Below are 125730 nucleotides of genomic sequence, written 5' to 3'. Positions count from 1 at the left end.
CTGAAAGTGCCCTGTCTTCCTCAGCTTCCTTCTCTCCCACACACAAAAGTCCCCTCTCCTCTGTCCGCCGGCATTTGCGTTTTCCTTGGGGATTTTCCAGCACTTGTAGGCGTGCCCTTACACCACACCTGGGGGCTGGGAGGTTATCTAAGCTCCTCCGAGGGCACAGGCTGCCTGCCTTGTCTTTGTTTCCCTTGGCCCTGTGTCCCACACGGGGTGGTACTCACCGTGGGTTTGTGAAAGACATTCAAAAGTAGCACTGACTCCATGCAGTGGAATATTATGTGGCCACGTAAAGGATGAAGCACTGCTACAGCTCCAGCATGTAGCCAAGGGAAAGAAGCCAGTCACACGAGACCCCGTATTATACGATTCGACTTGTATCTAATGTCCAGAATAAGCAAATCTATAGAAACAGAAAGTGGATGAGTGATGCTGGGAACCAGTGAGAGAGGGAAATGGGGAAATAGTGACTGCTAATGGGCATGAGGATTCTTTTGGGGCTGATGAAAATGTTCGGAGACCCATCACGATGATGGTTGTAAAAGCTCTGAATGTACTAAATAAAACCCAGTGACTTGTACACATCAAATGGAATTATGTGGTTTGCTAATTATGTTTCAGTAACGTTCTTTTTAAAAATAAGCCATATACCTAGGTGACTGTTAAAATAGAGAGCAAAGGAACACTAAAAACCACGACACTTGTGACCACCTGTCTTTATGTAGTGAAACCTGTCTTATTTAGCAGTGGTTGACGCCTTTAAAGTTTGGAGGTATGGACTGGAAGTTGAGATACTGGCAAAGAGGGTTATTTATATCTGTGACAGATTCAAGGGTCATACTTTTGTTTCTAATGGGCCCATTTATTTTATTTTTTTAGCGGTATGCGGGCCTCTCACTGTCGTGGCCTTTCCCGTTGCGGAGCACAGGCTCCGGACGCGCAGGCTCAGCGGCCATGGCTCACGGGCCCCAGCCGCTCCACGGCATGTGGGATCCTCCCGGACCGGGGCACGAACCCGTGTCCCCTGTATCGGCAGGCGGACTCTCAACCACTGCGCCACCAGTGAAGCCTAATGGGCCCATTTTTAATCAGTTTATGCTTTCTCCATGAGGTTGTCCTAATACATCCAATCACGTGACCAGGATAAAGCACTCATTGTCCTACAGATTTGGGGGAGCTTTAGGGATTTAAGTAACAAGTACAAGAAGCGTAAGGTGTGTGAACATGTATCACTACAGCTCAAGAATGGGCAGCCCTGGGGGCCGGCTGATGTTCAACGAAATGCAAATACTGACAAGTAGAATATTTAAAAGGAGTCCTCTTAAAAGGCCTCAATGTTCAGGGTGGTAAAAGTTCTGTTCTATTTTCTAGAACTGTTAACTACTTTGTGACCCTGCTTCTCTCTTATTATTTGTCCTCTCGGTAAAAAGAAAAATATGCTTAACTATTTAACAAGTGCAGTAACTTGAATGTTCATGGTTCTAAAGGTTAAAAGCAGCTTGTTCATTTCTCAAATAAATGACAGTTTCATAAGTAAGTCACACTGCCTCTTCTTTCTCCTCATGTGGTTCATAGGCCCCCAGCAGACATGGCTCTCCATCCCTCGTATTAAGCCGTTTTCTGTTAGATTTTCTGATAAGGGTGACCTTTCTATGTGTATCACAACTAGGACCAGCATTTTTTCCCTAGTTTATATCCAAAATGTACAGACAGTGTTCTGTCATAAGAGGTACATAGTAACAGAAACTTTTGGAGTAAAACGTGGCCAACGCTTCTCTTCCCCAGAAATCCCAAATGTCAGTTTGTATTCATCATTAGAATGTGCCCTTTCTACATATTTACAAACCTATATACAAATAATACTTTTTTGCCTTTTTATTATAAAATAAAAACAGATATAGAAAACCATACAAAACAAGGTGTAATGCTTAGTGAATTGTAAGATGAACATCCTTGTGACTACCACCCAAGAAATAGAACTTTACCAGATGTATTAGTCAAGATTCTCCTGAAATAGAACCAGCTGGATGTGTATACATACCTAGAGAGAATTATCTGAAGGAATCAACTCACATGATTGTGGAGACCTGGTAAGTTCCAAAATTGCAAGCTGGAGACCCAGGGGAGGAGTTGCAGCCCAGGCCAAAGGCCACCTGCTAGCAGAATCCCTTCATGCTCAGGGAAGGTCAGTCCTTGCTCTCCTAAGGCCTTCAGCTGATTGGATGGGGCCCACCCACATTGTGGAGGGTCATCTGCTTTGCTCAGAGTCTACTCATTTAATATGTTAACATCATTCAGAAAGTCCACAACATTCAGAATAATATTTGACTAAATAAGCACCGTGGCCTAGTCAAACGGACACATAGAATCAACGATCACACCAGCCACCCTGGAAGCCCGTGCCTGTGCTCCATCCCAGTCACAGAACACCCCAGCCACCCCCCCACAAAGAGTAACCACTCTCCCGGTGTTCTTTGTGGTTTTATCACAAGTGTGTATCCCTAGACACTCGTCTTAGCCTTCATTCTGCAGGTTTCCTCATCCTTTTTCTTCCTTCCGATTTCCGTTGAAGAGTCCAGGCCGTGCATCGGTAGAGTTTCTCAGTCTGGACTTTGCTGATTGCATATTCAAGCTGCTCTTCAGCATGTTTTTCTGACGCCCAGCTCTCTTATGGATCGGCAGCAGGATCCGGAGGACTTACACGTGTCTAATGGGTTTCAATCCATTGTGCTTCTGTACTGAAGCTCAAATTGTTCATTTTCGGCTGATGGAATCTTAAAGGTGGGCTCCCAAGCCCTTTTGACGTGACCCTAGGAAATCTCCATAGCTTCCTTCGTATCTGGTGTATCAAGATGATTCATTCTACATGTCCTGTCCCAAAGCTGAGATCAGCTGTTTCTCCAGGAAAAGCTCGTTTCTTTTCATGAGACATAGTCTTTCAAGGCAACAGTCGGACTGCTAGGAGTGCTCACTGCTCCTGCCTCCAGGCTAGCCCCCTCCAGTTCTGCTCTACGTGGGTGGAGAATTTCCAGACTCCCTGTGCTTCCAGACAGGGCTCTTCAAGGGCCTGGCCAGCTGCCCCTCATCCGCACCTTCCTCTACTCTTTGCTTCAGGCTTTATGTACAAGCGATCTGGAAATGACTGGTGACCCTGCATACAGCACACTCCTATTTCATTTTTCTGTGATTTTTCACTTTCTCTCACCTTCCTTGTCAGAAACTGTCAAGAGCCAGAGATTTTACCCCACTTGCACGTTAACAAGGTCACCTGCCACAGTTTCACAGGTGCTGGCAGGAGACTCCTGGGACCGTGACAAGGGACTTCATTACCCCTGGCAACCAGGCGCACGTGCTTCATATTGGCTTCGACCCCTCTTGCCTGCCGAGTGCCCTGAGGGGGATGCGGAGGTGGGGCCTGGTAGAAGCTATGCACACAGTGGGTCTGGATCAGGCTGAGGAGGAAGGGCTGTGAGCAGACCTGTCCCACTTTTACCCTGCGGGGAGACACTCTCTTCCAAAGTGAGAGACATTATTTTATCATCTTGGTCAAGAAAAAAAAAAAATCTGCCCTCTTCCCAGAAGGGAGAAATTCTCTTTATCCTCCAAGGGTAGTCAAATACTCTTAAGAAGATGGGCTTGGGCTTCCCTGGTGGCGCAGTGGTTAAGAATCCGCCTGCCAATGCAGGGGACACGGGTTCGAGCCCTGGTCCGGGAAGACCCCATATGCCGCAGAGCAACTAAGCCCGTGTGCCACAACTACTGAGCCTGTGTGCCACAACTACAGAGCCCGTGCGCCTAGAGCCCTTGCTCCACAACAAGAGAAGCCACTGCGATGAAAAGTCCGCGCACCACAACGAAGAATAGCCCCCGCTCACCGCAACTAGAGAAAAAGCCCATGTGCAGCAACAGAGACCCAATGCAGCCAAAAATAAATAAATAAATAAATTTTAAAAATTAAAAAAAAAAAAGAAAGAAAGAAGATAGTCTGGAATAAAAGCTGTCACGAGTCTTCACCAGACATGCAAGAGATCCATGGAGAATTCCAGCCATCTTCAGGGGTTCTTCAATTCCCTTCTGCTTTTGGCCAACCCTTTGTTCTTCAAGACTGAGCTCAGGCAGCCCTGTCTGTAGGGAAGCCCTCTGCTCCCTCCAGGCGGGTTACATGCCCTCCCCTCCCTCAGGACCCCATCACATCCCATGCTGACTGTTGTCACCACACTGCTCACATTAAACAGAAAATGTGTGCGTGGCTCGGTAGCCCCCAGGCTTGAGTTCACCTGGACTCCCCATAGACCATTTAATGCCATCATATGGAAAAGGTGTCCCTTTCTCTGGGTGGACACAGTGCTGTGCCAGGGTGACAAGTGGAGCCCAGACTGGATTTCAACCCCACTTGTCCCCTCAGCCATGTAGCCTTGGCCGTGAACAACTTCCCTGCCCTCATGTGCTAGCTCTGAATTTACTTCCCTTTTCTGAAAGATCTAAGGCTTCGCTTGCCCCAACCCGGGAGCTTGTCTGATCCCTGCGACAAGCCTGGGAGATCAGGGCATAAGCATTCTTAAGAAGGGGGACACTGAGGCACAAAGACGTTGAGCATCTTGCCGAGGGCTCGCAGCTGGCCTGGAGCCCAGGTCTCCTGACTACGAGTGGAGGTTCTTCCCACCTGCCAGCTGAGCAGTTTCTCCGACTCTGAAGCCAGATTTCAGAGTTCCCTTTTGGTCGAGGGCTGCGTCAGCAGCAAAGAGGTTTCCTGGAGGGCATTCCTGGGAAACCGCTGTCTTCCAGCAAACAGCTGACAGCTAGGGAAGAGGAAGAGCCGCAGCCACTGTGAATCAGCGCTTTTCTCCTGAAGCCCTGCCCCACATGACCTTCCTGCCCCAGCTGCTCCCCTGCTTCCCCGCCCCAGATGACCCTGCAGAGCAGGAGGTGGCCAGTTCCTGGATTCCGGCCGGCTGAGAGCGCACACAGCGACCGCATCGGCGACCGCATGTGCAGACGGGTGCCATGCCTTCCAGAATCAGCCTCAGCCGCCAAGTGGGGATGACAGGCTGGTCTGTGGCTGGGGGAGGGAGGCGTCTCCACTGCACCCAGAGGACCCTCCCCTCCTCCCTCTGTCCCTCCTCCCACTCAGGGCCTCTGCTCTTCTCTGCCCACCTCCCTTGCAGACCCGTCCCTTGTCCCCCAGCAGAAACTTGCTCATACTAGGGAGACCCGGATTCAACACATTAAGGTGTTGTGAGGCCACCGTGGGCCAAGTGTCTGCAGGGGCAGTTTGCACTTCTCACGACGGGCAGGGCTTTGCACCCAGCTGTCGCTGGTAGGCCCTGGGGACGGAAGAGCCGCAGGGCCTGGGCATGCCCTGGTCTCTGCAGAAGCCCTCGTAGCTTCTCCCAGCACCGCTGGCTCCATTCTCAGCCTCAGGGACTGGAGGGGGCCAGTAAAAGTGGAGGGAAGGAGGGAGCCAGCCGGCCAAGGGGAGAGGGGACAAACGCTGGGAGGACACACAGCCGAGCCCCTGTCCTACGTCCCAGCCTGTGGCCCCGTCACCCTTGGACACAATGACCCCCTGTTCAGGGCCTGTGGAGAAACCAGGCCGCTTCACTTGCATCTTGGGCCTCTGGATCAGGTCAGCCCTGCGATGCTCACCATGGCCTCAGGCAAGTTCAGCCAGAGCGGGCCTGGCGGGCGAGGCTCATCTGACTTTGGTTTTCTACCAACAGGTCACTTGGGATGCTGCACCGGGTAGAAAAGAGAGCCCTGAATTTGGGGGTGGGTTAGCCCCGAGTTCAAACCTCACTTTGGCCTCTAACCAGCTGTGTGACCTTGGGCAAGTCACCCCTTGTTATGGGCCCAGTTGTGAGCCCTCCAAGTTCATGTGTTGAAGCCCTAACCTCTAGCATCTCAGAATGTGACTGTGTTTGGAGACGGGGCCTTAAAGGGTTAATTAAGGTAGCATGAGGTCATATGGCTGCGCCCTAATCCAATAGGACCTGTGTTCTCAGAAGAGAAGGAGATCAGGGCTGCTCAGGCCCAGAGAAAAGGCTGTGTGAGGACAGAGTGGGAAGGCAGCCGTCTGCAAGCCAAGGAGAAACCAGCCCTGATCTGCGACTTCCAGCCTCCGGAACTGTGAGAAAATAAACGTCTGTTGTCGAAGCTGCCCCATCAGTGGTATTTTGCTAAGGCCGCCCAAGTAGACTAACTCATTCTCCCCCTTCCTTTGAGCCTCTGCGTCCTCATCCATAAATACCTCCCACGAGGGGCTGGTGTGTGGATTAAATAAAATCACAGAGCAGCCACTAACCAGTGCCAGGCACCCCTGTGAGGGCTCAGTACATGCGAGGGTGTTTCTGCGCCCTGAATCAGGCCCCCGCACCTCCCCGGGGGCAGAAGGCATCCAGAAGACAGGGGTCCAGATACCCCCACCCCTCCTGCTCTCCGGCCTCTCCTGATGGGAGAGGCCCCAGGACGGTGGGCCCGGCACATATGCTTGTGCACGTACATGCACGCACACACACACACACACACACACACACACACACACACACGCGTTCTTACAGTGGTCCCCGGTCCAGCTCACTGGCTGGACAGAAGACTCCCAGGGCTGGGCTGGTGTCCGATCTACCCTCTGAACTCCAACCCCACCCCAAGTTTGGGCCCCACTTGGCCAAGAGGGTGCTTGGGTAAATGGACCCGCCTCTGACGTTCCCCACCAGCCTCAGGCCTAGTGGGAGGTGGTGGGCACTTTGCCGTACAGCTGGGGGCACGAGGCTGTATGGCCAGCTCAGCTCAGGGCTGCAGGGAGCATTGGAAGCTCAGGAAGGCAACAGTGTCTGCACTGGGTGGTGGGTAGGGGGCTGGGGAAGGAAAGGGCAACCTGGGATCAGAGCCGGCTACCCTCAGCTTCTGATCTGAGGGTAGCCTCAGATCAGAAGCTGTTTGCGTTTTGTCATGTCTGTTATACCGAGCCCCGGCCTGGAAAGTCCTCCAGGGCTGGCCGACTGCATCCTGGAGCAATCCCTGCATCTCACACAGGGCTGGCCTGGAGCCAGAGTTCGACAGATGTTTGCTGACTGGTGAACGAGCTGGTTGCTGCCCAGGGGTATAATCCGGGCGAGTCCAGCCCACCTGCCCTGGGCGCACCGCTCACTGCTGTTCACACTGGGGCTCCATGTGAGCTTGGTCTGTTCTGTTCTCTGCTGTTTCCCAGGGCCTAGGAGAGTGCTGACATTTAACAGGCACTCAGCAAACACACATTTTAATCAGTGCTGAGGACACAGACACGAAGGGTCCAAATTTGGTGGAGAAAGCAGAAATATCAACAGACAAATGCAATTTGATGAGCTATCTCTTGTGAGAGAGATGATCCGAGGGGGCTGGGGGCCATAGACAGGGACTATCTGGCCAGCCTAGGAAGTCAGAGAAGGCTGACTTCCTCCAGGGGGAGGAGACGGGCTTTGAAGGATAAAGAGAGTTTGACCATGCAAAGACTATATGGAACGGTATTCCTGGGCTAGGCGGCAGAGGCAGGAATGATGGGAACCGTGGGTGGGAGGAGACCGGAGATGACCAGGCTGAGGGGCAGACAGGGGCCAGGGCCCGGAGGGCTGAGAGTACGCCGCAGATTCTGTCAAAACATAGGGCCCTCGGTGGAAAGGAGGTGGTCTTCTGTACTCCACCTGGGAAGGGGATTAGGCTGTTAACGGGGGGGGGGGCCTGGCTGGCTGAGCAGAGCTCTAGCCCGGGAAAAGGAGACGCCTTTTCAAAAGGGCTTTTATTAAACACTCCCCACACGGTGCCTCTTGCCACAGGTGCCACAGCCCTGGGGTGCGCCCCAAGGCAACGGCCCTGTCAATGTCCCCCGTGGCCGAGGCTGCGCTCACCCACGTAGCCACGGAGCTGGCTTCACTTGGAGGTCCCAGTGCACGTCTGGCTGCTCCTGGAGTGGCTTGGGAGCTGCGGCGGGGCTGTGGGTGCTGAGAGCCAAGTGCAGGCTCTTATGCAGGGATCGGGGGAGGGCTGTCTCCTCACACACCCTGAGATGCTCCTGAGGTGCTGGGAGGGTCCAGAGCATCCCAGCTCCATCCTGTGGGAAGAGGGGTGTGGGAGCAGCTGGGGCCGGGCCACTCCTCCTGAGGACAGTCCTGGGGAAACGGGAAGCCCTACCCTGGAAAGACTGAGGATCCGGCGGGCATGGGGGGCAGGGGCAGAGGGACTGGCCTGAGGGGCTGTGTGTGAACGGGGGCCGGGCTTGGACTCTGCTTCAGGGGGCTGGAGAGCCCCTTCTCCCTCTGAGCCGTTTCCCTTTCTGCCTAATGAATAACGTGGCCTCTAGGGGGCTATGACTCTCCTTCAGGAAGCAAGCTGGGGGCCACCGATCACATTGCTTAAGTGGCACGCTGGTCTACGCGCGCTCAGTGGGTTGTGAGCACGTGTGATGTGTGGGCATTCCTGTTGGGAGAGTGTGTGCGTGCGTGTGTGGGTGTGGCTGAGTGTGAGTGTGTGGGGAGAGGGCGCGGGCCGGGTCTTCTGACGGCTTCTCCACCTGGGTGAACACTGCCTTTGGAGGCGCTGCAGCCCCGGCCTCACAGGAAGTTGGGCTCCCGCACCACGAGGCAGGGCGGGCCCCCGCTGCCCCCGCCGCCGTCCAGGGGCCGGTACACGAAGTGGAAGTCGCGCTTGGGCTCGCTCCGCAGCAGGTAGCCCTTGATGCGGTGCGGCAGCGCCTCGTCGGCCAGCTGGAAGCAGCGCCCGTCCACCAGCACGAAGAGCCGGTGGTCCTGGGGCTGCACCACCTCGAACTTCTCTGCGCACTGAGCGCACAGCACCTCGGCCAACGTGTCCGCCCGCGACGCCAGCGTCCGTGATTGCTGCTCGGGCTCCAGGTACGACACGCAGATGAAGTCCTACGGGGCGAGATGCAGGGGGCGTGGGTCACCGGCGTCGGGTCTCACCCCCCGTCCCGATGCTGGGAGCTTGGACAGGAGTGAGGAGCTGCGTGGTCTTGAACAACTCCTTTGTCCTCTCTGTACCCCAGGGGTCCTCTCTGTAGAGAGCGGATGGATGGCAGGAGGGGTCGTGAGGCTGGCAGTCGGGGCACCTGCAGCTGACCCTGCTGTGTGATCTCAGGCAAGGGCCTTCCCTCTCTGAGCCTCAGCTCTCGATGGGGCCAACCATTCCAGGTCAGTCGGTTGGCTTGCAGTCTCGGCAATGAGTGAGAGCGCCCGCCCCCTGGTGGCCAGTCCACGGGCTCGCCATCATTTATTCATCTGTCACTCACTTTCTCATCTCTTCCTCCCTGAGCCCCTCTTCCTCCCAGGCGCTAGGCTGGGCACGCAGGGCAGCATAAATAAAACCAGAGGTTCAGACCCACCCCCAGCATCCATGGCTCAGCTGGGGCAGCTAAGGCAGGTAGAACAGTTCAGGCCTTAGGGCTGGAAGAGCCTGGGGGTGAGAAGCGTGGTGTTCTGAGGGGGAGCAGGCAGGCAGGGAAGGGCGGGGGAGAAGACTTAGGGGAAAGGGATTGGGGAGCTGGGCCTGAAGGATGGGGGCTTTAGGACAGGTGGAGGAGTTGCACCTCATAAGCTACGTGGGCAAGGGTGAAGCGATGCCTGCGAGGCTGGGGATGGGAGCATTCGCACAGAACATCGCACTCACACCTTCCTCCACCACAGATGGTGGAAGGAGTCCCTGCCTGGCTTTGAATCTGCTCCCACTGTGTGACCTACACCTCTCTGAGTCTCCATTTCCTCAACTGTCAACTGGGGATAAAACCAGTCCTTACTACGTGGCTGTGAGGAAGCACATAAAACTAGCTCAGAGCCTGGAAGAGTCCCCCTTCCCCCGAGGACCCAGGGGACGGGTAGGAAGTGGTGTGTGCAGGGCTGCCCCCTCGTGGAAGGATGGTGGCAGCACAGCCGTCTCCTGATGAGGGGGAGGCGGACCATGAGGGCGATGACCGCTTCAGAATGGTGGTAATTATGGCTGCAGAGTAGTGAATGCATGTGAAGGGCAGGCTCTGTGTCAAGAGTCTTTCTTCCGGGAGAGGAAAGCCCACCCACTTCCTTGGGTCTCAGTGGCTGCCTGTGCTCTCCTTGTCTCCCCGTTAGGCCTCCCAAGGGCCCTTTACACCTGATGACGGTCAAGCTCCGGGCTTTCACTCCCAGGGGAGGGATTTAGGGCATGGGGTGCAGAGGAGGCACCGGGGGAGGAGGAAGAGGGTGGTGACCTCCCCATACCCCAGAAAGAGTGCTGAGAAGACTCCTCATCCCAAGCCTCTTCCTGAGCTTCGCCTCCCTAAGCGGGAGGCACTGATGCTCTGCCTGGCTCAGCACTGGGAATCCACAGGGTGGAAGCAAGAAGTAAGGAATGCCTGGGTCAGGCTTGGACCAAGAGTGTCCATATTCCAAGAGCTGGCGGAGGAACAGCTGTCCCAGGAGGCGGTGGGGAGTGGTGGTGTGCTGGAGCTGGTACTTGCCAACTCATGCTGGCTCATACCCGCTTCCCAACTCCAAGTTCAGTGATGCCAAGTTAGTAGCTTGAAATCAGCCATGGTGGGAGCATTTATACCATGGAAATCGACAGAAGCTGAAATCAGAGGGGTTTTTTTTCCCTCCCCAGAGAACCAGTTACTAAACATTATCAAGACACCATTGATTAGAGGAGAGGGGACATCAGCTTGGCCGCCTAGAACAGGTACTGGGGAGACAGATCTCAAAGAGTCCAGAGTCTCCCTGAGCTGATAGGAAAACTGAGTCCCAGAGACGGCAGACACTGCTCGGGGTCACACAGCAAGCTAGTACAGAGCTGGGTCCATACCTTGAGCCTCTTGCCTCCCAGGCCTGGGCTCTGCTGGTTACAGAAAGGCCATCTGGAAAGCCGGGCGTGGGGTTCAGGTCCAGCGAGCTCTGGGTGCCAGGTAAGTGAGTCTGTAGAGCTGTTTACAGCTCTGGGTTGCAGCCTGGCTCACTGTCCTAACTCTGGCCATTCTGCATGCACCCCAGTCTCACTCTGTCCCAGGCCCTGGGCTTGGGACCCCTAAGACACGTGAGCAATGGGCCCTGCTCTCTCAGGGTGATAGCTTCATACACAGATGGTTACAATACAGTGTACATGTGCTGTAAAGGGCGAAGGAGCAGCAGGAAGCACAGAGGAGGGCATCTGACCCAGACCATAGGGAATGAGGGGCAGGAATGGGAATGGGTGGGAAGCACAGGTGGGAATGGGCCCTCGTGGGCTTCTCACTGGGACGACTTACTGTTCACATCTCCAGCCCTAACAGCCTGCTGGGACATCACAGGTGCTAAGGAAGAGTGGATAAATGTCCCATATCCCTACCATGTTTGCCCACCGAGGCCTGCTGATACTTTTGTAGTCTCCACCCCTTAACTTCCACTCCTACCCCCCAACCGCCACTGGGCTGGGCACACGCTGGCAGGCGAGAGCCGGTGTCTTTGCTTCCCACGTGAACGCCCCTGGGGGCTGGGCTGGCTGGCCAGAGCAGCCAGTCGGCGTCAGGCTTGTTAGCCGGCGGGCAGTAGGGATGGTCTGGGGCAAGGTCCGCCGGCCCCCTCCCACCGTCTGTCCCAGGCGTCCCCCCTCCCACCCTCTGCCCCAGGCGTCACCTGCACGGAGGAGCGGGAGGCCCGGGCCTTGTTGAGCGTGCGCCGGCGCTCCCAGCGGTGGATGGAGTCCTGCACCTCCACGCTCAGCTGCCGGGTCACCGTGATCTTGTCGTAGTTCTTGATGTGCTCCAGGGCCCCGTAGGTGGTGGTCAGATAGTAGGAACCTGCGGGGGGGAAAGGGTGTGGAGGCTGAGCCAGGACCGACTCCGCCCACCCCCAAAGGGAGGGGGCTGGTCCCAGCTCGGCCCGCCCCGCCCACCTCTCTAAGCCTCACCCATCGCCGCTGCAAGGAGGCGCCTGCCGCCCCGTTGGTCACCGGCCCAACCTCAGCTCTGTGCCCACCGCAGCCTCACAAGCTTCCTCAAGTCCAGCCCTGATCTGTATGGCCCTGATCAAAGCTCGTTCCTTTGGGGACGTAACTCTTGCTTGTATTTAAGTGATGTTTTAAAATGAGCTTTTAGTTTTACAATGAGCTTTACAATGTAAAGATACACAAGAACCACGGATGTCTTTAGGGTGGGGAAAGGGGCGCCTTGGAGACATGGGTGGGTGGGAGACTCCACATTGTATGTGTCATATATACCCTATTTTAAAAATCGACTTAAAAATATGTGGAGAAAATTTTAATTACGGTCATACTATCACACACTATTTTTTAAAGATTTAAGGAAAGTAAAAACTTTGATTCGTTTATTTCTCCATTTCTTTTTACCTTAAGTTAATTCACACATATTCCTAATACCTAATGTTTCCTAATTTAAGCTTTGAAATACTTCAGACTACAAAATTCACATGAAGTTTTAAGATAAAAGATAATAATTTGCACAGATGCTTACAAGTTTCCTCTCCTTGGCTCGTTGGAGGCTTTGGTTAAAATGTTTCAGAAGCACTAGCCTTGTTTCGCCCCTCACTCTAGAGGGGGCAGGGTGGCCTGGCCAAGGTCTTGCAGTGCTTCCCTGGGCCTCCTTCCCACTCACCAAACCTCTCCCCAGCCCTTTGGGTACCAGGGCAATGAGTTTTGACATGAGGCCCATCTGCTAGTGAGCCACCCAAATCCCATCTTCTCTTTCTTCCTAATTAATTGAACTCTACTTTTGTGGGGTAAAGCCGCACTCAACTGAAAATGCTCACTTCCTAGATTCTCTTGTAGTTCAGGGTAGAGGGCAGGAGACCCCGTTCTGGCTACTTAGATGTAAGTGGAAGTCCCTGAGTGGCGCTTCCAGGAAAGCCTTTTGCAAGGGACAGACTCAGTTACTGTATCCCTTCTGGTTTTTGTCTGTCCCCCTTCCTCTTTTCTGGAACACAGAGGTGAGCCTGGAGGCACAGCGGCTGTTTGTGATCAGAGGTGATAGGCACAAAGGCAAAAGTTCACATCCTGAAGAGCAATGGAAAGAGCTGGGTCTACGATTTCCTGATGGCGGGGCTAAAAGCTGCCACCATTATCAGCTGCTTACCCCAGGACTTCTTGATGCAAGAGACAAACCAGTCCCTCACTCTGATTTAAGCCATTATTAGTTACATCGTAATTATTTGCAGCCCAAAGCATTCCTAACTGCTCCACTGGATGAAGCTGTCTACATATTCCTACAAATTTCACAACCAGTATGGGAAAAGTTCATACCCTGACTGGGGTGGGCGGGGGACGAGATAAAGGGGTTTATTGCCACAGGATCACTCGCCCTTTCATGGCAGTGTAGGAAGAAGACAGCTTTTGAAATAGGTATATCAAGGCCAACATGGAACTTGGCTTGGTGTCCCTTATCAGAGAAGGGCCAGCAGACCTCTCATGGGTCTCCTTTACCAGCCCAGCTCAAAGCCTGGGTGTGCAAGAAGCCTTCCTTGGTGCCTCCAGCCCTTGCTGGCAGAGAGCCCTGTCCTCTAGTTGGCATTCCCCCATGGTCCTGTTTCCCATCGTGATCACATCCCCCTGGCTGGGAAGGGAGGAGCTGAGTGCAGTGTGCTGACTGCGAATGGTCAGTTTGGGAGTCAGAGAGCAGGGTTTAGGTCTCAGTCTTCGGCAGAGAGCCCTGTGCTCTCAGGTGAGTTAATGTCCTCTATGCTCCCATTTCCTCATCTGCAAAATCCATAATGTTATGGAAAGTAAATGAGATCAATACACATAAAGTGCAGTGCTCGGTAACACGCGAGTATTGCACGGTGGTTAGGTGACCTAAGGGAGCTGCTCTGGAGGTTCCCCGCCCTCTTGGGCAAAGGGGAGGAACTCTAAGCCCTGCCAGAGCACTCCTGCCTGCTCAAGCCCTGCTTTTTTTTACAGCCTCCTGGCTCTCCCAGTAGACTTCCCTTGGACTTGGGGGTCCTGCAGTTCCTGCCATGACCACTAGGTGACAGGCAACTCCTCGCACTGTGAGTTTTGGAGTCGAGCGTTCTCTTCAGGCAGAGGGTGCTGTCCATTGATGGGAAAACCTCATTGCCTCTCTTAAGAGATTACTAGCCCAGGATGGCCAGCTGTCAGCCAGGGTGCAGACGGGATGTGGGTAAAGGAATCTATGAGGGTGCTTCTGGAGAGGTTTGTATTTTGAGCTGGCTCCAGCCAGGTGCCCAACAGCTGCCTGGGTCTCCCATCTGCCCTGTAATTGCCCAGAGCGGTGGGAGCTGCAGAGAGACGGGGGAGAAAGGGGTCAGGGTCCCATCAGGCCAGTGTTCAGTTCCTCTCTACTTCTTACAGGAAGTCCCTGATCTCTCACTCTCCAGAAGCCTGCTGCGAAAAAGTGGGACCCAGTCACAATCTTTGCCAAATTCCAGCACGGGGAACCAGTTGAAAGAATGTGACGGTCTTGCAGGCTTTTTGGTGAATGCAGATGTGTTTGTTCAGACTGTGAAACACGAGAAGGCAGAGGCCCCCTCCGTCTCTCATCCTTCCCCTAGCTGCCTCTGCAGAAGGTGCCCAGGTGGTCTGAAAACCCCAAGTCTAGCCCAATGCCTTCCCTTTTCCAAGCCAGAGAGGTTAAGTGACTTGCCCAAGGTCTCCTAGCCGATCAGAGGCAGAACTGGGACCAAATCCAGCCTCCAAACTGCTCTTTTTTCTACACCCTGTGTTAGTTCTCCTCTTAGGATGGAGTAACAAGTTCTCAAGAGCAGGGACTTCCCAGGGGCCTGCCCTTGTCCCGGGCATGTCTGACTCTGCAGAGCATCACGGGCGGGGACTGGCCAGCAGGGGCTCTGCTTCTCCCCACCCCGCCACCTCCCAGGCAAGCCCCTCTTTTCACTGCACCTCAGAGGCTTTGGTGACGGAGCACCCTGTGGGCCACCACCCAGCAAAGACAGGAGGGTGAAGCTGGGGAAACTCAGGAACACTGCCCACCTGGCGCTCCGTCCTCCTGCTCTTGGGCCCAGATATGTCTAGATGGAGGTCTACCAGCTGGCAGACTTGGGTGGGAGCTCCTGCCCATGCTGGAGACCCCCAAGTCATCCTTCTGTCGGAGTCCAACACCTGTGAGGCTGGGCTGTCCTGGCTGCTGTGACCTCCCACCCTGGCTATGGGCGTAGGAAGAGAGAGAGGCACCCATGCCACACAGCCCACCTCCTGGCGTGTGCAGCATGGTCCTCAGAGCTGCCCTGGGCAGGGTCTGCTGGGAGGGGCGGTACGTGGTGGCATGCGAGGCTCTGCCCTGCCATCTTTTCTTCCAGCAAACACCTCATAGATCCCTTAGAAACTTCCCCACAGGTCCAGAGGTGGGGCAGGGGCTCTGACCCTTAAATCTGAAAGGGGCAGGCTGCAGGGTATTCAGGCAGTTTTGGGTCAGAAAATGTGGACTGTTTAAGATCTTTATGTATTCATTTGTACTTGGCTTGCCTCAAAAATACTTAATGTAGTCCTATACATAAAATAGATAGGCAACAAGGATTTACTGTGTAGCACAGGGAACTATATTCAATATCTTGTAATAACCTATAATGGAAAATAATCTGAAAAACATATATATATACATATATAACTGAATCACTTTGCTGTACACCTGAAACACAACCTTGTAAATCAACCATACTTCAATTTTTAAAAATACTTAATGTAGCCCCGAACAGACTAGCTCTCCTGCCTGCAGGACCTCAGCTTTCCCACCCGAACCCCCTGTGGCTTTCGGGAACAGGAAGAAGGATCGCAGTAGGTTATGACAGGATTGGGGCGGGGGGCTTCAGGTCCATAAGGAGAGGGTAGTTGGGCCAAGGATGTCCCTGTCCTGTCCCTGTTCGCCGCTGCGCCTGGCCTGGAGTCCTGTCTGGCAGCAAGGATGCAGGCTGTGGATGGAACAGGAGCCACGGCGGCCAGGGCAGGGCTGACCACTGCCAGAGAGCCGGCCAGTGCTGAGATCAAGTGCAGAGCCCCACAGCCTCGCTCCATCCTTCCACCCGCCAAAGGGCTCTTTCCCTGACACTCTCTATGACTCTACAACAATCCACGGGGGCGGGCCAGTCCTGCACAGCTTTACACGCTCCCCTGAGCTTCCAAGAACTCACAGAACCAGCCACGTCATACTGTCCCGCCAGAGACCAACACAGTCTAAAAATGCAAACAGATGCAAAGAGGGCCAGCTTATCTCAAGAACCACAAAGCCCAAAGGGGCCACTGGGGGCCTAAGAGTCTCTTCACCCTTTTGGGAGTGGTGTCTCAGAGGGAGCCTGGGGCTCCCTCAGAACTGCTATCTGGGGTGGCTGCACCTCAGGGATTCTTGGTGGAGGACTGGCCGAGGCTAAGTGTACGGGGCAAAGTGGTAGGAAGGAGGAAAGGGAAGGGAAGGTGAGGGTGGGACAAATTACACCCCTGCCATCGCCCTACAGGAGAGTGCATGGCCTCTTGTCCACTCCACAGCATTACCCTCCTCCCACTGACGGGTACCTGGCCCAGATCTGGATGAAAAGGGGGCTGAGTCCCCAGGGCCACCCCTGTCTAAGAGCTGACCATTGTTCCCTTATCCTGTACACTGCCAGCAACTGCTGCTCCCTTTGTGAAGACTGCCTCTCCCCCTTCTTTATCTGACTGGCCCCTATTTATCCTTCAATGCTCAGCTCAGGCATCACCTCCTCCAGGAAGCCTTCCCTGATTGCACAGCCTGAGTAACGTGCTCTGGTACTCTCTGGGCTTCCCTTGTCTAGCATAGGTGACAAGGTCTCTTTACTGGCCCAGCTCCCCTGCTAGTCTGTGAGTCCCCCAGGACAGGGACTGTGTCAGGCACTGTTGTGTCCCAGGGCTTAGTGGAGTCTGGCATCCAGGAGGTAATTGTTGGGCCCTCCAGCAAGCCTTTGGTGTGGCTGGGTCAGGAGTGGGCGATGGGCCCCAGGGTTCCGGAGATGGGCCTGGGGTGGTGACTCACCCTCCCCCAGCTGCAGGGCAGGGTCCATGAGCTCCATCATGTACTCCACGTTGAGAAGCATCTCCGTGAGATTGCTGCGGGCCAGCACGTACATGAGCACCGGCAGGAAGTCGTCTGCCCCGTAGGACTTCCCTGGGAGAGGAAGGAGGCAGAAGGTGGTGAGTGTGAGGCTCTCCTTGTGAGCCGCTCCCTGTCCAGGGCAAGGGGACGGTGGTTTGCTGGGTGGGGGGTGGTCACTCCTGGAAGAGGAGTCTTCCTGTTTTCTCCTGACTCTCATGACAGGGGGCGACCCTGGGACAGCCTGGTCGGGAGGCCTGAGACACAGTCTGGGTTTAGGAAGAAGGAACTGAGAAAAGTGCCCTCTGCTGCGTGGGCAAGACCCAGCCCCTTCCCCTTTCCCAGCTCTTCCCCTGCAACGCCTTCAGTTAAGTTCACGTCACACTTATTCATGGAAGCACCCAGAAGCAGATGTCTGTCTAACATTGACGTCTTTTGGGAACCACACATCTCTCTCTCCACTTGCAGAAGTGAAGCCCTCCCTCGACCAGATGCTACCAGGCCTAAAGTTTCCCCTCCAACCTTCATTCTTTTGGGTTAAGCAGTGCCCTTTCCCTAGGGTTTCTTCTAAAATGTAAATACCTCTGAAAGGAATAACATCACTACTGCTTTTGTGGGAGATGTTCCCGGGGCTCAGAGCCTCTTGACAGTAATAGATACCTTGGGGAAGGAGGGGGCTGGAGGTGGGCCTAAAAGATGCCCTGACAGGGGCCTCCCTGGTGGCGCAGTGGTTGAGAGTCCGCCTGCCGATGCGGGGGACACGGGTTCGTGCCCCGGTCCGGGAAGATCCCACGTGCCGCGGAGCGGCTGGGCCCGTGAGCCATGGCCGCTGAGCCTGCGCGTCCGGGCCTGTGCTCCGCAACGGGAGAGGCCACAACAGTGAGAGGCCCGTGTACCACTAAAGAAAAAACAAAAAAAAAAAAAACAAAAAAAGATGCCCTGACGGCCTTTCACATTTTTTGAGAGAATGAAATGAGAAAAAGAATACGAAAGTGATTCGGTACTCATGGAGCGCAGTGGAAAAGTGAGCTATTATTGACATATCTGTTCTGCTTTCTCAGGCGGCCTCAGTTTTTCCACCTGTAAAATGAATCGGCTGATGGGGTTGGTAACACACAGCACTGAAAAGCAGAGTCAGACCCGGACTCCTTACCAGCTATAAGACCGTGGGCTAAGTGTTCTAGCTCTCTGAGCCTGCATTTCTAGACACATGTGAACTGACACAGATAGCATGACATCCAATGGGGTTTTGGTGAGAATTCTAGGAAATGATTTACAGTGGAGTGCTTCTATACCGCCTCCATGGAAATGCCCACTAAGGAGGAATGTCGTTCCTCCTATTCCAGCTCTGCGCTCTGAGCTCTCTGATCATTTCTTTCAAGGTCCTTGTGCCTGTGCACAGGGTCAGTCAGTTTTGGAGAACATCTTCCATAAACCTTCATGAGCCTGAGACACGACTATAGAGTTCCTGGGGAAAGATTATTTTGTGCCTGCAGTTGTCTTCCACGTTGATGATTTAATCATTAGAATTCTGGCACACGGGAGATTCTTTTCTTGTTTGATTTATGAATTAGGGAACAAGGCATGTCCAGCAGCATGGATATGAAACAGTTCTGTGCCTTTTGGAATTCACCTGTAACTCATGCATTGGTTAAGAGCTGACTGAATTTTTACTCCGCCTCCAAGAACACCAATTTTTTCTTGGTATTGTATTAATAGCTCACCCAAAAGTACAATCAGGCAAGTTCATTTGCTTTTGAGCAGTAGCTCTCAACCAGGGTGATTCTGCCCTTCAGGGGCCATTTGGCAATGTCTGGAGTTGCTTTTGCTACTAGCATACAGGCCAGGGATGCTGCTAAACAACCTACAGTGCACAGGACAGCCCTCCATAAAGATAAATTACTCAGTCCCCACATGTCTATAGTGCTAAGGTGAGAAACCCTGCTTGAAGGGACAGTGACGTTCAGCCAGAAGGATGGTCCAGCTCCAGCCCAAGGTCTGAGGACTTAGACAGATGGGGAAGGAAGCCCTCTGGACTGCGGCTCTGTGCGTGGTGGGGATGGAAAGTGCTTTGCCCTTTTCTTCTTCTCCCCAAGCCCTTCTTGAGAATCTCGGCTGATTCTCAGGAAGGGCCTTGGGGCCCATCTCCTTGGTTCCGTGACACTGCGTTCAGCTAGCCCACTGCAAGGGGACTCCTTCGATCCCAGGTCTGTCCCTCCAACTACCGGTGAGCACTTCCTCTCCATCTCCCCAGTACACAGAGCATGCACGGCAGAGGCGGTGCTGGGTGAGTGAATGAATGAATGCTGAGCTCCCAGCAAGAGCTCAGAGCCCGGGCCTGGCGCTGAGTCGGATGGGCCTCTACACAGACTCCAGGACTCCTTCCTCCATTAGGGGGAACTCAGAACGACAACTTCCAACTCCGAATGGCATTCTGCCACCATCACACTGCCATGGGACACCCCACTGTGCTGAATCTTGGTTGAACTCCTCGTGCACTTTCACTCCTCTGTGCCTTTGCACACACGGTTCCCTCTGCCTGGACCGCCCTCCCTACCTTTCCCTTACTAACTTCTCGTGGCCCTCCCACATCCTCAAGCACAGGTGGATGGTTCCTGCTGTAGTGCCCACACCCTTGACTGTTTCAGAGCCTGCCCTTTTCCTTGGATTGTGAACTCCCTGAAGGCAGGGTTGGATGCTATGTGAGCTCGGGCAAGTCACTCAATCTCTCTGAGCCTCTGCCCCGTCACTGCCTTCCCAGTCTCCAGCACAGGGCTTGGGATGCAGGACACTGACAGTGAGCTGAACTGGACCCACATGTGCTCCCACCAGGCACCACTCTGTCTTGCCCATGGTTGGGGCCATGGTCAAGGAAACTAGGATCCATTATGGGCCTTAGACAGTGGTGTGACGGGAATCCTTAACAACCGGCTCTGCTAAGAAAAAAAAAAAGTTCTGATTTGCTGCATTTGCCAATTTGCCTGGCATGAATCTTTCCACAACGGCCAACTTCAAGCTACCGACATGAACATGGAGTGGGGAAGAGATGCAGACGGCTAGCTCCCATGAGATGGTTCATATCATCGCTGACTTAGCACACCAGTGGCCTTGGATTCATCAAGTCCAACCTCACTGTGAGGAAACTGAGGCTCAGGGATGGGAGAAATTTGCTACAGGCCCCACAGCTGGTCAGCAGAATCTGGGTCTCTCTTCCCTGATGTGGTGACAAATGCCCACACAGGATCCCTGACCTGAGAGCTATTTGTGGACAAACATAAGCTTTAAGCATCATTTAAATGCACTGGCTCCCACCCGACATCCTAGGGATAGTTAGGGCTGCATTCTCCTTCCCTGAAGCCTGGAGCCCAAGGCTTAGGGCTCGGGGCTCAGCCCTGCACACAGTGGGGCCTCAGGCAGCAACACTGGGAGGCTGGGGCACAGCTGCCAAATAATTCACCTGTGGTCGAAACATCTGTCTTGCGTGGATCAGGGATCGCATCCATCAGGCCGTACCTCCGAAAGGCCTGCTGGGCTGCAGCCTGCATTTCCTGCTGATTCCTGCTTTCTTTTTGCCAAAGTCACATCTGTTTTCCATCTGTAGATGTTGGGGGAGGCGATTATAGTTTAAAGAGCTGGCTGGGGACCTGATGCGTGTTTCATAAGCTGGGGGATTTTGGAGGAGAAGAGCTCTGATAAAAATGAGCTAAAGCGTGCACACCTGGGTCTCACAAACCGTGAGGACACTGGATCAGGAGGCCCCCGACTCGGCCGCTTAACCAGCTATGTGATCTCGGGCCACTACCTCTGAGCCTCACTTTCCTTATCTGCAAACCAGAAGTAATAACAAAACTCAGTCTGTTATTCAGAGCCCTTGTGAGCGTCGAACAAGTGGCTGGATTAAAAATAAAGTTTTGTCTTCTAGGAAGCATTTTCTAAAAGAGGGGTTGGCAATTTTTTTCCGTAAAGGGCTGGATAGTAAATATTTTTAGTTTCATGGGCCACGTGGTCTCTGTCCCAACTATTTGACTCAGCCATTGTACAAAAGCAGCCAGAGACACTGTGTAAATGAATGAACGTGGCTGTTTCAATAAAAATTTATTTACGAAATCAGGTGGCAGGCCAGAGTTGGCCTGCAGACCCCGATCTAGAGGAAAGAATCTATCATCTTATCATAACTGCCCCTTGAAATGTGTTGACTGGGCTCTTATTGGAAGTGGGTGTGGCTGGTGCAACGATCCTGGGGCAGCACACGGCTGCTTTGGCCCTAACCCTCCGCCACGATTCCCACCTGAAGCCACTTCCTTCCTCCAGGAAGTTTTAACCCAAGACCCCCACTCCCCACCAGCTAGGTTCAGTGCCCTTATAACGGGTTTCCCTGGGCTTGTCATTGAAGAATGGAAAAACAAATACATGTTAACTCAGAGAGGCCTCCCCTGACTTCCCAACCCAGAACAGCAAACTCCTTCACACTCCCCAGACCGCTTAGCCTGTTTTATTCATTCTAGTGGCCTGTTTCAGCATCTGATGATATATTTTGTATTTCTGTTTCCTTGTTTATTAGCTGTCTCTCCCCAGGTAATGAAAGCTTTACGAGGGCAGGGACTTTATCGTGCTCACTGTTTATATCCAATGCCTCAACAGTAGTAGGTGTTTAATAAATATACTTGCTAAATAGGGCTTCCTTGGTGGCGCAGTGGTTGAGAATTTGCCTGCCAATGCAGGGGACATGGGTTCGAGCCCTGGTCTGGGAGGATCCCACATGCCACGGAGCAACTAGGCCCGTGAGCCACAACTACTGAGCCTGCGCGTCTGGAGCCTGTGCTCCGCAACAAGAGAGGCCGCGATAGTGAGGCCCGCGCGCCGCGATGAAGAGTGGCCCCCGCTCGCTGCCAACTAGAGAAAGCCCTCACACAGAAACGAAGACCCAACACAGCAAAAATAAATTAATTAATAAACTCCTACTCCCAACATCTAAAAAAACAAATAAATAAATATACTTGCTAAATGAATGAATGAATATCATTTATCTCACTGCATGGTTGTCGCCTGTTGAATGCTCTGTTTTTCCACTTGAACTGTGACCATCCTAAAAACAGGGGCTGGGTTTTCCTGTTAACATCCATACTGTCAATAAATGTTTGTTGAACTGTTGAATGAATGAACTTATCTGATAAAAACACAGGATGGCAGGAAGTAGAAAGCCTCTGGAACAGGAGGTTTTAAATTTCCTTTTGCAGTGGAATCCTTTCATTAAGGGGTAGATCTTATACAGAACTTGGCTGCTCTGGTTGATCGAGTCGGACAGCAGGGCTGGTTTGCTGTTTCCCCTCCTCCCCCCTTCCCCTTGCAAGATGTCCCCAGTCCCTCGAGTCCCTCGAGAGTTCTCCGGGACCAGTTGGAAAACCACTGGTCTAGTTTGAACTCCCAGCTGCACGGATGAAAGAGCTGGAGCCCGAGGGAGGGAGGTTCCCTGTAGTCTGTGGCTGATGTGAGACGAGAGGCCAGCCTCTCTCCCACTGAGCTTCCCAAAGCGACCCTGTTGGGTTGTTTGTGCTTTTTGCAGATGCTGCTTCAGTCTCAGTTCTGCTTTGAGCAACAGTGGATCCCTGAGGAAATCACTCCAGCTCCCTGGGTTCCTCTTCGAGAGCTCAGCCCACAAGCCAGTCAGCCACACAGGCTGTGGGTGCAGAGACCAGAGGCCAAAAGTCCCAGCCTGGCTGGAAAACGCATGAAGCCACTGTGATTGGACTGGCCTCCCTGAGGTCATCTCCGACCCCAGGGCGCCCTGGAGAGGCAGGAGAGCACAGCAGTCCAGCACAGGAACTGGATCCAAGTCCCAGGGCCCACTCACCTGCTCAGGTGTGACCCTGAGCTTGCTGCTTCACCTTGCCGAGCCTCAGTTTCCTTGGCTGTAAAATGGGGATAACAACAGTGCCCACACCTTGTGGGGGTGGTTGTGATGTTTCAGTGACAAGACAGATAGAAAGGGATAACATGGTGCCTTCTGTTTATTGGATTTTGAGCAATGTTACACATGGTTATTATGCAAGACAGGAGGGTAACGTGGCTTCTAATCCTCAGAACATGACATCTTAGAGGTCCTGAACCCATTTCTGTTGTGGGCATAAAAACAAGGTTATGCTTTGTTTCCAGGCCTGGCACATATGTTCTCTGTCTGTCTCTCTGTGTCACCTGCATGTCGATGCCCAGGGGGACTTAGAAAGCCTCCCTCAGCCTGGATCCCTGGATGGCTATATGGAGCAGAGCCCAGTCCCCACTCCCCAGCCCTCCTCCAACCAACTGGACTTCCATGCGTGAGAAATAAATTTGTACTGAGTTAGAGATTGCAGGGTTTATCTGTTATAGCAGAAAGTATTTCCTCGACTAATTATCTATTTACCTACCTATCTATATCTACTTCAAAGAGACCAGATAGAAATCTACCACAATACTAATCGTCCTTTTCTACAATAAACATTAGCGACTTTTGTCATCAGAAATCAGTTTAGATTTTTTAACATTGATTTTTAGAAACCAACAGACTGACCTCCCTCTCTGTCCTGTCTACCCTCAGTCAATGTCATAGGCCTGTCGATCCCTGCACCTGGGGTCTCCCAACCCCCGCCTCTGCCCTGCCCGAGCCAGCTACAGACCCTCGAAGGAGGAGAAGAAAGCAGCCCGCTGGCCTTCACTGCCCTCTCGGATGTTGCCTGCTCTTTATTCTTTTAAGAAAGAGTCCCACATTTGTGTGCACTGCATTCTCCTTTCCTTCCCCCAGCTCCTATCTTACGGAGGAGTTCTTGGGTTTGAAGCTATTTCTCCCCAATAGCAGGGCCAGCCCTGAATGCTGGGTCTTAGGGACTGAAGAGGTGGGAACAGCTTGTCCTGTCAAAGTAATGGGACAGATAATTCTAGAAGTTCTAACTGCTCTCACCGAGCCTCATGCAGTCTGCTCATCCAGTCTGCTCCTGGCTGCGGGACAGAGGGCCAGGTCTATCCAAAGCCATTGTCTCTGTGCGCTCCCCACCCTACCTGACATGGGCCCCTAAACCTGCTATAGTGGAGGAAGTACTTGATCAGGATTCGGGAGCTCTGGGATCCGTTCCCAGGTGGGCTTCTTGGTACAGCGATGGAAGCACAGGCTCTGGAGTGAGGATATCCTAGCTTTGAATCCTGGCCCATCCGTATCATGGGCATTAACAGCAACTACCTTTCTGGAAAAGACAGCCTGGCCGTTACCTCAGGCTTTGTGTCTCTAAGTTCTGCCTTTCCCACTGTCCCAGCCGGTCTCGCCAGCAGCCAGGCCGTGTGGATACCAGTTACTATTGCCAGCATCGTGCAATGGAAGAGATGGGCCGGTGGAGCTTCTTTCCTGGACTTGAGGGGCTGGGGCAGGGCGGGTGGGGGGAAGGGCAGTTTTCTGCGTAGAGTGGGTGTCAGTGGTGGAGGCCGGCGGCAGCCAAGCCGGCGCTGTGCCCTCCACGGGATCGTGCATGCCTCCCAGGGCTTCCATGGGGGTGGGGGGTGGGGCGGCGGGGCTGGGGACCACACTCAGAGTAGCAAAGCTCTGGAAGCGTCTGGTGGGTGAGGAGGTGAGGCTGCGGGAGGGGAGCGGGGCCCGGTGGGCAGAGGTTGTGAGCAGAAGACCTGGTCCTAAGGTCACTTCATGTCAAAGTCAGAAGAGAATTTAAGAGTCAGTCCAGATCTGGCTGAAAATGCCTAACCTCAGTCTAATCATGCGGAAACATCTGACAAACACAAAATGAGGAACTTTCGTGACAAAGAAAAGATGTGGAGGGGGCAGGGAGGAAAACCTGTATCCTTTAAAGATGCCAATGTCATAAAAGACAAAGAAAGGCTGTAACGTTCCAGATTAAAGGAGGCAACTAAATGCGGTACCTGACCTTGGATTGGACCCTGAACTGGAGGAGGAAATGCTAATAAGAGCCTTGTTAGATCAGTGACCACCTGGAATACAGGCAGTGCAGTGGAGAAAAATATTTTATTGATGTAAGTTTACGAAGCAGACGACTTTAATGTGGTTATGTGAGGGAATATCCCTATTCTCAGAAGTATTTAGGGGTAAAGGGCCAAGATGTATGTAACTTGCCCTTATATGATTCAGGAAAAAATTACATATGCATAGAGAGAGTATAAATGATAAAGCAAATGACGTAAGATATTAACAGTCCACGAGGGCTAAGTGGATGTTCCTATCTTAATGTACTATTCCTATTCTTGAAGTTTTTGAAGTCTGAAATGTTTTCCAAATGAAAGGTTTTCTCAAAAGACCAAAAAATTTAGCAGCAGAACTGTTTATTTCAAACAAAATCCCAGGTGGAACCCTGTGTGTAAAACAGGGACAAGCAGGGCTGTCTGGCGTCAAGCCCAGTCTTGTGTCCCTCTGGTGGTCCCTGGGGTGCCTCCTGGAACCCAGCTTGGAAACCACTGAGTGGCTGCGTCCTCCACATTTGGAGCAGCCATTCCTGCATCTTCACATCTACTGGACATTCACCCACATACCGGCTCGCATCTGAGCCTCGCCACAGCCCCGAGAGAGGTGTTCCCAGCCTCTTTTTGAATGGGGCTAGAAACCAGAGGCTCTGGAAGATTAGTACCTCCTTGGGGCCACGCAGCCCAGGTGTTTTCTATGTGCTCCCCCCACCTCTACCCTGTACGGCAACCTGCAAGGTAGGTCTTATCATCCCCATTTTACACACAAGCAGAGGCCCCATGAGATTCAAGTCTAAGGCTACAGCACCGAAGCTGGGTTCAAACCCATGTCCTTGAATGAACCCTCAAACTCCTGCTCTTCTTGGCAGAACTGCTTCCTCTCAGGGGAAGAGGCTGAGGTTCCGAGTGGGGCAGCCCAGGCCCGCTCGGGGCACAGGTAAGGTCGGGAGCCACTGCGTTCACAAGGCCAGTGCTCCCTCAGCAGTGGGAGGGGAACCCACTGTCTGGCTCTCGCCAAGAAGCCCATCTGTTCCTGGTGGGTCTGTTCCTGGTGGGGAATCTTCACACGGAGCCTTGATCCCGTCCTGAATTTCTGGGCTCAGAGTCTCCCTGCCTGGAGCTGGCTTCTGAATCAGCAGAGGTTCCTGTCTCCCTGCCCCTGCCAGCCAAGGACAAGGAAACTATGAGCGTCCTCGTTCTGTTCAGTCTTTCAGGGGCTGAGCTCTGGCAGTGCCTCTCTGTCTTTCTTTTCCCTCAGATTTAGCCATTCCCTCCCCCATTCCCTGCTCGCTGGTAAGTTTTTAGTAAGTAAATTCATTGTCAGCAAAACAGTGTCTGAAGTCACTGCCAAGACACTGAGTGTTTAAAAGAACTGCAGGAAGCTCAAGGCTTCTGAGTAGACGGGGACTCGCTGAGGACGCAATTGCCCATTTCAGGCCCAAAGCTGCCTCCCTGATAACGGCTCAGGGTCTGTAGAGCCCTGGGCCCTGACTGGGCCCTGACTTTGCCCCGAGCCCCCTCAAGGCAGGGAGAATGACTGCCCAAATGAGAAGTTCAGAGGGGAAGGTAACTGTCCTTGTTAAGTGCCAGCCACTGGGTTGGATGCAAACTGCAGACTCATCTCAGTCTCACAACAGCCCTGTAACGTGGGTGTAGCTGTGCTGACTTAACACAGGTGAAACTGAGGCTCAGAGCACCGAAGTTACCTGGACACAATCACACAGCTGGGAAGGAAGCCTGGATCTCTCTCTTCCACATTCCTCCAAGGTCCCAGGCCCACCTGTCTGTTCTCGCTGAGGCTGCTCCCAGCAAAGGGTCCTATACGGGGCTTTGTTTCTTTTCCTCCCCTGATCCAGTTGCCCCCTCTACACACCACGCAGGACACCCCCTGAGCCTGCCTCCCTCCCCGGCTGCTGATCTGGGGCCGCCTCGCTCTGAGAAGGTCTGAGAAGGTTCCTGGTCAGCCCTCTGCCACGCCACACTGGGGACTTAACCTCCAGCCTCACATCGCTGCTGTGGGCTCCTGGACAGCTTCCCGGGTTCCACACCCCCGGGGCAGAGCAGGCCCACCTCTGAGAGCTCGGCGGGGGGGGTGCAGGCTGCTTGCTGACCCCCACCTTACTTCCTTGGAGATTTCTGAGGCGGTTTCTCAGCTGTGGAGTTCACACGCTGGCCTGTTCTCTGGACTCTACACCGCGTGGGACACCCGATCTCGAGGTCTGACTCCCACTCCATGAAGCATCCCGTCTCCACTGCTCCAACCCTCTCTCTTCCAATCACATTTCCAATATTATGATAAAGGGTTAACGTGCAGCTGTAACTCAGGGTGGCATCTGCTTACAGGGAACAGTATTCATTCTCACAATTGACTGTTGGACCCAAGTCAGTTTAATCCAAAAGAGTGACTCCAACCTGGAACTGTGGCCTGTTCCAGGCCTGTGAGGAAGTTTTTCTAGGGTGAGGGGACCTTGCACCATCCCCCAGTCACACACTAACAAATGTCTTCTGTTGGCCTGCGGCCACACTGGCCTGCTCTTCTCCAAGGCAGATGGAGAATCCCTCCCCTAAAACAGCCACCACTGGTCGAGCCTGCTAGGCACCATGCATTGAGGTTGACATTTTACATATGCTGTTTCCAATACCCACAAGTGACCAAGTGTGGCTTCTGAACCATTAGGGGTCTTAGTTTTGCCTCTTTGTAAAACAGCTTCCTCAGATGAGGAAACTGGGTCTTATGGGGTTAAGTAAATCACTCAAGGTCACACAGGTAGTAAGTGACAGATCAGGAATTTGAACCTAAGTCTGTATGGCTACAGAGGTTAAGAATCCTTCCACGCTCCATTACCATGGCTGTCATGTACAGTTACGCAGGTTGCTTACTGCACAGGGACATCCAGCTGAAGGGGTAGCCAGGGGGCGAAATCCAGCCAGCATTGTGCTCAGTGTAAGGTGTGCACCACGGCGCAGTGATGCCTGTGCTTGTTTGCCTGGAGGAGCGCTGGGATAAACCGATTATAAATGGTCCTAATGATGCCCTTCCCTACGTCTGCACCCCTGGCTAGGTGCCTTTGCAGCTTTTCTCATCAAGAAGGGAAGTCTGGTTCCTCACCCCTTAAATCTGGGCTAGTCTTGTGACTAAACGAGTCAGTGAAATGTGTCAGACCGGCGTTGTGCCAGTTCAAGTCCATACCGAGAGGCCTTGCAGGCTGTACTTGCCCACTTGGACCCCCAACTACCGCCATGGGTACAAGCTTGGGCTAACCTGCTGGAGAATGAGAAACACGTGGCCCAGTCACCCCCATCCGAGACCAGTCAGTAGCCAATCAACCACCCAACACATGAGCAAGGCCATCTTAGCCCAGCCAGCCTCCAAACGACCCCCTCTGACCACAGACCCTCGAGTCAGCCCAGCCAAGCTCGGGCACACCTGACCAGACCAGCGTAACTGCCCCACTGGCTTCTGTAACTGATTTATGTGGCCATTATGGGTGGAATTGTGTCCTTCCAAAACTCATATGTTGAAGTCCTAGCCCTCAGTACCTCGAAATGTGACCTTATTGGCACATTAGGTCTTTGCCGATATAATTAGCTAAGATGAGGTCATACTGTTGTAGGGTGGGCCCCTAATCCAATATGACCGACGTCCTTATAAAAAGGGGAAGTATGGACACAGACACGTACACAGAGAGCACACCATGCAAAGACTGGAGTGATGCTGCCACAAGCCAAGGAACTCCCAGAAGTTAGAAGAGAGGCCTGGAACACCTCCTTCCTTACGGCCTTTAGGGGGAGTAGGGCCCTGCTGACACCTTGATCTCTAACTGCCAGCCTCCAGAACTGTGAGACAATAAATTTCTGTTGTCACCAGTTTGTGGAACTCTGTTGCGGCAGCCCTAGGAAACGAACGTAGTACCTTTTCCTAATTCATACAAAGGCACAGTATGGGCTGGCTTCCTCGGCTGCTTTCAGTGTGGCAGCCAACCATGGCTCCCCTCCCGGCCCCCAGGGAACCCACCGTGGCTACTCCTGCCCCAACAGGCTTCTGATTCTGGGAAGGCTTCTCCAGTGCTTTCCAAGGGCTCTGGAGTTGTCGAGGGGAAGGGGTCACAGCCTCATACGACATCGCTGCTCCAGGGATCCAGAGAGCGCCCCCAGCCCGGGTCCCTTCCGGCTGCCCACCTACCTGGGTTGCCAAGGGCCATGGAGTCGTAGATGAGCTTACAGGTCTTGAGCAGGGTGGAGATCTTCTTCTCGGGCGAGTAGGCCTTGTGCATACTGGCAAACTTCTGCAGGATCTTCTCCATGATGGGCACCTCCGGCACGCTAGTGGTCACGCCCAGGTCGGTGGTCGTGGTGGCTAGGATCACCAGCTGGTTCTCCTTGAGCTGCTGCAGCGAGCCGTCCTTCCTGTGGATCTCATGCAGGCAGGAGTTGATGGCTTCCTTCAGGGGCTTCAGGACACACTTGTACAAGGCAGACTCCACAATGGCTTCTGCAGGGGGGCGAGAGCAGGAGGGTGAGGAAACCAGCTGCAGGGATCCTGCCCCCACGTCTTGTTGCCCGACAGTGTGGCTCTCCCCACCCCATGTCCCTGGAAGGACATACTCACAGCCCCGGCAGGTACAGCTCACAGTTCTGACAGGTGAGACAGTGTAGTACGTTCAACAGAAAGCCAACACTGCCAAGCGCACAGGAGCCACACACGGTATCTAACGCTTTTCACAGGGCCTGGCACACATGAAACTCTCACAGGGCTGCTTACTAGTACACCACCTCAGAGAGCACTATGTACGTGGGAGTTGTGCAGTATACAACCTGTGCAGCTGTACCTGGAGGGCCTGGGTGCCCAGTAAATGTTTGGTAGAGTTATTCTTGATGTGTCTCTTTCAATTACCAGATCCATTTGAATCTAGTCTCAAGAATACAGTATAGCCAGAACCTGACTTCTTACCATTTCCACGGCTACCACCTTGACCTAGGCTGTCATCATCTCTTACCTGAGTTATATTAATAGCCTCTTGCCCTGGCTTCTTTTGGTCCATTCTCAACACAGCAACCAGCATAATCTTGTTATGTCATGTTTGATCATGACATTCCTGTGCTCAGAGCCCTGTAATGGCTCCCATCTCATCCACCATAGAAGCTGAAGTCTTTCCCGTGGCCCACAAGCCCCCTCTGTGACCTGTCCCTGTGACCTCTCTCACTCATCACCTGTTTGCTCCCTGTGCACACGCCGCTCCCGCTACCTTGGCCTTCTTGCTGTTCTGCCAACCAGCCAGGCTTGCTCCTACCTCGGGGCCTTTGCACTTGCCATTCCCTTTGCCTGGAGAAATGCATGTGGCTATCCACATGGCTTATTCCTTCATTGTTCAAATGTCATCTTATCCCAGAGGCGTCCTGATCAGCTAGTGGAATGAGAATTAGTCATCTCTGATCTCACAGCGACTGTGCAACATACATGCCATAATCCCCACTCCACAGATGGACCAACTCAGGCTCTGCTGGTGCAGGTCACACAGCTAGTTGGGGCCTGAACAAGGATTTGAACCCACGTCAACTTGACACCAAGGCAATGTTCAGCTTTGGTTGACAGTAGGGAAATATTCTTGGAAAGTCTTTCTGGCTCTGTCCGATCCCCAGGGTCTCAGCTATTGGCCCAGCAGGGGAGGTCCCAAGTCCTGTCCCTGTAGGGAGACACCTGAGCTGCTCTATCCCTGGGAGGTGAGGGAGGGGCCCATGTCCCCATGGCTGAGTCTCAGTAGAGGCCAAGATAACCCTTCCCTGCCACGCACGCCTAGGCTTGGCCCATGTCTGGGTCTAGGGCTGGTCCTGGCTGTCTTGGTCCTCATCCTGCCGCCTCCCTCTTCCCCTTTGCTTCTCCAGCCTCTTCAACAGGACGACACACAGCTGCCCTTGCCTCCGTCACCCCACTCCTGTCTATCCTTCCAGGCCCTCAGAGCCTCTGCAGCTAGAGGCGTGGTGACCCGTAGGCAGGGACCTGCGATCAGCTTCCCCACCGCCCCTGGCTCCCGTGTAACCTTGACCAAGGCCGTTCCCCTTCCCGGGCCTTTCTCCTCATCTACAGAATAAGAGGGTCCATGCCCTCTAGGGTCTCTACATCTCTGCAGCCACCAGATCTCCTGCAGGGACTGCCTCTGACCCTCAGCAGCCATGTGTGTTAGTGCTTTTTTTTTTTTTTTTTTTTGCCGCTAATCGCTCCTGGTGACTTGTCTCCCTAACAAAACCAGGAGCATCCTGAGGGTGGGGTCCTGCCCAGCTCTCAGGTGGTTGAGGTTCTGCCATCTAACTGAGCCCATGGGCCGAACTCGGAAGGAGGAGACAGAACAGCAGAGGGGTTAGTTCACGGAAAGGGAGGATCATCTGGGTTTACCCCTGGCTCCCATCCGTTCCCAGCCCCTGCCCCAGGACGCGGACCGACCTAGCTCCTCCTCGGAGTGCAGGGCGGGGTCCACCAGGGCCTTGAGCTCGGTGCTCTGCAGCAGGTAGCTCTTGAGCTGGGTCATCATGGTGCGGATCTCCTGCAGCATCTCCATACTGGAGGTCTGGTGCGCCATCATCTCCAGGCTGTACACCTTGTAGTCCTGCACCAGGCTGCCGAAGTACGAGGCCTTGTCCTGGGCCAGCTCCACCACCTTCTTGTACAGCTTGCGGTTGTTGGAGAGGAAGGCGCTGAAGACGCTGGCGAAGCTCACGAAGCTCAGGCGGTGGCGGGCCTTGCCCAGGATCATCGACGACTTCTTCTTGACGCCGGGGCTGCTGAACTGCTCCAGCTCCTCCTCTGTGCTGCTGGTCGAGTAGGAGTCCTGGTCTGCGGCCGAGGCGGGCACCCCCAAGCTGTCCGAGAGGGAGGCCAGGGAGCCCTTGAACTCCGGGGTGCTCTGGGGCCGGGCCCCGGGCCGGGCATGCGGGCTCTGAGTGCCAGCCGTGGGGGCAGGACCTTGGCCTTCTCCAGGTGGACTGGGCCTGGGGTTCTCGGGGGCCTCCCTGTCCGTGGAAAGCTCGGCAGTCTCCAGGGGAATTGGGAGGACCGAGGCCAGCTGCCGGGAGAGCCGTTTCTTCCTGGGAGGTGGGACTGGGGGTGGTCGAATATTCCTCGGAGGCTCTGGCATGCTGCCCAGATCGCCGGCTTTGGCCACTGCTTCCTGGCCTTGCTCTGTGGTTCTCTGAGGCCTGTCCCCAGGGCTGCCGGAGGTCCCCTGGGGAGGCAGGCGGAGCGGGAATGCCCTGGAAAGACCCACCGGGTCCCCCTCCGCTGCCGCCCCCCTGTCCGCCTTCCCTGCACTCTGGTCCTCCAGGGACGCCTTCTCCGCGATGCGGCGCCTGGGAGGGGCGGCGGGGAGGCTCTTCTTCGTGGGCGCTGGAGGGACGGGGGACTGCAAGGGGCTGGGGGCTGCCCCCGGCTTCATCTCTTCCTCCCTGAGGGGGCCCAGGCCTGCGAGGGGACGCGGGAGCCTCTCACAGGCTGTCATGGGTGGCTGGCTTGGAAGCTCCGCGGGGCCTGGGGTGTGGGGTGCCAGGCGGGGGGCAGACGCTGGGGGTGAGGGAGGAAGGGCCTTGGGATGCGGAGGCGGGGGAGCAGCCGCTGAGGGAGAACCGGGCAGAGGGCAGGCCAGAGGGGGGCCGGGGGGAGGAGGCCGGCTGGAGCTGGGGGGATGGAGAGGGAGCGGCGGGGGAGGGGGAGCTGGGCGGCGAGGGGCCCACCTGGAGGTGGGGGAGGTAGCCTCGGAGGCGGGAGGCGACGGCAAGGGGCAGCTTCCCGGGGGCAGCTGGTCAGCCGGCAGGGAGCTGCCGCAGTCCTCGATGAAGACTGGATTCACAAACCACAGGTGGCCATTTCCTATGGACAGCTCGATTTCACACGAGCAGTTTTCGTAATGGGCGGATGACCTGAGAATGGAGGCGGGGGGCGCTCCCACTGGGCTCCCACCTCCTGGCCGGGGGTTCAGCGAGGAGTCCCAGAAGCCTGTGGAGATGAGGGAGGGAGAGGCGGTCAGTCCTGAAGCCGGGCCCCAGCCTGGCCCGGGCGGTGTCCGTGGGCTGCACGGGGGGCAGGGCGAGGGAAGGCCACGCAGTGCTTGCTTCACCGCTCAGAGGGGTGGTTTCCCCTCTGGGACTGTTTTAAACCTCTCCCACTACTTCCTGCTTTGAGAGGGGAAGCCCCACGCCATCCTCCCCTGCGGTGTCGGGCTGGGGCCTGGTCGGTGCTGGCGACAGGCTCAGCTTCAGTCCTGTCCCCTGGCGTGTGAGACCCCACGGTGGGGGGGGGCACCCATGCCCCGGGGTGCAGGTACGTACGGGGATGGAGGGGACAGAACCCCGGAGCTCCCGATGCTGACCGGCTGGGTGCTCTGGGGCAGGTCACCGGACCTTTCTAGGCCTTCATCTAGTCATCCCTAGGATGGGGTCCTGACAGAGAAGTTGCTTTGGGCCTGTTTGGGCCACTGCAGTTGTCACAGCAGGAAGAATGAACTATGGATTGTAGCCAGTGAGCTCAGACCTGACCACCCAAGTGGGGGAATGCCTGTCCTCTGCAAAATGATTCTGCCTCTGGCCAATCTCAGTGTTAAAACAGGAAGCTGCCCTGTGCCCCCAGCTCAGAGAGCTGGAGCTCCTGCACTGCTGAGTTAAGTCCCAGCACATGCCTTGCTCTTGACTCAGCCCTTAGCTGGGGCCACCAAAGCAGGCCTGCACAGATGGTCAGCGCCAGGCTTGTTCTGGGTAACGGGCATGGGACGTCCAAGCTGAAAGGGCGCTGGGGCTTGACTAGCTCAGAGGAGTTCTTGACCTCTCGGTACCAGGCTCTATGGAGAATCTGACAAAAGCTCGGGATGCTCCCAAAAGGCCACAGGAGCACATTTTGAGAACAAGGTCACTTGGCTGGCAGGTCACTGCAAGCTCCCTCAAGCAGCTCCTTTTGGAGGAGTTTGGAACCCAGGTCTCATTCCACGTGTTCATTTCAGAGATCGATAGTGCAAATTCATTGTTAGTGATTGAGCCAGGCCTCCAGCCTCTCACCCAGGGCTCTTTACCTCTGGGGGGTAGTCATCAGTAAGAAAACCACCAAAAACAGCATCAAAGACAATACGAGGAACAAACGTGCACTGCGTTCTGGCTGTTGGGGATTCCTTGCTCTACAGGGACCATCTCACTGATCCCTGACCACAGGCCTCTGGTGTAAGTCCTCATGTTGTCCCCATAGGCAGATGAAGATGAGAAAGCCAGGGAGATGAACGGTCACCGGGGCGGTGAGTGAAGGAGCTGGAATTTGAACTAGGTCACACTAGCTCTAAAGCTGAGAGTGTCATGGACATATAGACACTACCAAACGTGAAACAGATAGCTAGTGGGAAGCAGCCGCATAGCACAGGGAGATCAGCTCGGTGCTTTGTGACCACCTGGAGGGGTGGGATAGGGAGGGTGGGAGGGAGGGAGACGCAAGAGGGAGGGGATATGGGTATATATGTATACGTATAGCTGACTCACTTTGTTACACACCAGAAACTAACACACCATTGTAAAGCAATTATACTCCAATAAAGATGTTAAAAAATAATAAATAAATAAATAAAGCCGTGTGCTGGGCCGCCCTTCATAGGAACTTGCGACACTTCCCATCCTGGTTGCTCTCCTGGCGTGAGTGAGTAGTGGGGTGGTGAGCACCCCAGAACGGGGAATGTGGTAAGAACACAACAGGCTCTTGACATTGAAAGAAAGGAGATGTTGCAAGACGGCCAAGGGCAGCCGTGCATGTGTGTGCGCGTGTGCGTGCCCGCCCTAAGGGATGGGCACTCTCGGGGCTGTGGGTGTTTGCCACCTTGCTGGCCAAAGGGGTCAGAAACCCAATGAAGGTGAGCAAGGTGTAATCCCAGGACAGTGGGGCTGCCGAGAAACTGACTGAAAGAGAGCCGTGCGCATCCACAGGGGAGCAGGGCGGGACTCATGGTTCAGCCCTGTCCTGGGCAGAGGCTCCCAAGCCTGGAAGTGCCGTGGCCGGCTGTCTCCACAGCATCAGAGATGACAAATTTTTGTGGGACTTTCTGACAGGCCAGGCTTTGTGCCCATGCCAGCCACCACCTGAGGACGTGGAGAGCCCGGAGGGGGAGGGTGCGTCTCCAGGCTCTCCCTAGATCCAGGCGGGTTGCTCCTGAGGGCTGCCCGGGCCCTGTGCTTCACTTTCTTGGGCAGCTATGACCCCCCCATGACTGGTCCATTCTCCTGGGTACTTCGCATGGTCTCCTTGGAAGGTTTCTTAGCAAGGAGCAGCAGACGGCCAGTCTAAGGTGACTGGGCTGCAGCCCCACAGGTGAGCTGAGGCCCCCGAGGCTCACCTCCAAGTTCTTATAAGACCCTTCCTTTGGGAGAAGGTGCAAGTTATGGGGTAGACGATCAAGAGAACCGCCCACCTATGCTCAGACACTCCCGTTACCGCTCACCTAGATCGTGGCCATAGGCTGCCTCCATGCCCCCACCCCACCCCCAATCCATTCTACTCCTTGTGGCTCTATGCTGGGCGTAGGATTGCCCTTGATTGCTGTTTGTCCAGAATCGCTTCCCAACCTTTAGCCTGGCATTCAAGGCCTGTGGGATCTGGCCCTGTACACCCTTCCAGCGCCGCCTACTGAACCTCCACCCACTCTCTCTGTTGCTCACTTCTTCCCGAACATGCCACGGGCTGCCACACCTTCAGGTCTTGGCTAATGTGGTTCCCCCTGCTTGGAATGCTTTTCCCACCCTCTCCACCTGGCAAACTCCTACTCATCCTCCAACACTCAGGTCAAGTGTCACCTGTTTGGTGGAGCCTTCCTGACACATTCAGGCCTCACCTACACTCCCCTGGGCTCCGCAGTCCTGGTGCACACTGACGGGAGAGACCAACCCTAGGACTGTACTTCTCTGGTTCCATCCTGAACCATGGGAAGAGGTCTAAAGACAAGAAGAGAATAAGTGAGAAAATGAGAAGAGGGAGGCAAAAAGGAGGGCAAAGAGCTCCATAAGTGATGGACCACCAGCTGGACTGCCCGCCTCAGGATAGCAGGGGGGTCCGTCAAGCACAGAAAAAAAGAACACATTTTCCACCACTCAGATTTGTATTCCTACAAGAGTGGAACAGACAGTGGGGTTCAGGGAAATGGGCCCGGGGCCTGGGTGATTAGGAACCACTCCCCTGCCCCTAAGATAGGCCTGGTGGTTGTACCTCGCAGGGCAGAGGCCCCAAAGCGAATGCCGCTCTGAGGGGTGAGGAGCTGCACCCTGGGGTCTGAGGGCCTATTAGGGAACTCAGTGGCAGCATAGGTCTTTATGCTTAAAAACAAGGAAGTAGGGCTTCCCTGGTGGCGCAGTGGTTGAGAGTCCGCCTGCTGTTGCAGGGGACGCGGGTTTGTGCCCCGGTCTGGGAAGATCCCACATGCCGCGGAGCGGCTGGGCCCGTGAGCCATGGCCGCTGAGCCTGCGCGTCCGGACCCTGTGCTCCACAGCGGGAGAGGCCACAACAGTGAGAGGCCCGCGTACCGCAAAAAAAAAACAAAACAAGGAAGTGGGTAACATTCTCTGCAGCCTACACAATGCCAAGGCCAGGGGAGAAGCGGAACACTGGCATGCAAGGCTCGCGGTTGGCCCGGCTGTGGGCATCTGTGCCCACCGGCACTGGGCAAGCTCAGCTCAGTGGTCGCAGTTCCCCTAAGGGCCTGTGCCCTCACTGCCTCTGTGCTGCCCTCGGACTGAGGCAGATGTTTTGCTGGCCCTGTGGCTTCCTGTGTCTCAGCTGGGGATGCCTTCTGCCAGGCGTCCACTCCTACAATCCTCAGGGGTCCCGGGCCAGGCCAGGTACTGGGCTGTAGACCCTGAAGGCAAAGGTGACAAAGGTTTCACGCGTGAGGAGCCCTGGGCTACCGGCAGAACAAAGAGGGGACGAGTAAATGCAGTCAAGTATTCCAGATGCCATGGAAACAGCTAGAAAGTCTGGTGAGATCAGTGGGTGAATTTTGTTGTGGCATCCTAAAGACGGGCTGTTGGACAGCCGTTCAATCTGGAGTTTTCAATAAATTTTTAATAAGTAGGAAAATTCTCATTATATAACGTAAAGGAAAAAGCAAGTTACAGGCAAACTTGGAAGCACTATAGAACATATGCTTTTTCTAAACATATTTTAAAAATATTAAAACATATACATACTACAAATATGTCTGAGGACCTCTGCAAATCTAACCCCTATCTATCACTGCTTTCCCTAGATTCCTTTCGCACTCAGAATCAACTGCATGCAGTTTAGGGCCGAGCTGCCCCCTATGTTAGTCCTGTGGGCCCAAGCTTATACCTACATAGACCTTTTGAACGTTGGCTTTTCCAAGGGCAAACTCAGACTTTCTTACGTCAGCTCACGAGCAAACATTCTGGGCGATCACGTGGTGCTGAGCCTGTAGGTCAGTAGCCCCGTTTCAGCAACATCATCGCTGTCTGGACAGCAGGGCTTGTGCAATGATTTGGATATTCATGACATTCTATTCATTTTGTAAAAAGTGAGTAGAGTGCCAGAAAAAGAACCACTGCCGACGCTAGTGATAGAAGACACATATGCCTCATAAACCTATTCCAACTATGAGATCACCAGGTCGGGAGTCAGAGCCTGGCCGGTGGCAGGTCGGAGCGGGAACCAGGGTTTAGGGAGGAGGCTGAGCTGTGTGCAGAGATGAGCGTCTGCTGCCTGCAAAGCCCGGCTGACCTTCTGCTCCTATCACGGAGATTTCCCGGCAGCCTTTCACTAAGCCCCCTTTTATCTAAGCTCGTGAGTGGGTTTCACTTCTCTGCCACAGGAGTGCCTTGCCCAGAACAACGTGTGATGCGCTGGGCACAATGCCTGGTGTGTCTGGGCCCTTGGCAAGTGCTGCTCTTTGCATATTTATCATCACAACCGCAGGTGAAGGTCAGGGAGGTCTGCACATCCCAGAGCCAGGGCCTCTGGCCTCTGACAGGACGTGCCCTTTCGGCTCCGGGTCTCCGTCCATTCTGGGGAAGGACTGAAAAGTTAACCGTTCCTCGGCTGCAGGGAAAACCTATTCTGGTGAACCTCGCTTCTGACCTTCAGCCCTTGGGGACACCAGGCCTGATCAGAACCCTCCGGTTCTTGGGATTTCCCTGGAAGTCCAGTGGTTAAGACTCTGTGCTTCCAACGCAGGGGGCGCGGGTTCGATCCCTGGTCGGGGAACTAAGATCCCACGTGCCGCGTGGCGTGGCCAAAAAATTAAAAAAAAGAACCCTGATTCCTAAGCTTCAATGTACTCAGATTCCATTTAAATCCCCTTCCCAAGGAAGTGAACGCTGACACACAATCGGAACTGCCACCTGCTTCCCAGAGGGCACCTCCCCTCTCACTTCCTCAACGTGCCGGAGGTGAAGCTCACCCAGGATAGAAGGGCTTGTCTATTCCAGAAAGGAACGTGCTTCTCCCCAGAGGAGCAGCTTGTCTTTCATACAGCCGTTCCTAGGGCTTAGGGGCAGCCCCGTCCCTGCACCCCAGGTGAGAGGAAACTGCGGGTCCCTGGGGCAGTGGGTCTTAGGGACGCCTGCCTCAACCTACCCACAGTGAGGCTGCTAACCGACCCTCCTCTCAGAGGTAAGCCTCTCCGGATGGAGCTCATGCATCTCACTTGCCCTCCCAACTTGGCCTCAAAACTGGCAGCTGACTGCTCGTTGCAAAAGAACTGAGAAGGTCATGAGGTGCAGCTGAGGGGCAGTGGAGGGGCTGAGCCGGGAGTCAGAAGCCCCTGGCACACATCCCAGCTTTGCTCTTGCCTGCCTGGAGCACCCTGGCCAAGTTTCTCGGCTGTGCTAAGAACTGACTTTCTATCTTTAAAATGGGGATGCAGGGATTGCACAAGATAGCGCCAAGGGCGCGGCAATGAGAGCGTCACCTGTGCCATTTTAGACCTTAGGAGGGGTGTCACTTGGACTGTATGAGTTACAAGACTCTCACCTGTCCCACATGAAGCTTCTGGAAGGGTAAGAGCCCAACAACTATAACATCTGGGGCCCAAGTCCAGTGTTTATCCCCAATATCAACTGAAAACTGGCCCTGAAGTTTCTAAACTGGGTTAACCGGACCTAGGAGAGCCTGGATAAGGAGTTAAGGGGCAGCACAAGCTAGTGGGTGAGGGCTGGAGCCCAGCTGCCCAGCCCTCCACGGACCCTGTGACACCGGACATGTCACTCAACCCCCCGTGTCTGTTTCTTCTGCCATAAAGTGGGGATCACAATAACAGAACCTGCTTCAGAGGGTTGTTTGAAGATCTGATGCATCAGTGTAGATTAAGAGGTCAGTGCTCATTAAATGCGGACATCCGAGGGCCTGGACTCCTCCTACTTCCTGGCCTTTGACCACGAGCTGCCTGTGGCATCTCTTGCATTGCTGTCTAGAGGCCTCTCTGGGTGGTGGACAGTGGCTGGCTTGGGACCCAGGGGGCATCGCCTCTGATCCCAGGTCTGCCTCTAACTTCCTCTACACCCTGGGTCCGCCCTCTCCATCACCCTCTCCTCCATTCAACCAGCACTGGTGAAGATGGACTGCTGTGCTCAGCCACGTGTGGTGCAGGTTCCTGGGTATGGTTTAGACTTTTTAATGAGAAAATCGAGGTATATTTGACTCTCAATATTACGTTAGTTTCAGATGTACAATATAGTAATTCAAAATTTTAATAGATGATACTCCATTTAAAGTTACTATAAAATATTGACTATATTCCCTGTATGGTTTAGTCTTGATAAGGACTTATTAACTGCTTTGTTCACAACGAGACCTGACCTCTGCCTAGGATTGGGGGCCCGCAGAGGCGGCTGGCTTGTCTTCCTGGCAGCTCCAGACTTGGTGAGCTTGGGCTCCCTGAGGGTTAGCATGGAGAGGCCGTGTCAGAGGTTGGCACTGGCTCAGCGAAGCCCATCACATGGAAAGGGCCCAGTAAACGTGAGCTCTTCTTACTATTACGTGGAAGGGCTGGGATCAGAAACGTTCTTGTCTTTTACTCTCCCCTCGTCAGCCCTCAAAAGGTCAGAAGGGTAAGGGGGCAGGGTGGGTGTGCTGAATCAGGTGGCTGGGCAGGGGCAGGCAAGGGAGTGGGGGGCACACTCTAGCTCATGACCATATTCATGCTGCTTTTCCTTCTGACGAGGGTGGGGCTGGGGCCCAGGGCTGTGGCAGCTGCTGGCACCCAGGTTCCTGGTCATCGCTGAGAAGTCCCCTGGCGTTTGGTCCAGCTTCTCCCGGGCCATGCCCTGCCACCAGGTCAGCCTGTGTGGATCCTGACCAGACCCAGCTCCCTCAGACCCAGCAAGGCTGTGCATCAGATCTCCTGACAGCTGTTAAGGGCGCCACTCCGAAAAGAGGGAGAATCTCCCTGCTACAGGGGCTCAGCACCTGGGGCGGGGGTGCAGGTGGTCCCGTGGGAGCTGGGACTCAGGATCCAGCTCGGGGTCAGCCTGAGGGGCCGTCCATCTGCACAGGCGGTCAGCGGGGGGCAATCCAGGGGCTCCATTTCCTAAGGCCCAGCCACCTCCCCTGACCCCAGAGGGGACTTACCCAGGCCCAGGTTGGAGATGGTCTTGAGGTCTGTGAAGCTGCTGGCCTCAAGGATGGCCTGGGGCAGCCTCAGCTTGAAGGGCAGTAAATCTCTGTGGAGACACGATGGGTTGGAGGTCAAGTCCAGGGAGGGGCCTGTGTGTCCATTCTCGGCCCCCCACCGCCCCCAAATCCTCAGCCCATAAAGGAAGAACTCCGGCAACCCCGCTGGCGGCTGGGATCGCCACACAGACTGGAAACTTCCCTGGGGCCGAGGGGAGAAGTCCTGAGGCTGAGGGAGCAACCAGTCAGATCCGGGTCCTGTGCCTGCACTGGCCCCAGAGATGCTAAGACCCTCCTTGGGCATGGAGAGGGTCGGGGGAGAGGCTTTATCCCCAGTTTTCTTGGCCCTGGAAGTCCAGGCAGCTCTTCTAAAGGTGCTATTCTGGGTAAGGCGAGTGACCCACCCCTTCCAGTCCTCTGACCCCCGCTGCTCCGCGCTGAGACCTACAGCGGGTGCACAGCCAGACTCCCCTGGTGAACCTACAGCCAGGTACCCGCTGGCGAGCACACAGCCAGACAGACACCAGTGTGCCCTGACGACACAGCCAGCTCTATCTGCTGCCTTTGGTCTGAATGGGGATCTTTTCAGCGATCTCTCCAGAGATCTCCCAGAAGGGATCTAGACACCCTCCCCCTTTATTGTACAGATGGGGAAACTGAGGCCCAGAGAGGGAAAGGAAGATGTCCAGGCCTGGACACACGGTGGGTGGAGGGCAGAGTGTGCTGAGCCCCAGGCCTCCTAACTTCAAGCCCAGGGCTGTTCCGTGGGGCAGGAAGGGGAGTGTGGCCCTGCAGGGGCCCCAGGATGGCTGGTCCCAACTCTACGTCTCAGCCTGGCATTCAAGGCCCGTCACAGTCTGACCCCGACCCCCATCTTCAGCCGTATCCCCAGCTCTGTCAACCTTTTCCCCAAACCCTGATTCGAGTCATTGAAATCCCATCCGTCCAGGCCCACTGACAGGCTTGTGTGATGTCCGCCGTCCCCGGGGGTCTTCATGGCCTTACTGTCTATACCGCACCCTCCGTCTCCTCCCTTTGAACTACGTGAGAGCCCTGGAAGTTCCTGGAAGGGCCGGGCAGCTTTGCACGTCTCTGATGCCCCCAGAGCCCTTAGCACACACCACAGAGGCTCAAAGAGTGTTTGTCGAATGGACCCGTCTAAACTTGGGGAACTGGATTGGGGGAGAGCAGGGCAGAGGCCGCCTGGGATGTGGGTCGCCGGGGAGCTTCCCAGACCACCTCTGCCCATCAATACAGGCTGTGCTGCTCCGCGGGGTGCCCCCACCCCTTCATGGGAAGTGTTTTCACGGGGGAAAAACACTCTGCTTATGGAATAGCAGGATGGGGGAAGGTGGGAGAAGATTCTGGGTCCTTTTTTGAGTTCCTGGGTTGTGGCCTTTGGCTTCTCCATTGTCAATGGGGTGGGCGTGGCCCGTCGATCTTTGCTTCACTGTCATAGTTGTGTGATTCTGAGCATCTGAGGCCGTCTGTGGGCCTCCTGTCAGCCCTTCCAGCCAGGCCAGGCCTGGACCCAGACCGGACGGGCCCTCAGTGCCGCATCTCCACCTCAGGCCCTGCCCGGTCACCACTACCTCGATCTCTCAGTTTGAAGGGTGGCAGAATTCATCCCGGTGTTGCCTGTCTACCTGGTTGGCGGTCTGGCCTGCCGCTGGGGCTTCCAAAGGCTCCTGGGCCACTGCATGTATTGAAATGGCCAGGAGAATCGCTCGGCTCATCCGGCAGCCACCCCCGACCACCAGGGCCACCTCTGACACCCCCTCCCCACCTCCTCTGCGTACTGCTCAAGAGGCTGCAGTGGTGGCTGCCGACCACAGCCCAGCCCGGGATCCTGGTGTCCAGGGCCTGCCCCAGCCTGCTCCCCGCTCCTGCCCACCACAGAGCCTTCCCTTGCACTCGAGGCCTCCTCGCTGCCTCCCAAAATGTCACCTTCCTACAGTGGATGTCCCCTGCTCATTGCCACCTCTGAGCTCTGCAGAGAGGGAACGCCCCCCTCGTCCCTTCCACCTACGTCTACTTAGACTCTACACATTCTTCAAGGCCGCACCACGGACCCCCTCATTCTCCACAAGCCAGTACTGCTCAAGGATTTCACGCACGTCTGCCACCCCACCTCCAGCATCCAGTTCAGCACTTTATCCAGGGGCCACCTCTTCTGATCCAAGGAAATGCATACACAGGATGGGGGTGTTCGTTGAGCATCTACTATGTGCCAAGTATCGGGCTGGGTGTTACCCAGTTTGGTCCTTATATCACATCATGTTATTATCATTACTACTACTGTAACACAGCAACCCTATGGACAGGCATTAATACTTTTGTATTAGTTAATTCTGGATCAGCTCCTGGGGGAGCTGCTAAGATGTGGATTCTCAGATCCATGCCCAGGGGTTCTCAGCGTTGAGTCTGAGTGTGGGTCAGGAATCCACCTTTTTAAACACCTCCCCGGCAGTACCGTGCAGGGTTAGAAAGAGCTCTGTGGGCAGCGTGCACAGACGCCCGGTCCACAGAGCTGGTTGTAGCAGTCACTGCCACAGTCCCACCCGGACCCCTCGGATGCCTTTCACCAGCTCTGTGCACCCACAGTCCAGCCTTGGAGGGGTTTGCTCCCGAGTGCCAGCACCCGTGACCCTCAGAGGCTTGTCCTGACACACTGGAGCCTCACTGCCTGCCCCAGTGGCCCTACAGAGAGCCACGAATGCCTGGGTGTGCTGGCTTGGGGGTACAGAAGCCCAGCCCCGTGGCTTTATAGTGGACCCCGAGGTCTGCTTTATGCTCCAGAGCTGCTGGAGGGATCTGGCTGAGGCTGGGACGGCCCCTGCAATGGACCCTTGCTGGGTTTCTCTCCGGTCTCTGTCCTGCTCCCCACTCCCTTGTCGCTTCCTCCTTGGGAGCAGGTCCTTTAGCGCCCCCTGCACATGGATCCTCCTTTCCAAGTGTGCCCCAGGAGACCCCCAGCTAAGCTGTTACTATCATTTTCTTAGAAGCAGTTGCCAAACCCTGGTTTGCAGAGAGGCTTGTTATAAATGCAGATTGTCCCTTTATCTTACTTCTTCCTCCAGCCTCTATGGCATGGGTATTATCGTTCCCATTTTACCGAAGAGGTAGTTGAGAGATTAAGATTAGCTCAAATTCTGGGCTCTGCAATTATGTTATCATTCATTCATTCACTCGCTCACTCGAAGCACCCAGCATGGGCCAAACACTAGACTAGTGCCTTGTACTGAGGCAGAACTTCTCAGAATAGGAGAGGGCCTGACTCTGAGAGCTTGACGTGTCGTAACTCGCAAAGGGTCAGGGAGCCGCAGATGCTTTGCTTCGTGGGCCTAGAAGGACACGGCAGGTCACGGGAATCATCGTGGAGCGCACACAGTGGGGCGGCTGTAGGAAAGATCATGGACCTTGGAGCTCTATCTACTTTGAATCCCCACGCTGCCATTTACCAGCTACGCGACCTTGAGCAAGTTCTCTCAGTCTCGGCTTCCTCATCTGTAAAATGGGGCTAAGAAGAGCACTTCCCGGGTGGAATTGTTTGCAAGATTTAAAAAGAGAGTGGATATAGAACTGTAGCGCCATGCTGGGTACCTGGAGAGCCCTCAGTAAGCAGCAGCTTATTATCAGCGTCACCTGTTCTGCCCACGGGGTCCAGGAGGGTCCTGGTAGATGGGGGTGGTGGTGCTCTGGGTTGAGTGTGGCTTTCACCAGAGGCAACATGAATGGTCTCTTTGAAGCAGGGGGAGGTGAGCCTGGGGCCCTGGACCCCAAGACATCTTGCCCAGCTCTGCTTAAGTCCCTGTAGCTTAAGCCGTTGGTTTTTGGCACCAAAATGTATTTTTCAATTCGTGTTGACCTGCCAGCAGTTCTGAATAAATAGAGCAGCTCTGAGGGTGGTTACCCGACACCCTCTCCACCCAGCAGCTGCTTCGCAATGACAAGCCCTCTCCCACGGAGGGAGGGTGTCAGCCCTTCCCGCTGTTCCCACAGGAAGTTCCTTCTATAACTCCTCCAACGGGGCGGGTCAGGTCCACGCAGGACTCCAAGCTGTCCTGGAAGCCGGAATACAGGAAGCTGCTATGACGGGCAGTGAGCGCAGGGGGCAGGTGGTGCTGAGGGAGGGGACTTTACTGGCCGGTCCAAGCAAGCAGCAGAGCCAGCACCCCCCTTCACAGTTACCAGGGTGAAGCCAGGGGACTGTCCCCTCTCTCTGCATCCTGTGGGCGGCACACTTCCCTCTTGGGGCTTCTCTGTGACAACCCTGTCCCCACCCAAGGTTGCATGGACATCTATTGCCATCAGATGCCCTCCTGGGGGCCTGGGCTACTCACCTACTGACACAGTAGAATGCGATCAGTCTGAAGATGTCCTCAAACACAAGAACCGAGCCTTCCAGGTACAATACTGAGGAGAGATGACAGAGGCCTTGGATGAGTGTCCCTGTCAAAGGGGAGGAAGGTCCCTGGGGAGGGCATGTCTGCTCTGTGCTCACTGTAGGTCACAGCACCTGCTGCGGCACCCGGCCTGCCACGGCCGCATGTACATCAGCTGCCCATTGGACCACGGGGAGGTGAGAAATGAACTTCTGTGGTGTTAATCCGCTGAGATTTCAGGGGCCTTTCTATTACAGCAGACGGTGTTACCTTAACTAACACACATTCCTCATTTTGAGCAAAATAACACAGAAGACTCTAGATTGTAAAAGCAGAATTTAAAAATGTCTTGAGGGAACTCCCTGGCGGTCCGGTGGTTAGGACTCGGTGCTTTCACCGCTGAGGAAACAGGTTCAATACAGGGAACTAAGTCTGGGAACTAAGATCCCGCAAGCTGCACAGCGTGGTCAGAAAAAAGTCTTGAATTAGACTTTCAAGGTCATCTCCACTTGACAATTCTGAGGGCTGTGAGGGGCCAGCAGGAGGACAGGTTCCCTATTCTGCTGTGGCCTCCAGGAGGTTCACTGGTCCAGGGGTGCTGGACTGGGGCCACTGGCCTTTTACCCAAGAACCTCAGGGCCTGTTAGAACCCCACTTGATCTGGCTACACATGTAATCCAAGAGTGAGGGTGACCCCAATACTTTTCAGCTTTGACAAGGAAGAGGGATCAAAGCATTTGCCAAAGAGCCCACCCCAGGGTGGATATGGCTGCTCGGAGGGGCAGGGCGCCAGGGTATGGCAGTCAGCGCCCGAAGCTGGGGTGCACTGCCCAGAGGAAAGCGTGGCACCACACCGCGCACTGCTGCAGAGCCCTAGGGCAAGGGGCCCAGACCACCTGAGTGAGCTGTGCACCAGGGATCTCAGCAGCCGTCCATCGCTCACCTCCTGACTCTCGTCCCAGGGTTCCATATGCCCAACAGGTGATGCTCCCTGCGCGTGGGACCCCACAGTGTACTTTCTTGGGCCTCAGAGGGGCCAGGAAATATGTGTGCATCACACTTCAGTTCCTATTTCCTGAGGTTCTTCTAGCGTCCATGGGGCAGAGGGGGAAGGCAGGACCCGGGTTCCAGGCCTAGCTCCAACCCCGGGATCAGCAGTGTGACGCTGGGTACACCCCTTCCCCTCTCAGCACCTCAGATCCTCCACCTGCAAAGGGAAGGAGCCCCTCCAACCCTAAACACTCGTGCACCTAGGTGACAGCAGCCTGCTGTCCTATTTTCAAAGCCTAGGACAGCTTTCCGCTGCATTGGTGATCTGCGAGATGGTCACAGGGGACACGTGAACCAACACGTTTTGTTCTAATAGCTTTGTTTTAATACATTCCTTCCTTCTAATACTATTGCACTGTTCTACACAGTTAACATGATTTTTTAAAAGATTACATTCATCATTTATGGCAAAGAGACCATGGTATCCCATTAGGATAGATATAAAAATTTTAAAGGGAGTTTAAAGAAAAATATTAGATAGATTACAGTACTCGGAGGTACCGGGAAGATGCCCATAAAGAACAAGTCTGTGAAACACCAGTGCGTGGAATTACCACCCTCTATGAGTCAACGGCCATGAGGCAGCCCATGGCGCCACCTAGTGGCACATTAGTGCATCGCCCACTCTCTCCACAGGAAGCAGCACAAATTGGCCAAAAGATCTCCCGTAGTTGGGAGAGGTAAAGAGAACGCTCCAACTGCAAACTGCGAATGTAAGGACCTTTCTCAAGAATCCTTCAAGGGGGGATTAGTGATGACGCACGCAAACAGCCTAGCCTCCTATGCCGGGCCTGCTCAACAATTAGCAGGTTTTCTTCATCATTGAGACATGGTCTGACCTCTGCAGACACAGATTAAACCCTTAAGATAGTCAGTCCCTCCCTCTGCTGTGGCCCTGGCACTTTCTATAAAGCCTGCAGCTCCTTTAGACTTAGTTTGCCCCACTCTGGTCCGCTCCTCGGGTGCAGGGACCAGGGCTCATTCATTTTTGTAGCTGGGGCCAAGCAAACTTCTAGTGACCCCATCACACTTTTACAGTAAACACTGTAGATTTGTCAGAACACAAGAAGGCTCATGTCTGTTTCTTTGTAACCAGGTCTCTCCTGCCCCAGCCCCCTGCTCGCACCTTCCCGTCCTGCTCGTGGGAATAGCATCCCTGCACACCAAGGACACACCTGGGGGAGCTCCTGTATGCCAGGGCCAGGGCTTCGCCCACATTTGAGTCTCCCTCAGTGCCCAGCACAGTGTGTGGCACGCGGTTTGGGAGATTATAAATGTCTGCTAAAAGTGTGTCTCGGAGGGAGACCCCAGAGGAGTAGAGGCCCCCAGAGGCGTCTGGTTAGAGTCTCAGACCTCCCACTGCGTAGATCAGGGTCCTCCCTGCAGGGGCCCAACGGGACACCTGGGACTTGAGGGAGTCCCGACAGGCAGGCTCACCCTGTCCTGGAGCAGAGGTGAATGCAAACCGGTAAGTGTTAGACAATCCTTTGTTCCGGCGGGTGGTGGTAGAGCTCAGCTTCCAGGACCGCCCTGTATCCTGCACTGGCCTGGTGGTTGTATGCAGGCGCCCAGGCCAAACAGCCTGAGTGTGAACGTGTCTCCAGCACATTACTGCTTATCCTCCCTGCGCCTTGGTTTCTTCAGCTGTATAACAAGGATAGTAAAGTATCCACATGTTGTGGGTTGAATTGTGTCTCACAAAAAGATACGTTTCAATCCTAACCCCAGGTACCTATAAATGTGACCTTATTTGGAAAGAGGGTCTTGTCGGGTGGAATCAAGTTAACACAGGGTCAGAATGCATGGGGTGGGCCCTAAATCCAATGATTGGTGTCTTTATAAGAAGACAGGTAGGACTCCCCTAGTGGCACAGTGGCTAAGAATCCACCTGCCAATGCAGGGGACATGGGTTCGAGCCCTGGTCCGGGAAGATCCCACATGCCGCGGAGCAACTAAGCCCGCAAGTCACAGCTACTGAAGCCTAGAGGCCGTGCTCCCCAACAAGAGAAGCCACCACAATGAGAAGCCCGTGCACTGCAATGAAGAGTAGCCCCAGCTCGCCGCAACTAGAGAAAGCCTGTGTGCAGCAACAAACACCCAACACAGCCAAAAATAAATAATAAATAAATTAATTAAAAAAAAAAAAAAGAAGACAGGTAAAGACCTGGGACACAGACACAGAGAGGAAAAGACCATGTGAATGGAGGCAGACATTGGAATACAGCTACGAGCCAAGGATTGCTGGCTGTCACCAGAAGCCAGGAGAGTGCCTTGAACAGATTCTCCCTGGTCTCCAGCAGGAGCCAACCCTGCCAACCTCAACTTGGGATTGCTGGCCTCCGGGCCTTTGCTCGTGCTGTCTCCTCGTGCACGGAGGATCCAGCTTCCCGCTTCCCTGCCTTGAGGGATCAGCTCCAGGTCCACTTTCTGCCTCAAAGCCTTGCTGGTACCCTGCCCTCTCCCACAGGAAAGCCACACGCAGGAGGTGCTGTCCTAATCGCACATTCTTGGCTGGGTATATGTGGTCACACTGGGATGTGTGCCGAGGCTTCTCAGACGGTGAGACTGAGAACAGGAACGGGTCTCACTTTGCCCATCACCTACACTGTGCCCAGCCCTGCACCTGGCATGTAGGGAAGACTCTGAGAAGGACAGCTGGGCTAACCAGGCCTCCTGGTGTCAGAATCAAGAGTGAACCAAATGTCCAGAGATAGAAAGTACATCCGTGGTTGCTTAGGGCTGGAGGGGAAAGGGGACAGGGGACAGGGGATGGAGTTTCTTTTTTTTTTATTGTGCTAAACTATGAAAAACATGAAGTTTAGCATTTAAACCATTTTTAAGTGTGCAGTTCTGTGGCATTAAGTACGTTCTCACTGCAACACGGGGCTTCTTTTCTGAGGTGTTGAAAATGTTCTCAGATTGACCTTGGTGAGGGCTAGACAACTGAATGTACCAAAAGCCACTGAATCGTACACTTTAAGTGGGTGAGTTGTATGATACTGAATACATGGAATAAAAACACGTCAATAAAGCCATTACTAAAAAAAAGAAAATGCACACATAGAGTGGACTTTCACTTCCTGTATTACGTTTTTCTGGGATTTTTATAATGAGCATATATGAGCATTTATAATGAGCATATACGTAAATTCTCTAAATTTTTCTTGGATTTGCTAAATCTCTCTGTAAATTGTTCTCAAAAGCCGATGGGTTTCCAGAGTCCTCTCACTCATGCTGCTTCGGTGCCCCTCCCAGCACTGTGGGCACAGCTGACAAGCTCCCCGTGTCAGCGACTGCCGGCTGCGTCCTCCCAACAAAGATGCCGGCTCCCCTCTGCTCACTTTTGCATCCTTGAGCAGCAACTCCTCCACTGTATACAGCTTCCAGCCTCCTCAGCAGAAACCGCGGTGGGAATACGCCAGACCCTGTCTAAACCATCCCGCTTTCAAAGAGTGAGGAGAGAGAATGACCAGACCCACCTGCTATGTCCCAAGGTGACAACAGGTGACAACACCTGTTGTTGTCAGGGCTCTGTCCCTGCCTAGAGAAAAGGAAACTTTTCACTTCATCACTCGCCATCAAGGCTGAATCGGGACAAGGTGGAGACTCCGGGTCTACACACGCCAGCCTGGCTTCTAGCATTTACAATCTCAACGTCAGCTATCCATGAAGAACCGAAAGCCGTTAGAAGATTTTTTGTTTTAAGAAATTCCATTTTATCACTCAATAATACAAATGAACTGCCAAGGCAGGAACGGTGTGTGTATCTTTTGTTCTCCATGGTACCTCCCGCACCAGGCATGGCGCTTTTAGCAAATTGCTCCATCTCTGTGATGACATTATTGAATGTCGTAAATGGAGTCACGCAGTACATATTCTTTGGGATGGGCTTTTCCCACTCTGCGTAACTTCCTCGAGGGTCATCCAAGTTACTGAGTGAATCGACATCCCGTTCCTTTTTAGTGCTGAGTAGTAACCTAGGGTCTGGATGTACCATAGCTTCCTCGGTCATTCACCCACTGAAGGACATCTGGGAATTTCCAGTTTTTAGTTATTATGCCCAAAGCTGCCGTGGAACATTTATGTACATGCTTCTGCGTGAAAATATCTTTTCCTTTCTCTGGGGTATATGCCCAAGAGTGCAACTGCTGGGTCCCATGGTAAGTCTACGCTTCATTTTCAAAGGAAGGGCCAAACTGCTCTCCCGAGCGGCTGTACCATTTTACGACCCACCGGCGATGAAGGAGTGATTCAATTTCTTCCCATCCTCGCCAGCTGGGTGTTGTCACTATTTTTTACTGTGGCCATTCCACTAGGTGTAGCGTGATATCTCACTGTGGTTTTAATTTGCATTTTAAGAAGATGTTGAATGTCCTTCCGTGTGTACATCCTCTTTGCTCAAGTGTCTATTCATGTCTTTTCCTATTTTCTAATTGGACAGTTTCTTTTAATGTTGAATTTTTAAAAACCGTTTAATTAAGATATCATTCACACACCATACAATTCACCAATATAAAGTGCACGATGATCTTAGTACATTCACAGAGCTGTGCAACCATCATCACAATCAATTTTAGAACATTTTCACGAGCCCCCAAAACAAACCCTGTACCCATTAGCAGTCATTTTCCATCCCTCCCTCCTCCTAGCTTCTGGAAGCCACTAATATACTTTCTGTCTCTATGGATTTGCCTGTTCTGGACTTTTCGTATACATAGAATCATACAGTATGTGGCCCTGTGGGTCTGGCTTCTTTCATTTAGCATCATGCTAAATGTTCATCCATGTTCGTCCATGTCCGTGTTGCAGCAGGGGTCAGCACTTCATTCCTCTTTATGGATGAATACTATTCTGTTAGACGGATACACCACATTTTGTTTATCCATTCATCACTGATGGATATCTGGGTTGTTTCCACTCTTTGGCTACTACAAAAAATACTGCATTGAACATTTGTGTACAAATTTTTATATGGACACATGTTTTCATTTCTCTTGGATATATTCCTAGAAGTGGAATTGCTGGGTCCTACAGTAACTCTACATGTTTAAGAAACTGAGGGACTGTTTTCCAAAGCAACTGCACCATTTTACATTCCCACTAGCAATGGATGAGGTTCCACTTTCTCCACACCTTTGCCAGTACTTTGTCTGTCTTATTGATTCGAGTCATCCTAGTGGGTGTGAAGTGGTTTTGATTTCCATTTCCCTAAGGATTAGTGATGTCAAGTATATTTTCATGTGCTTATTGGCTATTTGTATATATACTTTGGAAAAATGTCTACTCAGATCCTTTGCTCATTTTTATTTGGGTTGCTTGCTTTTAATTTTGAGATTTCTTTTTTTTAAAGACGATGTTGGGGGTAGGAGTTTATTAATTGATTAACTTATTTTTGCTGTGTTGGGTCTTCGTTTCTGTGCGAGGGCTTCCTCTAGTTGTGGCAAGCAGGGGCCACTCTTCATCACGGTGCACGGGCCTCTCACTATCGCGGCCTCTCTTGTTGCGGAGCACAGGCTCCAGACGCGGAGGCTCAGTAGTTGTGGCTCTAGGGCCTAGTTGCTCCACGGCATGCGGGATCCTCCCAGACGAGGGCTCGAACCCGTGTCCCCTGCATGAGCAGGCAGATTCTCAACCACTGCGCCACCAGGGAAGCCCTGAGAATTCTTTATGTTATAGTTACAAAGCCTTTGTCAGATGTGTGATTTGCAAATATTTTCTCCCAACTATAGCTGTCTTTTCATCTGTGAACAGGGTCTTTCAAATTTTATGTTAAGAATGGAAAAAATGGGACTTCCCTGGTGGCACAGTGGTTAAGACTCTGCGCTCCCAACGCAGGGGGCCCAGGTTCAATCCCTGGTCTGGGAACTAGATCCCACATGCATCCTGCAACTAAGAGTTCACATGCCGCAACTAAGAAGCCAGTGAGCCACAACTAAGGAGCCCGCCCGCCACAACTAAGTAGCCTGCCTGTCGCAACTAAGACCCAACGCAACCAAATAAATAAATAAAAATTAAAAAAAAAAAAAGAATGAAAAAAGTGAATACTGTCCAAGTTTGCGAAATAGTAAGCACTCGACTGGAGCTGCATAAATGATTCAGTAGGGATATTTCCAGCCTGCTTTAATGAACAGTCAACTCTTCTTTGCATTTGGCAGTATCTATTGTTATAATTAATGTATGAGGGGTCTTTAACCAGTTATTATCCTTATCTAGACCAAAGTCCCCTGTGCAATCTTACTGGCACTATTAAGTCCCTCTGCAGACATTTTCTTCATAGTTGGTCCAAAAGTAAAGTTTAGCCAAGCCTGGCTTAATTACCACACATTCCTAGGGACTGAGGTGAGTGAAATCGACAAGTGAGACGTTCTACGTCACGTTCATTTTAAGCAGAGAACGGCTATTGGCATGTGCCTTCTTTAGGGTCTGATTTGTCTTTACTAACAAGTGAAGGATGAGCATCTGTTCACCTAAGCTGACCCTGGGCTTTGATGAGGAAAAGATGGTCACACAAAAACGCGAATGAAAATATGCCTTGCCAACAGTTATTAAAATTGTGAAAGGTACAGATTACTCAAGAAACGCAAACCGTCTTCCTTGTTGGCAGACGCCCTTGTTAACCTAAGAGATCTCTGTTCAAACACAGTTTGGTTGACAACAGGAATTATACATAAATCTCCAGGTATGACCCTCATTTGAAGGGCTGGGTCAGAGTTACTCTTTAGCTAGGACATTATGTATTCAACCATTGACAAATATTTATGTGCTCATATCTGTAGAAACAAGGGGAAACGGATTTAGAAATCGAGAGGAAGCCTCACGGTGAGCAGGGCGACAGGGAACTGGCTGGTGGTTTTGGCCACAGGACCTAGCTAAAACTCCTTCCTGAGGGGCAGAGATTCTAAACAACCCGCTCATCCTCTTTTATGATTGAAGATTTGGTTGGGTGAGGGTGGGAGAGATGTTCATTGATTTTTATCTAAGAAAAAACCCTGTACTCAGCAAGGCCTGTGCGTTTATGGAATGGACACATTCCCGGATGGATGAGAACTTCCCGGGAAGGACAGTGTCCCCAGAGGGACACAGGAAGGGCCGGTGTTGGCAGAAGAGATCGGGTCTCGGGCCTCTCAGAAAAGGCCGTCACATCTGGCTGGGGGAAGTCTGGGCCCAGGAAGTGGCCTCACTCCAGAGCCTTATGTGACACTGTCGAGCCAACCTCCTCTAAAACGGATCACCCTGAATGGGCTGGAAGACAGATGCTAATGGATTCTGATCCCACTTCCTAAAAGGGGCCCTAGGTCACCAAGCTGGGTCCCTGACAGAAAAGGCCAGGAGTGCAGAGCCTGAGGATAGAAAGCCAATGTGAGCAGAGGCTGGGGAGTGGTTCACACCTGGAGCAGGACGGGGGGGTCACCTGCGGGCCGGACAGATGAGGCCAGGCCCATTCTTCCAGGTGTCCCTCCCATGCCCCCTCAGCTCCTTCCCAACCTGGAAGGTCACAGGTGCCTTCTGGCTCATGGGACCCACCGCTGCACGGCAACACCATGGTTGCCAAGGGAGCCACCACCTGGACAGTTTGTGGCTGAGGAGGAAAAAGGACTGTTTGCTGCTATCATCAGGCCCAATTTTCTGTGATAGATGAAAACTACTTGCCCCGTTCCCAGGGGTCGAAGTGGGGAGAGTGGCAATTTCTCTGGAGTCCAGGGGACCCCGTGGTTCCAGGCCCAGCTCTGGTACCACTTACTTCAAGATGCTGCTGCAGTGCAGCTGGGTCACCTGTGAAATGGGAGAATGGCTCTACCCCCTCCAGAAGGAAGGGTGCTGCTGGACTAGGGCTTCTGGAAGCTCTGGCTCGAGCAGGAGAGTTGCCAGGAGAAGTGAGAACAAACAGGCCAGCGCCAGGCAGCAGATCTCCTGTGCTCTTGGAGCTGACTTGCTGCCCAGCCATAAAACGACTGGAGCTCGGAGCAGGGCAAACTCCTGTTCCCGTTCCAGGCAAAGCCCAAAGCCGGATGGTACCGACCGGGCAGGGGCTCCTGGTTCCATCCCCCACAAGCCTGGAGACCAAAGCCTTCAAGTCGCTGAGACTTGACTTCTCTAACGGCCAAGTGAGGATACGAGTAACTGAGGTCCTCCCGGGCCCTGCCGCTGGCTGTGCAGAGGCTGAGTGGTACCCCACAGGCAGGCCCTGAGGGAGGAATAGCAGCCCCGCCGCCAAAGATGACACAGAGGTCTGGAAGGTCTGGGGTGGGGAGTGGAGGGCAGTGGGGGCGAGTCAGAGCTCAGGGACCTGGGAGAGGATGATGATCTGCAAATATGCTGAAAGCAGTTCCCTTTCTCTGTCCCTGGCTCTTACTGTTGGTCCAGGGTGGGCATCTTAGCCCCTGCTTCACTGGCTGGCCCTGGAGTCCCTTCCCTGTCTATTTACCAGCCTGTCCTCTGTAAATCCCGCACACCCCCACCAGCCCTGAAGCCTCTCAGTGTACATTATCCCTCCTTAGCCCTCAGTCTCCCCCATCAGCCATGGGCCCCTGGGGGCAGGACTTGCTGCAGGGCCTTCTGTTCAGAGTTGGGGCACAGCAAGCCTTTGCCCTATGTACCTTTGACTAGAGGCCAATGGGAAAGGGGAGGACCTAGCAGCCATGGCCAGGGGTCCAAGCAGGGGGCCACTTCCAATGCTCCCAGTGCCCCATTACAGCGTTTGGCAAGGGAGCAAAGAGGTGGCTGCAGCCCTGCACAAAACTGCACAACCTGACGAGCAGAACGTCAGCCGGATTTAATCCTACCCGGAAGTTTTGAGCAGTGCACAAGCTGGGCAACTGTCCATGGCAGCCCTGGGTATGAGTCATGGCCATCTATGCTGGTTGGTCTCGGCATAAGGTGCAATCTCCCCTTGATTTCATCTTAACAATTTTAGGATGTAAAAGGCAGCAATGTCTTTTTACTGAGTTCTCTACCACACCCCACATTTGCCCCGACTAGACCCAAGCACACTCAACTATGCCTCCCAGTGGATGGGGAACTATTGAAAGTCAGAATGAAAGGGCCCTTAGAGCCAGCTCTGGTTCAAACTCCCTCACTGCACAGATGGGGAAACTGAGTCCAGAGAAGGTGAAGCATCACCCAGTGAAAGAGGATTAGCCTGGGTGTTTTCTGCAGTTTGATTCTGTTGCTCTCTGGAATCTAGATTCTGAGCCTGGACTGTTGTTCTGCCCGCTTCCTCCAACTTTGCAGTGTGGGCTTTGCTCAGATCTGAGCCTCTTGATTAGTGACAGAGGGTCATCATTTTCAAAGTTTTAACAACAACAATAATAATATCATCTACCATTTACCAAGTGCCTACTGTGTTCTAGCCTCTGTATTTCTAATCGTCATGACAACTCCATTATCCTCGTAAGCAAGGAAACTGAGGCTCAGAGAGTTGAAGTAACTGGCCCGAGGGCACAGCCAGCCATGAGCAGGTACCACCAGCCCGGGAGCCTGGAGCACTAGTCACCTTCTGTTCAGCAGAGGTGGCGTGGGGCACAGGGAGGGCATCCCGGTGCTTCACACCCAAATGCACTCAGTGTGACTCCCTCACCTGTCAGCTAACAGAGACGCCTTCCCATGGGTCACACACCTCCTCAGTCACCAGGCAGGCCCCGTGTTACCCTCGGAGAGGGCCTCCTGCACAGAACTATGCTCCCTTCCCTCTGGCCCCAGGGCTGGACACACGCTCCACTGCAGAGCATGACTACATGCTCATGATGTGTTCACAGGCCTGACTCTGGCCCAGAATGAAGATCCCAGAAAGCAAGGGCCAGCCCTTCCTTCTTTCCCAGATCCAGGGCCTCGCCTGGATCACCCCATGTGTTTAACCGGTCTTGCCATTATTGAAAGCATTATCTCTGAATCCACATTGGCCGCCACATCTGCAGCCACTGCCACGACACTGTCCAAGCTGTAATAAAAGATGCCTCTCATTGGATGGTGCACTTCCGCATTCAGCAACCGTGTAGATGAGGATTTCGGTCTGGGAAAAGGAATACAGAATGAATTGTCACAATGCAGATGGGACTTTGCCTGGGAACTATTTATAGGTTCAGATGCCGAAATAGAAGGGGAGACATTGGACAGATGTGCGAATTGCCAAATGGCGGGGAAGAATAAATAAAGAGTAAGCAACAGGGAGGTGTCTGGGGGGAAGGAACAGGGAGGGGTGGAGGAGAGATGCCGAGCAGAGGCCCGCCATCCCAGGGCTTGAATTACCCACAGGGAACAAGCTGCAAGGCTAAGAAAGCAATCAGCCAGCTCCTCTACTCAGATTGTAGGGGCGGGGAGGCATCTTTCCTTGTACCCATCAGGAACAAACATGGCTCTCTCTGGGAGCAGAAAGGACAGGCGGAAAGGGAAGTGGCCCAGGGCATCACCCTGATCGCAAGAACAGCCCCGAGGGCCACGGGAGGACCCATCGAGAAACTACCCCACCCAGAAAACAACCCAGCTTCAACTTCAGGAGCTTATAAAGTTCATCCCACCTCAGAGTTTCGGAACTTTTATCTGCGGTCTAGAAGAACGTGACTGCCACTTACGAGAGCTGTGAGACCCAGAGAGGTTAAGCGGCTCACCAAAGGTCACAGAGCTGGGAAGTGGTACCAGGATGTGACCTGCAGCGAGCCTGACTCTGCAGCCCGTGACCTCACCCAGCACACCGGGCCGCTGGCTCTCTGGACCCTGTTGTCCAGTAGAAATATGATTCGAGTCACGTGTGCGATTCAAAATTTGCTCATAGCCATGTCAGTAAACAGAAACAAGTAAACAGTAAAATTCATCTTAATAATATATTCTATTTAACGCAACATATTCAAAATAGTATCATTTCAACAAACCGTAAATATAAAAAAATTACTGAGACACATCACGTTCTTTTTTTCATACGAAGTGTTCAAATCTGGTGTGTATTTTACACTTATAGCCCATCTCAGTTCAGACTCACCGCATCTGTAGTGTTCAGTAGTCTCACGTGGCTCATGGTTGCCGAACTCGTCGGCTGTGCTTGACCAGGAGCAAATCTACCCCCCAGGGCACATTTGGCAGTGCACGGACACATCTTAGGTTGCTGGGGGGAATGGGGAGGGGTTGGTACTACAGACGTCTGGCGGGCAGAGGCCCGGGATGCTGCTAAACATACTACAGCTCACAGGACAGCCCCTCACAGCAAAGAATGATCCAGCTTCAAATGTCGAGTACTGAGTTTCAGAAACCCAGCACCAGAGGGAGAACCAGCTTGTGCTCCTAGGACAACCGGCAGGGACCCAGGGGCCCTGTGGATGCCGACACCTAGAGCTGCCTGCACGTGGTGGGTGCCCGACATCAGCGCTGGAACGGAACTGGATGCCAGACCGGAGTGTCCGCTACGACTCAGAATCCACGACCTCAGCCTCACAGGAATCACATTCCAGTCCGCTTCCCCAGCAGCGCAGAGCCACTGAGTGTGGAGTCAAGAACAAGGGACCAGTCTCAAGTCAACTGACATTTCACTTGCTTTGAGATGCTCCTGAAACACCTGCTGGTAAAGACCAAGCCAGCTGGCCTCAGGAGGCAGCTTTCTTCTCGCCTGCCCCGGTGTAAGCGCCCTGGGGCAGGCTTGGCCCTTGCCAGGGGGAGGCCTGCAGTTTCAGGGAACAAATTCCATGAGGGGCGTGATGCTAGGGCACTTGAATTCAGCTGTAGGTCCAACTGCTTCCTTCAAATCAGTCCATCAGTAGGAAAGCTGATGTTCTGACCCTCTATTTCCTCACTGGCTCTGAACGCAGGAGTGGAAGAAAGGGGTGTTATTTATAGAACCGCCCCCATTCCCCAAATCCCCGGCAGGCATAGGGCTGGGAGCTCTCCTGAATCACCATAAATGCCCCTGGACAGGGAAAGGAACACGACTGCTGCTGCCACAAGAAGCATCTCTGTGGGCACAGGGACGTTCCCGTGACCCACTAGGGGTCAGGGCTCAAAGTCCTCCGGCAATTAGATTCAGAGTCTTAGGTTTCTCCAGGCCGTCATCTAATTCAAGTTCCCCTTTAACTACCACATGGCACTTTTACCGCCCAGTAAGAAGAGTGGACTTATCTCTAAGCACAGAGGTGGAAACGGGCCTCTTGAACCCACAGGACATGACCATCGCAGGGGGACAATGCAGGCTTAGCATCTCACCCCTGGAGACTCTCAGATCTCTACCCCAGGCTCTGCCCTCCGTCCAGAGGCCTGGACCCAGGGGTTTATTCAATTTGCATTCATCAAATATTTACTGAGCACCTACTATGTGCCAGGCACCGCTCCAGGCACCGGGGTGATGGTGGTGGGTTTCTTTCTCGCTGGCACGGTGGCTCCCCGTGTTCCCTGCTGTCATCCCCTCCAACCACCCTTCCCCTGGATCTGGGGTGACGCTGCCACAGGTCCCCGACACATAGGCTCCTCTTCCCGCCTCAACCAGTTCTGCCAACTGGGCTGTCAGTCTTCCTCCTGGATATCTCTGGCCGGGGCCCCTCCTCTCCACGCCCCACATGCTGCCCCTAAACGGTTGCTGAGTCCCCGCTGGTGTTCGCCCCCGGAGGTCTCCCCTGCATTCCAGCCTCCGTGCTGCCCCCAGTGGCATGGGACTTCTGTTTAAAAGGAGCATCAGATCTCCTCCCCACCGCCCCCAGCCTGGCCCCATTCTCTGTGGCCATTTAGATAAAGGCTGAGCGGCAAGACCTGGGTGCACGCCCCACTGTGATCAGCTCTGGCCAGTGGTCCCATTCTCTGCCTGTCCCTCCCTCCGCACACCTTACATTCCAGCTGACGCCACGTCCCTTGGACGGACCCCAACATCCTGAAACTCCAAGTCCTTGCACATCCCGTCCCACCACTTCACATGTTCTTCCTCCCTCATCCAAACGGGACAGTTCTATTCATCCTTCAAGACACAGCTCACATGTCCTCACTCCCCAGAGGTGGCCTCCTGGGGTCTCACTCACCCTCCAGCGTTGGGGTGGGGTGGGGTCCTACCTCTGAGGGCAGTAAAATCCTAACATTTTCTTAATATCATCACCTCTGTATCCTTAGGGTCTAGTGTTCTTAAATCGAGTAAAAGAATAAGTGAAATGTCTCACGCGATTCTCTAATTACGTAGTGTGTGTGATCCTTGCACCCCGAAGGAGATAGAAGTTTCCCTGGGAGCAGAGCCATGTTTTCAAGTTAAGAGCAAGTAGTATGACACAGTGCCAAGAACGTGCTGGGGAGCCAGGCTGCTGGGGTTTAAATCCTGGCCCCGCCACTTACTAGTGTGTGACCATGAGCAAGCCACTTAGCTTCTCTTTTCCTCAGTTTCCTCATCTGTAAAATAGGATAGTACTTGTTCTGGTATCTACTGCTATGCAATAAACTCCTTGCAGAATTTAGTGGCATAAAGCAACCACCATCTTATTGTAGCTCATGATTTCCTGGGTCAGGAATTTGGGCAGGGCTCTGCTGGAAGACTCTTCTGCTGCTCCTAGCACTGACTAGGTCACTTGCTGATACTCAGCGGGGGACTGGTCGGGTCCAGAGGGTCCAGGAAGCCTTTAATCATGCCCGTGCCTTGGCAGGCACAGCTGGAAGGCTAGACTCAGCAGGCCTCCTTGGGCCTCTCTCCCTGTCCATATATCTCTGGGCCTCTCCAGTATGGTGGCCTCAGAGTCATCACACTTCTTACATGGCAACTCAGGGCTCCCAGTCCAAGCAGAAGCTGCCAGTTCTCTAAAAAGCTGCACATGGAACTGCCATAGTGTCACTTTGGCCTTATTCTATTGCCCAAAGCAGTCCCAGCCTGACTCAGATTCAGGGAGAGGAGCCATAGCCCCCCACCTCTTGATGGGAGGAGTGTCAAAAAAAGCACAGCTATTTTTAATCTGCCTCATGATAGCGTCTGTATCCTAGAGCTGATATACAGATTAAATGAGTTAATTCATATAAAAGGCTCAGGGAATGGTTGCTCTCAGCATCCCACTTCCTTAGAATCTCTCATTGTACCCAGCAAAGTTCTCAATAAATATTCCACGTCATAACTCAGTAGAGGAAGAGGCACAGGGAGAACATTCTAGGTCGGGCTGCACAGAGGGAGCTTCCTGTATCAACCCCTGAGCCACATTCTGCAGACCAGGGGTCCACCTGGAATCCTAAGACAGTGTTGTGAAAACGGAGTTCTGAGGGAGCCCCAGGAGAGAGCGGAACCAACACAAATTCAATATACAGTCCAGGGATGCCAAGACCCACAAGCCCCTCTCCACGGGTCTCCCCAAACCCATATGTCACAGATGAGGAAACCGAGCTCAAAAAGGCTCTGGAGCTTGCCCAGGTTCAACCAGCTAGTAAGCGACAAAGCAGCCTTTACATCCAGGGCTGCCTACGTGTCGGCTCTTTCAAAACTACAGCCACTGCCACTGCCACAAAGAAAACTGTGGACTCCACCACGTCTTCTCAATGACTGACAGGACTTTGGTCCTTGGAACCCTGAAGCCAGTACGAACGAGCCCCTCAGGCTTCCACTACAGAGGACCTCACGATCTCAAATGTTATCCCAGGATCGGTTTATAGTCTCACATTACTCCCGATTCCCCGGGGAATCTATGCCACACCTGCTGTACCACTCCCTGGTTCCAACTTATTTCCTGTTTCTGCAAAGATACAGCCCCACCCCTTTTTAAAGAGACAGCTTTTTGTGTAAGAATTACAACAAACTACATAAATACACACATCACATCTACACACACACACATCATGCTTTAGTCTGCAAAATACTCACACATACATCCCCTCCCAATGGTTCCACGAGGTGGGCACTACTGTCCCCATTTTATAGACGAGGAAACTGAGCAGTGGTGTGCTGGTAATGTTTAACAACCGGCTCTCCAGGGAAAGAAAGCCCCAATTTTATGGCACTTGCCAATTTCCATGATGTAAATAGTCCCACCATGTTGATTTCAAGCGCAGAGCTGGGAAGAGCAGTCTCACGGGCTGGAATGATTGGGCTCTGGTGCGCCACCAACACCGCGGCTCAGAGACAAACCCACCTGCGATGGTCCTCAAGAGGGTGAACTGCTAAGAGGCCCGGAACTCAGGTGGCCCCACTGAGTCTTCTCCATGGCTGTCCTTACTGAAGCCGTCCAGCCTCTGTCTGCCCTTCTCTCCAGCTTTCTCTTCTGTGCAATAAACATAAAGCTCTTGGGCATAATCTCAGCTGAGGCCTCAGACTCTGAGGGCGATTCCAAAGTCCTTGCATATACTTGGTGATGTTCTGCTCGATCTCCCAAGGGGCACCCCCCATCACTCCCTGACTTGGAGCACCACGAGCACGAGGACCACGAGAGGCGAGACAAGAAACAACCTGGCCCAGAGGAAGCCGCTCTGAACGTGGAGTCGACGGCCCGGGTTCAATCCCTGTTCCATCCTTGGGCACAATTCCCTCAGCTGCAAAATAGGGGTCTAGCACCTGCTTCCTAGGGCCATGGTGAAGACAAGAGGAACAGCTTCCATGAATGCCCACCTTGTGCCTGATACACAGCGAGTCTGGTACAGGGCCCGGTACACAGGGAGTTTCCCCAATAACTGGGGGCCAAAGGCTCTAAGATTTCAAGGGTAGGGCCTAGAAATGAGGAACTGGATCTCACCTGGGGGTTGCCCAGGGCAACCTTGGACTGGGAACAATGACTACATGAAAGGAACATCCCCAAGACGGGAAGTTCCCTGAAAGTTTCCGCTGTGAAAACCAAGGCTGAGACAGCAATAAGCACACAGCATGTGTGCAACAGGCTCAGGACTGCCAATAAAAGCAGAGCAAACGATTCGCTGCTTCTCAACAGATCCAGGGAGACGGACACACAAAAGACACCGAAGTCACCAGTCCATTTCTACAGAACTTTCCAGAAGGTCTCACCTCTGACTGCTTCCTTAAATAGTTTGGGCAGGAAGGAGAAGTTGGTGGGACAGGCATTATACTGTGGCTTCCCAAGTGGCCAGCGGGGCTGCATGGGACACTGAACAACATGTATTTTCCTCCACTATGGTGAGGTTTTATATCCAAGTGCTTGGGATGTCTGGGGCAAGGCAAACCAAGAACAGCGCCTTCTCTCTGTGTGGGGCTTCATCCTTCTAAGGCATTTTATATCCATCTCTTGCCTGGTGAGGTCAGGGGTCCCTTTTCACAGGAGGCCCAGAGACATTGAGTGACTTGCTAAAGGTCACACAGCAAGTTACTGAGGGAGCCAGATTAGAACCCTATTTATTGACACCTGCCACGGCTTTGCACACGTTCACACCGACGATGCTGTCACTGTTCCTGGTGGTGAAGCTGTCTGGGAGCTTCCAGAGCCGAGCAAATCTGGGAAGTGCTTCAGAAGTGCTCAGAGGTGACAGTTAGCTTTCCCTTTTGGGGAAAAACCCCAAAGCTGAGTCCCCCAGGAACATCTCCCTAGGAGTCCTGAACATGGGGCGCCCCTCCCAGAGCAAGACTCTGCACAGGAATGCCGTGAGAACTACAAAGCACTCGCGAAAGCACTTTGCCTTGTTTCTTCCACTCTTGCCTCAACCCACTCAGCTACCCAAGTGACCCTTTTAAGAGCAGAATTTGGTCTTATCTGAGCTTAGGGCTCAACAGATGCTAGCTATGTATACATGTGGATGAATGGATGCAGTGGTATTCAGCTCACTCTTGCATCTCTGCCAGGTTTCAGATATGTTTGAATATGTTTTCTTGAGACTGGGTTCAAGATGGCAGAGTAGAAAGATGTGTGCTCACTCCTTGCGAGAGCACCAGAATCAAAACTAACTACTGAACAACCACTGACAGGAAGACACTGGAGACTCACCAAAAAAGATACCCCACATGCACAGACAAAGGAGAAGCTGCAGTGAGATGGGGGGTGTGTGTGCAATCACGATAAAATTAAATCCCATAACCGCTGGTGGGTGATTCACAAACCGGAGAACAATTATACCACAGACGTCCACCCACTGGAGTGAAGGTTCTGGGCCCCATGTCAGGCTTCCCAACTTGGGGGTCCGGCAACGGGAGGAGGAATTCCTAGAGAATCGGACTTTGAAGGGCAGCAGGATTCGACTGCAGGACTTTGACAGGACTGGGGGAAACAGACACTCCACTCTTGGAGGGCACACACAAAGTCTTGTGCGCACCAGGACCCAGGAGAAAGGAGCCGTGACCCCAAAGGAGACTGAACCAGACCTACCTGCTAGTGTTGGAGGGTCTCCTGCAGAGGCAGGGGGTGTCTGTGGCTCATCGTGGGGACAAGGACACTGGCAGCAGCAGTCCTGGGAAGTACTCCTTGGCGTGAGCCCTCCCAGAGTACACCATTAGCCCCAACAAAGCGCCTATAGGTTCCAGTTCTGGGTTGCCTCAGGCCAAACAACCAACAAGGCCCACCCATCAGTGGACAAGACGACTGAAGTTTTACTGAGCTCCGCCCACCAGAGCAATACCCAGCTCTACCCACCACCCAGTCCCTCCCATCAGGAAGCTTGCACAAGCCTCTTAGACAGCCTCATCCACCAGAGGGCAGATAGCAGAAGCAAGAACTACAATCCTGCAGCCTGTGGAACAAAAACCACATCCACAGAAAGATAGACAAGATGAAAAGGCAGAGGGCTATGTACCAGGTGAAGGAACAAGATAAAACCCCAGAAAAACAACTGAATGAAGTGGAGATAGGCAACCTTCCAGAAAAAGAGTTCAGAATAATGATAGTGAAGATGATCCAGGACCTCAGAAAAACAATGGAGGCAAAGATAGAGAGATGCAAGAAATGTTTAACGAAGACCTAGAAGAATTAAAGAACAAACAAATGAACAACACAATAACTGAAATGAAAAATACACTGCAAGGAATCAATAGCAGAATAACTGAGGCAGAAGAACGGATAAGTGACCTGGAAGACAGAATGGTGGAATTCACTGCTGTGGAACAGAATAAAGAAAAAAGAATGAAAAGAAATGAAGACAGCCTAAGAGACCTCTGGGACAACATTAAACATGACAACATTCGCATTACAGGGGTCCCAGAAGGAGAAGAGAGAGAGAAAGGACCCGAGAAAATATTTGAAGAGATTATAGTCGAAAACTTCCCTGCCACCCAAGCCGGGAAGCGCAGAGGGTCCCAGGCAGGATAAACCCAAGGAGGAACATTCCAAGACACACAGTAATCAAATTGACAGATATGTTTTCTTGTCTATTCCACATAACAATTTCCTTGGAGGCACCTTTTTTTTTTTTTTTTTTTGGTACATGGGCTCTCACTGCTGTGGCCTCTCCTGTTGCGGAGCACAAGCTCCGGACGCGCAGGCTCAGCGGCCATGGCTCAAGGGCCCAGCCGCTCCGCGGCACGTGGGATTTTCCCAGACCGGGGCATGAACCTGCGTCCCCTGCATTGGCAGGCGGACTCTCAACCACTGCACCACCAGGGAAGCCCCTTGGAGGCATTTTTAACCCTATTTGTGGTTGATGAAAGTGAGGCCCAGGAGTCAAACACCTTGCTTGAGTTCCCAGAGCTAGTTAAGCAGAAGAACTAAATGCAAATCCAGGTTTTCTGACCCCAAGACCTATGCCAAGGGGGAAGGTGGGCAGTCAGAGAAGGGGAAGAGGCAATTAACTTTTTATGAGCGCCTACTGTATGCAGTTCCAGTCAGTCATCGTTACAATTATGAAGCCATTTCACGGTTGAGAAAACCAAGGCTTAGTGAGGTAGAGGACTGAGCAGTGTTGCCAAGACCTCACAGCTGATGAAAGCAAAGGGGTGGGTTTCAGTTGGGGTCCATTGGGTTCAAAGCCCACTCTCTGAGTCTTTCCAGACCAGGCCGTCTCTCTGCACAAGTGTGAGGTGTGATTAACCAGCTGAGCGGTGGCCCTGCCCTCTGCTAGGCTATGGGGACCAGGGATATTGTATCAGATACAAGCTCTACCCTCTCAGCCAGCTAGGGAAATCAGACAGGAAAATATGAAATGGACAACAAAGAAGATGAGAAGACCTGACAGGCCCAGAGGAGTGGGCTTCGAGCCCCTGAGAACAGCACAGAGGTGGGGTGACACGGTGAGTGCAGAGGAGGAGAAGAGAAAGGGGGCAGGTTGTGCCAGATGGGGATGCAGCCATTACTCCTCTTCTGGGAAGGGGGGGGCCTCCACGTGGAGATAACCTAGGAGAGACTGCCCCGAACAGGCGAGATCAGGCAAGAGATGCATCATGAGGGCTTCCCTGGTGGCGCAGTGGTTCAGAGTCCGCCTGCTGATGCAGGGGACACGGGTTCGTGCCCCGGTCCAGGAAGATCCCACGTGCCGCGGAGCAGCTGCGCCCGTGAGCCATGACCGCTGAGCCTGCGCGTCCGGAGCCTGTGCTCCGCAACGGGAGAGGCCACAGCAGTGAGAGGCCCGCGTACCGCAAAAAAAAAAAGAGATGCATCGTGAAACTTCACCGTCAACCTAAGTAGTCTCCTCGGGAAGTCAGCCAGCCTGGGCGGGTGGTGGGCGTGGGGAGGATGCTGGAGGCCAGATGCGCCTTAACTAGAGCAGGTGCCCCCTGCTCTGCTATTTCAGGACAGCCAGGACAAACTAACTCCCGCTCTTTGCTGGCTGAGGCCTGGTGCTCCACCCCTGTAACATCAGTACAATAACTTTATTTCTACTGCGATACGCACCCTCATAGCCGGGAGCAGTACTTTACGGGGGTGTTAGTCTTTCACACGTCAGTATAAATCTGTTTTCGGCTAGAGAACTTCCAGAGAGCAGCTATTCATGGAGGGTGGCAGAAGGAGGCAGAAACAGCTGGAAAGGAAGGTGGGAGCTCCAGACACAAATATGAATAATCCACACGCAGAGCCTTCCTGTGACAGGAAGCCCAGGAGGTGCCTGACCCCTCTGTAGTCACCCTTAAAAGAGGGGTAGCTGTGCAGAGGCCCCCAGCTCTCTGCAACAGTTGAGTTGGACTGTTTTCCCTTAGACACGTTTTCTGAACCTGCAAAGGCCCTGAAGGTGGCAGTCACCATACACACAGGCTGAGGCCACTCACTAGGGCCTGGTGCTGGCATGAGACATCCCCTCCCCCCTCAACCCATTTCCCTCTTCTCTTGCTCCAAGGCCATGTGTCCTAGATCCTCCTCCCACCTCTGTCAAAACCTGCGCCCGTGTTCCATTGTCTCAGAGCAGGACAAACTCCTGGTGCCCTCAAAGTGCGCACTTACATTCTAGCACTTAGGACTGTCTGACTTGCCTTTCTGGTTAAATGCGTGTGTGTCTGTCTCACCACTGGGCCAATGTCAGGGGCCATGTCTTACAGACGCCTTCGTAAGTGTCACTCAGCACGCAGTTCACTGGATATAAAGTCTTTGAAATGTTTAATAACACAGAGAAAGCTCGTAATAAAATGTTTTAGTGAAAAAGGAAGGCTAAAAAATATATGCACCACTATGATTCAAAATCTATTTTCAAAAAAACAGAAACAAATTCACCAAAGTTTTACAATCAGGTTCTTGGAGTTAAACTAGCTGGTGATGTAAGTTTTTCCTGGACCAACCCCAATTTTGGAGGCTGAAAAGGGAATTACTGAAAACAGAAAGATACAAACTGTGGTTAGTTTTTTTTTTTTTTTTTTTCTAACCAAAACCTCCATGGGTAATGATCGATGCGAGATAAGCAGAATGAATTAACTTCTCAGAGGAGTCCTGCAGAAGCAAGGTGCTGAAGGAAGTGATGGTTTTGAGGTCTGAGCGCCGGCTACTCAACCTCCACAGCTAATTATAACTGCTCGTATTTACTGAGTGCTTACTACACTCAGACACTGTGATAGCTTTTCCCCACAAACGTCTTCATTTTGTCCAGGAGACAACACTAGGATGTTAGAGCTACTTCCATCCTGACAGCAATCCCAATGTCTGTTTTTTCCATACCGCCAAGCAATTCTCCAACACCAGCTGGGTGTCCTACAATTTAACTCAATTCTGACCCCATGTACCTGGAGACAGTGTCAGATCCCACGGGTTAAGGGCTCAGTCCCACGAGACTCTCCCCCTCCGGCTCCGCCCCCCACTTCTGACACTAATCACAAGTCCAGGTTGTCACCTGTGCTTGTGACCGATCGGCTACAGACTGGAGGTTCCAACCACTTGGGTTCAATTAATTTGCTACAGTGAGTCACAGAACTCAGGAAACCCATTTACACACAAGATCAGTGGTTTATATAAAAGGTTACAACTCAGGAACAGCCAGATGGAAAGGATGCATAGGACAAGGTAAGCAGGAAGGGGTGCAGAGCTTCCGTGCTCTCGGAGCGCATCAGTCTCCCCAGTCTCCATGTGTTCACCGACAGGAAGCTCTCTGAATCCAGTCCTTTTGGGTTTTTTACAGAGGCTTCATTACACAGACATGACCAATCAATTCATTGGCCATCAGTGATTGACTCAACCCTTCCCAGAGGCTGGGGGTGGAACCGAAAGTTCCAACGCTCCAATCGTAGGGTTGGTCTCCCTGGCAACCAGTCCCCATCCTTAGGCACTTTCCAAAAGTCACCACATGGACATGAACTCAGGTGTGGTTGAAAGGGCTTGTTTTGAATCTCAAGACAGTTATGGCTCTTGTCACTTAGGACATTTCAAAGGTCTTAGGAGCTCTGTGCCAGGGAATGAAAACCATGGATATATTTCCTATTCTCAGTCACAACAGCACGATGCTGAGTGCTTCCTCTGTGCCAGGCAACGCTGTCCCACGTCCCGACCTGAGTTCACTCATCAATCCTCCGAAAGCTGTGCTGCAGATGTTCCCATTTTGCAAGTGAGGAAACCGAAGCACAGAGACGTTAAGTAACTTGCCTGATATCGGAAGGTGACAGGGACAGAATAAAAACCTAGAACTGTCAGCCTTTCCAAAGCTCATGCTCTCAAAAGAGGTTTGCATTGACAAGAGCACAAGACTCACTCACGAGGCAGTACTGGCTCCCTGATAAAATATCAAGAGCTTGCCTTCTCCACACCAACCCTGACTTTAATAATAATCATTCCTTACCTTTCTATGGACTTCATACATTTTGGTCCAAATACAGGTTCAATCTCCTTCTAGGATAATGGGTCAGTTGGTGAAAGGGTCAAACCCAAGAGCACAGAAAGCAAATCTCCCGTGTGGACCTCAAAGGCAATTTGGGTGACACTCTGCCCTCCTGTACATACAGATCTCCACTGCCCAGGAGGACTCATCTAGAATTTCTCCCCTCCTCGGTTTAAAAGGTCCCCCTAGTCCAGTGGTGATAATCATCAACACCAATCAACACAACATTCACCGCGTGTGCCCACGAGATGGGCTCCGTTCCCAAGCGCAAGTGTATCTATCCGATTCAACTACTTGGCCTAAAACCTCAGCCCTAAGAATGGGAGATTTGCTCAGGGCAAGAAGAAATCCTAACTGAGTTCGACAGGCCAGCCTTTCTAAAGCCAGGGGTCAGTCCGGCATAGGGAACAGGCCGGGAGTGAAGTGGGGCTGCCCCCCGAAACTCGGCCAAGTGGCTCAGGCCAAGTACCAGGCAGTCACTTCCTGTAGGGGCCAGACCACACCATCCGCCGCTGTCTCACAGCTCCTCTTCTACAGATGGGGCCAACTGGTTTTCTGTTATTTGGCGGCCAGCAGGAAAATGCCATCCCAGGAATGTGTCATTGCCACCGTCTTCAAGGGTGCAGATTAATGAAAAAGCAGCTAGTGTGCCCCAGCCAGGTGGCTAATTTCAGCCATAAAGGGGCAGGGCTGAGCCTGGAGGCGGGACTAGCCTCCATCTACCCCGTGTCCTGCTCCTTCGTCTCCTATATCCCCTGAGCCAATGTCTCTTCTGCCGGTTCTCTGCCCCCACCCGCCAGACACACATCTGGCCTCTGAGGGTCCCTGATGAAGCTAAGTGGTGACCCAGACGGCGCAAAGCCTTCTTGTCACCTTGGTGCAGCACAGAAGGGGATCGGGGATGCAGTAGATGGTAACAGTTGTTCAAAATAGTCGCTACCCCTTCCTGCTAGTCACATGCTGGTGGGAGGATCATACTTTCCATCCCATTGAGTCTGACCTGGCCATCTGACCTGCTTGGCCAATGAAATGTGATGGGAAGTGACACCTGCCACCTCTGAGTAAACCCTTTCGGCTCCCATCTCTCTCCCTTCCCTCTGCCCCCAGCTGGGTGCTGCTCTTTCAGCCCGGATTGCAGAGTGAAATGTTTTTGTAAAGAGCTTCAGCTGACAGGTAACGTGAGTGAGGAACACACTCACATTACTGCGGGTGCAGTGCTGTGTGTGTACAACCCACTGCAATGGAGGGCTGCTTGTCACCACAGCATAACTAGCCTGAGCTGACTGGTTCAGAGTTTTGCCAAGAAACGCTTCCCAAGGAACTAGAGGATGACCCAAGCACACAGAAGCACAGAGGTGGTCCACGTGGGTCTTTCCCTTTCAGAGCAAACGGAGTGGGGTCACAGATGAGGCTGACCATCCACTTCGGGGGATCCCCTTGTCTCCTTCCTTCACCTCAGCTCTGTGCGGGGAACCCCAGCAAAAGGTCCCGGTTCCAGGCTCTGGGCCTTTCCCTTGCCCACTTCCTCCTCAGGCCATCCCCCCACTGCAGCCACCATGGCCACGGGAGCACTGAGGAAGTTGGTGGCTCCTTCCTCCCATGAGGGACTAGAAGGCAGGCCCCACATGCTGGGCTGTGATTTACCTAGAGCCTTGGAACCCTGTGTGTCGGCTTATTCCACTCCTCCTTTTGCTTTAATCCTGCAGGAGGCTCAATTATAACAGCAAGAACCACAACACAATTATAACCCTCTGTGGTGCTCTGGGTACCACCCACCCTAAGCACTTCAGACACACTAACTCCTCCTTCCAGCACCCTGGGAGGCAGGCACCATTATCACCCCCATCTTAGAGGCCTGGAGAGGTTAAGCAAGGTGCCCAAGGTCACACAGGTGGTAAAAGGCAGAGCTCGGATCCGACACAGGCTGTGTGGCTTCCATGGTCCGTGCTCAAACACCATGTTCAGGAGGCAGGTACCGAACAGAAAGGTAGGACAAAGGTTGAAGCAGCGAAGCAACATGGCAAAGAAACACACGACCTGCTGATTTCTTGCTGTTGTCTGGTTTCTCTGGGGGGAAGATCTCAGGGGTCTGAGGTTTGGGGAGCAGTGGAGTAAAATTAAAAAAGCGAAATGAAACACATGCAAACTTATGGCATCTGTGTGGTCACAGCGAATGGACACGAATCGTGATTTGGAACAGTTATGTTTCACAAAGGATGTTTGGTTTGCTCTTTTCAGCTAAGCTGAGCATAAATTTTTAAAGGTTTAAAAATGAAAAATGGGATTCTACCACATGGGAGGAAGACAGGAAACCAGGGAAGGAAGCTTCCTCCATCCTGAACACCTTGGTTTATTCCTTGGGCTCCTAATCAGAAATGAGACACATAGCCAGACATGACATCCTGGTTGCATGGGGTAGATAGAGCTTGTGCATGCTTCCTGACCAAGTTCCAAAAGCCTGGGGCAGCCAGGTTGTCGCTGGATTGGGCAAGACCTAGAAGAGATTACCCTGGAGATGCGGCAGGGAGGTGGAGAAAGAAGCACAGGGACAAAGGAGTAAAGCAGAACTTCCAGACGTTCCGTCAGTCCAGCCCAACTCCCTTTTCCTCCAAGAAGCCGCCCTGGTCAGCCTGCCCTTGAAGCAACGCTCCCTCCTTCCATTTCTAGAGCACAATGCTACCCCCTGCTTTCAGCTACTTTCCTAATGTTGGTGTTGAAATTCAAGAGCACAACTGGCTCCTGGACTTCTAAAGGACTGTAGATACCTGGTGTCTGGGCAGCCAAGTCCCCGACAGCCTGGTTACTCTCAATAAGTAGCAGGACTGCACAAGACCATAAGCAGACAGGCTGATGGCTGTCTCTTCTCCCAGGAGATCAAAAGCACACCCAGGGACTGTGCAGCCCCCGGTGTCCCAAACAACCTCACCCCTTCTGCAGTCATCAGAGGGCGCTATATGCTTGGTCTGGGGAAACTGTAACACCCTCCTTCCTCTCTGAGATCCCTACATTGTCTTCCCCGCTGGATGCTGTAAGGCAGGAGTCATTAAGGGTTGCTGTATAAATTAACAACGCCACACACTCCTTACCCCTTACCCAGAGAGCAGACTCCAAGCAGTTCACCAAGATTCAGGCCCTCTGCGTCTCCCTGGACAGGTGTCTGGACCACACTTCCCAGTCTCCCTTGCAGTTGGGTGTGGCCATGTGAGCAAGTTCTGGCCAATGGAATGTGAGCACAAGTGACACACCTACTTTCAGGCATTGAGGTAAGACCCGCCCACAAGCCTCCTCTTTCGCCTTCCAGCCTATGGCATGGAGTCAACCACAAGAAACTGGGGGCTGCGTGCTCCAGATGGGGTCCCTGAATGAGCCTTCCCCACTGACCAGGAATCTTGCACCTGACTGGGAAACTAGCCCCTTCTGGGTTTAACCCATTACATTTTTTGTTGTTATTGCAACAGCTGGCTAATCTTCCCACTTATGTGTTCTCCATAGCATGACTCTCCACACTTGTTTAGGGGCGGGGACTGTGTTTTGTTCCCTGCTGTGTCCCCAATGGTAGAACAGCTCCAGAGACACAGAGCAGACACTTAATAATCAACTGTTGAATACACGAATGAGGGAACTGTTTCGCCCACTCAGTGTACGGCAAAAACCGGAAACTGCCCCTGCTTTTGCTTTCTCCTCCACCTCTGGAGCTAGAAAAGCAGCATTTAATTGAACTAATATCCTCACCCTTCCGGAGCCAGCCTGTATTCCTTCCTCTTTGACACCCTCCCAGAATCCTTCCCACCGTGGTCTGCATCCTCTGTGCCCCTCGGCCAGAGGTCCCTGTGCCGTTACATCTGTCACACTGCACAGCAAGTGTTGAGGTCTGTGTCTCTCCCACCCACCTTGCCCCCCACCCTCCAACTACACTGGGAGAGCCTTGAAGCCAGAGCTCTGTCTTTTTCATCTTTGCATCTTCCCAGCGTCGGGCACAAGTGTCTCTTGACAAACAAGCACCCTAAAATATTTAATAAATACTTTAAAAATATTTATTATATTTATATAACATTTAATTATGCAAATATATGATTAAAGTATATATTTCTATCATATACTTATAATATTTATAAAATACTTAAATATTTTACCTTCTTTAAATGTTGTCACTCTGCTGCTAGCCAAGAGTAAAAAGCTCCTGACATCCCTGGATCAATCTGTAAGAGGATCTAAGCCGGTGCTTGGAATAGTCTACAGATTCTTTCAACAAGCTTTTTGGATCTGAATACCTGGCTTGGCCCACGAGAGGAGGGGCTTCGGAAGCCCAAACCCTTTCAATTGCGTACAAACCCACCCTTGTTTGGGGGTCCCCAAACATTTTTCCACGGAGGCTCAAGCCTGCTCCTGGCAGCCCTGGGTGCACACAGGATTTTTGTCTTTCAAAGTGCTTGCCCATTTGACCCTCACAAAGGCCCTGTGATACAGACAGGAAGTGACTATTATATCCATTTGACAGATGAGCAAACCGAGGCTCAGAGAGGTTCAGTGACTTGTCCAAGATCATGGTTTGAGTGTGTGCTGAGCTGTCACTAGGACCCAGGGGCCCAGACATGTCCTCTCTTTTTCTTCCCTTTCTCCACCATGACCTTACAAGAGGAAACATCATAGAGGCCTTGAGGAAGCACAGCCATCAAGCTGTGACATGGGTGAGTGGAAACTCGCATTGACTTTGAGTGATAAACCGAGTTCAAAACAAACCGGGCCAAATAACTTCAGCGGATGAAAGCTTTCCCCCTTCTTCTAATTTTAGACCCTCTGGCCTGGGAGGAGTGTCTGTGGTTACAGGGTGTAGCATCTGCCGCTGCTGTGTGGCTCCAGGCAGAACGGGGACATGGTACTCACTTGATTTTTCTTCTTTAATGGTGTATTCCAGCACCGCGGATGAGCTCTCGTTTGGAGAAGGGAAGTGCACACAGAGCACCGGGTGCTTCAAGCTGCTGTCCCGGCGGACCAGGAACGTCTGCAATGGAGGAAGGGGGAACTCCATGAGTCAAAGATTTGGGGGGGAGGTTATTCAGAAGGACAAGAGTGAGATGGAAGTCATCTGGAATGTTCCAGAAACAAAAAGGCAAGGTGGGGGAGTCTAGCATTTTGAGGTAGAACTAGGGGTTCTGCCCCAAGAGCCATGTGTCACGTGGCCCAAGTGCCCTGGCTCCTTGAGTCTCAACTTCTCATTTGTCCATTGGCGGGGGGGGGGGGTGTGTGTGTGTCAACTAAATCAGTACGGATTCCTGAGTCCGCCCCTTGAGATGCTGGTTAGTTGGGGGAGGGGAGCGGGTCTGGAATCAGCTTAATCTGGTACAGGCAGTGATCCAGGGTCACGCTTGGAAAAGCTCAAATGGACGGGTTGAATTTCAACTCACACCCCAGCATGTATGCCCTGGGGGAGGCTGCTGGAAACAATCATAGATATTAGTCAATTCACACTATTTTTCCCCCATGGAAACAAAAATAACTAATATACACAGCTTTCTCTGTGACAGGAACTGTTATGAGTACCTTGCATACATTCACTTGCTTGATCCTCTCAATAACCCTGTGACGTGCGTTTTGCTGTTATCCCCACTTCACAGATGAAGAAACTGAGGCGCTCTCTGACCTTAAGAGGACCTGGCTCTTCGGGCTGGTGTGACGATCAACTGAGGAAATACCCATATGGGCTTGGCCCCTAGGACATACCCTGGAGGCTTTGCCTGGCGAAGCCCTCACAGCTGAAAGGGGCAGAGCTGGGATTCAGCCCTGGATGCTGGTGTCCATGCTCCAGACCCCACGCCATGCAGCCGCTCTCTGTTCTGTACATCCTGCCCAGGGAGGGACTTGCCCTTTCTTCTCCTGTGGGTTTACTCTAGTCGAAAACGATGCTTCTGGGACTTCCCTGGTGGTGCAGTGGTTAAGAATCCGCCTGCCAATGCAGGGGACACAGGTTCGAGCCCTGGTCCAGGAAGATCCCACATGCCACAGAGCAACTAAGCCCGTGTGCCACAACTACTGAGCCTGCACTCTAGGGCCCGAGAGCCACAACTACTGAGCCCTCGTGCCACGACTACTGAAACCCACGCGCCTAGAGCCTGTGTTCCGCAACAAGAGAAGCCACTGCAAGGAGAAGCCCGCGCACTGCAACAAAGAGTAGCCCCCGCTCACCGCAACTAGAGAAAGCCCACATGCAACAACGAAGACCCAACACAGCCAAAAATAAATTAAAAACAAAAACAAAACGATGCTTCTGAGCCCCAGGGACCTATCTGTGCTCTAGTAACCCAGCACTACCCAAAGTCTAAACCAGAGCCAGCGTGTTTACAGACGCCTCACTTTCACTTCTCCTGCTCTGAACGACGGTTCTGCTCAGTTAAGGGGACTGTGACTCTGAAGTTTTCCACTCTTACACCCACAGCAGCCCTGGGGCAGTGCCCTCCCCGTGGCCATCATGGGGAGGGGACCCCTGATTCCTTTCATAGACTGTGTGGTTTTAAAATGTTCTTTTTAGTCTCCACTGGCCCCACCCAGGCTCGTCCCTTTTTCCAGGTGATGACAGACACCTTCTGGAATCTCCCCAACCTCTTGGGGCACAGCTCCCCCTGGGGAAGAGGAAGAGGGTTGGTCCTCCCCCCAGGAAGGGTCACTCCTTCCTTTCCTGAGAAAGGACTTGGTCATGGTGTCCCCCCTCCCCTCCACCCTCGTCCCCACGAGGGGTCTAAGCCGTTCCCACTCAGGCTCCAAGAGCCCGGTCTAGAGTTTGGAAGACCGGAAGTCTGGCCAAAGATGCTGAGAGAAGATTGGGGAGCAGGGCCACTGGGGCCTCCAGAGGATGTGGCCCCAAGCGTGACAGGCTCTGGAGAAGCGCAGAGACGGCACTTCTCCCCTTCCCCCACCAAGGCACACTGTCCTGCCACCCCTTGGGTGATGCCTCAAATTACCCGCCATTGTTATTTACTATTATTATGATGCTATTGCTATATAGTATTATAATTAATTGTCAATAAAACATTAGAATAATATTGTTGGTATTGACTAGTAGCAGCTAACACATACCGCTTCCCTCCTCTACCCAAGCCTGAACCCCAGTTCATTAGATTCCATGATCTTACTTAACTCTCATATGAGAGGGGATGCAGTTATTATCCCCATCTTACAGACGAGGAAACTGAGGTACAGAAAGGCAGGTAATGCCCAGGATGACAGAGCTGGGATCTGAGCTCAGGCCCTTCGGATCTAGATCCGGAGCCCTCGGCTGCCCTGCGCCGGCCCACAGAGGGCAGTCTCTTGGCTTAAGCGTCTGCTCGCCGTGGGAGTGCCTCTTGGGAGCAGGGACACAATGCACCCATCAGTCATTGAACCGTGGTCAGAAATGAGTTTGCCAGCCCCTCTCCTCGTGCAGGGCAGGGTGGAGAGAGCCTGAGAACCCAGCGGATAGAGGAAGGCAGGAGAGAGGCTTCTGGGGCAGAAATGCGAGCTGGGCTGGGTTGCTGGTACCCCACCTGGAAGGACGGCCCTCCTAGGGGACCCAGCGGGAGGCCAGCTCTCCTCTAGATGCTTCTCTGCAGTCCCGGCACAGCCTCGCCCGCTGTGAGCAGCAGCGTCACTGAGCTGGTGCGTCCACCTGGACCCGGACTGCCCCCAGGAACGCGTCTTTCCAAGAAAAGGGGTCACTTTGGTTCCTCTTCAGAGATCCAAGGCCGAGCTGCCGCCTACCCATCAGGTCCATGGGACCCAGCATGTGTGAGGGAGTGTGTGTGTGAGAGAGAGAGAGAGAGAGAGAGAGAGAGAGAGAGAGAGAGAGAGGTGTGTGTGTGTGTGTGTGTGTGTGTGTGAGAGAGAGAGAGTAAGCCTATGGGTGCTATAAAAAATACAGCTGGTCTTTGTCTCTGGCTCCTGGCACAGAGTTTCAAAAACCCTTGGATTTTCCTGAGTGATGGAGGTCTTAGGTAATTCATAAAGAGCCCCTCTGGGCCATACCTGAGTCTATGCTAACAGTCGGCTCAAGTGGGACCTTAAAGGAGGGGCTGCCCCAGAAAGCCAGGCGCATAATTCTAGAGGGTTGGAACCCGAAGCCCCACCCTGACCTCTGGAAAGCGAAGAGGGACTGCGGACTGAGTTCAAGCACCGGGCGGTGATCGAATCTCCTGGCTGGTGAACACACTGACACGTGGGGAGGGTGCGTGCCTGGTTCCCATCGGGAGAGGGTATTGGGGCTCTGTGTCCCCCTCCCCAGCCCGGACCTCGCCCCCGTGTGTCTCGCATTCAGCTGATCTTGAGTTGTATCCTTTATATTCAAACTGTCACCATAAGCATGGTGCTTTCAGTGAGTTTTCTGGGTCTTCCTAGCAGATTATCAAACCTAAAGAGGGGTCACGTTTGTGACCAAGTCAGACAGGAGTGTAGGGAGCCTAGGGACCCCACGCGTGTCTGGCATCTGCAGTGAGAGCAGTCTTTTGGGGACCTTCCCTTTAACTTAGGGGTCTGTGTTCGCTTCGGGTAGTCATGTCAGAATTGAACTGAATTGTAGGACATCCAACTGGTATCAGAGAACTGTTGCCCAGGGCATAGTGAGTGTGTGCAAGCGTGTGAACGTGTGTGAGTGAACATACGTGGGAGTGAGTGTGGAATAAGGGAACTCCCGGCTGCCGCCGGGGTCCCCCCCGCTGGAACTCTGGGGAGCCGGGCACAGGGAGCGAGGCCCAAGCGGGAGCCGGTGGTGCCCCTGGGAAGGCAGACAGCAGAGTTGGATCCTTGACCCTGACTGGGAAGGAGCTGAGGCTGGCACTCTCCTCAGCTGAAAAACAAACTGGGGGCTTCTATCTTTGTAGGGCACATGTGTGAGGGACACAAGCCAGGTCACTGGTTCAGAAGCACATGCACGTAGCAGAGTGGCCCCTCGCCACCCTGAGTGTCAGGAATGGCACAGGAAGGAAAGCAGTGTTTTTCAAACTGTGGGTCATGACCCATTAAGGCAAATGCCACCAACCATTTCTCTTTCCAAAAGAAAATACAAGAGAATAAAACAAGACAATAAGGATACCTATCATAAGGATGGACTTTTTGTCAGAGAGATCGAGTGAGAGACGAGTGGACGGCCAGGGCCGCAGGACAACATAGACTGCCTACTCCACTGATTGTCAACTTCTTCCTAGACTATTTGACCCCCACTGATCTCTCTCTAGGGTGACCGCAATGACAAATCACGGTTGCCAGCCTCAACTGGGACCTCCAGCAATGCCGCCTTGCAGTCTAATTGGCTCTTTCACACCCAGCACGTAACTATTTCTGGACTTAGTCACTCCGCTGAGACATGGACCCCGTTCTCCACCCTCCCGTTCCACAGACAGAAAGAAAGGAGATAAGAGCTCTCGGACAGGAACTCCTCCAGCTGCGGGGAGAGTCACAGTCTCTCACAATCTGCCTTTCCTCTTGGGCTCCCGGAGGGCCCAGAGCAGCCAGCTGTGAGCTCTGTGGCCCTGGGTAATTCCGTGGCTTCTCCGAGCCTCAGTGTTCTGATCTGTAAGTGGGGATAACACCCACGACCACCCAGCAGAAACAAGAAATGAAACCAAAGCCCCACGCCTCCGTGTCGGAAGGGTAAATGAGACATTGCATAGGAAAGCACCCAGTGGGATACACGTGTCTCCACCGATGCTCACTAAGGATTAATTCTCCATCTGCTTCCACCCTCCTTCCCCATGGCTGGTTGATATTCCTCAGTCTCCCAGTCTCGGGCTCCATCTAGAACTGGGGATCAGTCTACCACGTGTGTTTGTTGTGAAAAAAACTCAGAAGGGATTTCCTTGAGAGTGTGCGTCAGCGGAGGGTAAGGAGCCAGAAGCTGAAAAGAGCGGCTGACGTCTGCGCTCCGGGCCAAGTACCTCACGCTCGGCATCACCCAGCTCTCCCCACGGCCCCAGGAAGCAGGCACTACTACCATTCCTTCTGATGGATGAAGACTCAGGGCACAGGGAGGTTAAATAAACCCAAGGCCACGCAAACAGGAAGTGCAGAAGCAAGACACAGACCCAGGTGTCGCCAAGAACATCTCACTTATCTCTTGCCATCAAGTCTGTGTTATCTACTCACTACAGGCCAGGGGTGTAGACGGGGGTGGAAAGTCCCCAGTCTGGGCTCAGGTTCCCAGTTCTGAGCATCCAACACCCACCCTTTCAGCATGGCCACAGAGCCTCCTATAGCACTTCCTTCTGCCGTGGCCAAGTCCTGGGGCTCTTATCTGAAAAGCCAAGATAAGGTTCTGGGTTGGGGGTCTGGGGGGCTGAGTTAGTGGGGGAGGAGCAGGGACAGAGGCTAGAGGAGTCCTCTGACCTCTCCCGCCCAGATGGCAGTCGGGGAGGGGGCACTGACAGGTGCCTGCTATGGGCAGAACCCCGGTCAGTGGTCTGCCTTGGCCACTGTCCTTCGGAATAAGATGGTCTGTTCCACGTTCCCCTGTGGGGAGGTTTAGCACCTCAGCTAGTCACAGGGTCCCTTCTAGGAAGTCGCCACAGACAGCACCTCAAAAACAGTGTCGCTGTGCGGCTCACTGCAAGAACGTATGCAGACCGGTAACTCCTACAAAGCGTTCTAGATTAAGGTGCATCTCCCATGCTTAAACCCAGCAGAGTTCAGCCAAAGCCAGTGCCAGGAGAAGGGCATCTGAGTGAACTGCCTGTGTCCCTATCACACCCCTACCCTCACCAGGTGTCCATTGCTTATCCTCTAAGGAGATGTTGCCCGTGATGGTTGCTGCAGGTGAGCACCCAGGGGGCTAACGGGCTGGGTGTGCCTCCCAGAGCTCCTTCTCCAGCACCCTTGAGGGGGTCCATGTGCAAATTCTCCAAGCCCCTCTTACTTCTCTTTCTACCCCCTGCAGCCCACTTTTTAGAGCTGCAGGGGGACTCGAATCTCAGCTCTGCTCCTTACCAGCTGTGGGTCTGTAGGCAAGCTACTTTTACTCCTCTGGTCTCGATTTCCTCGTCTGAGCCTGAGAATAATAACCTCCACCTTTCAGGGCTGCTATGAGAATTGCTGGTCATATATATAAATGCCTGGCATAGAGCATGCACTCGATACTTATTATTATTATAGACTGCTACCATTTACTGAGCACTAAACCAGATGCTAAGATTTTTATCTGCATAATCTTGTTTGACAAAAAATGATAACTATTAATACGATTATTATTATGTATCTTTTTTCCAAACAAAGAGATAGGAAAACGGACTGAAAGATTATTCACCTATGCGGTAGATTAAAATGGCCACAAATTCTTTGCAGCTCCTCCCATCAAGAGGTGGGGTCTATTTCCCTGCACCTGGAAGGGTGGCCTTAGGATTTGCTTTAACCAAAAGAATGCATCGGGGACTTTGCTGGTGGCGCAGTGGTTAAGACTCCGTGCTCCTGATGCAGGGGGCCTGGGTTCGAGCCCTGGTCAGGGAACTAGATCCCACATGCATGCTGCAACTAAGAGTTCACATGCTACAACTAAGGAGCCCACATGCCGCAACTAAGGAGTCAGTGAGCCGCAGCTAAGGAGCCCTCGAGCCACAACTAAGGAGCCCTCGAGCCGCAACTAAGGAGCCCGTCTGCCGCAACTAAAAGACCCAGTGCAACCAAATAAATAAATAAATATTAAAAAAAAAAAAAAGAATGTAGCAGAAGTGACTCTGTGGAGGGTTAAGCCTAGGCCTTAAGAGGCATGTCTGCTTCCATGCTCACCCTGTTGGACCACAGCTGTCATGTGAAGAAGGCTGAGTGAGCCCGCTGGAGTCATGAGGCCCAGCCCACAGCTGGTACTAACCGCCAGACAGGGGAGCAAGGCCATCTCTGGCCAGCTGGCCAGATGACTGCAGCTGCCTGACTGACCCCAGGAGAGACCAGCAGAAGAACCACTCAGCAGAACCCAGTCCAAACTGCTGACCCACAGAATCCTGAGAAAGTTGAATAGTGGCTGTTTTAAGCCACTGGATTTTGGAGTGGTTCGTTATGCCACAGTAGGCAATGCTACAGCTGTGGGTTATGTGGAGGTGGGACCTCATCCTTTGGGTACCCCCCTCCTCTCTTCCTCCTATGAGGTGCTGTTGAGGGGTCCCCAGAGCTTGGTGGGGAAGTTTGAAAGCCACGGGTACGTCCAGCTCCTCACTCTACAGCCAAAGAAACCAAGACCCAGAAATGCAAAAAGACATCCTGAGGTCCCATTATTTGTTCGTGGCAGAGCCAGGACAAGAATGCAAGGCCAGTGACCTTCAGATCAGGGTTGTGACCATTATAGTACATGTCCTCCAACCCAGCCAACCCACCAACTGAGCATGTGTTTTATGCCAGGCACCTGGTTAGAGGTTTTAGATACCTTGCAGCAACTCCCTCCCTGGCGTTTAGAATATTTTACCCCTTGTACAGATGAGAATACAGTGTAGGAAGAGGACTGGCAAAGAGGGAGGGAAAGGGGAAGGTCCAGAGCATTGGGCCTTGGGCCCCTTCTGTGTAAGACTTTAGCCCACGATCTCTGGAGCCAGACTCTCAGAGTTCAGTCCATAGTTGGCTACTCTTGAGCTGTGTGACTGCTCTGGGGCTGCTTCTTCCTCTGCAAAATGGGATCACGATAGTTCCTGCCTGTGATGGTCGCTAAGAGTCAGCCCCCCTGAGAACCAGTTCCCCTCCCTCTCCTTGCTAACTGACCACAATTCTGGCCTGGGAGCAGTGCATTCTGCCTCAGGAGATGAATCCTGTTTGGTCAAAGCCAATCATGGCTATTCTGTTCCCCTCTGCCACTCACCCCCTTCCCCAGCCTCCCTCACAGTCAGGGGTAGCCACTAAAGTATCTGGGAAAACATCTGTTCCCTGACAAAAAGGCTGAGCCTAAGAGAAGAAAGCCTTTTGCCCATGACCTCCTGCTTTTAAATGGGTGAGATGGCTGGAGCTGCAGCTGCTATTCTGTAACCATGAGGTGACAAACAGAGGACAAAAGCTCACCTTGAAGATGGAGGAACAGAAAGGTGGAAAGGACCTGGGTCTTGAAGACATCACTGAACTGCTTAACCAGCCCTAGACCCCAAACCTCCATATTTCTCATTAGATATACAACAGTAGCCTTATGGCTGAAGCTACCATAGGCCCAGTGCCTCAAAGGATTAATGAAAGAACTGCCCACATGACTTCGGTAGAGTGCCTGCCATATAATAAGCACCCAATATATGGTGTCTCTACCTGCCTCAGAGCCCCCTGCTGTACGGAGGAAGCGTTTCCATCCTCCTGTTCATGGACGGCTCTATGATTCAGAAAGGCAACATGGTGGGGCACCAGGCACCCTGGAGACGGAAAGACACCCTCACTAGCGGCTCCAGACTTCAGGTCTCAGCCCCGAGTGAAAGGATGAGCTCAAGGTGAGCAGTGAGGGAATGTGAGCTGGCAAGTCCAGGCACCGGAACCTTCTCTGTCCACCTCCGGGACCCTTGCCTGCGGGCTGCCTGGGGTTATTAGGAATGGAGCAGCTCACACTACTGCTCCCAGCTCACACCGGGACCCTCCCTGAGCCACTGCTCCCGAAAGCCTTCCCTGATTAACCGGGCCACCCACAAAGCTCGCTGTGCCCCAGTGTCCTCACTCAACGTCTCCCCTCTGTGGGAACAAACGTCGTCTGGTGCCTTGTTGAGCTGACATCTGAGTCACCCACTCCTTCTGTTCCCTCTTTATTTTTTTCCCCTTTTGTCAGCTTCCCCAACATACTGGATTAGGAACTCACCAAAAGCAGAAGAATCCTCTTTCCCCAATTGTACAAACTGACGGGCGACGTGCCCACTCTGAGGGTCCAGTTTTCTTTGAAGAGCTAGGATTCCCCTACCACCACCCCCTGAAACAACAGTGGGTTCATGGTCAGGTCCCTGGGCTGTGAGGCAGGACACAGTGTCCCTCTTGGTGCGGACCCTGGCTTGCTGTGCCCTTCGGCAAGTCACTTCCCCTCTCTGAGCTGGCTTTTCCAGTCTAGCGAAGTAGGGGGACTAAAGGGTCCAGGACTCCTTCCTTCTAGAAGATTCTCTCCCAGCATCAGTGTCCTGGGGTCTTTCCCAAACCCCCAAGAGGCTTACATGAGGGTTAGTTTCACAGGTAAATTACTGCAATCCAGGAGGTTCGAGCCCCTGGCTGGGTTGGAGCCCTTCCGTATCCACCTTCAGCCAGAGGGGGTTTGGAAAGACCAACTGATTTCAGTAACAGCTGGGACAGAAATATGCTTAGGGAGAGAATTATGCAGCCATTGCATTCCCCTCCTCCTCTTCAAATAATTACATAAAAACCCAAAGCTAAATACACTCTAAATGGTTTTGTTTTTACTATTCCTTCTTGGCCCGGACAACCCAGAGCTGTGTCTGCTTTTCTACTTTTGTTATTTTAGGACTATTTTCCAGTCGCTTGGGGAAATTTTCCAATCACGCTCTTTAGGGCTGGAACAGAAGTGGCTGGTTCTTCCCAGGCACCACAAGTGCCTCTGGAGGTCAGGGGTCCAGTGGCCGAAGCCCCCTCTGGACACGCGTGGCCCACCTTTCCCATTACTGATAACGAGGCTGTAGCCTGGCATGGAGCAGCGTTTCTCAATCCTGGCTGCATATCAGAATCGCCCAAGGAGCTTTAAAAGCATGCTGGTGGCCGAGCCCCGCTCTAAACCAAAGAAACCCGCATTTCTGGGGATGAGGCTGACACACTGTGGTTTTTTTTAAAAAAAAAAAAGTCTTTGAAAGCAGTCAGTTGGTGGGCTCAAATCACCCTCTATCACTTAGTGGCCATATGACTCTGTCAGAGGTGGGTTTCCTCACTTATAAAATAGAGAGCCTGCCCCCTGTTCTGCAGGGCTGGTGGAAAGATGAGAGACGGTGCTTGGCACACGGCAGACCTGCTGACTATGCCTTCTTCCCTGGCCCTGGCATCCCGAAGGGGCAGGAAAGGGGTCTCACCGGTGCTTTCGCCAAACTATATTGGACATAACTGGTATTCCTTGGTCTCACAGCAGGGGAAGATGCCTTGAATGTGGGCTGGTCCATATTGCAACTCAGGCTACCGCAACTCTTTTTTTTTGCGGTACGCGGGCCTCTCACTGTTGTGGCCTCTCCCGTTGCGGAGCACAGGCTCCGGACGTGTAGGCTCAGTGGCCACGGCTCACGGGCCCAGCCGCTCCATGGCATGTGGGATCTTCCCGGACCGGGGTACGAAGCCGTGTCCCCTGCATCGGCAGGCGGACCCTCAACCACTGTGCCACCAGGGAAGCCTTGCAACTCTTGAGCTAACCCCTCACTACAAAAAGCAATCTTACAAGAGGTTTCTTTCACTAAAAGACCACCTCTTGGCCTAGAAGCAATGACACTTCAGTAGCAATGAACACACATAGCGCCAGATCTTGGTTTCTAACATTATTCTCCAATAAAAGGAACAAGGGTTCCTTGGAGAAATGGCCGATCCTAGGACTGAGGCAAGAAATATACAAGACAATCTGGAGCACCTTTTAGTGTAAGAAAGTAAGGAAGTGCTCTGAACAAACAAATAATCAAAACACAGGCACAATGATGGGGTTATGTCAAAGGGACACAGGAGCCCACTGAAAGAGCTCCCGGTGGCCAAATCTGGAACAATTTGAGCCATAAAATAATTATGGTAGTATTGGATTATAACTCAAAGCATAAAATAAGTACCTATGAGTCTACATCGATATTAGTAAGTGGTCGAATAAATAAATAAATGGGGGAGAAGAGACAAATCTCTTGTGCGTAAGAATTTCAAGTAGTTTATGTAGATGCTCCGCCCTCAAGTAGGTGGAGCATAAATCCCCACTCCCTGAGTGTGGGCTGTGCAGAGTGTCTTCCTTCCAAAGCAAACTGTATGAAAGGGGGAGGAGAAGGAGTAACTTTACAGCGGAAACTGCCAGCTGATCAAGGTCAACATCAACAGTGACACCATGTTGACAGTATGAACCTCTGTCATGATGTGATGAGAATGGCGCTTTGCCTATGGGATCTTCCTCCCCAAAACTCATACCCCCAGTCTAACCATCTGACAAATCCCAGGTGAGGGACATTCTACAAAACACCTGACCAGTACTCCTCAAAACCATCAAGGTCGTCAGAAACAAAGAAAGTTTGAGAAACTTGCAGCCAAGAGGAGCCTAAGGAGACCTATGACTATATGTGATGTGGTGCCCTGGATGGGATCCTGGAACAGAAAAAGACATTAGGTAAAAGCTAAGGAAATCTGAATAAAGTATGGGCGTTAGTTAATACTAATGTATCAATACTGGTTCATTAATTGTGACAAACGTACCATACTCATGTTAGATGTTAACAGTGGGAGAAATTGGGTGAGAAGTACATAAGGGAACTCTCTGTACTGTCCTTGCAACTTTTCTATAAATCAAAAACTTCTAAAATAAAACTAAAAGAAGAAACACCCCACCATTTGGGTGCAGGATGAATAAAGATGGCTTTTGATTGCCTTGCTCTGGATATACGCGAATCAGAAATGGGCCAATATGTTCCCAGAACCTTATCAGAGAAGCAGGCTGCAGGAGATGGGGAGTAGTAGAGGGGGTGGGACATGGTCAAGGTCATACAGATATTTGGGACAAAGGGGCTGGATCTCCAGTCTCCCGACCACTGGCCCCAGACATGATGAAGCACTGTCTCTCACTGGTGCCATGAGGGGTGGGTCCAGGTTATCTCTGAGGACCCTCCAAACTCTCACAGCCTGGGGGCTACCCAGTGTCTATATCTTAAAAACGATGAAGCCATTGCACTGGTGGAATTTCAGACAGTTCCACGAGAGTGATATTATGCAGCAAAGGGCCTTCCCAGCATCTCCTGAAGATCATACTATGCAGACTCTGCTCTTACTAGCTGTGTGACTTCAGGCAAGTGACTTAACTTCTCTGTGCCTTCATTTCCTTATCTGGAAATGGGGACACTAATAACACAAACCAGACAGAAGTCGCTGTGAGGATCAATAAGATCATGCAAAGAACAACTTTGGGTAAAAGTTGGTCAGTCTTTTATCAGAGCGTGAGCTTTAGGGCTTTGTTTTCTGCTTGAAAATACAGAAGCTCACAGGGAGGAGTGCGGTGTGAGGGCAGAGAATTGAACAGAAGGTGCATCTCTTCCAATTTTGTTGTCCTCGGGGCTGACCCAGTCCCTGTGGTCTCAGAGGGAGAGTAAGGGGTCAATAGCAGGAAGGGCCCGGCTGACCTCTTTTAGCCCATCACCTTCGGTCTTAACAGTAGCCTGTGGTCTCACTCCTGGGATTAGATTCAAGGCTCTGGACAAGGGTGTCACTTCAGGACCCAGCCTGAAGCTTTCCGTTTTCTATACTCAGCCCCTGAGTTATAAAATAGCGACCTGGGTACCTCCACCTACTTGGGGTGAAGAGGTGTCTGGGCCTCTTGTAGCCACGGAGCCTGGGATGAAGGCTTAAAGCCTTGTGTGATGTGTGCTCACCTGGAAAGTAAACACAGCCACGTGACCTTCGTCCCTCACTGCAGGCAGGCCCTGAGCAACTGGCCTGGCTTTGCCAGCTCCGCAGAACCAGCCCCATCCTCCCTGCCATCCTTCATTCACTTGTTCTAACGAACACCCAAAGCCAGACATACTCTGCACCTAAGCCTGAGCCAGACGCTGGCATTGCAAGGCAATGAATGCATCTTAGTGCTGCCCTCCAGCGACTCCAGTTGGCTCCAATCCCTGCGGACATGCTCTCTTCCCTCCCTGTGTGCCCCAGCCCAGCTCATGCCCACTTCTGGGGCTCAGCCTGTGCTGTTCCATCACCCATCCACCCACTCAGCTCCCCCATCCCAATCCTGCCCATCCATCCTGCATGGCCCAGCTCAGCATCTGTCTCCTCCAGGAAGTCTGCCCAGATCAGCCCACCTGGACAGGCTCCCCGCCTCCTCTAGGTCACTCGCTGTCCTGCCTTTTACCCAGCACTGAGACATCCCCTCCCCATGCCTTCCCATTCATATCCGTGCATGAAGCCCCCACCAGACCCTCTGAGAGGACAGTGGTAAGATCAGATTTTATCCATCTTTATAAACGTGTCTTATACCCAAACCCATCTGGTATTGACTGACCTCAAAACATTACTTCTTTTTCTTTCCGGCTACTAACCTTCACCCTTGTGAGGGGTGTGCTTTGGCTTAGCCAAGACTGGGATCAAATCTCAGCCCTGTAACTCACTAGCTGTGTGACCCTGGGCAGGTGGCTTCACTCCCAGTGGTAGAGGCTGCTGGGGCCCTGCCGACTCTCTTTAGTGGACCCCAGTCCTGCTTCCAACAGCCAGCTTGGCATCACTTTGCTCACTGGCTGCTTCTGGCCAGAGTCAGATCTTCTCATACTGAGAGCAGAGAGGTGGTGCTGGAACATGAATCCTCATCCCCCATTGCCTGGAACCAATGGCTATCAGCAGTCAGTGGATAATATCAGCTCCCTCAGCCCTCTGGGCAGAATGACCTTGAGATGTGTGCTCTACCCTGGCTCCCAAAGTGCCCCAGCAGAAGCCAGCTCCACTGCCCCCAGGGGTAACATGCATCAACACATACCTTTTTTTTTTTTTTTTTTTTTTTTTTTGCGGTACGCGGGCCTCTCACTGCTGTGGCCTCTCCCGTTGCAGAGCAACAGGCTCCGGACACGCAGGCTCAGAGGCCATGGTTCACGGGCCCAGCCGCTCCTCGGCATGTGGGATCTTCCCGGACTGGGTCACGGACCCGCGTGCCCTGCATCGGCAGGTGGACTCTCAACCACTGCGCCACCAGGGAAGCCCAACACATACCTTTTATTAGCTGCCCTCCCTTCCTTGTCTTATTTCCCCCACTGGTGCCCCCTGGGGACCCCTCCCAGATCCTCTGCTTCTGGGAACCCCAAGGGCACTCTTCACAGCCACAGTTTCATTATCAGTAAAATGAGGATAATGGCAGAGCCCACCTCACAGGATTATTGCGAGGATTAAATGAGGTGACGTTCATACGACACTTGGTACAGGGCCTGCCATTAATAAGCAGTCTCCACACAGAACCACTACTGCTGTTTTGAGTTGGGCTTGTCGTAAACTTTTTGAAGAGAGTATCGAACCTTTGGACAAAGTGGGCATGACTTACACCCAGTGCAGCTCACCTTGGAGACCCACTTGCTGTCTCCCGGGACGGTCCTCACTGTCTGGTCCACCCCCATCTACACGCATGCCTGGACACACCTCTCCTGATGACCAAGTAAGGTCCAGAAAATGGCCATTCGTCACACCACAACCTTGCACTTGGGCCTGTTTCTCAGCTGCATCCTCCCAAGAAGGGTGGGACGCTAATCCCCTCAGATCCTATTAGGAGAGTGGACGACCAGCTGGGGCTGCAGCCTGGGAATACCGACCGGAACACCTGCTGGTATGAATCCCTGATTTTATTTTCTATGCAGTTTCATAATCTGCTCTAAAGCCTCAGGCAGTTCGAAACTGAAAGCCTTTAGGTGGGGAGGAATGAAACAACAGATCTTGTTTCCTTCAGGACACGGTCTCCCTGCCTCCCCCCCCCCCTCCACCCCTCGCTGCAACCCTCTCCTCAGCTGGGGCCATGCCCCGGGGGAGGCCTCTCCTGGCCCCAGAGGGATTCAGCTGGGTCTTTAGGCCTCTACGGTCCCCACTCACTATGGCAGGAGGCTCTGTGGGACTTTGTGGGACTTTGCTGGAGGCCCCATGAGTTCCAGTAATTCCAAAGTTCAGGTACAACTGCTGACTTGATGGATTTTATCTAGTCCAGGATGAATTAGTCTGCTAACTACCTGAGCCCCCTGTGTTTAGGAGCTTGGACTATTCCCCGGACACAGTGTAGCGATACATACCACATTGAAGGTAAGAAGAGCAAAAAATGGCTATAAGATGCAATTCCATCTCGGTCAAAAACAACCTGTGTGTATGATACAGCACAGGGGCTCCCCGACTGCCTGGGTTCAAAAGGCAGCTCAGGCACTCGATCGCTGTGTCCCCTGGGGGAGGTCACTTAACTGCTTCGTATCTCAGTTACTTCCTCTGTGAAATGGGTATATTAGTATTACCTACCTCAGAGGGCTGCTGTGAGGATAAAGTGTGCTTATACACGTGACAGTGTCCAGAACACAGTAAAGTGTTTGGTGAATGCTAGCTGTTACAGATGTGGGTGTCTGCATGGAAGATGAATGGACAGATACGCCACACACGCCCAGCAGAAATGACTTCTGGAAGCAGACCGGTGGCTACCAGGGGCCAGGGGAAGAAGGAATGGGAGTAACTGCTTAATGGATACGGGGTTTTATCTTGGGGTGATGAAATGTTTTGGAACTAGATAGAGGTGGTGCTTCTACAACCTTGTGAATGTACTAAATTGTGCACTTAAAAAATGGCTACTTTTGGGGCTTCCCTGGTGGCGCAGTGGTTGAGAGTTCGCCTGCCGATGCAGGGGACACGGGTTTGTGCCCCGGTGCGGGAAGATCCCACATGCCGCGGAGCGGCTAGGCCCTTGAGCCATGGCCGCTAAGCCTGCGCGTCCGGAGCCTGTGCTCCGTGACGGGAGAGGCCACAACAGTGAGAGGCCCGCTTACCGCAAAAAAAAAAAAAAAAAAAAAAAGGCTACTTTTGCGTTATGTGAATTTCACCTCAATTTTAAAAAAGCCCCAAACAAAAAAAGACTTCTGGGAAATAGGTTAGGTGAAAAAGAGTGGGTGGCAGAGACCTTTATCAGACACTTTACTTCTTACTTTATCACTTCTGTCCAGCTTGATATTTTTTTTACAGTAAATACTTATATGTATCACTTTTAAAATTAAACAAATTAAAAACAATTTTAAAGGAAGTAGCACGTAAGAGAAAATGCGTGGTGCGTGGCATCTATCTTCCTCTGTAATGCTTACGCCATGAGGAGGCAAATACTATTAATGGCCCCATTTCAAAGTGAGAAAAGTGAGGCTCAAAAAATTGAAGCCCTTTCCCAACTCACAGAGCTTGACTCCAAAACAAGACAAAACAAAACACTTTCGATTCCATCACACAGCCCCTCATATTCACATGTAAAATAAGGGGGTGTAAAATGATTTCTCAGTTCCCTCCGGCTCGGAGGCTCTCTAGTCCCTGGCTGAGTTCTCAAAGTGTCAGTCCTGCCGCGGGCACCCATACGCCCAGAGAGCCCCTGCCAGCCGTACATCCCCAGTGGGACGGACACCTGCTCCCCAGGGCAGAAACCACACCTCCCACCAGTCCCTTGCTCCTGAGTTCTGGTCGAAAAGCTGATAAAACCTAAGAAAAGAGAGCAAATGGGCAGCTGTCCAGAGGGCAGCTACTTCCGTGGGAGCCCGCGCAGTTCCCGACAGCCGTGCCCGCCTACCGGCCATGAGAGACCCCGACTCACCCCGGCCGCCTCCCGGTGCAGGATCCTGGTCGCCTCTGCCCGGCCCAGACCCAGATGCAGCCACACCGGGCAGGTCTTGACGAGCTTCTCCAGGACGCTGATGCCCCGGAGAGGAAGGCAGTTCTTCGGAGTGACTGGCAGACGAGGCCCCACGCCATCTTCCTTCTCCTCTTGCTGTCCCTCTCCTTTGCCAACATCTGGAATAGGACTGAGAACAGAATCAAATGACCAGCCCGTCCTGCTGCCAGCCCAGAGAGGGGTTTACAACAAACGGGGATTCACTTCAACCATGCTTCTTTATTCAGCATCTATGTAGCCAGGGGCCCTTTGGGGAATTAAATGAACAAACCGTGATCTTCGCCTTAAGGCGCTTATAATAAAATGAGTGAGACATACACAGAAAAAACCAGCTGTAGCACAAGATTGGAATAAATGTAACAGGAGCACAGTGCAACGGAAGTAGCTAATTCCAAGCCAGGGTGGGTTCAGGAAAACAACGGCATTTGAGCAGAGCCCCGAAGAGGGTTTTTAAAACACTTTTTAATTGAAGTGTAATTTATACACAGTGAAATGCACTAGTCTTTAGTATACAGTTAGACAAAGTTTTACATATGTCTACACCCGTGTAACTACCACCCAGATCAAGAGAGAGAGCTGTGTTACCCAATACCATAGCCACTAGCCACATCAGATCTTAAAAGTGAGTTGTCTGAACCGAGACATGCTCTAAGTATAAAATACACACAGGATCTCAAAGACTTGGTATGAAAAAAAAGGCAAGACCACAAAATAGTTCACTAATAATATTTTACATTGATTGTATATTGAAAGGATAATTTTCGGATATACTGAGATAAGTAAAACATTATTAAAATTAATTTCACCTATTTCTTTTTACTTCCGGTGTGGCTACTAGAAAACTTAAAACCAAATGTGTGGCTTGCATTATTTTTCTATTAGATATGCCGATACAGACATTTCCAGAAGGCTTTCTCGTGCCCCTCCCAGTCGACACTCCCTGACCCCCAAGCTGACGATGTAAAACGTCAGGGTCCCTGGGGAAAGGAAGAGAATCACAGGCCTGAGAAATGGCAAGACAAAGTAGAGGTCCAGTCTAAGAGATTCCAGACCGTTCCCAACATGCTCCCTCCACCCGACCCCCTACACACTGGCATGTGAGTTTTGATTCCAGAAAAGGAGGAACAGCATCTTGGTGCCTCAAATCCTGAGTCGGGTGGGCTGTGTGGTCTGTTTGCCTTCTACCTGAGGAACGAAATCTCAGGATATCTACAGGGGTGAAAACCTTAAATCAGACAGAAGGGGCTAGTCATAAAGCCAGGAAGATGTGGCTGGTGCCTCTCCTTTGCTCCGTGTCCCCTGATGTTGCCCACGGGCACCAGAGATAAAGCTGGTTGTTAAGGAGCTGCCGTGGGGTGGGGTGGGAGGAGGCCAGGATGAGCCCTGTTGGAGGCACAGAAAAGTGGGATCATTTGCTGAGGTCAGAGGGCAGCGGGAGCCAGGAGTCCTGACGAGGGGACGAGCATTTCCTCAAGGGGAGGGCGAGGGTCCTGGTGGTTCTCTGGATGGTGGGGAGACTGGGAAGTGTGGGATTAAACAGGTCTAGCGGTGTTGGGTTTTGCAGAGACCAGACTAGAAAGGTGTGTGGTGATGAGAGATCCGGCAATGTCAGTGTGCTAAAAATTCCCTCCTCTGACGCCTCCACTCTAAACCTTCCGAGGAGCCCTCCCTCCCTGGATGCTGCGTGTGCCGTGGTTTCCTATGGATTTCCCCTCTGGGTCCACACAGAAGAGTGTGCCACGTCACCAGGCCGACAGGAGTGTCCCAGGCAGCTGCAGGCGTCATGGGTCTGGAAGGGGCAGCAGGGCAGCCCCATGGGTGTCCACAGGCTGTGGAATTGGGTCTCATCTGGAGCTCAAGGCCAGGGCGGCCCAGCTCATACTGATGTGACCTCTTCCCAAGCCCTGAAATGTGGTCCAGCATCTCCTCTGGGAAAGCAGTGAAAACAGTGGAGGCCAGAATTACCCAGAAACAAGCATTCGGGGCCTGTTAGGTTTTTCCAACCTCCCTTGGAAACACAAAACATCCTCTGGCACCAAAAAGGCTTTATAATCATCCTAAAACCTTCTCACTTGGCCCAGGGCTTCCCCCAGAGGCCAGTTAGGACTCTAATGGCAGCTGGAGTGACAGCAATTGGCTCCCTCTCTGCCACTAACTAGGCTTAGGTAGCTTAGTTAAGTCCATGGGTAAGACTGTTCCCTCTTAGGGTCTCAGTTTCTACCTCTGTCTGCTTCTCAGACTAAACCACTCAAGAGGCCAAAGGCTCTTGAGATATTGCTTTCCAGGAAGTCTTCCAGTGTTCTCCTTTCCCGCTGGGTGGGCCAGGGCAGGAGTCACAAGGGCTTGCTCAGGGCCCCCCAAGTGGTGGCTTGGCAGGACCTGACGCTTGGAGTGGAAGCTGTAAGTGTCAAAGGCCGCAGCAAGGTCTAGACGTTACAGAAGGAGCAGCTGAGGCTAGGGGAGGTTTGGGCCTTGCACCAGGTCACAGGAGCAGCAGAGCGAGAGCCCTGAAGGGATAGAGTGACACGGACACCTGCTGTGACCAGGCCAAAGAATGGTAACGGGGCCAGGAAGTTGCCTCCTAATCTCTGAGTCCCTGCTGACCTTGGGCCTCTAGATGCCCACTTGCGACTATTAAATGTTGGTGCTGATGCTGGGGCTCCAGGCTGGACTGCCGGGCTCGAGCAGGATGGCAGAGATGTGAACGCCCTGAGCCGGCACCCGGGCAGGCTGCTTCCCTGCCATGATTACTGTTATTAAACAGCTTGGCCACACCAGCTCTAACTGCCAGGGACCATCACTGAGCCCACATTGGATATGTCATCTGCTGGCACGGTCGGCCACCCCAGCTCCCACGCCCTCCCTCTCACCAGCCAAGATCCAGCTGAGGGCCCTGCGAAGGCAGCCACGGGGGCCCCGGGTAATTAATGGCACTGTTAGCACAGAATAATGAGGCTAAAAACTTTAAAGCAATTCCACCGGAAAGACAAACCATTCCATGACGCGTTTTCCTTCTGCTTGCTCACGGGAAGTAGAGCAATTAGCTGTAATCAGCAGTCCTAACAGCCTTCCGATTCAAGGGGCAGGTTGTCCGTGCTGCCCCACCCAGACGCAGTGTGGTCAGACACCAGGGAAATCCTTGCCCTGGGCCACAGGGACAAGGCCTGGGCTCAGCATCCTGGCCTTAGCTCCAAGGGAAGGAGTGACCTGGCGTGGTGCTGCATCCGGTCACCGGCCTATGAAACCTGGGTGAGGTGGGGAGGAGAGCTCTGCTCTGGGGTGGAGAGGCCGCCCGAGGGGGCCACCCAGGTGGTGTGGTGTCAGCTCGGGGTGCAGCATCCTGGCTGGATGCTGCCTGTGTGGAAGAAGGCCCCGCCATTTCCCAGCTCATGAGGGCGCCAGCTTCGGGCTGCCTGTGTGGGTCCCAGGGAAGCAGCTCAGAAAGTTCCAATGAAGCCTCATTGTAAGGAGAACTGAGGCCCCCTTGTACAGACTTGGCCGGAACCTGGGGGGAGTGTGGGATGGAAGGGGAGGACCAGGAAAAGGCCGTCTCCATCCCAGCCACGATCCTGACCTCAGGCAGGCCTCACCGCAGCTTCAAGGCCAAGTGGCTGTATTGACATAAAGAGACCTGGTCCCAGCGATCGATGTTACGGGACGGCCCGATCACTCTGTGCAAGGTGCACGAGTACACAAATGACACGAGGGCCAGGGCAGGAGGGGCCCTGGTAATGCCAATCAGGGCAGCAATGTGCCTCTTCATCCGTAAGTAGCCCACAGCACACAGGCATCCTCATACCTACTGGAGTGGGCTGCACTGTGTCCGCCAAAGAGACATGCCCAAATCCTAACACCTGGCACCTGTGAATGTGACCTCATTCGGAAAAAGGCTCTTTGTAGATGTAGTTAAGTTACAGATGGCATCATTCTGGATTTAGAATGGGCCCTAAATTCAGTGAGAGACAGAGGAATTCCCTGGAGGTCCAGTGGTTAGGGCTCCACGCTTCCACTGCAGGGGGCGCGGGTTCGATCCCTGGTCAGGGAACTAAGATGTCACAATCCACGTGGCGTGGCCAAAAAGAAAAAGAGACACAGAGATACAAGAAAGCCATGTGAAGGCAGAGGAAGAGAGTTGAGTTATGAGTTTTGAACACCAAGGATTGATGGTCACCACCAGAGGCTAGGAGAGAGGCATGGAACATATTCTTGCTTTAGAATCCGCCTGCCAACGCAGGGGACGCGGGTTCGAGCCCTGGTCCGGGAAGATCCCACATGCCGTGGAGCAACTAGGCCCGTGCGCCACAACTACTGAGCCTGCGCTCTGGAGCCCCTGCTCCACAGCAAGAGAAGTCACCGCAGTGAGAAGCCCACGCACTGCAACGAAGAGTAGCTCCCGCTCTCCGCAACTAGAGAAAGCCCGCACACAGCAACGAAGACCCAATGCAGCCAAAAATAAATTAAATAAATAAATAAATAAATAATAAAATAAAATAAAAAAATAAAGACGAGGATACTGAGGCACAGAGAGACTAACTAGCTCATCCAAGGTCACACAGCCTATAAATGGCAGAGCTGACGTTCAAACCCAGACAATCTGGATCCAGAGTCTGTGTTTATAACCTCTACACTATTCTACTTCTTGAAGAAATTTTAAAAATTTCCCATGTATATGTATCCTTGTAGTACCTGGCAAAGAAAGAGCGTTCATTAATGTTTTTTTTATCCCATTTGGAATATACACAAACACACACTGAGACATAGAAATATAATGATACACAAAAATAATTTCCTGAAGGCTCTGTGAGACATCATTAAGGACAGTTTCTTCTGAGAAGTGCAGGGGAGTTGTTTCAATTTTGTATGCTAATTATGCATTATTTATAGGATTAAAACTCATTTAAAATAAATATGTGAAAATACATCTGTTTGTCACAAAAATGCATGCAGGGTGGAGACCTGGTGGCTTTGGGGCCTCCCGAGCCCGCGTGTTATCCCAGCTCTGCACTGACTCGCTAAGGGGCTTAACTGCCGACATAACCACGCTGACTCCAGTTTCCTCTTCTGTAAAACGGGGAGTAAGTAAAACCAGCGGAGAGGGTTTCTCTTGGGCGTAAATGAGATGAGAGGACACACCGTGCTTGATGATTATCTCTGGAGTGATAAAGGGTAAACCTCTAAGAGCTGTAACTGAATTGCCTGGTGGGGCTCCTGTGCCCACCGTGAGCCTCCAGAAGCCCAAAGCCTTCCTCCTTTTGAAATGGCGCCGACTTCTCGAGCTGGGGCTGGACCGTCCAGAAGCCCCAGAGGGGAGTTTTCTCTGGCTCTGACCTTGGAGGCCCGGAGAACCAGCCGTGCCTTGACACTCCCAGGGTGAGGGAGGACAGTCGCTCATTGCTGTCCCCCGCCCCCGCCCTCTCCCTTCTCCTCCATGCTGACTGCTCTTAAATGAAATGACTCCCTCTGTAGAGAGAGGAAGGGACCAGATGACAGGGACAGGCGTGTAGGGGTGTGGGGGGAGGTGGGATGTTGCAGGAAGAGGCAGCAGCCTCTCAGTGGACCCCTCTCACGACAAACTCACAATCAGAGATACGGTGGTCATTTCACACACTCTGCATAGCCTGAAGATGACGAACTAGGACTCACACAGCCTCAGCCCCAATCCCTGCCATATCTGGCCGTGGGACCTAGGACAAGGTATTTAACCTCTACGGGCCTCAGTTTTCTCATCTGTGTAATGGAGCTGGTAATACCTGCCACATGTAACATGCATCAAGCATCGTCTGATACATGAGAACACCTCAAACAGGTCATTATTCTACCTGGGGTAACCACGCACATGGTCATGCCCTGTTTCTCTTACGAACACCAGCAACATGAGAAATGGCCTAAGATAGGCGAGAGCCCATTGCTCAGCCCCTAAATGGCACTAGAGCACCAACGGGGTACAGCACTCCATGAGAATGAAGACAGTTGCACCTGCTCTGAAAATGATTTCCAAAATCTAAAAGAGACGGAGGTGCCGTAGCCCAGGCCCCAGCAGCCCCACTCCCAGGACGCACACGGTATAAGGAGATGATTGATAATGGAAGCATTTATAGTAAGAGAAAATGGGGACAACCAAAGTCCGTCCATGAGAGAACGATAAATAAGTTGTGATTAGTCCACCCTGGACTATCGCACAGCTGCTGAAAGGTAGGAACCAATCGCTACACGGTTAAATCTCAAAGTCCTGTCAACTGCATGAATATTAATTCCCTGATCTTGATTCTTGTGCTGAGGTTAGGTAAGAGAATGTCCATGTTTGGGAAATACCCACTGAAATATATGGGCGTAAAGAGGCACAATGTCTGCAAATTACTGTCACAAGGTTCAAAAAAAAATGAAGGAGGCAGAGAGAACCAGCAGATGTGACAAAATGTTGATAACTGGTAAATCTGAATGAAGACTGTACTACAGGAATTCATTGTACTAACCCTGTAACTTTTCTGCGAGTCTGAAATTATTTCAAAAGAAAAAAGTTAACGAGTTTTTAAAGTCAAGCAAACCAAATCCCCAGTGTTGAGTGAAGAAAGCAAATTACAGAAGGAATGAAAATATTTCTATAAAGTGTAAAAACGTACACAACAGTTCTGTGTCTTGTTTGTGGATACACATGCGCACCAAATTCAGGATAATGGTGACCTCGGAGGGGCTGGAAGAAAATGGGATCAGGGAACTGTGTGAAGGAGGCTTCAGCCAGTTCTGTAATGATTTGTTTGCTTGTAAAACACCTGAAGCAAATATGGCAAGAGGGTAGGATTTAACAAAGCTGAATTATGGGTGATCAGGGCATTGCTATGTTTTTCCTCTAGGTTTCGCTACCTTTGAAATATTTAATTAAAAAGCAAAACAAAAACCCCACATGCACACACCTTCTCCCAAGGTCCCAAAGCATGTCACAAGCCAAGGCGATATAGAGCGGGGGAGGGGGGGGGCGCTCTCTGAACACCTAAGCCTGTTCTTTCCACCAGGGCAATTTCCCTGGGATTCACTCCCGCTTTTTTTTTTTTGTCATTTTTAAGTCAGTTCTGGAGCCTTGAGGGCCTGTGCTGAAAGGTCATCAAGATGAGTCCATTCAAAGAATCAGGCCCCAGGGGACTTTTAGGAACATCCTCTGACAGCTGCCACAAGGTCACCAGAGCAGAAGCCAGAGGAGGTCACTGGGGCTGTTTCTCTGCACCGTGGCCGGCACAAGACTTGGGCCAAAGAGCAGCAGCTGATGGCAGAGGGAGTAACAGCTTGGAGTTCCAACTCCAGGTGAAGATGCCAACGGGAACAGTCCAGCACGGGCGGCAGGCATCTGGGGCTGGGAGCCGCCTCCGGAGGCTCTGATACGATGAACAAACACCCCTCCTGGGCTCAGTGTCCCCCACTGTAAACAGGAAGCCTATGCCACTGAGAAAATAAAATTCATATTTTATGGCAAGACGAGAAAATTTAAACATAAACGTTTTCTTTGCCGGTTTGGGCCTCCTCCCTCCTCTTTAGCGTGTGCTGTGCTTCTGCATTAACCAGACCTCCTTAGGAGATAACGTTCCTTCTTAATCTTGTAAGGGGCCACGATGACCCATGACCCACTGCGTGCTTTGTAATGTAGATCTGGATTCTGTAAACTGTCAATTATATGTCATTTGAGTATGGCCCTTTGTCTCAAAAACGTATCTACCTGTGTTTTGACCTCTAAGGGGTGAACAGTTTTCAGAGCTCTCTGAAAGACTGTCTCCAGGGTTATAATGCTCAGGTTGGCTCAAACAAAATTTTCCATTTCTTTCCAGATCAACTACTGATGAACTCTTTCATCTACACCACTTACCTCAAAGGTTGTGTGAGGGTCAAATGGGACAGCATAAGGAAGAACCCAGACACAGCGGACACTTAAGTGGTAACTCCTAGATGAGATGGAGAGCTCAAGACAGTTCATGGGGGAAGTCAAGGCTCACCAGACCCTGGGGCAGAGCAGGGAAGAGGTTCCCGCTGGTAAAGGAGAAGGATCTGGGAACTTTAGGGGTGGGGGAGCCCCCCTGGAACTGAGTTCCCCTGCCAAGTTTATGATTAACCTCTCAATCCAAAACTTTATTCCCTTTCTTGTCCCGCCCCTGTTCCCCTCAGGATTGAGGTGTATCAAAGAAAAATGGAAATTAAAACTGAGTAGGGCACTTTGGGGCCTTCCTGGATACAAAATCCCCTCGTTGTCCCCCGTTTCTTGTTTGTAGAAAAAGGCTTTGGTCTCCTAGGCCTTCCTTGAGTTCCAAAGAGCAGATTCAAGCAGTTACTAATTAGGGAAGTGAAAGAATGAAGAAACAAAGGGAAAGTAGTCAATCAAGAAAAGTAAAGACAGCTTAAACAATAGTTCCGTGATAAAACAGAGTCCTAGTTCCTCCTCAAGGGATATACATAACAATCATTCTGCAGAAACTAAGACAAGCCACCCAGGTGGAGGACGGTGACTACACGCTGACCATAATAAGCAGGAGACCCCAGACTGGCTGGAACCAGGTTGATGCTTAAGATTCCCAAAACACCACCCTGATACCTCACCACCAACGAATCAGAAGATCCCTGAGCTGCAACCCTCACTCCAAATGTTGCCTTTAAAAACCCTTCCCTGGGCTTCCCTGGTGGTGCAGTGGTTAAGAATCCACCTGCCAATCCAGGGGACACAGGTTCGAGCCCTGGTCCGGGAAGATCCCACATGCCGTGGAGCAATTAAGCCCGTGCGCCACAACTACTGAGTCCGCGCTCTAGAGCACGCGAGCCACAACTACTGAGCCTGCGTGCCACAACTACTGAAGCCCGCGTGCCTAGAGCCCGTGCTCCACAACAAGAGAAGCCACCGCAATGAGAAGCCCACGCACCGCAAAGAAGAGTAGCCCCTGCTCGCTGCAACTAGAGAAAGCCCACACACAGCAACGAACACCCAAGGCAGACAAAAATAAATTAATTAATTAAAACAAAAACTAAAACAAAAAACCCTTCCCTGAAAGCCATTGGGGAGTTCGGGTCTTTCTTTTGAGCATGAGCTGCCCATTCTCTTTGCTTGACACCTACAGTAAACGCTGTACTTTCCTTCACTACAACCTGGGCTCAGTAGACTGGCTTTGCTGTATGTGGGTGAGCGGACCCAAGTTCTGTTGAGTAACAAGCATACCAAAAGACCTGTTGGAGCAGTTGGTATGGATCAGTGATGTGCTAGTAAGCACTGGTCTAGGACAAAAAAAAAAAAAAAAAAAGTCCTGATATGTAGTGAATGCTGATTGCCATTGTAAGTACTCCCACCATTGCTGATAACAAGCTATCAATGGCTTAACAATTAGCTTAAAGTTCCTAAATATTGAACAATAGGCCTTTGTGAACCTATCAGCTGCAGCACACCCACTGGAATTTTAACACTGTCCTCTACCTCAGATGTTCCCCTAACACTGGAGTCCTTTCTGTACCATCCCAACACGTAGTTGTATCTGTTTGAAGACCTCTAATGACGGGGTGCTCACTACCTCACTGGGAAACCCATTCCAAGAAGTAATCCTCAATTTCTATTGAGATGAAATCTGCTCCTCTGAAATTTCTCCTTTTGTTTCTTTCTCTACACTTTTTAAGGCCACAGGGACAACTCATCCCACCCCCACACAGCCCTTCAACTATGTGGAGAAGGCCAGCACATCTCCTCCCCCCACCCCTAGTGCCATCTCTTCTCCAGGTTGAAGAGCCCCCCTCTTCCACGTGGTACCCAGAGGTAACATTTACCAGCTATTCCCCTGTGGCTGACACTGAGCCCCACAGTGGTTTACACATATTGTCTCCATGAATTTGCATACGGAGTGGTTTGCTTTTTAATAATATTTTAAGGTGTACAATGCAATGGTTTTTAGTATAATCACAGAATTATGCAACTGTCACTACAATCAATTTTAGGACGTTTTCACCACCCTAGCAAGGAATCCTGTTCTCATTAGCTGTCATTCCCCATTTCCTCCTAATGCCCCAGCTGGTGTCAACCACTTATCCATTTTCTGTCTTAATAGGTTTGTCTTCTGATATTTCATATATGGAATCATACAATATGTGGTCTATATTTGGTTTCTTTCACTTGGCATAACGTTTTTAAGGTTCACCCCTGTGGTCACAGCTCACTGAATGCATCAGTGCTTTATTTCTTTTTATTCCCAAATAATATTCCATTGTATGGACATGCCACATTGTACGTACCCATCAGTTGATGGACATTTGTGTTATTTCCACTTTTTGGCCATTATGAATAATGCTGCTGATATTCAAGCATGAGTTTTTGTACAGACATTGTTTTCAATTCTCGTGGGTATATACCTAAGATTAGAATTGCTGGGTCATATGTTAACTCTATATTTAGCATGTAAGGAACTGCCAGGCTGTTTTCCAAAATGGCTACATAACTTACAACTCCACTGGCCGTTCAGGATGGTCCCAATTTCTCCACATTCTCATCAACACCTGTTATTATCTATCTTTATAATTATAGCCATCCTAGCAGGTATAAAGTTGTATCTCATTGTACTTTTTTTTCTTCCAATTTTACTGAGATATAATTGACATACAACACTGTATATTTAAGGTGTACAGCATAATGATTTGGCTTACATACATCATGAGAAGATCGCCACAATAAGTTTAGTGAATATCTCATTGTGATTTTGATTTGCATTTCTCTGATGTATAAGTACGTTGAGAATCTTTTAGTTATTGGCCATTTGTATACATTCTCTAGAAAAATGTTTATTCAGATTCTTTGCCTGTTTTAGAATTATTTATCTTTTTATTGTTAAGTTCTTTATATGTAGATTCAAGTGCCTTATAAGGTGTTTGGTTTGCAAATATTTTCTCCCATTCTGTGCATTCTTTTAATTTTCTTGATGAAAAGGTGAAGGTGTCGTTTGAAACACAAGTTTTTAATTCTGGTGAAGTCCAATTTATCTATTTTCTCTTTTGTTGCTTGTACTTTTGGTGTCATACCTAAGAAATCAACACCTAATTCAAGATCATGGAGATTCACCTCTGTTTTCGTCTGAGACCTTTTACACTTAGGTCTTTGTTCCATTTTGAATTAACTTTTGTGCATGGTGTGAGGTAGGGTCCAACCTCCTTCTTTTGCATTTGGATATTCTGTTGTCCCAGAGCCATCTGTTGAAAAGACTATTTTTTTCCCCATTGAATTTTCTTCACACCCTTGTTGAGAATCAGTTGATCATAAATTATGGAGTGGTTTTGAGCCCCCTCATCTGCACCGTTTTTATCCTTCTGAGTATCCACTGTTTTATCATCCTGTCTTTCTCCATCTGAAATGTCGAGTCTCGAGCAGGGAAAGGATTCCCCAGGTGTGCCTTGAGCAGCTCAGAAAAGAGCATGACCATCACCTCCCTCAATCTAGATAGTTTCCTCCTATTAACATGACCTAAGACAGCATCAGCTTTTCTGTAGCTGCATATATAACATTGTTGGGGGACTATAGGAAATTTTTTTGGATTCTAAGGTTGTGGTCACGTGGTAGAAAGGAAGGGAGATAACAAGAGTTTAGGAGATGAGTAGTTACGTGCAAATCCTGTATTCATCCGGAGAATGGGTATGATATAAAGGAAATGGCACTGAGCTCAGACTCAAGAGGCCACGGTCTGGTTGTGTTGTTCACTCTGTGACCTTGGGTAACTCACTTCCCCTCTCTAGGCTCAGCGGCCTCTTCAGTAAAATGAGAAGACTAGACTAGATCTGGAATGGTAAGTAGGTTGGATTTCCCTGTGAACCCCAGTTGATAGGCAGTAGCTGCCTGGACTGTTATGCTAAAGGCTCAGCCGAGAAAGACTGCTGGGATCTCCTAGTGATGTCTGCCACGGGCTCTGTCCTGGGCTATGCATTGTCTGAGCACGGACGAGACCCAGGACTGGGGCTCCTTGCAGCGCTATGCATTCCATGATTCTGTGACTCAACTGACCCCTGGCCCGGTGCCACCGGAAGGCATTCTGCCGAGCCAGGCTGGCTCTGGCCCAGCAGACAGCCTGAGAGAAGGCAGGCAGCCAGGCCAGCTTCTCTGTGGCTTCCGCTCCGCCAAGTGCTTTTTCCTGGACATGTGGAAGCTGAGCTACAGCTGCCGCCTGGGTGCACCTCCCACCCAGCCTTTGGAGGACACAGAACCGACAACGCAGCTCCAGGATGACCAGAGAGGTACGTGGAGATGGAAGAGAGGCAGCCGGTTTCAGAATCAGCATCTCTCACATGTATAATGTGCAAACGCTCGGCCAATGCTTCCAGCCCAGTTCCACGGGCCAAATAACCGCAAGAGGCCCTAGCGGGTCCCCACAGACGCCTGAGGCTCCAAGGACTGTGCTTGGAATCCTGTTGTGAGAAAGCTCCCTACGTGTCTCCTCACCCCGAGACCAAAAGGCCTTCCAAGGCGAGGTGGAGCACGGGTGCAGCCTGAGCCCCCGACCCCTCGGTGGGTCACCCCAGGGAAGCCGGGACTGGGCTCGGCAGGCCCCTGCCCAGAGCCTCGCAGAGGGGAAGTCAGCTCAAGCAGGTCTTCCGGGCCCCGGAAGTGCTGGAACGGGTCTGGCTGTCTCAGTTCGCACGTCATAGCCCACATCAAGGGGTCGAGTGGGTCAAAGGCCTTCAAACTTTCCACACCTGTGTGCTGCTGGACTCTGCCACCCAGCGTGTGTCAGGCAGTGACCGGCTTGCAGCCCTGCCCCCAGGCGGCCTGCTGGATGCTCTGCTGTCCACCTGTCCACTGGGGCCTGGGTGGAGCCCGCGGGAGGCACTTGGCTTCAGTGCTGAGGCCCTTCTGGTGGCTGTTCCCACACGCCGTTTCTCAGCTGCTCTGACTGCTGGCTCACAGCTTCCCTCCGCCTGGCCTCTAGCCCTGGATGCCCGTGGCCTTCCCGGAACCGGGGCTGAGTTCCTCCACCCTCCCTCTGTAAGCTTCTTTGGCTCACGGGTGCCAGTCCCTTTCCCGATCCCAGCCAGGCCCTTGAATCCAGCCTGACGTGACCCAGCCTGCTTGTCCTGCTGACCTCCCCTCCCCCAATGCCAGGCCTAGGTTAGGACTGGCCACTCCCATCAGGACCCGGTTCATAGATGATGGTACCAATTCTGTCCCCAGTGCTGTGTGCAATTAGGCCTTGAGTGGTATGTCGACTAGCAGTTTAAGTATGGGCTCGGGAACCAGACAGCCTGGGTTAGAATCCCAGTTTAGTGGCCTCGGCAAGTAACTAAACCTCTCTCGCCTCAATTTCCTCATATTTAAAATAGGAAATATAAGCATCACTACGTTATGGAATTGTTGTAAGAGTTCAAGATACTGCCCGGCATATAGCAAACATTCAATGATGTTATCATACATTCATTCATCCAGTAAGTACTTACTGAGCATCTACTATGGACCAACACCATTCGAGACTTATCATAATAATACTTACAATAATAGTCACACATAGTGAAAGAGCACTGACGTTCCTTCCCCCGCCCCCTCCACCCTGAAAATTCTTGGAAATTTCACTGAACATGGAGATGGTTACTGGAGAAGACAGAATTTGGGGGACCAATTTCCTGGCTTAGACTGAAGCTGGAGGCAGTGCGGACACAAGAACCCTGATCACCAAGGCCAGTGGGCAGGCCCCGTGCATCTTTGTGATGCATGCACATTGAGATGTGCTGAGGCATCTCCAAGGAGACGGGGGGGGGGGGGGGGGGGGGGGGGGGGCCCCGCGGGTAATCAGGTGATGCCCCCGGGGGCGGGGGGGGGGGGGGGGGGGGGGGAGAGGGAGGAGACTGGGAGATGAGCAGACAGGGATGGGTGGGGAGGCACTTCCCCATACATCCTTTTGTGCCTTTTGGATTTGAACCATGTGATTATATCACCTATTGGAAAAAGAAGTAAAAGAGTTCGTAACTTTGAAAAAGAAAAGTTCTCGTCAAGGGGGTTTCAGATGCGGAACTGAGCTGCGTTCTGTACAAGGAGCACCAGAGAACTCTGCTTTCTTGTTTTGGTGAAAGCTGCACAGTGTAGGTCATGCCCCTTCTAGAATCTGTCTCAAAGAGATACTTTTAAAATGCAGATAAAGCTTAATGGACAAAGATGTTCACTTGACTCACAGTGTGAGTCGTCAAAAACTGGAAACAATCCAAAGGTAAACAATACTGCTTGCTCCGTGCCCATCTCTTCCCCTCCCCAAACTCTGTTCTGGTGTCGGTCACATCTACCGCTGTGTGTCCAGGCTCAGCATGGAATAGGTGCTCAATAAACATTTTTCAATGACTGAGTGGTTAAGGAAATATTAGTACTATATGAAAGTGGCAACATTCCACCGTTTTTGACCTACAGAGAAAGTGATTTTAGATATTCAACCTAATACAAACACTGGAATAATAAATACATCTGTAAAGACAGAGCTGCACATGTGCAAAATGATGCTTGGACAGAGATACTCATTGGATTCATTGGAGTATTGTCTGTAATGGAGAAAAGACTGGAAACGATCTAATGTCCATCATAAAGGGACAGGTAAATCAATGAATACAACGCCTCTGTAAATACTATGCAACTGTAAAAAAAGAAAAAACGAAAAAAAACAAGGAAGCTCTCTGTGTACTGACATGGAAAGGTTTCCAGTGTATGTGGTTAAGTGACAAAAGCAAAGTACAGAACAGTATGTAGACTGTGCTCCCTTGTTGGAAAAAAAAAAAGAAGAACTTCCTGTATTTGCATAAAGTCTCTCTGAAGGAAAACAGAAGAAACTAATAATTAGTGGGGCAGGTATGTGAACGGCCACATGGGGGATAAGGTTGGTGGGAAGACTATTTCACTGTATGTCTTTTTTTTTTTTAATACATTTTTATTTTGAACCCTGCGAATGTATTACCTACTCAAAAATAAATTAGTAATGTTTCCAGAGATTTCTGTGTGCCAGGCATTGCTCTAACTGCTTCACATATATTAACTAAGTTAACCTTTTCAAACAACCCTAAAAGGGACTTCCTTGGCGGTCCATTGGTTAAGACTCCGTACTCCCAATGCAGCTGGCGCGGGTTCAATCCCTAGTCGGGGAACTAAATCCTGCATGCCACACAGAGTGGCCAAAACCAAGCCAAACCAAAACAAACAACCCTACAAGGTAACTCTGGTTATCGTTCCCATTTTACAGAGGGGGGCACTGAGACACAGATAAGTTAAGCAACTCACTGAGGCTGTGGAATGTGGCAGGGCTGGGATTTGAACCCTGGCCTTCTCTAAGTCTATAGTCCATGTACTTAACCACTCTGCCAAATCCCTCCAGACTCCTACTCACAATGTAAGGTTAAATAATAATCATTATAATACAATACAAGAAAGAGATGGAGGGTAGATCTTGTCCACAGAGTGGAAGACTTAATACTCTCACGGTATGAATTCTACACAAACTGACTGAAAGAATTGGTGCACTCCCAAAGAGAACCCCAAATGTGTTCTGTGAAAAGGCACATGCGATGCAAAGGGCCAAGAACATCCAAGACACACGTGAAGAAAAGGGTAGGATTGGTCTGCTGGATATCAAGACTTATGATGGAGCTACAGTGATTAAGAAGGTGTGGTATTGGTGCAGAGACAGACACGTAGGTCAGTGGACTAGAGGAGTCCAGAAATAGACCCCACCCACACAGTCACTTGATGTACATATGGTCACAGTAGAATGTTGAGGAAAGGACAGTCTTTGCAACAAACTGTGCTGAGACAACTGGGTATCCACATGGGAAAAAGACAGAAACGTGACCCCTTATTCACAGCTCATACAAAAATCAGTTCCACAAAGGCTCTTCTAACTTAAATGTAAAAAGCAAAACAAAAAAGTTTCTAGAAGGAAATAAAGAATACCTTCATAATCTGATGGAAGAGAGAGACTTCTTAAACAGTACACACACACACACCCCAACCTTAAATACACTGTTAAATTTGACTGCATTAAAGGACTTCTCTGGTGGTCCAGCGGCTACGACTCCGTGGTCCCAATGCAGAGGGCCCGGGTTCGATCCCTGGTCAGGGAACTAGAGCCCACATGCCACAACTAAAAGATCCCGCGCGCAGCAACGAAGATCCCTCGTGCCGCAACTAAGACCCAGCACAGCCAAATAAATAAATGATTTTAAAAATTGATGCATTAAAATGAAGACTTTCTGTTCATCAGGACACCATCAAGAGAGTGAAATTTAAGCCCTGCATGGGAGAAGACATTTGTAACACAAAGGGCTCAGAACCAGATTATACACAGAACTTTGACTCATCAATAATGAAAAGACAAGACAAACAAAAATGAATATAACAGAAAAATGAGCAAGAGGCTTGAGCCGGCACTTCACACAAAGGCTTTCCAAATGGCCAACAAAGGTCTGAAAAGCTTCTCAACAGCCTGAGGAATCAGGGAATCTGGAGTTTAAACTACAAGAGCCCCTGAGAACAGTTATCATGAGGCAGACCTACATGACGGGGCTGTGGAGGAGGCGGACCACTCCTGCTCTACCGGCAGGAGTATAAGCTGGTCCACGAGCGAGCGGCTGTTAATCCTGGGATTAAGTGATTTCTGTCTCCTTCTTGACACTTTTTTTTTGCACATTCCAAACTTTTACACTGAGTGTGTATTACTACGAAAATCAGAAAATAACAGGCGAACATTGCAGGGGACACAATTAAAATGGAAGAATAGACGCCCCGCAGAGAGTCTTCCTGGAAGATCAATGTGCTTGTCTGGCCTCTCCTTCACATACCACTGAGTGGAATGTGCAGGGATGTGAAAAGATTGCCGTAGTCCCTGGCTGGCTGCACCTCGGTCACCTGGACACACCAAGGGAAGGGCCTCTGACCCTAGGGAACAAACCCATGCTGACCCTCCCCTTACCTATGGCCCATTTACCTTCTCTGAGCCTCACTTCCTCTTCTGCAAAAAAAAAAAAAAAAAAAAAAGAGAGAGAGAGAGAGAAATGTCATCCTCATACTCATAGGGCCAAGTAGCTGGGCAGATCAGACAGAATTGCATATGGGAAGGGTGGACACCCAGACATAAGTAAATACATAAAACAGGTCTAAAGGAACCAAACTGATTCCAGAAATTATTTTTCAGTTGGTAGGGTTTTCCCCGTTCGTGATCTAGCCAGAGCTGCCCCAAAGAACTTCGTGCAGTGATAGAAATGTCCTATGTCTGCACCGTCCAGTATGGTCACCATCAGCTGCCTGTGGCCGTGGAGCATTTGCAATACGGCCAGTGCGGCTGTTACCTCATTTTAACTAATTTAATTTGTAAAATAGCTACATGTGGCTAGTGGCTATTGTATTGGACAGTGTAGGTCTAGACTTTTCTATTGTTTAAATCTTTTCAGCGTGTGTGAATTCGTGTACTGTGTGGGGGATCTGTTTTTAATTAGAAAGAAATAAAAAAGAAAGAAGATAAAAAAGACAACGATATACATGTCAATGTTATTACCATTAGCCATTACCTTACTTGGAAAGTTCTTTGGGAAAGGAGACTGTGCCCTCGGTCATTTGTTCCAGCGTTTAAGGCCCCCTTCTCTCAGGAGCTGCCCCCCGTGGCTGGTTGCAGACAAGGCCCCTTTTGCACATGGATCCCAGCCCAGGCCTCCCCAGGCCTGTCCCTACAGAGCTGCCAGAGTCCTTGCCCACCCTCCTTCCGCTGCTTTCTCCTCCCCAGATGAGCCAGGCTTGGAAAACAGGAGGCCTTGACAGCTCTGGGGAGGCCCTCCCTCTGCCCCTGCCAGCCTCCCTCCGGGAGCGCCCACACCACGTGGCAGCCCACAAGTCACACCGTGACCTTGGTCTCTGGCCTGGCCTGCTGCTTACTCAGCGGCTCCCCATCATCTGGGGGAAACGGGAAGGAGATTACAGCCCTCCCCTCTCGGGCTTGACAGTGGGGCTGAGGAGGGAGCAGCAGCCCCATGGCGGACAGGACTCAGCCCAGAAGGGGAGCCAAGGGCCCTCCACGCCCTCACCCAGGCCCCCACCCCCAGCCCCGCTGGACCTCTCCTGGCGTTTCTCTGTCCCTCACCCTTAGCGTCCGGAGCTTGACTGAATTCCACTCTGACACCAGCCTTTCAAGGTCTGTGAAATGAGACTGACGACTGTACAGACCCCATAAGGCTGCTGTGAGGACAAAACAGCCGACTGCATCCGGAGCTTCACAATGGCTCCGTCGATGGTTACTGTGGACACTACTCATGCTGGACAGCTCTGAGTGGTGCAGAAAATGCTTTGCCCTGGAAAGGGAGCCGGGCTCTATTCTAGCCTCTGCTACAGACTTGCTGTGTGTCCTAGGGCAAGCGCCCCACCCCCTCCCCGGGCCTCAGTTCTCTCAGTAGTGAAACAAGTGAAAGGATACCCATCCCTCCGCTCTTTCAGAGGTTGCCAGAAGGGTGAAACATGACCACAGAGCGAGAAGGATGTGCTTTGACAAAGTGAACCCCCATTTCTAAACTGGAAGTGGGGTCAGGTCCAGGGCCGGCCCAGGGCTTGGGGCCGAATGCAACGCTGACGCCCGACAGCTGCCCTCCTGCGGGCACTGCCCGCACCCCGAGGACACAGGCTGGGGACGCCAGGCCCCGACCTGCACCTTGCAGGAACTGCTACAGCACCACATTCCTCCACCCGCTGGGCAACACTGAGTTACCCTGCAGCCCACCTTACACTTGTCGTTACCACACTTCCTCGGCTTGGTCACGAGCACATCCCAGGCTCGCTGGTCCTGATGCTTCTTGGCAGTGTGCCTCCTGGGCCCGGGCCCACCTCACAAAACTAAATGGATGCCCCACCTCCCGCCTGAAATTCCACCCTCAGGGCTGCATCCTTTCTAGGGTTTTGGTACCCGGCTCCCGCCCGCCTCCCCCCGGCAGACTTTAAAGTGTGCATGGTCCCTAATGCCTTAGCATAAGGAAAGTTACTGGTGGTGAGTTTTCAAGTGCGGGAGGTGGAGGAAGCCGAGGCCACTGGCTCATTACCTTGGGGACCATCGAGAGGCACTGGGGCGGGGAGAGAGGAAGGTGCACTGAAGAGGAACACGCCATCCCTCCGGGTTAAAGTGTTTCCCAGCGACTCCAAGGACAGGGGTTATAGGGTGTGATTTGGTCGGTGGATGACAAGGGAGAGGCTGGCGGGTGGGGTCGGTGCCCCTTTCTGCACCTCCAAGGTTCTCCACCTGGCCCATCATATACAGCCAACTCAGGGAGGGGGCTACGAGGTCACCCCCTCCGTGGGGCTCAGAAGGCTGGGGGCAGCATCCCTCCCAGGATCCAGGCACACCTGGATCTAGGGGAGGCAGCAGGGTCTTGGAATCTTGGGATGCAGCACAGGGATGCAGGGAGCTCAGGGGTGAAGGCCAGAGGCTCTGGACTCGGACAAACCTGGATTCGGGTCCCGGCTCTGCCATGGATTGCCGAGGGCTTCCACTGAGTCACTTTCTGTGCCTCAGTTTCCTCGCCTGTAAATTGGGCACTGCAACCCCAGCCTCACAGGGCTGTGCCAATTAACTGAGAAACAGCTTTTAGCAAAGGGGTCTGACATAATCGCTGTAATATTAGTGTCAAATCTGTGAATGCCAACGATCCCCGATTTTTATGCCTTGATGGATACGCTGCTCCCTACAAAGACGCATCTGTGAGAATCACAGAATGTGACATACTGGCACTGACTGCTCCCCTCCTTGGAAACTGTCCTTTCCAAGCCTTGAATTTCACTGGAGGGAGAGAGGACCAAAGTCCAGGGACAGAAGGGATGGTGCCTATCTCAAGGACGTGTGCATCTTAAAAACAGACCACGCACAAGTCAGGCACTTCTTTTCTTTTTTTTTTTTCAGGCACTTCTTAATCCAGAGGAATGAACTGCTGATACTGACGTGCAGACAGTTTAGCGGAGAGCTTCGGGGCTGACTTATCTGTACGACGTACATACAGTCCATTCTCAGCATTTGTAGTTGGTATGTTTTGCAAAGTCGCCACGGACTCTGAGTTAACGGAAACAGAACCATTGCTTCTGGGGGAGGTAGGTTCCTGCAAGCTGCTGGTCACAACATTTTCATCAACTGATCAAGACCTATCTTATTTTATGTGTGTTTCTGTTTAAAGACACCTTATTTAATACATATCGTTGATTCATTAACCTTGAACTTCCAGCCAACAGCGCTACAATTCATGCCTGAGCAAAGCTTTTCTAAGACCCGTATTTTCTCCACGGGGCCCGTCACAACCTTCTCGCCCTTAGGAACCCTAGACAGCACTGCAGCACTACGCCCAGGGGACATTTTAAACAGCGAAAGCATCCGCCAAAAGCATGAAAATGCAAAAAACGTAACAGACCACGACGAGGACACTTGTTTGAAGTATGAGAACGGAAACTAGAAGGCAGGTTCGCCTTGCTCGGCGCCTCAGGTGGGAACGTGAGTGTCAGAAGATCTCTCATCACTCTGCACGGCTGCAAATGACTTCCAAAGCACTATGATTTGGGGGTTACGAATAAATCTCAGCAAGTAGGCCGATTTGCAAATACAGAATCTGTGAATAACGAGGATTGACCATAAACGTCCCCTCGCTAGGCTGGCACCAACTGTGGCCGACCTGGACACGCACCCTGGTCACAGTGTAGGGCCCAGCAGACCCTGGGAGCTGCCGTGGCGTCTGAACTAGGACCCAGCACACCTCTCGCCCTGGAGCGCAGGCCAGGCCCCAGCTCAACACCCATCCTGTAACTGCTGAGCCTGCTGGCCTGCCACCGTGGTCAGTTCCCGTCCGAGGTAGAGGACAGATCTGGGAGAAAAAGGGGAGGACGGTATTAGTGGCGGCTGCAGGGGAGCCTCTGGTGCCCCTGGCTGCACTCTCCCCCTCTCCATGTCCTCATGTCCAGACAGCCATGCAAACTGTGATACATCCATGCAATGAAATACTATCAACAATAAAAAGGAGCTCAGTACTGAGATACACAACACGGACGGGTCTCCAATGCCTTCCGCCAAGTGTAAGAAGCCAGACTCGCACGCAAGGCAGCGTTCACATGACGTTCTCGAAACAGCAGAACTCAAGGATGGAGAAGAGACGAGTGATGCCAGAGTTTGGGGCGGAGGAGGGGCTGACTACAAAAGGGCAGAGGGGAATTTTGGAGGGTGACAAAACTGTGCTATATCTTGATTGTGATGGAGGTTACCTGACTCTCTACGTTTGCCAAAATGTATAGAAAAGTACACAGAAAAGGGTGAATTTTACTCTATATAAATTTTACCTTGTTATGGCGTTGAAGTATGTCCCCCCAAAAGATATGTTGAAGTCCTAATCCCCAGGACCTCAGAATGTGACCTTATGTGGAAATAGGGTCGTTGCAGATGTAATTAGTTAAGATGAGGTCACACTGAAGCAGGGGTGAGGGCCCTAATCCGATACGACTGACATCCTTATAAGAAGGGGAGACACAAGGACACAGACACACAGAAAGGAGATGGCCCTGTGACCAGGCAGAGACTGGAGGGATGCAGCTGCAGGCCAAGGGACCCCAAGGACTGCCGGGGCCACCAGAAGCTGAGAAGAGGCAGGAAGATGCTACCCAGAGCCTCAGAGGGAGCACAGCCCCGCTGTCACCTTGCTCTCAGAATGCTCCAGAATTGCGAAAGCAAATTTCCATTGTTTTAAGCCGCCCAGTTTCTGCTACTTTGTCAGAGCAGCCCTAGGAAGCCAATACGCAGCCCAACTTTAAAAATGGGGAGGACAAGCCTGTCTCAATCTCCATGGCCTTCAGGATCCAGCCTAAGAGCCGCTGGTGCCTGGTCCCCTCTCCTGCGCAGGCCACGCGGAGAGCAAACGCCAGGCACACTGAGCCTGCGGCACCCGCAAGAGGGCCACGCTGGGTGCCCGCTCCCACCCACCCGCCGCGCAGGTTTACCTGGGAAACTCCTAGACGCCACTCAGCTCGGCTCTCACCTCCCTGGGAAAGTCCCCCAGACGCACCCTAGTCTGACCAGGACACCCCTGAGCCAGCTGGGGACCCCAGCACTCCAGGGGACCACCCTGCACCCTGCAGGCACAGCACTGCCTGTCACTCCTGTGGCCCACAGGACTGGGTATCTTGGGACAAGGCTGAGTTGTCGGGTACCTGCTGGACCAGCACCGTACGGGCCGGAGAGGGGCTCCAGGACTCGGCTGGGTGGGAACCTGAGGGCTGGGGAGGAGCTGGGAGGTTTTGGCAACTACCCACACTGTGCCCCGCTCGGCCCTGGCCCTGCAGAGTGGAGCCCGGGCGAGGCCAGGTGTGGCTCTGGTTTCTCCAGCCACAGCTTCTGCTCTCAGGGCCTCCCGCCCAGAGTTGAGTGCGACGCCCTGCCCAGTCACCCCCCTCACTCTGCTACTCAGGCTTGCACAGCCCACGCCCCCTCTGCAAGCTCCTGGCTGGCCCCTTCCCATCTCTCAGAGGCCCTCTATCCTGTCGATCCCTCCTCACCTGTCTCCCGGGCAGTAACCTGCCATATATGCACTCGACAAACATCTTCCAAGCCTGTGCGGGACACTCCTCTCCAGCGCTTACAACTCTCGCTCCGCACGGCGTTCTCCGAGCCACGTGCTCTGTGCCCTGCACAGTGCCGATCTGACAGTGACACCTGCCCGGAGCAGTCACTGTCTCTGCCCTTGAGAGCTTACAGGCTAGCGGGGCCACAGACAGAGAATACGCCGCGACAGGCATGAGGAACGCGGCTCTGACGGTGCCGATGGGTCTTCTGCTGGCCCAGTTGTTGTTTAAGCCACACTGGTGTCCCCAGTAGCCTATGCGTCACCTCTGTGCAAATTAGGAAAAGATGATCCTTGCTCCCCACGGATGCAGGCAACCCCACCTCCACTCCCGCACACACACCTGACTCACACAGGGCTTGGCAAGAGGAAGTTTCCGTGCCCCCTTGTTTCTCTCTCAGCAGGTGCCTGTGGGCAGTGAACAACCTGCATGACTGCATGCAACAGCCCTAGAGGCTCGACAGCCTGGAAGGCTTTTGCAGGAGGTTGGAGGTGGGGAGTGTATGCTTAGGCCCCGAGGCGGGAAAGAGCTCAGCACTTTCCAGAGGCTGGAGGGAGAGGCAACCAGTGAAGGCTGATGTGTCTGTGCCCACCCCGTCACCCGTCTCTAGGGCCTCGTGCAAAAGAGCGGCCTAGGCACCTGCACAGAGCCTTGGAAGAAAGGCTGGGTGCAGCTGAGAGAATCTGGGGTGACCACTTCCCCTCTCTGAGCCTTATTTGTAAGCGGGGGCTGGATTAGGGGGTCACCAGAGCGACACTGAGCTCAGTGCCTGACGAGGCTAGGGCCAGGGATGGGGGTCTGCTTTGGCGCGTGGAAAGAAGCCCCCTGCCTGCCTTTCAAACCACTTCAAAGGCACTCGCCCAGCCTTTCAAGACAGCCCACCCTGCTCAATCCCAGGTCTCACATGTGGCCTCTCAGGCAAAGCCCTGAGGCCCTCCTCATGCCCGGGGGCAGGAAGGGGTGATTCTGGGCTGTGGGATGGCAGCTCGGAGCAGGGTCTTACAGGCTCCAAATGAGCCTGTGCTGTCCCTGGAAAAGGGAAGGCCAGTCCTAGCCATCTCAGGACAAACCTTTCTCAAGGCTGAGCAGAGAGGTGAGGTGACCACTCAAGACCCCTGGTGACCAGTGGTCAGCACAAACCCAGCCTGGCACCCAGCAAGTGGTCAATAAGGAAGCAGTGAAAGAAAGAAAGAAAGAATGAAAGAATGAGTGAATAGCAGCGGCCAGCAAGGATACAGGCACTGAATCAGAATGCACCCCGGCTTTTCTTATGCCGGTGCAATGGGAGAACCAACATCAGAACGTCAGCACAAGGAGGGTTAACCTAGGAGAGTTCTCCATCTAAAGCACAGATGAAGAAACTGAGGCTGAGGGAAGCGACATGGCTGCCTCGCTCAGCAATACTGAGCCCTGTCAAAGCACAGAGTTTGGGAGTCAGAACTGAAACCAGAATAACTAGTCTGAAGCTTCTGGTGAAATCTAAAACTCACGAACACTCAATATGAGAAAAAAATAATGATTGCAATGTAGTCCTTGAAATAAGAGGCTTAGTTGATGCAAAACGCCTCTCCCCTCTCCTCCTTTTCCTCCTTCCCACCTCCGCTAGGAAATAAAGATTTGCAGGTAGCCCTGCAAAGCAGCTTTAGTATTTCTGGCGTATACTCTGGTGCTATGTGACAAAAGATAATTGTGTGTGTGTGTCAGTTAGGATTAAGTTTGTGATAGAAAATCTAAAAGAACAGTGATTTAAATAAGGTAGATATGTATTCCTGTCTCATATGCAAGTCTGGGTAAGTAGTACAAAGCTGAGATGATGTGTCAACATGCCTGACAGCCTTATTATATTATATATTATATTGTTGCTCTACTCGGCATAGCTTCCATTCTCAAGCTCACCTCAGAGTCCAAGATGGCTGCTTCAACTCCAGCCATTACATTCCAGCCAAGGGGAAAGAAAACAGAAAGCATGACCCTTCTCTTTAAGGACATCACCAAGCAAATTTTACACCCCACATATTTTACCGTCCAAACTTAATCACATAGCCACACCTAACTGCAAGGAAACTGGGAAGTGTTTAGCTAAAATTTATGCCCAACTAAAATTCAGGGGGCCAATCAACAGGCTCTGCTTCACCCCTGAACTCAAATACCCAAGATGGTGATCAATCTCAAAGAAATGGTCCCCAAACCCTAGACCCACATAAGTTTTCAGGGGCTTCATTTAAAACAGAGGGGACTTGGAAAAAAGTTGACATATGGCTATGCCAACTCCAACCATTAAAATGATTATAATATGATAAGGCCATCAAAGATGATAGGTAGGCAACATACGTCCACAGCACGGCATGTAGAGATATGTACAGGAAATAACACTCAGTGAAAAAAGAGGAACACAAGTCAACATATACACACAGCTCAAAACTGTGCACCAAAGATCGAAATTAAGTTAAACATGCACTTGGACTGGTGCAGCCTCAAAAAGATGAAGTGTTTGATGCTTTAAATTTCACTATTTGTGTGTCTGTGTGTGAACTTTTTCAGGCATAAAATAAAATGTTTTTTGAAAATCAACAGCACACACACACACACACACACACCATATACAGAGAGGTAGCAGCCCCCACCTGGTCTCACAGCCCAAATAAGTAAGAACAGTCTCTCATGTAACAAGCCTGTGAGGCAGGGATCACTGCTTTACTTGGCAGAGGAGGAAGAGGGAGGTGTCCTGGCAGGTATAGGCCAGTGACTTGCAGGGTTGTCCCGCTCTAAGAGGGAGAGCAGACTGTGGTCCTCATCACTGTGGTAAAATCCAACTCTTCCACCTGCAGCCAAGTGGACCCCAACTCCCTTTCTAGGCCCATTGCACAAAGAACCCTTCTTCCCTGTCCCCAAACCAAGCTCTTTAGGGCTCCCACACACAACTCGTCCTTTCCCATTTTCCCCACTTCATGCTTTTCTCCTAAGATACCCTTCCCTGCATAAGCCCGACTTCAGTTAAAATCCTACTCATGCTTCAAGCCCCAATCCAGATGCCACCTCTGCCAGGGAGTCCTTCCTGCGCACCCCAGCCTAGTGTGATAGAGCCCCGGCAATTTTTAATACAGTACCCTGTACTTTTATTCTGTGCATATTTCTCTTATCTTCCCTAGTAGATAAACTGGAAACTCCTAGATGTACAACAAATGTTTGAGAAATGGATGGGTAGATGAATGGATGGGTGTATGCATGGGGGAACAGATGGATGGATAAATGGATGGAGAGCTGGAGAACTGGACGGATGGATGGATAGGTGAGGATGGATGTGGAAGACATACATTGGGAAAAGAATCCCTGAATATATTTTAGACGGATGCTCTGTCCAAATGTCAAGAACATAAAGAGCAAGCATAATAAATGCTGTCCTCAGGCGCCACTGGTAGAGAGTTAGGTCCTTGCTTGGAACCGCAATATCCCTAGAGAAATTTATAGTATCCATCTCTGACACTGACTGAGATTAAGGAGCCTGGGGCCACGGTAGTTGGGGAAACAGATCCCCAGTGCATCCCTTCTTGAGAGCTTTCCCCTTTAGCCAGAGATCGTCAAATTGTGAATTTCAGATGCAAAGGCCTTTATTTCTCTGGTCCCTGGAGGTGGGTGAAGATGCATATTTATTAACCCAGGGAACAACCCAGCCCTGGGAGAACCTGTGCAGGAGGGGATGCATCTCTGCTACCACTGGGGTCTCCTCTCCTTCTTGAGGGCTGTCGCTCTGCATCCCCTTTTCTCTTCTTTCTTTCTTGGGAAAACAGGCTCTTTCATCAGCCCTGACACCTCACATTGAATGGTAGTCAAGGAGCTGAGGTGCTGTCTAGCATTTGAAGTCCCATCTCTTAACTAGGGAATACCAAGTTGAGATGTCAGAGTCGGTGATGAAATGGGGGCCACGTTCACGGGGCAAAGTGTCCCCTAAGAGAGCCCCTCAAGGCCAGCCCCTAACTACCCTGGCCTCCCTCTCCTGGAATCCTGGGCCCTACACCCAGCCCCCCCACCCCGGCTCCAGGTCGGCAGGTGGAGCCAGGCTCTGGGGGAGCTCTCACCCTGCCTGGTCCCAGGACGGAGGACCCAAGCGGCCCTGTCCTCGGGCTTGCGCCGTTGCCCCATAGGATGTGGCCTGAGCATGCACCGGTGCCTCTGCACCTACGGCAGCAACAGGCCTTGACCACAACCGCTCCGTAGGCCGTTTCTTCTACAAGGGAACTGACATTTCATAGCAGGCTGGGTGGGTCTTTCAAACACGGACAGATTGGGGTAGGGGCACCCCCAGGAGCTACTGGCAAGATGAGGCAAGGGGCACTGCCACCACTTTGGATGGCCCTGACCACCAGAGCTGTTCCAGCCACGGGGGACAGCCTCCTCCAAGCCCAGGCCTAGAGAGGAGACGGGCCTGAGGCTGCTCGGGGGCCTTGCTGGCAGGTGGGGGGGAGACAGAGGTGGCGGCCATGTTGGCAGCTTCCAGATCCTTCTATCAGAGGCCTGAGGCTGACAGCCACACGAGAATGGAGTCAGTAAGGCCCTCCCCACTGCCCTGTGGACACCCCGGCTGAGGGAAGGGCTCCTCTGGACCTGCCCACTTCCTTTCTTCTCCTTCAAGGCCACACTGGCAGGAGGGAAAGGGCTGGTTTCACTGTGTGTGTGTGTGTGTGTGTGTGTGTGTGTGTGTGTCTATGTGTGTGTAGCAGGTCGAGGGGAGGGGAGCGGGCACACTGTGTCCTCGGCCCACCTCCCCGCCGCGCAGGGACGGGCTGGCCCTGCCAGGGCAGCACTGGGTGTGTGTGGGGAGACCCGGCCTGCCTGGCAGGGAGCCCCTTCCCTCAGCCAGGGGGCCTGCCCGACCCCTCCCTTGCTGGGTCTTCCTTCAGACCTCGCCCCTCTCAAACCCCAACGGGAGCAGCCTTCCCAGCCAGGAACCCGGCGACACCAGGCCTCCACCACCTCCTCTGCATCCCCACGGCTCCCGTGCCAGCTGGCACCAGGGCAGGAGCCACTCACAGATCCAAGTCACACTCAGACAGGCCACTCCAAGGAACCTTCCCAACCTGCCGACCCGGCCGCGCACGCTACGAGGAAGCCAGGGGCCCTTCCCCAAAGTGGGCTCCCAAAAGACACGTGCTTTTTGCAACACCAGTTTTTCAAAAATCACCCCACAGCAGTGAAGACATTTTCTTCCAGGCACTTGATCAGGGTGATGACCCAGAAGTCTCCATTCTGGGTCTTTGTTTCTTATGAAAGTATGTTCTAGACTGTTGTATCAGAGGAAAGAAGAGCCGTCTCATCTCCGACTGGCACTCCAATATCGCTCCAAGACACCTGCTGGCCAGTAATTCAGGGAATCACTGAGTGCCAGGAGGAGAAGGGTCCTTAGAGGTCACTGAGTTTATTTCTCAGATGGGAAAACTGAGGCCAAGGGAGAGTAAGGGACTTGCTCCCTAGAGTACAATCCCAGATCAGCAGGAGGCACAGGACCCTAGGATAAGCTCCAGCCCTACGGATGTTCTACAGCATGCACGTCCCCAAGCATCTTCCAAATCAGCAAAGGACGACATAACTAGGTCAACTCTCTGATTGCCGGGTGTGGCAGGGACAGGCGAGGGGCTGAAGGGGACACAGAACGGATAAATTCCACTGAAGCAGCTTGAGCGGTGTTTCTGACTTTCCTCTAGCAACTTTTTATTTTGCCCAAAGGACATTAAAATCTAACAACCACCATCAACATGCCCAATCATTTCATGAAAGAAAGGAAGCTTAATACAGCAAAAAGACCTAACCTCAGAATAAGGAACAGTTCTGCCCAAGAAAAGATAGCGTGGCAACCTTGGCTGATACACACACACACACACACACACACACACACACACACACACACACACCACAACAACACCTTATTTTCCCAGTTTCTCAGTGGACCACAGACCTTCATTTGGGACCCACTGACCAACCAGGGTTCCCCCAGATCCTGTACACCCAGCTGACTCCATTCTTTTGGTTGAGGACGCATGTCTATCCGTGACCCAGAGCTGCCTTCACCTTCTCCCAGCCTCTCTGACAGAAGTGAGGGACACAGACAGGGAGGATAAAATGAAGGGAGTGGGGTCCCTACTCAATTCCCTGGGTGGCCAGCCCCCTCTTTGTTCCAGACTGGGGGAGGGGTGTGGTGGCCTCGGCCTCACCTCTTGCTGCAGAAGGGGAGTTGGATTTCTCACCTCCCTGATCTGGGCCCTCCTACCCCTGAGGTCTGGGCCGCCCTGCAAATAGTTCCAGAAGTCCAGGTGCTTCAGGACACAAAAGAGAAAGCTGCGAGGCGATTTGTAGACTCCTGTTCAGTATATCATCGTCTTCAAGCATCTATTGAGTGACAACTGTGGGCAGGACAGAAAGATACGGAACGGTTCTGATCCCTTTTAATTGGAGGTTTATAATCTAAATAGGAAGACATAATATTTTAAAGCGGTTTTGGCTTCTCTAAAATCTCCAGCTGGCATGGATGGAAGGCTACATGGAGGATGTGGTGGCGTCCCAAGGATAAGATGATTCCTGGCCCCTAGCTCCCTTCTAAAGGGGACTCCCGGGACTTCCCTGGTGGCGCAGGGATTAAGAATCCGCCTGCCAATGCAGGGGACAAGGGTTCGATCCCTGGTCCGAGAAGATCCCACATGCCGTGGAGCAACAAAGCCCGTGCGCCACAATACTGAGCCTGCACTCTAGAGCCCGCGAGCCACAACTACTGAGCCCATGCACCACGGCTACTGAAGCCCGCACGCCTAGAGCCCGTGCTCAACAATAAGAGAAGCCACCGCAATGAGAAGCCTGTGCACCGCAACGAAGAGTAGCCCCTGCTCGCCGCAACTAGAGAAAGCCCGCACACAGCAATGAAGACCCAACGCAGCCAAAAATAAATAAATAAAAGAAAAAAAGAGGGCTGCCTTTATAAAAATAAATAAATAAAGGGGACTCTCTAATGGAAGGTAGATGGCAAGGGACAAACAGGAAGTTCGGGTCTTTTCTGGGTCCCCTCCCCCGTGTTGGGGCTCTTTCTGGGCATATAGGTGCCCCGAACTCCTAGAGTAACCTGGGATGAGGATGGGTCCCCATGGGTAGTCCCCTTCAAACTCCTTGCCCCTTTCCATCAATCTGTCTCTGGCCCAAACTTGCCTTTCTTGTTCCCTGGATCCCCATTATCTGATAACCAGGGGGTAGACTCCCTCGCTCCCGAGTCCCACTCTACACTGTCCCACCTCCAAGCCCTTGCTCAGGCACTTCCCTCCTCTGAACCCGCCCGTCCCACCCCCTTCATTGCTGCTCATTTGTCACTGCCTGGATGACACAACCTAGGGGACGACTCTCACTCAGGAGAGAATCTCGCCACGACAGATGGAATCTGTGAGGGGTCGGAAGGACGGAATTTGTGGTTGTCTTGCACCCGTTCTCCCCTTCCCTCTGCTCTGGCCCATGGCTGGGAGGCACCGCAGGCCAGCTCAGACTCCCGTCTATTAAAGGGAGCTCCTGGGAGGCCTGAGAGGGCAGCCAGGGCCCAGGGTGGGTGCCCCCTTCAAATATCACACTCATTCCTGGCTGGTTTCCGATTTGATTTCCTGATCTCCTAGATTAAAACGCAGGCGTCCTTGTATTTTAACACTTGCTGTTTCAGTAAAGACCACAGTATAGGCCTTTCTCACCTTCTGAGATGGCCCACACTGTCTGTGGAGTGTGTTTCTCACTTCTTACCTATCACTTTGTCTCACTGAATCCTTTCTGCGATGAGACATCAAGAACCTGAGCTTCATTAAGTCCTGAAACCAGGTGTGCGATCTCAGTTGGAAGACTGGGGGTTTTGGCGGGGTTCTAGTCCCGGCACGTGGGTTCAAGTCCCAGTCTGAGGTGCACGGTTTCAGAATGACATATAAAACAAGACTATCACAGTATTTTGCTATATTCTCAAATTTTCTACAAAGAACATGTGTTGTTACGTGTATAATTTTTTTTTAAAGCAGTAAAACCACCATGAGATACAACTTTGCACCTACGAGGCTACTAGTTAAAATAAAAAAAGACAAGAGGATGGGCTTCCCTGGTGGTGCAGTGGTTAAGAATCTGCCTGCTAACGCAGGAGACACGGGTTCGAGCCCTGGTCTGGGAGGATCCCACATGCCGCGGAGCAACTAAGCCAGTGCGCCACAACTACTGAGCTGCGCTCTAGAGGCCGCGAGCCACAACTACTGAGCCCGCATGCCACAACTACTGAAGCCCGCGCGCCTAGAGCCCGTGCTCTGCAACAAGAGAAGCCACTGCTATGAGAAGCCCGTGCACCACAACAAAGAGTAGCCCCCACTCAGAGCAACTAGAGAAAGCCTGCGTGCAGCAACAAAGACCCAACGCAGCCAAAAATAAAAATAAATAAATTTATTAAAAAAAAAAAAAAAAAGACCACAGTATAGGGACCGAGGCCCAGGATAAGGCCTGTCAAGTGGTAGGGGAGATGGGAAGGGGGCCATGGGCAAATGTGCTGAGACTCCCCTATCCCAAGCAGCCCCCGTGCCCCCATCCCCTCCCTGCACTCCTATTTGCTTCCCAGGGGTGCACTGGGGCTTCTCAGGGCCTGAACTGAAGGCTTAAGCTGGTGAGGTACCTTTTGCTTCCTGTGAGCCAGAGTCTCTTTTAGGGTCTGGAAGGGGGTCGGTATCCCAGCTGAGTACCAGCCAGAACCACCTGGGAGCGTTGGCCCCTGACGGCAAAGAAACCCGGGTCAGTGGGCAGAGCGGTAGCCGGGACCCTGAATTCACTGGATCCTGTTCTGGGTGGGCTTTGCCCAGGAAGAGTCCCCATTTTAGAGCTGCGAGTGGCTGAGGGGCTCCTCAAGGGGACTGGCAGGCCCCCTGCATTATGTCAGGCATGAGGCAGAAAGCCAGGGCTCTTGCAAGCCCTGGGGCCTTGTGCAGGCAGCCCCTTGCGGGCCCAAGGCTCAGGACACCCGAGTCCTAGGCCCAGCTCCCCTGGCCTTGGGTAAGGCCCTTCCTCTTTCCGGGTCTCCGTTTCCTTGTCATCATATCAGGGGATTGGATGAGGACTGTAATGGCCACATTTTTTCCAAGAGTGGAATCCTTTTTCAAATAAAATCTTAAACAGACCCTCAACTGATCAAACACATGAAAGTGCGTGGGCTCTGAGCACACACGTCCACAGGACCCTGCCGTTCAGTTCGGCGTCTGGCCGCCTGGCAGTCACAGCTTCACCCACATCATCCCGACGCCTCTGTCTCCCACCTCACCTCCAATCAACCCGCGCATCTTGTGGCTCCAGCTTCTCACGTCTCCACTGCCCGCTCCACCCGGGGCCCCAGCCCTCTCTCCTGGCCACCACAGGCCCGCCCCCCTCCTTCTGTTCCTGTTTCCCCCTACAGCCTGTCCTCAATACAGTCCAAATCCAATCCAGGTCAACTCTCTGTGCAAACCCCACCCGTGGCCCCTGCTCACTCAGAGCACCCTCCGGAGCCTCTACCCACCGACTAGCCTTCTTCTGGCCTCTTCCCCCTCACTCCACTCCAGCCTCTCTGTGTCCGACACACAGACCACACCCCCCACCCCCCAGGGGCTTGACTCACTCTCCCCGCTTCCTTCAGGCCTCGGCTAAACACCGTCTTCTTGGAGTGGCCTTCCCTGACCACCTGCTACAGAACAGCCCCTAACCCTGACTTCCTGCCTTCTGGGAAAGTCACCTGCAAGCCGCCAGGGGCTTGGTTCAATGCTGGGCCCCCGCGTCCACCTAACGCTGATACTATTTGTTGAACGAACTTGAATGAATGGAGGGAGAAAAGTGTCTGCGTCCAGAGTACTGGGCAGCCTGTCGGCATTTTCCTTCTCCCCAGACAGCGTTTTCAACAAGAAGTAGACAGAGAGCTTGCTTGCCAAGATCCTCATACGCCTATTCCAGGGGGCTAACTTCCAAGCGACCCCCACCTAGCCCCTGGGTGTGGGGTGGGAGGCGTTCCCCTAGCTGTCTGGACATCATTTTCTGCCAGCAAGGAGGTGGGGGCTTCGGGAGCCAGGTGGAAAGGTGAGCTCTGATGAGGACTCAGGACCCAGCCCTGAGTGGTCGGCAAGCTCTGTGGGTGGCCTGGGAGTGAGGGGTCATAGATTATTGGTCCTCGTCATCTTTGGGCACTGCAACACAGGTAGATGTGCAGCCCAGGGAACAGAGGATGCAGGGGTGCGCCTGAGAACTGCCTTCTAGTATTTGAGAGCCAAGAAGGATTGGGCTCCTCTGAACAGGGTTTCTAATGGTAGACGTTAGAAGAAGGCAGACTTTCTTCCATATCTGCCTGTCAGAGAGGCTACCACAGTGGTGGCAAGTTCTCCATCACTGGAGGTATGCAAGTGCCTTTCAGGAATGTTGTCAAAGGGATTCCTGTACTGGGTGCAAGGTTAAATGAGATACTATCTCATTTAACTTTTCCAACCCCAAAGGTCCTCTTAAATAAAGTGACGTTTTTAGCAACAAACCAATATTCATCTAATATTTATGATACGCCAGATGCTGTTCTAAGCAGGCTTGTGTTGGTGTGTTAACCCTTAGCTGCCTGTGGACAGCTACTTAAATATTAACTCATCCAATCCTCATAACCAATCTTAAGAAGTAGGTGTTATTATTATCCCCATTTTACAGACCTGGCCAAGGACAGTTAAACAGTCAGCAAACAGAGGGGTTACACTCAACAAACGATAATACTTGTAATAATAATAACTATTAAACGTTTGCCCGTGGGCCCATGGGCAAAACTTCTTATGCATTATTTCATTTAATCCTCAGAACAACTCTAAAGGCTGGTTACTATTACTTATCTTCATTTTCTAGGTAAGTATTGAGGCATGGAGGGGTTAAGTAACTGGCCTAGTAATGAACAAAGAAAGGCAAGAGGAAGCGGGTAAGGAGAGGTCATCCTGGGGGAAATATGGGAAGCCAGAGAGATCAGGACCCTGGCCCCTCACCTCCCCTTCCTTCCTGGGAAACTCCTGCTAGCTCCACCCATCAGTACTGGGTGTGGTAGATACTTGCCCCTGGGGGGGCCCCCCTCCCCAACAGAATTTCCAGCTCCTCCAGCGGATGGCATTTGTCTTTCCACTTCCAGGGGAAAGCATCTAGGCAGGGCTTCCCAGCTGGGGCGGAAATGGGGGAGCGGGGACGAGGGAGACATTCAGATCTAGTTGCATCACAGGCCCCTCTGAGACACTCCCCCCACTAGCGTGGGGGCCAGTCACCTCCAGCTGCCCCGCAATTCGGGACTGCACAAGAACAGCTCACCCCTCCGTTTCACACAGCAGAGAACTGAGGCCCTGGGAGCCGAGGTCAGGAGCTAGGCCAGCGAGCAGCTGGCTGTCCATCACAGCAGTAGCCCGGGACTTTTAAACCAAAAAGCCAGGACTGGCTTCCCCGGGGGCGCCCATCAACCTTAGCCCCCAGAAAGGTTCTAAGAAGCTTTCCCAGGAATCCGCCTTTGAACTGGAGCCTCCTCACCCCCCTGAAGCTTCCCGGGACGTTGGCTGGGCTGGGTGGCACGAGGGAACCTACTTCAGGACCACAGCCCTGAGCAATGTCCACAAGTCCGAGGTTGTGAGCTGGGGGGTGAGGGACATGAAACTAACCAGACGCCGGAGACCCCTCTGGAAAGCTAGTTCCCAAACCGGTTCGGCTTCACGCATTCCAAGCTGTGCCTTCTCCCGGTGTGTGTGTGAAGGGGGGGATCCCGGAGGCCACACGCAGTTCGTGCACCCTGGACCCTCCCCAAGCCCCGGGTTTCGCAAAGGCCGGTCCGAAGGTCACTGTCCTTAGACCCGCAAGAGGGGTGGGGGAGGGGCTCCCGGTGGGTCCTCGGTGTAGGCGGGCTGGTCAGCTGTTAGGCCGCGGGCGTCCAAACTTAAGGGGACCCGGGACCGCCGCCCCTTGCCCTACCGAGCTCCGGCACCCGAGGACGCGCACGGGGCACAGGCTGATCGGCGGGTGCGGGAGGATGGCGGGGCCCGGACCGCGAGTGACTGCATCTAAAGTTCAGGCGGGACCAGAGCCCGGGGAGGGGCCGCGTCCACACAGCCCCTCCGCTTCGGCTCTGACTGGTAGAGGCGCCCCTCTGGCACCCATCAACCTAACCGCCGAACGTGCCAGCTGCTTTTCCGGCGAGCGACAGCTGGGCTTAAAAGTTTCGCCAAGTCTCGGAGTACGGCAGAGGCACCAGGGCCGCCCCCTTCCGCGAAGAACCGGGAGACCGGCCTTGGCCGTGGCCAGGGGTTCGGTCTCAGTCCGACACCCCGAGGTCCCGCAGCCGGGGCTACTCCGGAGCTCCGAGCACCCTCGGGGGCGGGGAGGGGCAGGGGGGCGGGGAGGGGCAGTTGGGCGGGAGGGACGCGGGCCGAGCGGAGCCCTGGGGCACCGAGGGAGGAGGGGGCGCCGACCCCGGACTCACCCCGCGGGGTCCGCGCACTCGGGCGCCCCGACCCGTCGGATCATGCCGCCAGCAGCTCCGGGACGGTGAACGCAGGGGCTCAGGCACCGGGCGGCGCGGGCCGCGGGGCCCCGGGCGCCCGCATGCCCCTGGCGCTGCCCTGGGGAAGGGCCCGCGCGGGCACCGCCGCCAGCCCCGCGCGGAGTCGGGAAGCCACAGCCGCCGCGGCCGCCACGCTCTGGGGCGCTCGCTCCCTCTACTTCCTGTATCGGAGCGAGCGGGGCTTTCAGGAAGAGGCTGGCCTTGGTGGTCAAGAGGTTTTTTTTGTCAAAAGTCTTTCGGCGGCAGCTCGCAGCCCGGAGCCCCGCTGGGGCACACGGAAACCCCGGCAGCCGCGCCCTTGGGGCCGGACCTGGCGGCGGGGGGTGTCGGGCCGGGGCGCCGGGCGCGGGTGCTCAGCCGCGGGGTGCTGCCTCCGCCGCTCCGGCGTCTCCCGGAGACCCGGGAGAAAAACTTAGAGAAAAGTTTCCAGCTTGGCGAAGAGTCGCGTGGGAAGGAAGGCGCTCCCGCTCCGGACCGGCAGGTGGGGAAGCCAAGAGCTTTACGCAGGGTACTCTCCCGCTTTACCTCCTGCCTGAAGGAGCCTCGAAATCGCCACTAAACAGCCTCAGACCAGAGGCAGGGCGCCTCCTCCACATCTCTGACAGGTGGCCATGCTGCCTTCTCTTGGATGCCTCCACTGACGATGAACTCACTACCTCACAAAGCAGTCTGTTCCTCCACCAAGCCAGGCGTCTGATTCACCTATCCTGGGGACCACACCTAGATGGGAGCAGAGGGAGAAAGTCAGTCAGTTTACACAAATACAACTACAGCAACTCTGGTGGGACCAGGAGGCCTCTCCTCTAAATGCCTGGGCACTAAAAACTGCCTCCTGGGCCTAGGCTGCCCTCAGAACATTTCACAGGAGTGGTCAGCACTGCACCCTACAGGGTGACCGCAGTCTAATGCAGGGTTTCTCAGCTTTGGCACTATTGATATTTGGGGCCAGATAATGCTTTATTGTTGGAGCTTGTAGGATGTTT

At 52.5% G+C, this 125730-nt stretch overlaps 1 protein-coding gene across 4 annotated transcripts; it reads right to left on the bottom strand.

Annotated features, from left to right (window-relative positions):
* Positions 1 to 7759: 7759 nt before the first annotated feature.
* On the bottom strand, positions 7760 to 125072 carry RIN3 (Ras and Rab interactor 3). Of its 4 annotated transcripts, XM_032620012.1 has the most exons (11): positions 124667 to 124901; positions 89523 to 89730; positions 72995 to 73112; positions 44936 to 45008; positions 40551 to 40642; positions 31404 to 32948; positions 29148 to 29456; positions 16955 to 17086; positions 11625 to 11788; positions 8546 to 8906; positions 7760 to 8086 (listed from the first exon to the last, which is right to left on the bottom strand). In XM_032620012.1, the coding sequence occupies exons 1-10, from the start codon at positions 124708 to 124710 to the stop codon at positions 8586 to 8588; spliced, it is 3006 nt and encodes a 1001-aa protein (XP_032475903.1). In that variant the 5' UTR covers positions 124711 to 124901; the 3' UTR covers positions 7760 to 8086; positions 8546 to 8585. The 4 variants fall into 4 exon arrangements, with proteins under 4 accessions (XP_032475903.1, XP_032475917.1, XP_032475909.1 ...); XM_032620026.1 differs by having other exon boundaries at positions 7760 to 8906; positions 124667 to 125072; XM_032620018.1 differs by lacking the exons at positions 7760 to 8086; positions 8546 to 8906 and adding an exon at positions 8916 to 9046 and having other exon boundaries at positions 124667 to 124907.
* Between the last annotated feature and the right edge of the window lie 658 nt (positions 125073 to 125730).

Source organism: Phocoena sinus, chromosome 2 (assembly GCF_008692025.1).
Source record: "Phocoena sinus isolate mPhoSin1 chromosome 2, mPhoSin1.pri, whole genome shotgun sequence".
NCBI classification, from domain to species: Eukaryota; Metazoa; Chordata; class Mammalia; order Artiodactyla; family Phocoenidae; genus Phocoena; species Phocoena sinus.
The sequence above is the reverse complement of the archived record's forward strand: the minus strand, read 5'-3'. Positions and strand labels throughout refer to the sequence as shown.

Coding starts and splice junctions, on each gene's coding strand:
- RIN3 (XM_032620026.1), bottom strand. CDS start 124,710: ATGATCCGACGGGTCGGGGCGCCCGAGTGCGCGGACCCCGCGGG. Junction 89,731..124,666: donor GAGTGCGCGGACCCCGCGGG/GTGAGTCCGGGG, acceptor TTCTGTTCTCAG/TCCTATTCCAGATGTTGGCA. Junction 29,457..31,403: donor GCACTCCGAGGAGGAGCTAG/GTCGGTCCGCGT, acceptor GCCCCCCTGCAG/AAGCCATTGTGGAGTCTGCC.